The 124,136-nt window shown below is 40.5% G+C and overlaps 3 protein-coding genes across 10 annotated transcripts in view; 2 read left to right on the top strand and 1 right to left on the bottom strand.

Moving 5' to 3' along the window:
- Positions 1-14,124: 14,124 nt before the first annotated feature.
- On the top strand, positions 14,125-64,096 carry TMEM184B (transmembrane protein 184B). Of its 4 annotated transcripts, XM_042468330.1 has the most exons (12): positions 14,125-14,331; positions 23,515-23,561; positions 32,968-33,066; positions 34,616-34,859; positions 39,289-39,454; positions 46,255-46,345; positions 47,362-47,437; positions 53,788-53,879; positions 55,100-55,269; positions 59,328-59,522; positions 60,339-60,362; positions 61,326-64,096. In XM_042468330.1, exons 4-12 carry the CDS (start codon positions 34,656-34,658, stop codon positions 61,565-61,567), a joined length of 1,260 nt encoding a protein of 419 aa, XP_042324264.1. In that variant the 5' UTR covers positions 14,125-14,331; positions 23,515-23,561; positions 32,968-33,066; positions 34,616-34,655; the 3' UTR covers positions 61,568-64,096. The 4 variants fall into 4 exon arrangements, with proteins under 4 accessions (XP_042324264.1, XP_042324263.1, XP_042324265.1 ...); XM_042468329.1 differs by lacking the exon at positions 23,515-23,561; XM_042468331.1 differs by lacking the exons at positions 23,515-23,561; positions 32,968-33,066.
- Positions 64,097-75,503: 11,407 nt separating this feature from the next.
- On the bottom strand, positions 75,504-107,308 carry MAFF (MAF bZIP transcription factor F). 5 transcript variants are annotated; one of them, XM_042468813.1, is made up of 3 exons: positions 106,985-107,304; positions 82,745-82,828; positions 75,504-78,159 (listed from the first exon to the last, which is right to left on the bottom strand). In XM_042468813.1, exons 2-3 carry the CDS (start codon positions 82,778-82,780, stop codon positions 77,746-77,748), a joined length of 450 nt encoding a protein of 149 aa, XP_042324747.1. In that variant the 5' UTR covers positions 82,781-82,828; positions 106,985-107,304; the 3' UTR covers positions 75,504-77,745. The 5 variants fall into 5 exon arrangements, with proteins under 5 accessions (XP_042324747.1, XP_042324749.1, XP_042324746.1 ...); XM_042468815.1 differs by lacking the exon at positions 106,985-107,304 and adding an exon at positions 106,878-106,896; XM_042468812.1 differs by lacking the exon at positions 106,985-107,304 and adding an exon at positions 106,463-106,481.
- A 16,391-nt stretch (positions 107,309-123,699) lies between these two features.
- PLA2G6 (phospholipase A2 group VI) overlaps positions 123,700-124,136 on the top strand; it is a 29,510-nt gene continuing 29,073 nt past the window's right edge. Inside the window, 1 exon segment of the mRNA XM_042467927.1 lies at positions 123,700-123,724. Coding sequence (XP_042323861.1) covers positions 123,700-123,724 — 25 coding nt within the window.

Below are 124,136 nucleotides of genomic sequence, written 5' to 3'. Positions count from 1 at the left end.
ATCTGTACATCTGAAGGTAAGATGCTTACCTTGCTGATAAGAGGGGTGTTATCAACTTTTCCAAAGAGTATTACCAAAAAGGTGCTGAGGCTTTTCTCTTGTTGGCTTATAATTGCTTATGTTAATCAGCTTTGTAATACATGCTAATAAGGCTGGTGTAATATGGGAGAAGCTCTTTAACAATTGAGCAGCCTCAGAGCTTGGAAATTTAGGGGAATTTCTAAGAGTTGTCCCCCAAAAAGGAACTTTTCTGGGCTACTTGTTGCAAAGGTTGAGTTCCACCACCAGTGTCAAAGATTCAACTGTCAGTTAAGTCAGCTTCTGTATACAAAATGAGAGGTGCAACCATTTCCCCCCCACCAAAAAAAAAAAATCGGGCAATGAAGTGTCTTTGGAGGGTCCTGTCAAAAGATGAGAAAGTTTGCATGCCCCAAGACAGTAAAAACCTTGATTGTAGTATCTTTGTAAACCACCTTTTAGTGTGGTGGTGGTGGTGGTTGTTTTGTGCCTTCATTTTCAAGTTGTTTACAATTTATGGTGACCCTAATGAATGTCAATGGTTGAATATGACATGACACTGTGTATTCTTACTCCTTGTGTGATGCTCTGACCCAGAAGCAGAACTTTTTCAGCTCTTTTGGGCTACAGCTCCCATAATCCTCTGGCCATATTGGTTAGGGCTGACCGGAATCATAGCCGACTCCTCTGCAAATCACTATCTGCCTTGTCTTGTTAGAAATTGCTTTTGTGCTTCTTAATTACTGGAAAGACCACCTAGAAGTCAAGTGTTCTGGATTTTAGCTGAAGATTATTGCAAGGAACCAGCAGCTTTGCAGACCTACATCTGTTTGATTATCAAGCTACAATGCAATATGGAAGACTACTTGTACAAAATGGCAAAGGTGGCATGGGGAGGATCCATCTCTGCTTAGCAGTATTGTTTTTCTTTTCAAGTTTGGCTCATATTGATGAATGTCATCTGTGACAGAACCTAAAGTAGATTTTTGCTTACTGATTATATAGATATCAGAAAATCCCACAGCTGCCTCCCTTCTTTCCACAACTCTCAGTAAAATGCCTCCAATAGAATACACATGGAGAACTTGCTTAAAATGTGGTAAAAGCATTAAGGAGATTCATATACGTGGCATATTTTTTAACTGCAGTTTAAGGCTGTCACAGTAAAATGTATTAATAGACATTTTGGACAATGAGATAATCAGTATAATTAATAATCACATTTCAATTGAATTTTAACTTCTGCAAAGCTGCTAAAACCTCAAATATGGTTATCATATAGTAAAATCCTAGAGAAAAGATTTGGCCGGGGCAAGGAGAGAATCAATCCAGGTTATGTTTTCAATTTTCAAGTAATTTAAAAACTACACTCTTCACACTGTCCATTATAGAGAAGATGGAACAACAGGTTCAAATAATACTTCATCCAAGGTTCATCATCCAAATACAGTTGGTCCTTCTTATCCATGGTTTTTACACCCATGGATTCAACAATTCACAGCTGGGGTGGGGAGGGGGTTAATCCAAAAAGCAAACTTTGATTTTGCCATTTTATATAAGTGACCCCATTTTACTATGCCATTGTATACAATAGGACTTCAGCATCCACAGATTTTAGTATCCATGGGGGATCCTGGAACCAAACCCCAGCAAATACCAAGGGCCCACTAATTCCATAATGTAAATTTCCAATTATAATCTTTTTTTATTTTGTTGCAAAGGACAAAGAAATAGGTTTATAATTATTAAACTATTAAGCAATGCTTTCTGGAACATATAAATCCAGCTAAAGGATATTGGACTAGGACTTTGAGAGATTAGGGTTCAAATCCCCGCTCAGTCATGGAAACCCACTGGGTGAACCTGGTCAAGTAACACTCTCTCAGCCTCAGAGGAAGGCAATGACAAACCTCCTCTGAACAAACCATGTGAAGAAAACTTTGTGATAGGTTCATCTTAGAGCCACTACAAAGTAGAAACAACTTGAAGACACACAACAACAAAAATAATGAATTAAACTGTTTTTATGGGTGCCATAAGAATGCTCAACTGGACAGTCTATAAAGATCTTTTAGAAAAAAACCCTGTCTGGGAGACACGAGTTAAGTTATGTTTTAAGCTGAATGCTTTCCACTTTTAATCATCTTGAAACTGATTTGACAATATGCACACACCCTCATGCTCACCTGATCATTACACAAATCATCTCTGCTTCCTATTAAACCTGTAGTGTAGTGATCACTATGCAAGATGATACTGGAACAGCTGACTCTCAGCTAGGCTTCACATTCCAGCAAGCATTAGCTGGCTGTGTGACTCAGTATGGCATCAGTTGTGAGAACTGCCAAGACAGCAATTATAAAGGCCACTGATTAACCTGCGTTGGTGATGGCAGTCTTGGTAAAGCAGTCTCCAGAAGTCCTCCTCTGCATCTTCCTTCCTTCACCAGTATGGTATTGCTGTAACACACGGTCAGGAAACATGTCACCTTCCTGGTGTTGCTTGGCTCTAACTCTCACCAGTTCCAGATATCTTGGCCAGAACCATGTCACCACCTCTGCTCTTACTAAGGTTGGCATTTTGATGGGTTTCCTCCAAAATTACATTCCCATTAATTGTATACAAATATTGTTCATTATACCATTTTTTAAATTTGTTCTAGCAAGGGTGAAAATCAAGCCCTCCAGATCTTTCTGGACCGCAACTCCTAGTATTTTTTCACCATTGACTATGCTTGCTACGAATGCTGGGACTTGCAGTCCAACAACATTGGAACAGCCAAATGATCCCTCCCCCTATTTGAGAGAGAATGTAATGTACTAAGCACTAGTACAAATTAGTTACTAAAGCCATAGATTATATTTATAATGTCCAAAGTCCAGTCTTTATGGGAAACATTATCCTACTTCATACATCAATTTCTGCTCTAAGAGTACTTGCTGAAGGAAAATATTTTGTTTTAAAAAGCACCTTGACTCCATTACAGCAAAAGAGAGTGGTTTTTATTCTGCCTCTTCATAATAATTTGGGAAGGGATAACAGTAGTTTTAAGGTGTACATGTTTAACTGCAATATAAGATTACCCAGTTTCTTTTAAAGAAGAGAGCCTTCCAAATCTTTATGAGAAGTTAGCCTGCTTAACAATTTGGCTATTAAATATATTATATGTTATATTATATATTAAACCATACCTAAAATTAAAAAAAAAGCCGGTAGTACCTCCAACAGTATTCAACTATTATCTGGCAAACACGTCAGACAGTGCACATCTTTTGGATAGAATTGTCACCATGTACAGAGAACAGACTATCTACACAACTTTATAGTTGACTATTAAGACAATTAAATAGTTAAAGATTTCCCATACCTCGGCTCAGTCGTTAATCAAAATGGACACTGAAGTCAGGAAAACAGAAGAAGATGAGGATTTTATTTCCCATTTCTTTTTATGGTTGTGAAAGCTATAGCGAAGAAAGCTGATAGGAAGAAAAACAACACATTTTAAATATGGTGTTGGAGAAGAGTTCTACAGATACCGTGGGCCTCTAAAAAGACAAATAAATGGGTCCTCGAGCAAATCTAGCCTGAACTTTCCTGAGAAGTCAAGATGACTAAACTGAGACTGTGTCATATTTTGGTCATATCATGAGAACACACGACTCACTAGAAAATACAGTAATGCTTGATAAGTTAGAGGGCAATAGGAAAAGAGGAGGATCTCATTCCAGATGGACAGACTCGATGCCACAGCCCTGAGTCTGAGCAGAACTGGTGATTATAGGATGACTTTGGAGACTTGGAGGTCTCTCATTCATGGGGTCGTCATAAGTCAAAGTTGACTTGATGGCAGTTAACAACAATGGGGGGGGGGGGGAGAAACAGTTCTGTGGCAAACTGGTTCCCACCATGTTTGATTCATTTTGTTTCATCCTCCCAGTCTCATGGCAGGTGCTCATATTTCTGTGCAGTTGCCACAATTCTGCTTAAATAACACAGTTGAAAGTTAAACTACACTTTCTCTCATGTATTTCTGTTCTTGTACCCATTCTGGAGCCATTAATGTGTAAGGTGCTGTGCTATACAGCTGTGTCCCATGAGATAAAATAGTAGCACCGTAAGGATGGTCTAAACTAATAGGCCTCTTGCTAGGATGATGAATAACAACCACATAAGAAAGACAGATACATGGCTTCCTATATGTGCATGTTGTTATGGTATCACATCAGCATGAGAAAGCAACGTGGGACTTTGGCACAGTTATATGTGTACGGCAATTCAAGTTTCCTAAGGCTTCAGCCTTTGTTAAAGAAACAAAGAAAATAAAAATATTAAAAATATCAAAACCAAGCCTGTTACAGTCTAGTTTCAAATCAGCAGAGCAGCAGAAACATATCCTTGTCTAACTCCATGCTAGTTTTGTGAGACATTTAACCTTCTCTATCAGAGCTCTGGTGCCACAATAAACTACAATTCCCAGGATTCCCTAGCACTGAGCCAGGGCAATTAATGCAGCCCAGAACTGGATTATTTCTGCAGTGTGTTTTGGATCATGGTCAACATGAACAAACCCAGCTCTCCCTTTGTGGATCTGGTGATAGACTGAAGATGTGGAATATATTAGAAGTGCTGATAATTCTTACATAAATCATAATGTGTAGAATAGCCTTTTCCCACCTGAGACACTCCAGATGTACTGGGCACCCATGATCCCCAGCCATAACGACCATTATTCAAGGATTTTGATATACCATCCCAATTCAGCTACATTTTCTGCTGTTGTGGACATTCAAGCAGCATATGGCTAAAAACGTTAAACCAAAAGCTAATGATTTTAAAAATGCATCAGAAGACGGTAACCAGCTGGAGAAGCTGTTGGAAACTTACAGAACTGTGAAAGAAAGATTGAAGGAGGAAAGAGATGTTACTGAGAAGTTACAGCTGCTGTCTTAAGTATATACATACGGACTTGCTGTTAACTGCTGTGCCAAGTAAATGAGTCAAAAGCATTATTGAAGCCAGAATTGTTCAACTTATGGAACAGGGATGGGAAATCCTATGCGTTGGTTGTGGTATTTTGAAGGGGCTCCAAGCCTCTGCTCTTCACATTCATGCGAGTGGGAGCCAATGCTGAGTATATATGCATTAACTCAGTAAACTATGGCCTCTAAGACTACTGAATACTGTAAACTGGAGGGAAGAACATCAACAATTTAAAATATGCACCATTCAATTATTTATTTTTTAATGGAAAGCATTCAAAAGGTGCCATAAAATAAATCCTGTTTGATTCTAGAGAGAGAACCTTCTATTGAAGTTAAATGAGCCTTTGAAAGCCAGCAGGAGGTAACATTTGGGAGAAGACAATCAGGCAGAAGAATGGATGCCGCTTTCCTTTCAAGTGACTCGTTTGGTAACCTGAGCCCATAAGGCTTTGTGAATAGACAACAGCTCCATCAAAAGAGAGAGCCAACTAATTTTAAAATGCATGAAAATAGAATGGATGGAACAGATTTATTATTAATAAATCTACTAATGTTTACTCAGATGTAAATCTCATTGCGGTCTCAATGAGCAGAGAATAAATTCCCCTTTTGAGAAGTATCTCCCCAAAATCTCCCAACTTGAGGGACTATGGCAGTTATAATTTTCAAGTACCATTACAGACATTTATAATGGTCTGTAGTTTGAGTTTTGGATTTCAGATCTGGGAAGCCAAGATCCCTGCTCAGCCATGGAAACCCACTGGGTGACCTTGAGCAAGTCTACTCTTAGTTTTAGATGAACCCTCCTCTAAATAAATCTTGCCAAGAAAACCATAGGAAAGTGTCACCATAAGTCACCTTACCACCACCACCACCACCAAGTTTAAAAGTCATTTTATCCATGTTCTGCTCATTAATTAGTGCAATACTTTGACGGTATTAAGTCAACTGAAAGAGCACAGAAATGTGTGCAAGCTTCAATGTTTTCCAGATCTCTTTATCAGGCAAAAGGTTACAAAAATAATGGGAGTAAATTTTTTAAAAGGTGAATTGACTCATATTGACTAGATCATGTTATGACATGGACTAAAAAAGACTGTTGTCATTCAAATTGTGTTTTAGCATATGATATGATGATTGTAGGTTTCACCTAGGGTAAAGCCCAGAATGGTGTAGTGGTTTGAATGTTGGATTATGACTCTGGAGAATAGAACTCAAATCCTTGTTCAGACACAGAAACATACTGGGCGACCTTGGCTAAGTCTCATTCTCTCAGCCTCAGAGGAAGGATAAGGCAAATGCCTGCTGAAAAATCTTGCCAAGAAAACCTTGTGATAAGTTCGCCTTAGGGTTGCCATAAGTCAGAAACAACTTGAAAACACGCAGCAGCAGCAGCAGCAGCAACACCCCAATATTGCTGGGAGAAAGGCCCAGAAATGGTTTTTAATTTTTAATCATATAAAACAAGCCGCAAAGGCAGAACTGTTGTCTGTCTTTCTGCCTCCTAGCATTACTGGAGGTTACTTCATGTGAAACCTAAACCCAGTGGCCAGGCTGGCTGAGGGATTTTAGAAGCTGTAGTTCTTTAAAAAAGAACCTAACTTTTCCTAGTCGTGAAGAGACAATGACTTCAACATCCATCCACTCCTTGATTGTTTTGAACATCTGGCTTGATGAAAGATCTGGAAATCATGAAATACTGCACACACATTTTTAGCTTTTTCCATCAGCCTAATAATTTTAGCATACTAATACAGTACAGATTTTGCTTTTGTTTCCAGATCTGGCTATCTTTGCTTTTTGTTTTCTAAGCACGTATCCCTAAGAGAGCTACTGTGGTGTAATGGTTTGGAGAACAGGGTTAGAATCCCAGCTTGGCCATGTTTAACTCACTGGGCAAACTTGGGCAAGTCACACTCTCTCAGCCTTAAATGGCAAACTTCCTCTGAACAAATCTCTTCAAGAAAACCCCATGAGAGGTTCACCTTAAGGTCACCATAAATTGGAAATGACTTGAAGGCACACAACAAGAACAAGAACAACAAAGCACCTATGCAGAGGATTACACCTTTCTGATCCTATGCATGTTTCCTCAAATGTAAGTCCTAGTCATGACTTCTAGGTCAGTGTGCTCAGCATTGTCGTTTGGAAATGCAAAGTTTGGTCGGTGAGGCCAAAGGATTTTTCTGCCTTGCAGTGCACTGTATCAGAAATGTTTGAGAACAGCAGCTTTTTATAACAAAACGTTCCAGGTGTAATGTAAACGGAAAGCAGAGAATGTCCTCTGTTCCTTCAAAGCGCTTGGAATTCAAACAGTGCATTCCACAGGCATGCCAGCTTGTCTGGGGCAGCCATTTCCACTAAACAAGTGGACCATTTTTTTATAATGTTGTAATTCTCAATGGAACAAACTAGCAAGGAGAAAACATGTTAGGGATTCTCGAGCGCCATCTCTTGGCACCACTCATTGTTTGCATGCATGTGAAATCACATGCATGAAGTAAATAAAATTGGGAGGAAAAAAGGTTAACGAGAAGAGCATGCCGTAAGCATAGCAACAAGGTGTTTAAATATTGTGTGTGTGTGTGTGTGTGTGTGTGTAATGGAGAAATCTCATGAGCCACATCTTCAGCAAATCCTTGCCTGAGACTGACTGTCGGTTGTTGTGTGTGTTTCTCAAGGCAACCAGAGTGTCCCCTGGTGTTTGTGTTGACACAAGGACAACAGGAAATTGCTCCCCTCCCTATTTTTATTATTCTAGCACTGCATTCAGCATTCATATATTATGGCAATTCTAGCACTGCCACAATAGATTCTTATCTCGGTTAAAGGTGTCACATGTAAAACAGAAATCAGAGAAATGTTTCAAGGTTGCCTTCTTGCCAGAGTTTGTGTGTGTGTGTGTGTGTGTGTGTGTGTGTGTGTGTGTGTACAGATATTCTGAAATATAGTTAGAAACCAAGAATTGGGTACTGAGTTTAATGAAGTCAAGAAGGAAGATTTCTTAGCCTTGAGCAGTGACCCACTTAAAAAAATCTTAAAATGAAATGATATACCAACTTTTCTTCGAAGTACATTGCACAACATCCTTCCTGTTATCTGATGTTGTATACATTATACAGTTAGGCTTGCCATAACCCGGTGGGAGGCGTGACTCCTCCGATTTCTAGGGGGCGTTCCCGGTCACGTCACGCCCTTGGGTGGCTGCCCGGCTCCTGGCCCTGCTGCATCCCTATCTTGTGATGGGCTGGAGCTGGCAGGGGAGGGCTCTGCTGCTCTGCCTTGCCCCTATTGGCCAGCCCTCCCAAGGAGCAGGCTTAGTCAGGCAGGGCAACAAGGCGCGAGGAGGAGGAGCAGGGCCAGGCAGTTCACTAATTCAAGCATCCGTGGTTTGAAAATATTCCCCAAAGTATAAATTCCAAAAAGCAAACCTTGATTTTGCCATTTTCTGTAAGGGACACCATCTTACTATGCCCTTGTATGTAATGGGACTTGAGCATCCATGGATTTTGGTATCCATGGGGAGTCCTGGAACCCCAGTGGATACCAAGGGTCCAGTGTATGTGTTTCCACATTGCCTTAAGGGGAGGAAATTCTGAATATGTTCTAGGACAGTGCCTCTCAAGCTAACTTGTGTTGGAGATAGAGATGTGAAGGCCTGCAGAAAAAAATTGGGGGGGGGGGGATCATTTTTGTTCATGTTTTTCCTGGATCATGCTAAAGTAAAATATTCCATAATTGATTTTCTTCCTTTCCCCCCATTTTTCTCTTGTTTTCTGGGGTTTTTTTTTGCGGGGAGGGCTTCACAACTTGGGGACTGGATCCCTCCTCGCAGCGTGCCAGAGACTGCTGCCCATATTAATGACTATCGGCCACAATTTTTTCTTGAAAATTTCTCAGCACCCTGCAGCTAATGACTATCACTGGTCCAGGAACCACCACTTTGAATAATACTCCTCTAGGAAATCATTACAAGTCAACTTTGCCATCCAGTACCAGGCTAATTTAATCAGAAACAATTCCCACTCATTGCAAGGGTCCTTAAATAGAAATGTACCCATTGGAATGGCATGGTATTTGACAGGTGCAGTGTGAACGGGTCCAAGAGACAGAAAGAGCACAGCAGACAGCAAGAACAATTAAATTTAAAACTCCAGTCCATCCTATGTACACCATTTTAGAGGTAACTCCTATAGAAATCAATGTATTGGGGTGAAGGGAGGTGCAATCCTAAATTAAGAAGTATTTTTACTTAATATCATTATTTAATTAGTCATTTATTTAGCAAATCACTAATTAAGTAACTAGTAATTTATCCTCTAAAGGTAGAAAAAAGCAAGACACCTTTGAAACCCTCCCCTGTAAATTCATATCATACCTGGCAAACCTGTACAAAGTACAATTCTTACATTGATTCTAATAAACAGCCACTGCTGGGTAAGAGCTGCTGCCACCAACCATAAAAAACCCTGGCTTCCAATTTCCAGTTGCTCGGGAGGTGACCAGAAGTCCTGACCACAAAGGAGGTCAAGGCACCGTAAAATATAGGACATGCAAGAAACATCTAGAATGTGACCAACTAAAAGCTAAAAAAAGCAACATAAATTCATGCTTCTCCGTCATGCTCAGAATGGAGGACATTTTGGAATTCTTTCTGGACAGAAGATTAGAATAGAGGACATGTCCAGGAAAAGGAGGATTTCTAATCATCCTGCAGTTACCTAATAGCTGCAAGGTGACTCAGAGAGGCACAGTGTAGTTTCTGTCACTAGCTTGGGGATCTGAGAGCAATGAGAAATGCTGCCTTTGACTTCCTAGGGAAAAAAACATCATGGTTAGTGGAATCTGTCCCCAGCTATTGGCTAGAGAAAGAGCTCTTTCACCAGGCCTTGTTTTCCTCTTCCTTCCTTATGCCTTTTCCTTTTGTTTCACATTCATGTATATTATATTGTGAACTTTAGGAACCTGAGGAAGAGCACACTGCAAATGGATTGGATAAACTCAACCAGGGAAGCTACTGCCCTGAGCTTGCAAGATCTTAACAGGGTGTCTTGGAGGTCTCTCTCATCCTTAATGGTTTTATAGTATTTTAACTGTGGGTTTTTGTGTTTTTAATTGTGTTTTGTATTTTAATATGCTGTACTCTGCCTAGATACTTGAGGAGAGGTGGGAAAGAAATAAAACTTGTTATTATCAGGACTGCAGTCAAGAAAAAAGACTAGGAATGGAGAGGGCAGCTATGAAAGAATCAGAAAAGATCCTAAAATGTAAAGATATACAACTGACCATGAAAGTTAGAATTGTTTTCCCTATTACCCTGTATGGTTGTGAGGAAAGTGAGGAAAGTGGAAAGGCAGTGAGGAAAGTGGGAAGGAGGAAAATCAATTCATTTGAGATGTGATGTTGGAGAAGAGTACTGAGGATACCATGGACAGCCAAAAACAAATGGGTCCCAGAACAGATTGGGTCTCGAATGACTCCCTGGAAGACAACAAAGATGATAAAGTTGAGATTGCCATACTTTGGTCATGTCATGGAATGATTCATTACAAAAGACACTATATTATAGTTAAGTCTCCCTTATCCAGAAGTATGGTCTGAAATATTCCAAAATCCAAAATTATCCACATGGGTGGCTGAGATACACCTTTGCTTTCTCATAGTTCAGTATATACAAACTTTGTTTAGTGTACAAAATTATTTTTTAAAAAAATTTGGTTTATAAAATTACCATCAGGCTATGTTTATAAGGTGTATATGAAACATACATGAATTTAATATTTAGACTCGGGTCCCCTCTCCAAGATAAATTCAAATTCAAATTTTATTGCTTTTGAAAGGTCATTGCACAGCACAACAATATAACAATACATATAACAATATAACAATATAACAATACATGTAAATTATATCTAAAATATGAATATCTCGTATCTGGTATAGACTTTCCAAACAAACGAACAACAGTTGTCATTATGGGCTAAAAACTTTGTCAAATATAGTCATCACCTTTACAGTTTATGGCTATCCCTGTTATATACTTGTTCCTGATTTTTTTAGCTGCTAAGGAAAACAAAGCTACTTTCCAGGTTACATATTTATTCAGGTCCAGTAGAAGATGAAAAATCATATCCTGTGGGTTTTGACTGGAACTGGTTTCTATTATAGGTGTAATGAATCTTTCTCTTGGTTCTTGGTAGAGAGGACAAAATAACATGTAATGAACAAGGTCCTCCTCTCCAAGATAGTTTATTATGTATATGGAAATATTTTAACATATGAAAAAATCCAAAATCCAAAACACTTCTGGTCCCATTTCGGACCTAAAAGGATGTATTGTGAAATTTACAATTACAAGTACAATTATATGAATTAAAAAAAAGTTTTTATTAACATTTAGTAGTGAAATAGCAAGACCATTACTTAACAATAACAATAATTGTGAACATACAGAAAAAATGTAAATTATGTGAAGTTTTAAGATTTAATTTTCTGGGTGTTTAGAAATTTATCATAATCTGAGGCCCCCAAAAGTAGTTGAATCGCTTTGTGCATAAATCCAGCACTGATTGAAATCAATGGGGGAGAATGCAGTAAAAAACAAACAAACAGGGGCTGCTGTGGTCTGCTTCCTCCAAATCCCAGCCTGGCTCTGAGGCTTTGACCCTTCGCTGCCTTTTGCTCTGCCAAAATTAGCCTGGACTCTGCTCTTGCATGTGAGCCAGGCTAATCCCGGTTTTCATGCCGAGCTGCCATGATTTGTTTTATTTATAGGCCATCTTGCAGTGCAAGACATCCAGGGCGGCACGTGTGTGTGTGTGTGTGTGTGTGTGTGTGTGTGTGTGTGTGTATATATATATATATACTGGCCACATACACCTGAGGCTTGATTATTATACTCCTTGGGTCTCAGAAACTAGGTTGTGTAATCCATTAAAAGTTATTCTAAAATAAATCAGCTAGTCTAAAAGATGCTTATTCTTTATTTGTTAGTTCTCCATTGTAGCGGGTAAAACAAATGATAGTACAGTAGAGATCTTGTAGCACCAGTGGACATTATCAGACAAGGGAAATTGGAAGTATAATCCAATGGCAATCCGAACGCAATCATGGGGTTTCACGTTATTGCGTGATGGACTACCACACGCAAATTCGGGCAATGGCATGCTATTTTCGGGCAATGGGAAGCCAGTTCAAACGCAATTCTCATTCACGCAAATTCACTGAACTAGTGAATTCATGTAAATGCGTTCTGGCCCCACTTTCTTTTCATTCTAAATGAAGAGAAATTCCTCCTGTGTGATAAAGTCCTTTGAGACTAACTGAAAGAAATGAATTAGCAGCATGAGCGTTTCTAGACTTCACTCTGCTTCCTCAGATGCATTTGGTGGAGGGGAAGCCATTGGTATGTGAGGATGTCATATACCACTAATGCAAATAGCTCTGTATACATTGTATATTACACAACATGAAAGGTATGTTCAGCTCAGGCTCTGACCAGCTCTTTTTGACTGACCAGGGCCCCAATAATTTTGCTGATGAGTAATGCTGCTCCTTATTTACAGGCACATTATAATGCTTGTCAGGAGTAGTTTCCTTCTATGAAACCCATGGGTTACTCACACGATGATGATGACGACTTTGTTACAGGTTGTTATCTGCCTTCAAGTAGAGGCCTCAGTGAAGCCTGTCATCAACAGCCCTGCTCAGGTCTTGCAAACTCAAGTCTGTGACTTATTACCAATCCACCTGGATAGGATCTCCCTGTTGCCTTCCACCTCAGTGAAAATTAATGTCTTTTCCAGTGAGAAATGTTGTCTCGTGATACAGTCCAAAGTCACCATGAGATATATTATCAGTTCACCTGTAATATGGCCTCGGTGAGCATCATCCTCTTTTGCAATGAGTCTTGTGGGCTAATGATATAGTCCAAAGTACTATACAGTTATTTTAAACATTTGGCTTCTGTCAAGAGGTCAGGGTTTTAATAAGCTCTGATTACCCTAAGAGAGAGACAGCATGGTGTAGTGGTTTGAGCGGTAGGCTATGACTCTGGTGATCTGGGTTCGAATCCTTGCAGGGCCATGAAACCCACTGGGGGTGTAGCAGAGTGGGGTCAAAATCATTATTGTTATTGTTATTATGTGAAGTCGAAGGCTTTCACGGCCGGCATCTGTAGCTTTTTCTGTCTATGTGGCCATGTCCTAGAAGAGTTTCTTCCTGACGTATTATTATGTATTACCTTTTGCTCAAATGGGGCCATAAATCCCCATGGCCTCTTACAGAAACAATCAGTTCAAAGCATGAAATCCTTGCCGGAGGCATACAGCCTAAGGATAAAATATAAAGTATAGGATAATTATAAACAAAGCCATGCAAGTGAACTACAGCAACTATAGAAGCGACTGACGCGGAATCAAAATGGAGGCCATGTTGGAATGCCTTCTGGATATAAAGGCTGAAATGGAGGACATGTCCTGGGGATCAAAGGGAGGATGCCTGATCCTCCTTGGCCCTGAGGCTGAGAGAGTGTGACTTATTTAGATTATTTCTGTCCTGCTCTTCTGCCACAAAGACTTACCAATTGTTAATTGGTTCCCTGCCCTGAGGCTTACAATCTAAGAAAAGGCATGACACAAAAGGAGAAGGGAAGGGGTCAAAATACTGCTGTCATCACCCTGAGGCTGAGAGAAAGCGACTTGCCCAAAGACACCCACATTGGGTTTTTATTAGCCCAGAGCGGGCCTCGAACTCTTGGCTCCAGGGTTCGTAGGCCAAATACTCAATCCACTATACTATATAGGAGGAGGAGGAGGCAGCTTTCGCCTGAAACTGTCCCCTAAGAAGTTTATGATTACGTCATCCCGGGTGGCTCTTCCCACTCGTCTGAGTCGGAGGAACGCCGCGGCGGACAGCCCTGCTTAGAGACAACCCCCTCAGAGAAGCCACTGATTGCGTCACCCCTGGTGGCTCCTCCCACTTATCTAAGTAGGAGGGGCGTCGCGAACGGCGCTGGCTGAAACAGTCCCTTCAGAGAGGCCGCTGATTACGTCATCCCGGGTGGCTCCTCCCACCCCTTTAAGTAGGCGGGGCGCCGCGGGCGGCTTAGAACGGAGGATGCCATTCCAGTCCGCGCGTGCGCAGAAGGGTCTGTGGCCCCCTTTGGATGGTGCCTTCTGCGAGGGCCGCGTCGAGGAGCACTTTTCCCTCAGAGTCTGTGAGGAAAGCGGCGGCTTGGCCATGGGAGGAGGGCCGGGGGACCTGGGCTCCTGAGGGCTCCTCGGACGGAGAAGAAAGCGGAGGGAGCATCTCCTGGGTACCGGCGGTGGAGGTGAGGGGAGCAGTGGGAGGAATTGGCTCAAATGTCTCACAAAACTACAGTTCCCAGAATTCCCTAGCACTGAGCCAGGGCAGTTAAAGCGCTCTCGAACTGGATTGTTTCTGCACTTTGGTTTGGACCATTGACGTCCCGCCATTAAAGCAGCATCTGCTTCAGCAGAAATAACGCAGTTTGATGCCACTTTGGCTAACCGCCCTGGCTCCATCCCGTGGAATCCTGGGATTGGTAGTTTTCTTGGCAAGTTTCTTCAGGGGAGGTTTGCCATTGCCTTCCTCTGGGGCTGAGAGAGAGTGACTTGCCCAAGTTCACCTTCTTTGACTTCAGCTCAGTGCTGCAAATTGAGTTCAGATTACAAAGTTGTTGTTGTTGTTGTGTTCCTTCAGGTCATTTCTGACTTATGGCAATTTGTAGTTTCCTGCAGCAGCAGAACTCTCTGACAGAGAAAGCGAAATGTTTCACAAAATTACAGTTCCCAGAATTCAGTAGCCTTGAGCCTTGGTGTCAAACTGGATTATTTCTGCAGTGTGGATGCAGCCTGGTAAGCGGTGTGTGGAAATTTAAATGCCAGCTGCCCCAGACAGATCCAGCCAAATGGGCTGAGGGTCCGTGCCACACTTGGTAGGAATCGCTGTGGATCCTTCATTTCAGAGACATTGCTGTGTTGGAAAATCAGTCTGCCAAACACCTTTGAGATTTACTGAAGGTAAGTCACACACTCTCAGCCTCAGGGGAAGGCAATGGCAAACCTCCTCTGGACCAGCCTTGCCAAGAAAACCCTATTACAGGGTCGCCTTAGGGTCTCCGTAAGTCTGAAACGACTTGAAGGCACACAACAACAAAGAAGCAAAGGAAGGAAGTCGGTAGCATGAGCTTTCGTAGACTTGGGTCTGCTTCCCCAGATGCAGGTGGTTGGCATGGGCTTCTGAAGGAACGATGTGGCTCTGCGGAACATAGATTTTGCGTAATGGATCCACCCGGGTGAATCTAAGTTGGTGGGTAAAAAATGTGGCACTAGGATGTGTTTTATACATACCGTTTATACCTTTGTTAGCTGACTTTTTGTGCTTGGATGTATTTGGTGTAATGGTCAGGCTTGGTGTTGTAGGGGTGCAGAAATGTAGTGGTTTGGGTTCTGGAGTATGACTTGAGACCAGGGTTGGATTCCCTGCCCAACCATGGAAACTCATTGGGTGACCTTGGGCAAGTCACACTCTCTCAGCCTTAGGGGAAGACGGTGGCAAACCCCCTCTGAACAAATCTTGCCAAGAAAACCCCATGATAGTTTCACCTTAGGGTCACCATAAGTTGGACACAACTTGAGGGCACAGAACAGCAACAGAGTGGTGTTGGCTGTGTGTGCTGAGCATTGTGGTGCATGAAGGAGTTGGAGAAATGGATGCAACTGTGGGAGATGTGGCACGTTTGGAACCACATGTCCTAACCCCCTGTTGATGCCAAAACCAGATGCTAGAAGTGGGGACGCTTTCTGTATACTGTGACATTTCTTGTGACGTCTGGTATGGACAGATATTGACAAGCTAGAACATATCTGAGGAGGGCAACCAAAATGGTAAAAGTGTAGAAACCAAACCCTATGAAGGAATCTTTGAGGCAGCTGGGGATGTTTAGACTGGAGACTGAAAAGTGTTAGTGTTTCTTTAAATATCTCAAGAGCTGTCATGTGGAAGATGGAGTGATCTTGTTTTCTGTTGTTTCAGAGGATAGGACCTAAACCAATGGATTAAACAACAGGGGAAAAAACTTTCTGGCTATAAAAGGTAGTCATTATTGGGATAGACTGCTACAGAAAGTGGTGGACGCCCTCTTTTTAGAGCTTTTTAAACAGAGGATGGGTGGACACCTCTCAGGGATGCTTTAGCTGTGGGAGTCCTGCAGGGATTTAGGATCCCTTCCAACTCTCTGATTCTGTGAACGTGGCAAGAACAGTGATGAATGCTGCTATAACGCAAGAGGCATATAGCACAATGTGAAGCTGAAGGCTTTCATGGCTGGCATCCTTAGTTTTTTGTGGGGTTTTAAGGCTATGTGGCCATGTTCTAGAAGAGTTTATTCCTGATGTTTTGCCTGCATCTGTGGCTGGCCTCTTCAGAGAATGAAGAAGCCAGCCACAGATGCAGGCATAACGTCGGCAATAAACTCTTCTAGAACATGGCCACATAGTCCCCCAAAACCACAGAAAACTACATATAGCACAGGTTGTGATTTGTTTCATTATGGTGCATGTTGTCTTGGGTGGCCTGGTGTAGGCCTTACTGTGCTTTGATGCTGAATGTGGTAGTAGTTAGAACAGTGTAACTTGTAAGAAGTGTCGGAAACTTCTTGAAGGCACACAGCAACAACAATGTGATACTGAATCCTACCTGCGGAATAGCATTTCATCTGCAGTGTAACACACAGAATTAGTATGACATTAACCAAAGTACTCTGACTTTTGTTATTGAATTATTTTTTCAAAATGTTGTCTATTGGACACTCCCCACAGAAGAAGATTTGAGGATTAAGGATGATGCTAGCCTATTTGCACAGTATTCTCCCTTCTAATATATGCACATATAAATGATGCCCAAGAAATGATTGGTTTTCTGCATTTGTGCAAAAAACTGCCTGTTTAATGATGTGACATGATATGTATATTTTGCCCAAATTCCAAAAGTAGTATAAACTGGCAATATGCATTTTGTACACTGGTTTAGATTTTTGCAAAACAGAAGTAATTATTTTGAATCGTAGAAAGTGTTAGCGGCTGCATCGTAAGGTAGGTGGGTGCAATGGGATGTTTTGAACTTAAACCTAAAATCATGATATAACTGTTGGGATGAATGTGGAGTTACATAGGGAAGACTGTGATATAACATAGCATGCCAGTAGGCTGAATAAAAGTGGAGTGTGTTCAAGGTAGTATTTGCTTACAGTATATAATGCTTACAAGATTTATTTGATATTTGGCTTGGTTGAGCACCTTTGGTTCTCAGAGTTTCTGTATGAAATAAAATAATGTAAATGCCAACTAAAATAAATAAATAGAAGATTTCCTATCTGTTATTTAGCTAGACATTGCTTGTTACATAACTCTAAGGAACAAACTTTAATCATTGGTCACAGGAATGCCTTAGAATTGCTGCCTACTGAGACACAGACTGAGGATGATAACAAAAAAGCATTGGAGGACTGTTATATAGGACTATTATATAGATCACAAGTTTTAAAGACGGGAGCTTGACTAAATCTCTCTCCCCATCAAAACCCTGCCACTGGTGTCATGTCCATCTGTTTTGTTCTTCTCGTCTTGTCAATATTAAGACTACATCTTCTTTCCCAGCAGTACTTGAGAGCTGTAGCTTGGTGGTGGAAGATCAGATTCCTATCAAGATAATTAATCCTGCTTAAAGCCCCTTGGGTGTCTTTTTAAAAATGGATCTGTAGCCACTCAAAGTAGTAACATGAAATAAACAAAGCTTTTTAGTTAAAATAGCTCTTGAAGGATAAAGAGTCTTGAAAATAATCATTTAGGAAATCATTTGCAGCATGAATAACATATTAGAAGGGAAGAAGGATCCATCTAATAGCCAGCATAATCTATAGCCATTAGGTTGCTTTATTAGGAACGTTGGTTTTAATACGTTACACTATAATGCTAGTACCTGTTGTGTTGTGGCCCAGCTGTGTTGTGGCCCAGTGTTGTCTTTAAGTCCCATTTATTTGGCTTGAGCCTGTGAAGTGTACACTGAGGGCAAGCTTTGTTTTTCAGTGTGAACACTGACAGAGAAGATAGCAGATTAGCTTTTGTCCAGGGAGTAAGTGCGTGAACATTTGAGCATGTTGTGTAGTCTGGTGATCATTTTAATAACCCCGGAGGGATATAATTTACAGGAAGCAAGAGGAGAAGGAAAGAATTAACCAACACAATTCACCTGCTGCACATTATCCTGTTTAGAACTATATAGTATTTGTTGACTGTGATTGTGAATTGCCCCCTTTGCCTCTGCTTTTGCTCTATTGCAAACCCTTTTAAGGAAGCAGTAGTCTTAACAAAAACTACGTACTCTGCATGAGCTGAAGAAATGGATTTGACTGTTGCACTGTTAAGTTGTACATCCAGTAGCACCAGCAACTGTGGCCTGCAGTGGCTCCATGTGTTCTCTCCCTTTCAAAGGAGTTGTTTCCATGGCTCCTCCAGGATTTTGCATCTGTCTCATCTATGGAAGATGCTCATTGGTCCAGACTGGGACTAACAGTATAGTCACCCATCCGCTACAGCCAGAACAAATATGCTTTTAGGAAACAATCTGTTCTAGGCCATTAGCTACTTTTTTTTAGTCAGACTAATACTATTTACTTGCTGTTGTGAACCATTTTATTTTTGTGTTGAAATCAAGATATATATAAACAAGGATTATTCCTCAGACATTGAATGTAAGGATCACAGGCTGAGATCTTGTATATATGAAAAGAAGCTAGCACTGCTGATGGTGTAAACTTTTACTGGCATGTATTAATATGTGTGTTTGTATATAGATGTAGATATGTGTATCTTCCTGAAAACAGCCAGGGGCAACCGTGTTGGCCTTATAGCAAATCCAATAACATCAGATATCTGCCAAACAGTGATTACCTTTATGGGGCCAATCAAAATGCACAATAATAATAATAATAATAATAATAATAAATATTATTTATATTTCCGGTTACAACCCAATAAAAACATACAGATACAATCAATAAAATGCAATACATCCAATACAGTACTTCATAGCAACAATATACATGCTGCAAGCTTTTGAAGCGCCACTGGCTTCTTCATCAGGAAAGGTGTTAAAAACCATACAGGAGGAAAAAAGTGAAGATGTTAGTCATAGGCCTGCATTTTGCTATTTTTGTTCTTAATTCAGATGGTATGGAGGAGTATTTCTTGCAGGCTGGCACCTCCTCCTCCTGACCATGTGGCTGTTGGGAGATTCTCAAAGTCCAGGAAATTTAACATTCATTTGCAACACAAAAACATACTTTCTTTGCATGGAGACATAATGTATGGTTTTTAACATCTTGTCTGATGAAGAAACCAGTGGAGCATCAAAAGTTTGCATCATGTATATTGTGCATTTTGGTTGGCCCAATAAAGGTATCACTGTTTCATGGATTTTTTATGTTATTGGATATAGATACGTATGTTAATGATAATAGTAATCATTCAACATAAAAATAAGAATTCCATCTGTATGCAGTTTTCTTGTATGCAAGGTACTTAAATGGTAATGAGTATCACTTCATTTATTTTAAAATGTGGTAAACAAGCCCTGCTTGTGTGGGCATTCTGCTAATTTTGGTGAATGGTCTCCTGGATTTTTGCTCTACACAGGTTTCCCTTAACAGCACCACTGGTCCTGAATATGTGTGAAAAGGAGCATGAAAGATAGCAGACTTCAATGTAAAGAGGTTACAACGTCTTGTTGCAATTCTCTGTTCATAAGCAGTATACCACAAGGCAGAAGCAAGTCCTTTTTGCTGTCCAGGATTTGCTTGATGTGTTATGGCTCATGGAGTAGGCATTGGAGGAGATAGGTCTTCTGAGTCAGTTTTTAAGGGGTGGAAAGTGTCCTGAGAGCAGGACACAATTAGTGTGTCCCTTCCCTTGAAAACTAGGAAGAAACAGAACTTTCATCTCTGCACTTCAGACATGAGATGAATGCTCATGACTGAACATTTCTTCAAATGGTTGTATCCATCATAACCTAACAAACCAATACCTCTTCCAGTGTTAGGGAGTATGGCACCATCCATATGTATTGGACCATACTCAAATTCTTGACTACTGGCCTCATTTAAATTTATCTTTTTCCTTTGTCTTCCAGCTTTCAAGGAATGCTGTTTTGTAATCGTCTGTGTTCTTCCTTTTTATCTGGTTTTGCTGAGGAACAGCAGTTAGGTCAAGGGTATGGGGCTGGCAGTTTGCATGGACTGAGTGTGATACTGATTTTGTGAAATAGACACACCCTGCAGCAGCAGCAGCAGCAGCAGTGTTTGATCCTGTTTTCAAAGGAAAAGTGGCAAACTGGGACTACCTCCTCCCTTTCCTCTTGTTTCCTGTCTTTCCAAACAAAGATGAGGGGGGGAGGACAGGCTGTGGTATGCTGACCTATTATAATGTGGGTCAGTCCACATGCACACACAAAAAAGATGGAGAAAGAAACGGTGGAAATTAATAGAGCAGAAAAACTCTTGGAGAAAGATAGTGGTTCATGGTAATAGAGTTTCATTGTTGCATATCTGATTTAGGGTGGCAACTAGAAGGGAAGAAGAAAGTGAACTGGTTGTCTGAGTTCTGGAATCAAGGAAGAAGAAAAATAGACTGAAAGAGGAATAATCTGCATAGAAATGGGAGGAAGGTGCTGTCTCTGTGAACTAAAGGTAAACAGATGTGCACCTCCCTGTTTTAAGATAAACTGAGAAATTGAAACTTGGAAAGTAATACCGTTGCATGTCTAAATTGTAGGGATTGTATTGCGGTCTAAGTAAGTCTGTAACACCTAGCTGTTGCGAATTCACCAGACAAAGTTATTGATATTAATTTCTTTCTAGATTTTAGACCACATAAGCTATTGTTTTGCTAAAGCTGGTGCAGCATTGTCTGTCTTTTGTTTCACTGAGAACACTGCCAGCTGTTTGAATAAGAAATGATGAATGGACAGAAATCTCATGAGAATTAGGCTATTCAGTCCTCCTCAGTATAAGAGCTGCATTTGGATGTTAGTTGTGTAGATAGCAGAATTGTAGTACTAATGGACAGACTAGATGGTGTGAATGGGCAAAATTCACATATGCATAATAAAATTCCATCAAGTGGTTTGTGCTGAGATATTAGAAGATATAGGCATAGCGTAAAATGTTATTTTCTAGACTACAGCTCCCAGAATCCCTTAGCCAGCATGGCCATTTCCCAAATTGTCTGGTGAATTCAGAGGTGTAGTCCAAACAAGTAACTTTTCTAGGTTCTGGTTTCGAACAGGTAGAGTGAACCTGTTGACATAAAGGCATATTATACTAAGCATTCTTTTGTTCATTAATCATTAGTCAAGATGAGTACAGCCTTGCCATCTGCTTTATTGTTTAGATTGCTGTTTCATGTGTCATGATGGCACGACATATGACAGAACAGCCTTTGAGTCAGTTAAAGAAAACATATGGCAGTAGATATGTTGAAGTTGGGTAGAGTTTCAACCTTTCTGCGCCACATCCTTGGAAAAACTAAGGGGAGAAGTGTGATGAATTCTTAGGATAGTCTTCAAATGCAGGACCTGCTATTAGCCCTGAGGTGAAACATCTCTCTTTTTTGGCAGTGTGTATATTTACTGTTTTTATCTCCCTTTCTCTTAAATCTCTTTAAAAAGCAGCACAGCTATCTTGGGGGCCCCAATCCACTGCCTCACTAATAGTTTAAATTACATTCTCCCAAGAATACCCTATCCTAGCATTTCCAGAAGTACTTGGGTCAGGGAAACCAACTATCTTGAGTTAGGGAAACCAGCAACTAGTTTGATAGTTCATTATGTAGCTGTACATTTGTTGTTTTCTACCCTTGAGTTAATCTCGACTCATGGAGACCCTGTAGATGAGACATCTCCAAGGTTTCTTGTCTTCATTCCTGCAAATTCATACTCATTACCTTTTTTATAGAGTTCATTGAGTTACTATGTGGCCTTCTTCTTTTTCTGCTTCCCTTCATCTTTCATAGAATCATAGAGTTGGAAGAGACCACTAGGGCCATCCAGTCCAACCCCCTGCCATGCAGGAAATCCAAATCAAAGCATCCCTGACAGATGGCCATCCAGCCTCTGTTTAAAGACCTCCAAGGAAAGAGACTCTATCACCCTCCGAGGGAGTGCATTCCACTGTCAAACAGCCCTAACTGTCAGGAAGTTCCTCCTAATGTTCAGGTGGAATTATTGTTTTCTCCAGTGAATTGTGCCTTCTCATTATGTAGCCGAATACAACAGTATTAGTCTAGTCATCTTGGCTTCCAGAGAGGTTTCTGGTTAAAATGTTCTAGCACTAATTTGTTTGACTTCTTGACTGTCCATGGTATCCTTAGCAGCCTTCTCCAGCACCACATTTCAAATGAATTGAGTTTCTTCCTGTTCACTTTCGTAGCTATCCAGCTCTCGCATTCATACATGGCAACAGGGAATACAGTGGCTTGTACAATTCTAACTTTTGTGCACCTTCATATCTTTCCTAATAATATTTCCCAGCTAACACAAAATGCAGCAGCTAGTTTACTGACAGGAATGCTTATAGAAACCATGTAACAATAGTTCTAAAGAGGTTGTCATAGTTGTCAATACATTTCTGATCTGATTTCAAGATTTACTTGACACTTAAAGCCCTACATAGTTTAGACCCTTGATATTTGAAGGAACATCTCTCTTTATATCTGTGCCTACATAAGAATCGAGATCTGGCAGAGGGGCCCTCCTCTGTTTCCCATCAGTAGGAGCAATATACTGTGTGAGGACATGAGAGAGGGCCTTCTCCACTATGGCACTGCAGTTGTAGACTGCTCTCCCTTGGGAGATCCAACTAGCACTGACATTGGCTTCTCTCCAATAAAATGTGTGCTTTTATAAAAGTCCTTGGGGCTTAGTTATTGCAATCGGGGGTTTGTAAATATGGGTTTATACTGTTTTAACTTTATATTATGCAGTGATTTAGTATGCTTTAAGAGTGCTTAAATTATTTTTATTGTTTTAAAATGTTTGTTCCCTTGCATTAGAAATTGTTCTAAGTGGTTTTATTGTGAGCTATCCAGCGATTTTATGATACGAGGCAGGATAGAAGTAATGTAAATAAATAAAATAGAAACAGGGTGATGAATTTAATTGATATGAACTTAAATGAATAAGATAATTTTTAAAAAATAAATCGGTACTGTTTCCATACATTCTGGAAATAATTACATCTTGAAAATGCAGCATAACTGGAAGTCAGACAAAAGGGCTCCTGATCCAAGGAGTTTCTATATTAAGTGCCATGAGATTTGATGTAGATGGCTGCCGCTGGTATAGGAAATGGAACAGCATAGTTTTGTTTTATTGCTGGATGCTTCATTCTTCATCTTGCAAATATTCCTATTTGATTTTTTCTTCCTGCCTTCCCTAGAGACCTACTTTTGTACAAACAGATGCAAGGAAGAACATGGAAATGATGTAAGGAGTCTGAATTGGGAGAGTCTCTTCATGTTCTGAACTTGTGCCTGGATGCAGTTATGGGCTGGGTGAGGTCTAATAAAATGAAACTATATCCTGATAAGGCACAAACCCTGTGAAAGGATTACCTCCAGATCCAGGAATCAGGTTATTGACTTGTTTTTGATGGGGCTGCATTCTCTTTGAATGAATAGGTATGTAGTTTGGTGGTGCTCTCAGATCCATCTTTTTCACTGGGTATTTAGGAGACTTGGGTGTCTTGGAGTGTGAGTATCCATTACTAATTTTGGTTGGAGTAAAACTTTTGTGTTTTTTCCTGGGTGGGGGAACATAGCTGCTTTGGTCTGTGTGCTAGTACCCTCAGACGTAGATTATTGTAACATGCTGTATGTGAAACACTCTTGTGTCTGTTTACAGGGCACTAATGGATAGACAGCAGGATATTGCACACACCTATACTCTTATTCTGTCTATGTTAAAAGAACTATACTGGCTGCTTATTAACTACTGAGCTATGTTCAAGGTATTCTTGCTGACATAGAAAGCCATAAAGAAGATAAGATGCAAGATAACTGACAGATTGCCTTGCTCTATATACATCCAGCCAACCTCTGAGATCTTTACCTAGTTCATAGTGGCTCTGATTATTTTTTATTATTTATTGTAAATTGGTTGCATTTATTTTGTGCTATATATTTTAATTATTCAGGCATACCTCAGTTAACAAACACAAAGAAGCTCCTTTTTACAAAGTCTTTTAAAGCCTACCCTAACCTCTTTTCTTCCACATTTTCTTTCCAACTGTAAGAATTTTAGCAGCATCAGTATTGGGAGGATGATGAAGGAGGCCTGGAGACACACAGAGTTTTAGTGTTGGGTTTAGTAGCAAGTCTGCAGTTTGGATTTTTGGATCATGGTCTGAGGTTCCATGAGGAGAGACTTCTGGCAAGGGATGGGTTGCATCTCACGCCAGTTGGCAAAAACCAATACATAGGCCTGTTACAGACTGCCAAAATAAAGCTGCTTCGGGTCTCTTTGGAGGTATGCTATTTAAATGATGCATGTGTCCTAAGAGTCCGGAGGTTGCGCCAAAGCCACACTCCATTCCTAAGCACTGGGGTGCAGCTTTGGTGCAGCTTCTGGATTCTTAGGATGCATGCATCATTTAAACAGCATACCTCCAAAGAGACCCGAAGCAGCTTTATTTTGGCAGTCTGTAACAGGCCATAGTCTCAAAAATTTGATCAGGAGGGCTTTAAACTGAGTTATGTGGGTGAGGGAGACAGTATTCTGGAAGGCAAAAGGGATGGAGAAAATAGTCAAACTGTCATAAAGGGAACAAGACAAGCAGGTAAAGGGGATCCATGGTTTAAGATAACTCTACACTAATGCACAGAGCATGGGAAATAAGCAAGATGAACTTCAACTCCTAGCACAACAAAGCAAATACGATATAATAGGCCTCACTGAAACCTGGTGGGATGAGTCTCATGATTGGAATGTAGGAATACAGGGGTATAACCTTTTCAAGAGAAACAGGCCAAACAGGAAAGGAGGAGGAATAGCTTCATATGTCAGGGACATTTACACCAGTGAAGATATCCAGGACATCAATCCTGGAAGCCAGATGGAGAGTATCTGGATAAAAATTAAAGAGGATGTTATTGTGGGAGTCTACTACAGACCCTCAAGTCAGATGGAGGAATTGGATGATGCCTTTCTAGAACAAATGACCACACATTCAGAAAGGAGAGATGTAGTAGTAATGGGTGACTTCAACTACTGTATCCTGATATTTGCTGGAAGTCAAACTCAGCCAGATCCTCAAGGTCTAGCAAATTCCTCACTTGCCTCAGAGACAATTTCATTGTCCAAAAGGTGGAAGAGGCAACAAGGGGATCGGCTATTTTGGATCTGATCCTAACCAACAGGGTTGACATAGTTAATGGAGTGCAAGTGGTGAGATCCTTAGGTGGGAGTGATCATGTTCTCTTGGAGTTTGTTATACAGTGGAAAGGAGAAGCCAGGCATAGTCAGACATGCATTCTAGACTTTAGGAAAGCTGATTTTAGTAAACTTAGAGAAATACTGGGGGTGATCCCATGGTCAAGAATACTAAAAGAGAAGGGGGTTCAAGATGGATGGGAGTTTCTCAAGGGGGAGATACTGAAGGCACAATTTCAAACACTTCCAATGAGGAAGAAAAATGGGAGATGTTTAAAGAAACCAGGATGGATGACTAAGGAACTTTCAACTGAGCTAAGTTTTAAATGGACATGTATAAGAAATGGAAAAAGAGAGAAATCACCAAAAAGGAATTCAAACAAATAGCGAGCACATGTAGGGGTAAAGCCAGAAAAGCTAAAGCACAGAATGAACTCAGGCTTGCTAGAAAGGCTAAGAACAACAAAAAGGGCTTTTTTGGATATGTCCGCAGCAAAAGGAAGAAGAAGGAAACGATAGGGCCACTGCGTGGAGAAGATGGCAAAATGCTAACAGAAGACAGAAAAGGCAGAACTACTCAACACCTTCTTTGCCCCAGTTTTCTCAGAAAAGGCAAAGGGTGCTCAACCTCAGGAAAATGGAGCAGAGGACAGAAATGGGGAATTTCAGTACAGAATAAGTAAAGAGGTAGTAGAGGAAAACCTTGGTAATCTAAATGAATTTAAGCTTCCAGGACCAGATGAACTACATCCAAGGGTTTTAAAAGAACTGGCAAATGTAGTATCGGAGCCAATGGTAACAATCTTTGAGAACTCCTGGAAAACAGGAGAAGTACCAGCAGACTGGAGGAGGGCAAACATTGTCCCCATCTTCAAAAAAGAGGACCCCAACAATTATCGTGCAGTTAGTCTGACATCCATACCAGGAAAGATTCTAGAGCAGATCATTAAACAGAGAGTCTGTGAACATCTAGAAGGCAATGCCATAATCACAAAAAGTCAACATGGGTTTCAGAGAAAGAAGTCATGCCAGCTTTGATAAAATTACCAGCATGGTAGATGAAGGGAATGCTGTAGATATAGTATATCTTGATTTCAGTAAGGCTTTTGACAGGGCTCCCCATGACATTCTTGCAAACAAACTAGTGAAATGTGGGCTAGACAAGGTAACTGTTACATGGATTTGTAACTGATTGACCTGCTGAACCCAAAAGGTGCTCAACAATGGCTCCTTTTCATCCTGGAGAGAAGTGACCAGTGGGGTCTCACAGGTGTCTGTCCTGGGCCCAGTGCTGTTCATCTTTATCAATGACTTGGATGACAGAATTGGGGGTATACTTATCAAATTTGCAGATGACACCAAATTAGAAGGAGCAGCTAATACCCCTGAGGACAGGATCAAACTTCAGAGTGACCTTAATAGATTAGAAAGCTGGGCCAAAGCTAACAAAATGAATTTCAACACGGAGAAATGTAAGGTACTGCACTTAGGGCAGAAAAATGAAATGAACAGATATAGGATGGGGGACGCCTGGCTGAATTAAATTACATGTGAAAGGGATCTGGGAGTCCAAGTAGACCACAAATTGAACATGAGTCAACAGTGTGATGCGGCAGCTAACAAGACCAATGCGATTTTATGCTGCATCAATAACAGTATAGTGTCTAGATCAAGGAAAGGAATAGTACCACTGTATTCTGCTTTGGTCAGGCCCCACCTGGAATACTGTGTCCAGTTCCGGGCCCCACAATTCAAAAAGGACATTGAGAAACAGGAGCATGTCCAAAGGAGGGCTACTAAAATGGTGAAGGGTCTGGAAACCATGTGCTATGAGGAACAACTTAGGGAGCTAGGGATGTTTAGCCTGGAGAAGAGACGGTTAAGAGGTGATATGATAGCCCTGTTTAAATACTTGAAGGGATGTCATATTGAGGAGAGAGCAAGCTTGTTTTCTGCTGCTCCAGAGACTAGGACCCGGAACAATGGATGCAAGCTCCAGGAAAAGAGATTCCACCTCAACATTAGGAGGAACTTCCTGACAGTAAGGGCTGTTCGACAGTGGAACAAACTCCCTCGGAGTGTAGTGAAGTCTCCTTCGTTGGAGGTCTTTAAGCAGAGGCTGGATGGCCATCTGTTGGGGATGCTTTGATGGAGAGTTCCTGCATGGCAGAATGGGGTTGGATTGGATGGCCCTTGCGGTCTCTTCCGATTCTATGATTCTAAACAGCGCAATAAAATTTGGGCTGAGAAAGGATGAGATTCTAGTTGATCTTAATTTAGCTGTGTGTGCCTGCCTACAACAGGAAAGATAAACAGTAACTGTCTTTTACTGAATAAGCATAAACAGCAAAACAGGGAGAAAAAAGAAGAGCAGCTAAGACTGTCTCACCAGCTATCCAGAATATGTTAAAAGTCACACAAACAAAATGGAAATGGTAAAAAAAAAAATGGAGGCAAGTGAAAGAAAAAAATCTGAATGCATTTTGGAAGAAGGCTTCAGGTGGACTCTTGAAAGTTCAAAATGTTTTTATCTCCTTATGCAAAGTTTATTGAGCCTGTGGCTTCATTTCATTTGCTAAAACATGTTGAACTGCTCTTCTTTTTTTATTTTTTGTGATATATGTGCTTTGAGATTTTATTGTATTGAGTTATAAGTATTGTAAAATAAATAAATTAGAGAACCTGTTCAGCTAGGGAGATGAAAGAGCATTTTGGCAAGATAACTGAAATATTGATTTGCTTTGAGAAGCAGACAGTGGACCCTTAGTATCCACTGGGTTTTGGTTCCAGGACCTCCCATGGATACCAAAAGCTGTGGATGGTCAAGTCTCATTAAATACAACTGTATAATAAAATTGTGTCCCTTATATAAAAGGGCAAAATCAAGGTTTGCTTTTTAGAATTTATGTATATTTTTGTGTAATTTCAAGCTGTGGATGGTTGAATCCATGGATAGAGAGTGCTGACAGTACTTTTTGGTTTGTGAATTAAATCCATATATAATGAGAAATAGATTTGTAATTGGTTTTTGCTGTTAAAAGAGCCAACAGCTATTACAGTTGCTTACCAATTACTGGTATACAGTATTTGACCTTTTTAGACAAGGTAATGCAAGTTACTGTGATTCTTTTTGTCCCAAGTTTATAAGAAAGGAACTCAAAAGAATCTCTGTGTAACAGTACTTTCCAGTACTACTGTAAGTGGAACTCAAGTGACTTTGCTCATTTGGCCCTTGTTCTATGATCTGAGCAGCCACTTGGTATATACCAGAGTTGTGTTTTGTAGGCTTAAAAAAATATGGAAGGATTTGGGGTAGAAGCCTAACTCTAGTGTCCCTCCCATCGCTGAATATATGAAGAGCTAATACTTGTTGTAATTAAAGCAGTACTGTATATGTTTTGGTATATGCTTCAGGAATAATGTTCATGTGGGCACATTGTCTTGGCTTGTGTTCGGGAGGAGGCAGCCAAGGTTCAAAGTCACAATAGGACTCTACCACAGCCCTTTATCTCTAACCATTTTAGAAAATTGTGATGGAAGATCTTTGATCTTTGTGGTTAAAGGGTACCATTTGCTGCTGTGCCTTAGGGAAGCTAAATGTTTTAGTCACGGTAGAAATTTGAATGTGCATCCATGCATCCATATTGGGGCATTTGGGAGCAAGATCATGCCTCAGAGTTTGAGATTATTTATCCCTGTTGTGTGCATGGTTTCACTTTGGGAAAGTGTATGAATGTTCTGAAGGACAATTCCACATAATAAATGATAATGTTAGGTTTTTTTACATCTAGAGCCTTTTTGTCTATTTGTATGTGCCTTCAGGTTGCGTGACTCTATTAATCTCATAGTGTTTTCTTAGGCAAGGAATACTCTGAGATGGTTTGCTATTGCCTTCCTCTGAAATACAGCTGAGAGCAGTTGATATTACTTGGCAGTCCCCCATTCAGTTATTAACCAGGCCTTTGTTTCCAAAATAAGATGAGATTTGATGTCTTCACGGTAGGGAGGTGAAAGTGGTTGAAGCCCACCAGTCACAAAATGTTAGTGCAAGAGCAGAACAATTTAAAAATAGTGGCAGGAAGAGGCAGAGTTTGGCATAATTAGTAGCAATTATTGATACGTTTTGCAATCATACTTATCCCAGTCTGGAAACAGCTAGTATTTGCTGCAGTTATTTCCTTCTGTTAGGGATTGCCATACTTGAGCTTCCCCTCAAGTGAATAACAGACATTAGTTCTGGAGGTCTGTCTCATGACTCAGTCTCCTCATTTCAGGCAGAATCTATTGATCTACGCAGAGATAATATTTGCTTTTATGTCTTACTTCCCACTCTTTGTGCCTCTCAAAGTATCCTTCCTAATTTTCTGCCATTTTTTCCCTTTTCTTCTTTCATACTTAACTTGTACCCTGGATACAGCCGCCAATTTATTCCATCCCTTCCTCCTCTTGCTTTTATATTTACTACCTCCTGTAACAGCTTCCCTCTTCTATTCCCTTCCCCTCTATTCCCAGCTTTTCAAATGCTGGCCATGGTGATAATGACAAATATTAATCTTCTAATTTCCTTCACCACCACCACCATCCCGTCCAACTTCTTTCACCTTGATGAGGAAAAGGCTCTCTTCTTTTTACTCCCTGGACTTACATCTTCCAGTCACTTTTGCTCAGTTCCACCTTTGTCCAGGCATATGCATGTCACAAGTTGGCCGGTTTCTGAACCAGGTTATTCTTCTGAGGTGGAGGAGGTAAGTGCCAAGGCCAATCGGTGCTGTTGCAGTCCCACATGCTTCTTCTCTCCCCCTCCCAATCCACACACACACACACACACACACACAAAATGTATGTGTGGAGGGATAGGGATTTGGGTATTTTTAATGTATACCTTTTTAACTGTATTTGTTTTAATGCTGTAATCTGCTTGGATTCCCTGCGATTAAGTGCAATATAATAATAATAATAATAATAATAATAATAATAATAAGCAGTTTGGAGAAAAATCCTCTTTGGGGCAATCTACAAACATAAACATATAAAACAATAAAATATAAAACACATTTTACTTTTCGCTTTCCCTTTTCCCACTCTTTCTCCTTCTTCCCCCACTCTGTCAATCTGTTGTTCATTTCTGTTTCTTTTCCACCAGGTTCAGTGTTGGAGTATGCAGAAACACAGAGTATGAGTCCTGGCTCACGGTTTAACAAATAATGACATAAAATACCCCCCTGCTTCAGATCTCAGGTTTACAAAGTGTATGGTTTGTCCCAAGATTACTGTTTTGTGCGAATGGATGCTAGCAGTATACTGGATATAACAACATCAGATCCATTAAGCTACCCAAGGGTCCCTGTTCTGCCAGTGGGAACGATGACTATTTGAGCACATTTACATATCTAGATACATGGCAGCCTTAAATATGTAATTTCAAGGATATAGTATTTGTGACTTACAGTCACTGCTCTTCTGAGATGCATCTTTGTTGATATAAATGTTGCAGATAGATATGTTTTTAAAAATATTTTAAAGCAGAGGGAAAGCATATTGACCAACAAGTGGATGCTTTATTCCCAATCTGCATGCACTAGGGGGCAATGTGTGTTTCATGTATTGGCTCTTGGCCTTTGATATTTGGATATTTAGATATCTGCCATTTAAAAACATTTTACACTATCTTTCTTGTTTCTTTTAAGGAAACTGTTGTTTTTCCTGGTTTGGGAGAAGTAGCAGAATCTAGCAAAAGTACACCATTGAGTCTTGGTTCAGATAAATGTGTTCTGTGTGGATAATAATAATGCAGTGAAGCACTGGGAGCCTTCCATCTCATTGATCTGTATAGTAATCCTACAAGTGTTATTGTTTCCAGATTATAATGGGAACAAAGATAAAATGGTTGCTTGGCTAAACCTTAGGTCCTAAAGCCACCAAACTTAAGTCTGTGGCAGAAAGAAGAATTAAGTTGAAGATTTCAGTGTTCAGGTTGTGCATATGTACTCAGAAGCCCATTGTATTCAGTTGGATCACTTTCAGGTTATCAGACATAGGATTATATTCTTAGCTGCCATATTTGTGTAAAATCCTCTATTCCCACCCACCACCACTTAGTTGTAGACACTCATATAGCTTTCTTAACAGAAACTAAAGGGACTTTATCTCCTCAGACTCGCAGATTTTTCCTTTTGAAAAATTCAAGCCTGGTTGGCTTGGCGCTCGTCTGTAGTAAATCCTTCCTACATGTGCACTTCATAGGCTTGGCAAATTAACCACTCTTAATTGAGTCATGCGGGATCAAATCTGTAGAATGTTGTCAGAAGGAAACTAGTTTCCTCCAGACCCAGCAAAGGCCTCTCTCCATCCTGTTTGCAGTCTTCCAGTCCTCACTTTTTTCTGCGAAGACTTTCTATTGCTCTCTTGAAATTTCCCTTTCTGACTTTTTCTCCATACATTACAATTTCATTTCCTTCCCCTTCGAGCTCCAGTTTTCATGCTGTCACATTATATCTAGAACATCACTACAATGCCTCATATTCTTCATGCCCTTTGAATCCTTGCTCCAAACTCACTTCTTGTGCAAACCTTCAGATTTGATTTTGAATCTCCATGGTCCTATCTCTTTCTGCTTTATTAATAGTCAACCTCCTGTGCCTTAGTCCCACTATTTCTTTACTAGCCATGTCTTCTTCTTACCCTTTCAAGTACTAGCTTGTCATTTGATGTAACCTATAATTTGATATGTGTCAGGTTGGGGTGGGATCACCTTTCAGTCACTTGCCACCAGCCAACACAGTCAATGCAGAGAAAAATATCCTTCCACCTCTGAGGCCAGTAGTTGGTGTGTGAAAGTAATTGTGTGCAACAAGAGCTAGGTTAGGTCCAACACACTTGCTTTAAAGCTGTTGTGCCAATTAGGTGTGTAGACGTTGCCAATTCATTCCTTGTACACTGTAAGTAGGGATTCTTCCATCTCCATCCTTTATTTTTCTTTCAATTAAAAAATAAATTTGGCCATAAAGCTTTGAAATTAATTCACCATTGGGCAAAGACTTATGAGAAATGTTACTCTAACTGTGCAATTTTTAGTAATGAAAGTGACTTATTTGAAAGAGAGAGAGAGGGAAAAACTGGAATAGGAATCATTATATAATGAGTGCAGTGGCTGCTGGCCCATCTATAAAAACAAAATAGATCTGTTTTGAAAGGAGTCCAGTTACTTCTGTCCATGTGCTTACCTTATTTGCTCTTTTCTTATAAGGCAGAGGAAAGCAAAATACAAGAATTATATGTTCAGTTCTTTTTATAGTTTGCTGGCCTTGTGATGACAGACATGATCACTGAATATAGAAATGCTCCTTTGTTATAAACATTTATGATTTATGCTTAATTGTGCTTTATTGTGTTAAATACACAAAGAAAGATGAATAATGCAGATAAAGTATATTGACATTTCTGTTCATCTCTGATTTTCTAGAGCAAAGTATTTGCATATGATCACATTTCAAGACTATCTGCTCTTCTCACCTGCTGATGTATCTTTTCAATTTTCGTGTGATCCTTACAGTGAACATAGGTAATGATAAAGAAAATCCCAATCATAATTTTGTTTCCTTGCTTTTAAACTAGATGTGTGTACTTAGTTTCTGATTGTATCAGAATACTCAGAGCAGAATTTGAACGTTCAATACTTTTGGAAAATGGGACATGCTGTATCTGTTTTAACATTTGTATTGACTAAACACAAATACAGAGGAAACTAATAATAGAATCATAGAGTTGGAAGAGACCACAAGTATCTTATTGTACAATTGCTGCAGGGTCATCATGCTGAATGGCTTTACTAGGTTTCAGACTTCATAGCACAGCCTTTCAAGTTCTCTAAAACAACGTTTCTCAGTTTTAGGAGAGGGGTGGTGGTTTTTTTTAATGTTCTAGGGTGCCTTGCACTACAACTGTGCCCATAAGGTGGAGTTGTTTTTCCCTGCTGCCGAAACTAGCCATGGACCGGCAGCCAATGGCTCAGAGACCAGTCCAACACTACTTTGAATACCACTGCTATAGAACTCTACATCAGGCTAAAATAAAATAATACTAATACTAATAATAAAAAGAAAATCAAGGGATGGGGCAGATAACAGAAAAGTCCAAAAATTAGGTCAGATGTTGTGATCTTGAAGTCTGCAAATACATTTAGTTCCGAGATGGAGATTGCAGGTCCAGAATAGGCCAAAAATTGTGTCTTTGGGCTGATCTGGGGATATGGCATTCAGATAACGCACGTTTCCAGATTGGGCTGAAGCTGAGCCGTGGCAAACCAAACCCAGGCACAAAAGGGGTGCAAAAAGTGCTCCTTGCTGGCTGCCTTGAGACCATGGCGTCTGGTCACTGCGATCCATATTGTTCAGGATGTGCTTGTGGCTGGACTGGCCAAAGGGTGCTCCATGCTGCCCATCTGCTTGAGGCCCCAGACTGAGTGGATCACTGGCAAATATTCAAGGGGTTTATACCTCACAATGTATACCCGGAGAAAGAACCAATAGCTTGTTTTTATTTCTGAAAATACAAAGGTGGCAGCAGCTCAGAGATGGACTTAGATGTTCTAGTATGAATAGGCCACATTGTTCTAGTAAAAAGCAAGTATAAGCATACCTACATCTCCAATAGAGAGGATTTTTTGCCATAACTAAAGAGAAGAGATTAGTAAATGTAGAAGCACCCAGTTCCTTTCACTGTCTTAAGGAAGCCTCATTTAAATGTTGTGTCTTTTTATCAATCAATCAATCAATCAATCATTTATGTGAATCTTTGTGTAAACACTTCAGAAAGGAATATGATTGAATGCTAAAATAGTGTCATAAATGCAAAACTATTTTTAATCGGTTTCCCAAATTTCCCTGAAATTTCAATTTTGTTTTCTGTGGGTCAGGAACAGCCATGCTATATGTTATATGGACTTCAGTAATTTGCCCTAAATATTTCCTGTGTATTGTTATAATTGGAGACATTTAGGAGTTTTGATAGAAATACTTTATAAAAGTGTAGGATCCATGTGGATGTTTCAATTATGATCAGTTGTTGAATCCTTACTGCTGAATTTCATATTCTTGTTGCTTTCCCCTCAGGTTTGAAGGACCCACAACTACGTGGTGACTACAAGAAGACATGATGATCATAGTGACTGGAGTCATGTCAGCACCTGAGCTGGGCTCCCCAGACAGCACTCCTGTTGCAACACCCAATTTATCCTGGATGCCTGAGGATGGCAGACCCACTGCTGTGGAGCAGCCAGTATTTCTAATGACTACAGCTGCCCAGGCCATCTCAGGTTTCTTTGTGTGGACAGCTTTGCTCATCACCTGCCATCAGGTAAACAAAACAAAACTTTAGATTGTGAATAGCACTTAGAGGTACAGCAACTTCCTTCAGATCCAGCTAGAATGGCAAATGGTGGGGATTATGGTACTTGTGGCTGACAATATATAGAGGTACCACAGTAGATATCTCTGTTAGAAAAGCACTTTCTGTTCTGCTGCTGCTGTAAAAGTTCAGCATCTTCAAGTGTGGTAGAGAGGGCTGCAAGCATTCATGGGATGGTTCCTGCTGGCTTTGCTTTGGTATAGTTTACATTCCTACCTTTAGGGGGAGTCTTTGGATAACCAGTGTAAAACAGTATTAATATGTGAAGCTGCAGAGGTCACTTTGTTATTAGCAAATGTGAAGGTTCTCAAACATGAAATGGGTTCTTCAACTACAGTTAGGTTGTCTGCACCATATCAAGTTTCTGTAGCCTTGCCTGCTATGCATTTTTGCAATCTTATCTATGGATGGAGCTTGTTGCCCATACAGACCTCTGTTAAATCGGTGCATAATGTTATCTACATTTATGCAATAGGTTCTACCCGTTTTATGTGATGTTATGGCATGATACATATATGAATAACTTCCATTTCTATTTCCACATTGCATGCATGTGAAGCCACCCTGTGGAACAAGTCTCCCAGTAACTGCATTGAAAGAGAGTCAGGGGCTTTAAAAAAATTGCAATATGTGTTTATTAGATAGGAAATATGTATAGCAGTTCTTTGCAGTGGTAACATGGATTTTTTCCCATAGAGTATTGAGTATAGAAGTGATGTCATTAAAAAGCATCTAGGTTCTTGAAAAAGCTGAACCTTGGTGTTCTGTCAGTTGTGTGTGAAAAAAACAAACCTCAGAGTTGTGTATACTGTACCAGTGTATACATGAAACTAGAAAATTTTCCATAATTTTTTTTTATTATCTTGCTGTCAAGCTTGTAACACCTATGCTTGGCCTCACAATTAGTCCAGGCAGTTACGTATAGGAAAAAGCAAGGAAATACCAGAGTTGTGGAAGATCAAGCTTCTGTTCTGTCCACCTGCTAAAACTATGAGACAGATTGCCATGACAGGCCCTAGGTGGGTAATCAGTCTTTCACTTCCAGAGGCATGTAAGTAGTGCATCATATTTCCATCATATTAATGTGGCTGGCTTTGGCATGCTGTACATTTAATTAAGGGGAGACAGAGTGAAGGATATGTAGATTATGATGTTGAATGATGCTTCATGGATGTAATAACCCTTTAGCTCTCTCTTCCAGTTTTGTACTTCTGTCCATTTTTAGGTTGTGGACTAAACAGCCACTTACTATTTTAAATTTCTACCTGTGGTTTCTGTTATGTTAATGAACAAAGACTTTAGCAAACATGGTTGAACTGTGATAAGCAGTTCAGTGGAACACACTCCCTCAAAGAGTGGTGGAGTCGCCTTCCTTGGAGGTCTTTAAACAGAGACTGGATGGCCATCTGTCAGGGATGCTTTGACTGAGAGTTCTTGCATGGCAGGGGAGTTGGACTGGATGGCCCTTGTGGTCTCTTCTAACTATGATTCTGTGATTCTAAGCAGTGGAGATCAACCCCTCCCCCCCACCGTCTCCTGCTGCCTCCAGCTTTCCTACTGTAAGGCTCAGCCAATATATTTCATCAGGGTGCTGGGTGCACGTGGATACAAGACAAATTTGGCATTCTCCTGTATTCCTAGGATAATGCTATCTTGATGAGTAATACATAAGAAACCTTACAATTTATCAGCATGTTCAGCACCTCTGTGTTTATGAATGACTTTTGATTAGAGCAGTGATGGTGAACCTTTTAGAGGCCGAGTGCCCAAACTGCAACCCAAAATCCACTTGTTTATTGCAAAGTGCCATGTTCCTCTGGCTTTCTAGTAACAAACTCTGGCAAACTCTGTGCTGGAGTGACAGCACATGTGCCCACAGAGAGGGCTCTGAGTGTCACCTCTGGCATGCGTGCCATAGGTTCACCATCACTGGATTAGAGAGTTAGATTGCATGTTGTGGAAGCAACTAGTTGAATGAGATGTAAAGTTGGATTTGTTGCTTATGAATCAGAATACGTCCTTATCTGGGATTTACTCATAATTCTCACTTGCTATTTGATGTTCTTTTGTTGTCTGTTTTATTCAATCATTTCCTGTATTGCTATGTATTTTATATGTATTATCTTACTAGACAGGCCCCTTCCCCACCACCACTCCCTTCTCCTTCTGTGTTGTGTCTTTTTAGATTGTAAGCCTGAGGGCAGGGAACCGTCCAATTAAAAAGATTGTATGTAGAGTGCTGTGTAAATTTACATCGCTTTATAAATAAAGGTTAATAATAATAATAATAGTGATGAGTTCTCTTGTATCAGAATTAATTGGCCGTCTCCTAGATGTCCATTGAGATGGTCTTACTTGCAGTTGGTGCACAATCAAACTATTGATCTCTTTTGTGCAAGACCAGAGATTTGTATCTGATGATCTCATTATGAAAGTCATTACGAGCAAAATGTAGGCATGAACACTAATTTACCGTGCTATAAAAGGGAGAGAGATTTTTAGAAGATGGATTAATCTATAAGCAGAAAGTATAAACTGGCAACTAAAATGCTCTGTGTTCACAGAAAGTGTGTCTTTTGAACATCATGTGCTGCATATTATAAGATTCATGCCCTTCTTAGAAGCTTCTTGGAGGCCTTTGGGGAAGTGGGAACTAAATAAAATATTGGTTTGATTTCTTCTTTTCTGACAATGTAGCTGTTCCTACACCTTACAGTTATATAGTAACCAGAAATGGCCAGCTCAGAGATGGTACTGTATGCTGGATTAATATAAACCATCGCCACCCTCAAAGTATTTTCCTTCTTTATTTCCTTGTATAAACATTAGAGAGCTTTCTACATTATTAACCCCAGTTATGAGGCCTGGGGGTCAACAGAACTAAGATGCCCATATCTTTGTGAGTATTCTGTGTGACTGACTGAATATATCTGCATGATAAGGCAAGGGGATAAAGGGTACTATGTTAAAGCTAACCAGCCACAGTCCCTCTTATCCTGAAACTACTTTCATTTGAAGTAGATTTTGACTAGAATCCAGCTGGAGCACTATGATAGCCTAAAAATTATTGCACAAATGATTGTGCTTTCTCCGTGGTTGCACAAGCACACATATCCACCTCTCTCACTTTCAACTTGGTGAATAGAAGCTGATCAGCCATTGAGCAACGAATGAGCTCAACACCTTGGCACCTGTTGCACAATCAGTTGCATAATTGTGGAATCCAGTATAACTGTATGTTTCTGCTGTGCTAAATGGGTATAGAATTTTGGTCTTTGTGTTAGCTTCTCTAGCGCTACTACTACTGAAGCACTTTATCAGAATTATTGTACATAGCCAACATTTTGGTGCTTTCTCCTTCTACATTCAGTGAATACATTTTTAAATAAGTAAGCAAGAAAGTTTACTCTGTAAAGTAGAATACCTGTATTTAGAAATGTTAACCAGTTCAGTTACAAAACTTTCAGTGAACATTTTGGCTATGGAAAAGCCAAATCATCATGATGTAGTAATAAGAATTCTTAATTTAGAAAGATTTCCTCATACAGTATATCACTTCAAATTAAAATAGTACTTTAGGCTAATCCTTGCTTTTGCTTTCTGTGGATCTAAAACATTACAAGTGGATGGAATTATGATGTCACATAAAAGGTTTTATTACTATACATTGCTGGGAATTTGCACATCATGCGTAGCTTTGTATGTGGGCATGCATGTACAGGTACATATGCTTTTAAAAAAAGCTTTCTGGTGAAGCTGTGAGACAGGCATACAGTATATAGATTGTCATTCAAAATGGTAGCATACAATAGCTTTATGGGCATACTGTAGTCCTTTAGTTAATAGGAATGTGTCTAGTTCTAGATTTCCATAATAAGGTGGATATGACAGCATACTTTAATGCTGAATAAATGGCAACCAAAAAGAATCTCTTTCAGGTACTCTATTCTGGTTTTGTAGCATTAAAAATGTAAACTTTTTAACTTTTGAAATACCATTCATACCAAAGATGTATTTTTTTACATCAAACTCTTAACTGTGCTTTATGCATGACAGAATGTGATATGGAATATTCAGTTGATTATATGTTAGGACAATTTATATATGTATAAGCATTTTACTCCTTGCCAATTATTCCTGTAAGATGATAAAGAGTAGCTGTAGTGAGAAGTAGAATGCAGACCTCAAATCAATTTACTATATTAGGTTATAACTCCAGAACACATGGCGAGAATTGCAATGCACCAAAGTAAATAAAAATGCTTGCATGTAGTTTAACTTTGCATCCCCAAATTTCCAGGTATCTCTCTTTTTCCTTTCTGGCTTGTTCTTTGTTGTAGTTTGAGTTTCATCCCATTCTCAATTTTCTCTCATCCAGATCTACATGCACCTGCGCTGCTACAGTTGTCCAAATGAACAGCGCTATATTGTTCGGATTCTTTTCATTGTGCCCATTTATGCTGTTGACTCATGGCTCAGCCTCCTTTTCTTCACCAATGACCAGTACTATGTGTACTTTGGCACAGTGAGGGATTGCTATGAAGGTAAGTTGTTGGAGGGCATGGAAAAGGGAAGGAGGAGGAAGTAATTTTAATTAGCCTGGAATTGTGGGAAAGAAATAGCTTTACACAGTTGTTCTAGAGATCATAACTTTGAAGTTTGTACCCTTGGAGAAGTCAAGGATACACTAGAAAAACTCTACAGGAATAGTGAGTTGTGGAGAGGATTGTTAGGTTTCCATCAGTATGGCAGAAAAGGAGTCTACAACTGAATTGGTTGGTACTACTCCCCTGGTGCACCACTCCCCTGGTAAGTAGTGATTAGTTATTGGTGAGTTATCCAAAGCTAATTACCTAGAAAGTAGTCCTTAGCTTTTTTATTCTATTTATTTTTTATTCTTTTAGTTAATTACAAGCAACATCTGAATGTTACAAGATGTAGTACAGAATACACTTTCCTCCCATCAATCTGGTTTTTACTTGCAACATCTACAACTGAACACGGTGTAACAACATGCATCAGCACTTGGACTATGAGATATTTGTCCTACTCCATTTAGTAGAGCCAAAACTCTATAACTATAAAAATAAGTAATGATGTAACAGCTATACTGCAAAATGAGCAAAATTATCCTTTATTTAGTTACAGTTGTAATGTAATGCAGCATACCTTAATTATTGGGGGAAAGAATTAATTCACTAGTTCTTTGTAATTTGTTACTTATAACTTCTGGGTGAGGCTTGATCAAAGGTAATACAGTCCGCCCTTGCCTTACGCGAGGGATCCGTTCTGGACCCCACCGCATAAGGTGAATTCTGCCTATGCTCAAGCCCCATTGGAAACAATGAGGCTCGTGTGCAGCGGTGCCACGGGCGCGCATGCCCATTCATTTGAATGGGATGCTGTGCCCTGCAGCTTAAGCGCGTACGCTCAAGACCTCATAAAGCGCACCCTTGTATAACGCGGGCGCACTGTATTTTGTTAGAATTTGTGGGTATTTTCCTTTATGGTATAAGAAAGTGTTTTTCATCTGAAGTAAACAACATTGGCACATAATTAAGAAATGGAGAGACAAGAATAAATGTGCATAGAGAGGAAAGACTCCTTTGGCTATGGTGACTCATAAAATGATGCCAATATTTTTTTATCAGATAACAATTTATGACTGAATTTTTCTCAACAGACTATTACCAAGTCATTATGGACAGTTCTTCTAGGAACTTGGTAGGTCAAGCCAGATACTGGAGGAATAAGATTGAGGAGTAAGGGGACCCTGCAGCTGGCCAGCTGCTAATCCCAGATCTCTGAGATGTGCCTTCAAGGAAGTTTTTTTTAAATTGTGTATTCATCTAGAATGTAGAAAGTTATTCCAGAAAATCAACTAATTGGATTATTCATTTCTGAGAGTGAGATTCATACTGTTACCATTACCAACATTGGTAACTCATTCTATTGCATGTCAACATTAATGTTTTCCACTTTCCTTTGAGATTAGAATTGCCTCAGAAAGATTCCCCCGGTGCATAATGGTGGTGATTTTTAGCTCATTTCTCACAAACCGATTTCTTCTGTTGTAATGTAAACTACAACAACATACCAGCTGTTTGGGCCACATGCAGCTCCTCTAAAAGCCAAATACTGCTCTAGGAAGCTTCCTAGAAACACTAATGTAATTTCAGGAGTCACATGCATTCTATAAAGCTATAGCCTGAGCACTCTGGTGCTGGACCTCTTGGGAGCTCTAGAGCCATAGCTCTATAGAGCATTTACCTACTAGGAAGTTACATGACTAACTCTTTACAGAGTATTATTAGGCTTCTGGAGGAGCTGTCCTGTGCCTCCTAGTTTATTATTATAGAATTCCTTTACCTTGAAAGCAAACCTGAAGCAAAAAATTTCATCAACATCATGGTATTAAATGTTCTTTTGATTTTTTTAGAACAGAAAGCCTCATTCTACACCAAATTATGTTTTTTAAAGCAGGGCATCTCTTCTCCCATCCAAGCTGTCTCTGAGCATTAGTTTTCTGCTGTTAATTGCTACATTCTGTATAAGACTTCTTTCATGGAAATAGTGCAATAATTGCTACTTATAAAGGCCTTGGGTGCATGAACAACGTAAATCTATTGGAGAGATCCATGGGGCTGTTCATGCCTGTGACAATGCACTGGGACAGTATAACAGATGGCAAATGCATGCAGGCACAGTCCAGAGGCCATCTTTGTTTGGTCTGGTTTTCCCATTCCTCTGTCCTCAGTTTGTGTATGTGTGTGTATACAAAGGCATAGCAGGAAGCAGGCTGCTCCGTGAAACTCATCTCCTAGCAACAGCTATTATCCCCTTTGCCTTGCCTAGGGAGTTTGCAAACATCATAACATCTGCTTGGAGTGTCAGACTACTTTCTAAAGTTTGCCAGCTTGGTCAGCTTGATGGCCTTTATGCTGATGAGTATTGTTTTCCTCCCCCACCCTCATGTGCTGTCAATGTTCAAAACAGTTTCAAAACTGTAGGAAAAGGGGGGGGGGGGAAGGAGATGGTGAGAATCTGACTTCATTTCAAGGGAGATTTGTCCTTTGGGGAAGACTGCCCTTGAAAAACATTTAATTAAAATATCCAGTGTTTAACTTTAAATTGATTTTTGTACCAGCCAGTGCTTCAGAAAGTATATGCATAGTAAATATGTATGTGGTTTCCTATTTTCAGTTGGATCTTTTGACAACCTGATGCTGAAAGAAGAACTGATGATGTTCTGCCGTTTCCATGTTTGCAAATTACACAGATAAGTTCTGTTAATTCAAGGAGGAGAATGCTCTTTCTGTAGACAAGGCTTGGAACTGTGCATGCATTTGAGAGGTCCCAAGTGTACTTCATAGGCAGAAAGAACTGACAAAAGAGTGGATCCCTTCTTGAACTAATGGAACATCTTTCTAATCTGCAAGCATCAAAAGAGCAAGTTGTCAGAAAGTGTCTCTCTGGAAAGGTGGGGGAAGCATGTAATTCTACAAATTGACATGTGTTCTAGAAGATAAAATTCAATCTGAATTGTGAACAGACATTTACCATATATGTGAAAACTCACTACTGTTTATGCATTTGTTAAATCTCCAGTGTTAGATGATATTTTTTCCATCAAAATCATATAAAAGTCTAGCTTTTAAAGCTTGTGCTCTATGAAAATGATAGTACAGTCTTTCCTCCATATCAATGATTTTTTTATCCATGGAGTCAAGCATCCACTACCTGAAAATATTTTTTAAATGTATACATTCCAAAAAGCAAACTTTGATTTCGCCATTTTGTATAAGGGACACCATTTTACAATTCTATTGTATTTAATGGGACTTTAGCATCCATGGATTTTGTTATTCATGGTGGGGGGGGGGCGGTCTTGAAAGCAAACCAATGGATACCAAGGGATCACTGTACTATTTGAAGATAATAACCATTTTAATCTATTCCAGCCTAAAAATATACAATGAAATATTGTAGCACATTTGAGACTAAGGACCAAAACACACAGCAGAAATAAACTAGTTTGAGACTGCTTTAACTGCCTTGTCTCAGTGCTAGTGAATTCTGGGATCTGGAGTTTTGTAAAACATTTAGCCTTCTCTGACAGTGAACCCTGGTGCCACAACAAACTACAATTCCCAGGATTCCCTAGCACTGAGCCAGGGCAGTTAAAGCAGTCTCAAACTGGATTGTTTCTGCAGTGTGTTTTGGACCTAATTGAGAAAAAGTCATTTCTAGCATATGCTTTCATGGATTCCAGTCCACTTCATCTGTTTCTGATGAATGGATTGGAATCCATGTAAGCTTATGGTAGATTTTTCCCCCTGTTAGTCACAAAGGTGGTACAGGATTTCCTTGTGTCTTTCTATTAAAAACAAGTTCATCTCAAATATCTGAATAGCCACATTAGTCTTATTTTGTCATGATTATTAAAGGTCCTTGGTTCTTATTTTATGGGATAAACTTTCACTAAATACAGTAACTTTAATTTCAGGGTAATGCTGACAATGTTAGTCTTGACATTAACATATCACTCTTCAAGTGTTGAAATGGCTTGCAGATAACTATCTCAGTAATCTTGAAAATGGATCAGACAGTCTTATGGTTGCACATGGAAGGGGATACCTATTCAGTTCCCAACAGAAATGGAATCTGAAGCAAAAACTTCCCCACTCACAATTATCCCAGTATACTGATAAGACAGAGCTGAGAAAAGTTATGTTTTTGCACTACAGCTTCCAGAATTTCCCAGCCAGAATTCAGGAATTATAGACTAGAAAGTAACTTTTCCAAGCTCTGGTTGTTGGTGAGGCTCTGACAACTTAATGATGTTCTAGTATGCAGAAGCCTATGATGATCTCCATGTGAACAGAGCTTCATGTGCCTATTATTGCTCCATTTTATTTTGTTTTATTTTGTCAAAGGGTTGAGGCAGAACCTAATAGGCTTATTCTACAGAATGTGTGTTTGATGTTTCCCTGGTCAAGCTTAGGATGGTAGTAGCTGGTCAGTTTTTTAGGTAAAAGACCCTTAAGGTTGACAGTGCTCAAGGAAGTTGTATGACACTTTCTCATCAACTATATCATCAATATCTCAAAATGACACTAGGGAGCACTGTGACTCTATCATTGGTATATAAAGTGGACCCTTTTTATCTTTGGGGGTTTGGTTCAGTAGCCACCTGCAGATGGCAAAAAACACAGATGTTCACACCTTTTTAGTCATATTATTCTGTGGCAGCAACATGTGTACAGACGTGTCAGTATGTCTGTGTGCACGTGCCGCCATTGATTAATATGACTTGTGGTGATCCATGGGCAGTCAGATCCATGGAACGCCAGCCCACTGCTATAAAGGGTTCACTGTAAAATATAATGAAAAATGAGCAAGCCTTATATTTCTTGTTATCTCAGAGTGCTTTGAATAATTCCATCAATTAGTTTGATATAAGGATTCTGAGACACACTTCAAATGTGACATGTAGATCTTGGGTTTTATCTTGCTAATCTTTTGTTTGGCTATAGTCAGATGTCCATTTAGTCTGAAATTGCAAACTATTCTCCCCTTATAGAAAGATATAACTTTAATACACAGACAGTGGTCATAGTCTGCAGAACTTGGCTTGTACTGTATATGGAAAATGAGCAAGTTAAAATAGTTGTGGATTATATTTATGGCTAGTGGAAACATTGATCTGCTGACTTGTTCTGTTCTGTAAGATCACTGGGAAGATGGGAAAGGTAGTTTCCCCAAATAACAAAAGGTTGTTTCCCCTGCTTCTTCCTCCACCTCACTTTGCTCCTCTTGTCTTCTAACTGGCTCATTCCAACAGGGGAACTATTTTACTATGAGTCACCTGTAACCATGCTAGGGAGCCTGTGGCCCTTTTGCTGTTGTTGAAGTTAAATTCCTCTCATGCCTCACTGGCTACAGCTGATGGGAATTGTCATCCAACAACATCTGAAAGCCCAATGTTCCTCAACCCTATTATAAATCATTTTAAAATATGAATGAATTTAGAGGGCATCCCTAATTCATCATAAAACAGATTGTTACAAAATAAAATGCATGCTCTTACAAAAATTATGGCTGCCAGGCACCATTTTAGAAATGGCCACACTGTCACACTGGACAGGGGTGGTGAAGCACTCACACATAATCTAAAAAGAGTTCATTTAATTGTCAAACTGTTATTTTATTCATACACAGATTTTAATCAATTAAAAACTCATTAATGGAGGTTTCTTTAATTTGGTGATAACCCTAGTATATCCATTATGAGATACTTTTAGAATTGGATAAGAAATAGATATTTGGGGGAGAGAGCCAGTGCTTTCAGTATTGGATTATGAATCTGGAGGCAAGGGTTCAAATACTAACTCAAACATAGAAACCCACTGGGTGACCTTGGGGAATTCACATTCTCTCAGCCTCAGAGGAAGGAAAACGAAAATCATGTTTGAACAAAGCTTGCCAAGAAACCTGATGATATGTTCACCTTAGGGCCGTGATGGTGAACCTATGGCACACGTACTATGGGTGGCACACAACGCCATTTCACCGGGCACGGGGTGAGGGAGAAGTCAGAAGAGGTATGCACGTGCCTGTTTTGTTCAGGCGGAGGAAAGGCTCAGGGAGGAGAGGGCGAGCGGACGCCTTGACACCTTCTCCTCCTCTCCGCGGTGCTTTGCCAGACCTGAGGTGTCCTTTGAAAGACACCTCAGGACTAGCAAAGCCCCGAGGAGAGGGGCAGGGACCGTGGGCCTCTTCCTCCCCGTGGGGCTTTGCCAGACCTGAGGTGTCCTTTGAAGGACACCTCAGGACTAGCAAAGCCCTGAGGAGAGGAACAGGGCCCACGGGCTCATTGCTCCTCCCCCTCACGGGCCTTAGTGGTCCACATCTATCTCTGAGAGACAGCTAGAGGTCAAGGGAAGGGCAGGAGGAGAAGGCGTGTGCCTGTCACCCCCTCCCCTAATTTACCCCATCTTCTAGCTGTCTCTCAGAGACAGCTGGAGGCCGGGAAACAGCACAGGGGAAAGCCCTGCTCCAGAAGCCCCGCCTCCAGAGGGTGGAAGCCCCGGCACACGGCCCCGCCCCTGGAGGGCAGAAGCTCTGCCCCCAGCACGCCGAACCAAAAAAGGTTCGCCATCACTGCCTTAGGGTCACCATAAGTTGGAAACTACTTGAAGTCACACAACAAGAAGATGGTGGGGGATATTACCCTTTTTTGTGGTTTCCCCTGTTTTTTGTCAAGACAGCTTCTTTTGAAGTATGGTACTTTGAATATGCTTAGTGATCATATGCTGATTTGTTTTCTTTTGTATTTTGGCAGCTTTTGTAATCTACAATTTTCTTAGCTTGTGCTATGAATACCTTGGTGGGGAAAGTTCAATCATGTCTGAGATCAGAGGGAAGCCTATTGAGTAAGTATTTCCTATCTCTCTTATTCTTTCATATGTATAATTGTACTCCTTGGTGAGGTGGTTTAGTATGAATCATTCTCTTTGGAGGCAACAAGGTACAGCCATCTGTCATAGCACTTATTTTACCTCTGCCACTGAAATTTGTCTTGTGTGACAGATGTCCTAATGTTGAATGATACTCCTTCATATGAGTTACCAGTATCTGAACCAAGGTGACTGGGACCATTTGTTTACATATGAATTTGGACTTGCAGCTTTCATGCCTTTATTTTGTCCAAAGTCCTCATTTTGGGCACACAGTGGCTACTATAATGTTGTCTAGCCCAAGGGCCTAAGGCATTTTTGTCCTCATTTCAAATTAATCACAGTTGTTCTTCACACATGAAGGGCTTGTGATATTGGTGGTATTCAGAAGCAGAACCACTTCGGTCAGCATTGGTGTCTGATAAAAAACGTCACTGCAATCTAGCTCTACTAAAATTAGTGAGAGTTCTGCAATTAACCTCACTGAGTTGAACATTGCCGCTGTACTTTAGCATGCTGAAATGAAGTGGGAGGGAGACCCATGAGTCCAGACTATTTGTCTGTTTTTATTTGTTTGTTTGTTAAATGGGTTTCCTTTAAAAACTAAAAAGGGGTTCATTGTTCTGCTTCTTTATTTTTGATCATTCTTTTCTATTTACATTCCTCCCTCCATTCTCATGATCTTCGGACTCGTGTCCAACGGAAGGGGAAATAATGAGGCACACACCTCTATGTGCCTGTGCCTATATTCAAGCCAATGGGGTTTGAATATAAGCAAAACTGTTTTCGCGAGTGGGTTTGGAACGGATCTCCGTGAAAAAGGAGTGGTGACTGTATTTTATAGATTAATTATACCTGTTATAGCTGTCAGAGCACAGAAAAAATAAATAAAAGCACTCAGAAATTATAAACATTTGAATTGCTTATTTAAAACATTAATATTACATCAAACTTAATTATTATTTTTATCAGATATCTTGTATTGTTTTTAGGTCCAGCTGTATGTATGGGACTTGTTGCTTGTGGGGAAAGACATACTCCATTGGATTTCTGAGATTTTGCAAACAGGTATAGTTTGACAGAAACTAATAGGAGCTTGGGACCCTGGTTTTATTGAGTCTCTTTGAGACTAAGTTTTAGATCACCTTTGGAAATGTGAATGTGGGTGCTCGTTAATGTAATGCAGAAAATCCTTTCCTTGTCCGTTATAACATTTTATCTAGAAATTGTAGACTTCACATTAAGCATAAATTAGTCCCATGTCTGCCACCCTTCTATGAATGAGAAGGTAGGATCCAGTTGTACCTAACCATGTAGCCTTGGGGAAATGATACATGGAGCAGCAAAATTTTGGATCAAAATCTCACTTGCCCTCCTTATGTAACTTGCCATTTCACTTTTCATCCAAGTCTTCCAAATACAGGAAACATCTACCGATTATCTATCTCTACATATTATCTCTCCATCTAAATATTAGTTTCCTTTTAACTATTATACATAGAGAGATTTAAAGCAAAACCAGAAAAGTAGAACCCAGACTTCCCACCTGATAACTGCAAAATAAAACTTCAGTTCTTAGGTGTGTTACTGATTGTGCCATAGTATCATTTCTACTGGGACTGTAGAAAGGATTTATGGTTTGTTCACATGCAGTAACATTTTGAATGATATACTGCTTCTAATACTGTACTATGATTACCTTGAGCTACATTATTCACCTTGCATATTATGCCTTGTTGGTCTTTGCATTTCTGGATTTTTGTCATCTATAGTCTATATCTAACAATAGTAACAACTGTGTTACTGCAAGTCAAATAAAATGAAGCAGAGAGGAATTGAGCACAAGGTGTAGTGAAAATGTAGGGATCATCTTAATTTCTGTTGTGCTCTTTCCCCAAAATTGGAACTCAAACCCTCTTATAATTTAAAACAAGTACATTATAGCTAAAACATTCAAAATACTCTTCAGTTCTATCCTACTCAGTTCAGGTTGAATGCAGAGAAAAGAGTCCATGTGGCCAAGGTGTCAAGTGACTTAGGGATGAGGGAATGTGGAGTGACCTGTTCGTTTGGAAGTGAAGTTCTGACAAAACTGGGTTACTTTTGATGTGTGTGTGATGTTAAGCAATTCGTTTTTAAAATATATATATATATATATTGTCATAAAGACGTGTAGATTTCTGACTCACTTGTCTAGATTGTTTGTTTCATACCTCATGATGGGCATTACTTAGTTGTAGCTTGTTCTGTGTGATTAAATATCATGTGCTCATCATACGGGATTCTGTGCACAAGATCTGCAGAGGAAGCAGTCAGGTATGAGCCACAAAACTACATCAAGAGAACCTCTCCCATTTTAATTGTAATGAATAAAATTACACTAAATTTTTCAGCCATAAACTGCTTAAGAGGATGACAAAAAATTATTCTTGGTAAAGTGTCAACAGAACTGAGTAGTCAATACAGTCCATCCTCGCCTTACGCGGGGGATCCGTTCCGGATCCCGCACGTAAGGCGAATTCCGCCTATGGGGCTCGTGCACGGTGGCAGGGCGGCGCGGGAGCGGCGGGGTGCAACGGGCGCACGCGCCCATTCAATTGAATGGGACGCGCTGCCCCTTCTGCCCCGCGTGCGCCCCGCGGCTTGAGAGCGTATGCTCAAGGCTGCGTATGGCGCGCCCACGTATGGCGCGGGCACACTGTATTTTCTTCTCATTCTCCATCCTTCTCAAATAGTTGGTCCTGTAGGAAGCACAAGTCTTCTTTACAGAAACTTAGTATCCTGTCTGTTATGTATTTCCTCCCTTCCTAATTCTTTCCACATGAATATTGGCCAGCTGAATAAAGGGAAGACACATATAAACAGTGAGTTCCCACAAGGATATTTCAGCCATCCTTTTTGATTTTTCAAATAAATGAAATTTCCCCTTTTACTGTAGTGAAACATGATGGGTAAATATACAGTCAGAGTATCCTCCCTTCATCAATAAGAAGTAAAGCTAATCTCAGCTTCCCCTGTTCTGACCACTCAAATCTACTCAAATCCTAGACATTTGTGTGAGGCAGGCATACCTCAGTTAGCAAAGCCTCTGGCAAAGAAGCTCCTTTTTACAGAAATCTTTTTCTTTTTTCTTTGACTAGCTGGAATTTTTTATCAGTATCGGCATTGGAAAGATGATGAATAAAGGCTGGAGAAACAGACTTTTGATGTTGATTTGTAGCAGTGTGTCTGCTGCAAAAAATGCAATAAAGCTTGAGCTAGAAGATAATGTACTTCTAATTTAGCAATTCTACTGTAAACATAACTGCTTGCCTATCACAGGCAAGATAAATAGCAGCTGCCCCAAGAATCCCTTACTTGAGCATGCATGAACAGCAAAACAGAGAAAAGGGGGAAAGCAGATAAGCCTGCCTTAACAGCACCCCCTAGCTTTTTAAAAAAATATATAGATATATATGTTTGAACACCAAAAAAGGTGGAGGCTGGTGAAAGAAAAAAACCTCATTCTGAGGTGCATTTTGGAAGAAACTTTCAAGTGGTCTCCATAAGGTTTGTAGTGTTTTTGTTGAGTTATTCAAGGCTTATCAGACCTGATTGTGTTATTTCACATGCCCATATTGTTAGTTTTGGATAACATGTTTGCTGAAACTCATTGAGTTCTTTTTTTATAATATAAGAACCTTTCCCTATTCTTCCCATGTCATTTCTGCCACTGATACCAAATTTTCTGTTAAAGAAGTAATGCCTACACATCTGCTTCATTAACTGCGATATACCTGTAATATGTTAAATTTTTGTGTTTATTAAGATTGTATATAGTTGATCAAAGAACATTGTAACAGATAGATAGACAAATAATCAAAACTAAATATCGTTTAGAATGCCCGTATCCATGTTTTGTCAATTTTCATGGATTTACAACGGTGTCTTGATTTATCTGTAGCAGGGTTTTTCAACTAAGGGTTCTTTGAGAGATTGTGATTTTTTAAAAAATTAATATGTTTTGCCCATATTGCCTATAATTTTTATGTCAGGGTGCCCTGAGAGTTATAAAGGGTTCCTCCAGGATAAAAAGTTTGAGAAAATCTGATCTGTAGTAACCAATTTTCTGGCTGCATATACGGGCCTTGACACTTCATCTTGCAGGAGCGATTTCACTGCTCTGGTTAATGCAATAGTATTTATGTATGCAGAGTGATAGTGTGCTTGAGAAGTTCAGGAGCAACATTTTTGCAGTCCTTTACCATAGTTACACCCCATAAAACCATCTCTTCAGCCTGCCGTGGAAATAGTTTGTTCCTTTCATTCCAGTTTGTCTGGAGCAAATAGGATGATATGCACCATGGGAGAGAAACTTGAATGGTGTGAAATGGGAGTCTGGACAGGGCCAGCTCCACATTAGATTCTGATTTGCTTGTTCTTTCCTAGACTTCTGCCTGATGACAGAATACACGTTTAGGTCACCTGGATAAATGCTCACTAGCTGTTCCCATATGTCTTAACAGTTTCTTAACCAGGAAGTGTCCAAAAATAAATGCTTGTGAGTTTGAGCTGCAGGAAGATGAATAAACAATCCCTGTAACAGAGAAAAGGAAGTTCAGAAACACAGTTTAACAATTAGCTTGACCTTTTCCAGTTCACAACTTGGTGATGACTCACCAGCTGGCTTGAGCTGGGATTCTTAAGCTCCTTGGTTTTATGATTACCACCCAAGAGCATCTTATCAGAAGCAATCTTTTTCCTTCTTCCAGCTTTGTCTTTCATATGCCAGCAGGGCCAGCTTCTACAGTGTCTGTATAATGCCACAAAGGACGAGATTGTTGCTGGCACCTAGAGTCTCTTATAGGTTCACCCCATTGTTTCTTATCAGAATATGATTACTTGTTCTTAAACTGTCTAGGAAAACGAAGGGGTATAACTGATGCTCCCTCTGCAAAGAGAGAACTTAAATCTGAAAGCAATTTAGTATGTAATCTAGTCAAGTTCCTTGGAAAAATATAGTCAGTTGCACATCTGAAACGTTTCTACAGTATTCCATTCCCAAATCACCATTTGCAGTGGAATAACTAAGGTTGCCGTCACCGAGTGGAATAGTTCATGATGTCAACCCCTATTAACCTGCTCCTATTCCACACTGTACAGAATCCTTAGTAATGTTTTTTGTGCTAATGTTATACATCGTAATTCCCGTATATCACTGAATGTAATGGCAATAGTTGTGACATAAACAACCAGGAAAATTAAAACTATACCTTTAAATTACAATATCATGTGCAGTGCCTAAATGTGTGTGATGTTTTCTAAGAAAATTGAATAAAAATCTCTCTCACTCACTCACACACACACTCACACACACACACACACACACTTTTTTTTAAAAAAAAAAATCTAGGCCCTCCCTTTTCTCTTCCCATTGAGCCTCACCCCACTCACAACATCTCTTCTCCTTAACTCCAGCATTTTAAAGGGATGGAGGTGAACACTACAGCCTATTTCTGCCAAAAGGCAAATGTTTGGGAAGCAGTGGTGTCACCCCCACTATTGGGTGTCACCTGGTGTGGTCCATACTCTTTGAACCCCCAACTGTTGTTTCATGAAGCCTGTCCTGCAAAAATGATCAAAACAGCTGTTCTTATTTTTATCTATAACATTGCTTTAATAATGCTTTGTATGAGCTTACCGTAGATAACTGCTTGCCCACAATGTCAGCAGAATACTAGAGCAGATGGGCCTTTGGTTTGAGGCTGCAGAGCTACTGTTCTTAGGTACTAACTACAGTCATCCGTCCATATCCATGGATTCTACATCCATGGATTCCACCATCCATGGCTTGAAAATATCCCCCAAATCCCCCTCCCACCAAAAAAAACCACTTGATTTTGCCATTTTATATAAGGGACACCATTTTACTATGCCATTGCATTTAATAGTACTTGAGCATCCATGAATTTTGGGATCCACAGTGTGTCCTGGAACAAAACCCCAGCAGAAACCAAGAGCCTACTGTACATTGCTTTTTGGGTCCCCAGTATAGCTCTCATTAAAACAAGAGGATCCCCACAGTAGCTCACTTTAAAACAAAAACCAAAATTTAAAAACCAAAAAAACAAAACAAAAACCAAACACAAAATAAAACATAACATGAAATCCTTTCACTGAGAGATTGAAGAAGCAAGTGTCTACTAGTGGGTTTAAATGGGTTCTGTGTTGGTAAGAATACACCTGGTTCAGTTAGTCGAGAACAAAGGTGGCATCTTCTTTGCAACAGAGTATTATGTATGCTATCTAATCTTCAAGAGCAAACTTGGTTTAAAACATGGGGCCATACTTATGATGTTGGCTTCTTCCCTCTCAGCAAATATTTCAACACCTACACTTCTGTCTGGAATTTCCCTTTCTATTATGCAATATTAGAAGGAAGGAATATCCTTGCCAAAAATACACACTCAAATAACAAAAAATATCATCAATCTATTGCTAGTCCCAACTGAAGTAGACCCATTGAATCTATTGCAGAATGTTGAATTAGTACTTATGTAAATCTCATTAATTCAGTGGATTTACTCTAGTTGATCACACCAATAGAATTCAGGCCAAGAAGGGAAGTAAAAAAGAAACCTCTGCAATGACAGAGGCCAATGAAGAGCTATTATAAGAAAAGTAGCTAATAAAAACTATACATGGTCCTGCCCATCATTAAACCAAACCATTTAACAATGACTAGATCAGGCATGTCAAGTTATGTAAGAATGTGGCATCCTTTCTCTTGTGATGAATCAATCACTAATACTATTAGGCATTATGATAGTCTGTGTAGCCTGTGATGATTAATGAGTTGTGTACAAAACAGCCAATGTTACTCTGATTAGATCACTGTGTCCATGAAGGATGGGGGAAAAAACTTTTTCCATCTATTTTAAAAACCATTGATGGTCTTTATTTCAATTTCTAGATTGTTGAGAGCTGGTCACGTTTCTGTTCTGTCAATAGTTGTCTAAATGTAAAAATTGCATGGTCCGTCAACAAGATTTGGCCTTTAAAACAATCTTGTTACTTTTAAAAATCTCTTGAAAGTTTCCTGATTACAATACTCTGGTCATGGAATCCTAAGGCTAAGAGCTCGTTCTTAGCCTATTTTCTCAGTAAAACCACAGGGCTACTTGTGAGTGGCCTCCTGCAGTATCAAGTCTTCAGCAGAGATGAAGCCATGTTTAAACATACCTTCATCCTTAGTGTAATAAATTTAAGAATACATTGATGGTCTATGGGAACAGAAATGATGGTCACAATTCCACGTTAAACATGCTCCAGTTATTGTTTGGGGTAGATGATTGGGACTGGTTAGAGACTAAAGCCTGGATACATTTGCTAATTTCATCTTTCCCATATTTGTTTTGCTTGCCTTTCTACTCCTTCAGGCCACCTTGCAGTTCTGTGTCGTGAAGCCCCTCATGGCAATTATTACAGTTGTCCTTCAGGCATTTGGCAAGTACCAGGATGGGGACTTTGAGTAAGTAGTTTAGTTACAAAGAGATTTCTTTGTCAAATAACACTAGCCTAGCAACCTTGTGAAGAAATTTTAAAGTTTATTTAAGATGAATGGCTTGCCTATCCTTAGATCTGAGAGAATGAAATAACATTTTGATTGAATGAAAGGGCATTATACTGGATTTTCCCATCTTCCTCTGAGAAATAAGAGACAAATAAGCTCTGCTGGAGCCCGAATGGAACCCATTGTGTGACTTTGGACAAATCACACTCTATCCACCTTAGAGGAAGACAATGACAAACCTCTGAAGAAATCACAACAAGAAAACCCCATGATAGGGTCACTCCATAAGTTGGAAACGACCTGAAGGCACAATACAACAGCAGTCTCTGCTGAGTTAGAAGATCTATGTAATTGTTGTCAGGATGAATTCAAAATTATATAGTAAGATGTCTCAATCCTCTGAGAGCTCAAGTGAGGAAAAACAGAAATAAATCCCTATTGACATAACCACTACCAAGACAAGTGTAGTCATAGGAAAATCTGCGACAAAGTGTGTACAAATTGATTCAAATAGATTTGATGTTAACATATACAGTTGGCCCTCCACATTTGCAGCTTTGGCTTTTTGCAGATTTGATTATTGTGGTTTGGATTAATATGTTCTTTCTAGGAATCTCTAGGTCCTCCAGCGTAGCTCTACAAGAAGCTGACCATAGCGTTGTGCTGGAACCTAGAAGTTCCTAGAGAACATACTTCTCTAGGCATTTGTAGATCCTCCAGCATGATTCTATGATCAACATCTGGTGGATGTTGACCATAGAGTTGTAGTGGTGGACCTGAAGATTCCTAGAGAGGTATTCTCTTAGGTAAAGAGAATAGTGTTTTTTTTAATTTGCGGTTTTTCCACATTCATGGGGGTCTTTCACCCCTAACCCCAGTGAATGTGGAGGGATCACTACACATTTTCTCTAGTGCTGTCATGTTTGAAATTCTGATGGAATCTGAATGTGTCATGAATGAGGATTACAGTACTTTTAATAGTTGTAACAAAGTTGACCCTCCTATTAGATGGAGTTACCACCTTAGATCACAGAACATAAGGGTCTTGACATATGGGCATTGTTTACTGATGGAACTGGGAAAACGTATTTGCATTGAGAGAAGTCTTAATCCTGCCAGAAAAAGAAGGTATTTGCGATGTCTGAAAAACTGAGTATTCATGTTGTCTTTTATTACAGTGTCACAAATGGATATCTCTATGTGACAATCATTTACAATATATCTGTGAGCTTGGCCCTCTATGCCCTGTTCCTTTTCTACTTTGCCACACGTGAACTGCTCAGTCCTTACAGCCCTGTCTTGAAATTCTTCATGGTCAAGTCTGTCATTTTCCTGTCCTTCTGGCAAGGTGAGATATCTACATATGTATCTGCAAATATAACTGGGAAATTTGGTAGATAGTTAAAATCCTAGCAGGCACACATCTTTATTTCTGGTTTTTAGTTGGCTATCCTAGGACAAACACCATTCTTGTGCTGTTTCTATGAATCATCATCTTCACTATTTACATTTATAATATTTGTCTCTTCTTGTTGCCCTGCTATCAGTTCCACTGTGCTCTAATAATATAATTCATTGAATAAAGCAATAGATTTCAGAAACAATTTGTTTTCAGTTGTTTTTCTTGATCAAGGTGACAAATATAAAATTCTGTCATATTTTTTTAGAACTACAAACCACATTTTTTCATGGTTTGTGCTTTTTCTGTTAACAGCACACATGTCAGTGGGTGTGGAGTATGTTTCTGTTGTTTGGAAAAGTGTTCCATGTCATTGCAACATTTTTGTTGGATCACTATCAGTGGAATCGACAAGTGGTTGTTTAGTTCCAAGATCATGAAAATATGACTAGTGAGTCATATATAGCCACTGAGGCTACTTTTTCAGGCCTCAAAGCCCCTGCAGAGATCTCTCTGAATACTCACAGTATTTTTTAAAAATCCCAATTTCTATTTAACATATGATTTTTTATTCGCACATGGCCCCAGACCACCCAGAATTGCTACATTTTCCATCATCCCCCAAGGTTCCCAGCAGCCCCAAAGTGAGAAAAAAAAAAAAAAGCAAAAGCCACAGCTGTGGAAAATGACTACCAGAAGTGTCATTGCATCAGTTCATGACCTACATGACCTATGGGGGGAATTTGCCCCTACCACACATGCAATTGCTAACCCAACTGGACAGGGTAGAGTGTGCCCCTTTGGGTTCGGCTGGATCTCTCAGTGGCATGTGAAAAACCATCAGTCGTAGTATCCTTCTGGGTTGACTCTCTGGGATGCAACTTGGGTGCTGTTATTCAGTGGTTCCACTCTTTCTTGGAGGAGCAAACTCAGAAGGTGATGCTGTTCAACAGCCTGGACTGTGGGGTTGCTCAGGATTCTGGTTTGTCCCTATGATGTTTAACATTACATGAAACCGCTGAGAGAGGTCATCTGGGCTTTTGGGGTGCTGTGTCACCAACTGATGACAACTCAACCTCTCCTTTTTACTGGTTCCTAGGAAACTGTCCTAGAAAACTGACAATATATTTTGTCAGTAATGGACTAAATGAGAGCAAACAAAGTGAAACTTAAGACAAAACAGAGGTGTTTCTGGTCAATCATAAACCCGATCAGGGAATAGGGACACTGCTTGTGCTAAATGGGATCCCTTGAAATCTCAGATGTGCAGCTTTTGTGTGCTCCTGCACTCAACTCTAATCCTGAATTCCCAGATTTCAGCAATGGCCAAGAGTACATTTGCACAACTAAAACTAGAGTGCCCACTAGCTATACCTTGAGAGTGCCTTGAGACACCAGATTTGGCTATGATGACACATGCCTTGATTACATCCCATTTGGTCTACTGAAATGCACTCTATGTGGGGCTGTCTTTGGAAAATGTTTGGAAATTTCGGCGGGTCCAAAATGCTGTAGCCATGCTGTTGACAGGGGCCAGTTATAGGGAGCATATAACTCTCTTGTTAAAACAACTTCACTGGCTACTGGTTCATTTCTGGGAACAATTCAAAGTGCTGGTCATAACCTATAAAGCCCTGTATGGCTTAGATCCATTCTGTATGAAAGATTGTATCTCCCCATATGATCCTGCCAGAATTTTAAGATCTATTGAAGAAGGCTTTATTTCAGTTCCACCACTATCACAAGCTCACTTGGTGAGGACACGAGAGAGAGCCTTTTCAGTAGCTACTCCCACCCTCTGGAACTCACTTCCACGGGAGGCTAGGCTGGCCCCCTCCCTGCTTTCCTTTCACCAGAAGGCAAAGACCTTTTTGCTTCAGCAGGTTTTTAATATATTAGCACAGAAGCTTTTTTATTGGGTATTTTATCTTTATTTTTAAACTTTGTATGTCTTTTAAATAATTTTATATTGTTTTATGTGATTTTAATAGTGTTTTTAAATTGTATTGTTATGATTTTTAGTGAGGCCCTATGCAGACAGACCATTAAGGCTGACCTGGGGGTGGATTTGGGATGTCGCGTCCACATGACACACACCCTGACTCTGCCCCAGGGTGTCATGATGCCGCGTACCGCTCCACATGGCATGTTGTCATCATGGCACTCCTCTGGTGCTGCATCCACATGGCGCAGCGCCAAAGGAGCGCCTTTAAGCTGTGGCTATCGCACCGTTTTTTGTGGCTCCTTTTTGTGTCCTGAAAAGGCTGGATCAGGGCCACAGCGTGCGGTTACCATGGCCCCAATCTGGCACACATGAGGGCAGCTGCAGGCCGCCCCTTGGAGTGGTCTCCACAATCTCTGAGTCTTTGTGGGAGCTACCTTGGGTCCCACTTTGGGAGAAAGGTGGCATATAAATGAACAAAATAAATATATATTTTTAAAAAACTGGTCTGCTTAGTGTTCATATGCCATATTGATCAGATTGCCATATAGGTTGTAGGGAAAATTAGCTTTGTTGGTGTAAAGCATGCTTTTTCTATTTGATATTGTTATTAGCTGTCTTCAAGTCGACTTCAGTTTATGGCAACTCTATAAATTAGAGACTTCCATCCTGTCCTCAACAGCACTGCTCAGGTCTTGTAGACACAGGGCAGTGGCTTCTTTGACTGAGTCTATCCTTTTGGAATGTGATCTTCCTCTTTTCCTACTGCCTCCACCTTACCAAGCATTATTGTATTTTCTAGTGAGTCATGTCTTCTTATGATATAGCCAAAATATGACAGCTTCGGTTTAGTCATCTTGGCTTCTACAGAGAGTTCAGGCTTGATTTGTTCCAGGACCCATTTATCTGTCTTTTTAGCAGACCACGGTATCTTCAGACCTCTGCTTTAATACCACACCTCAAATTAGTTGATTTTCTTCCTACCAACTTTCTTTACCATCCAGTTTTCACAGCCATACCTTGAAATGGGAAATACATTGGCATGGCATGCCCAGTAGGAATAATGGGTTTTCAAGATCCATTTGGCAATGCTGTTGTACCTTAGTTGGACCACCAAATTGATAAGACTTTTCTGAACTTGTTCAGTGTCTATCTATACTAAGTTTTTGTCTTGGATATTAACTAAGAAATGTACTGATATTTTTGGTACTTTAATTTTTGTTGCACTCTATCTACCATTCTTCTGTCAGGGCTTGACCCTAGTGATTACTTTTTTCTGTAGGTGAATTGCAGATTCTGCCTTTTATGAGACAATGCACATTATTTATACTTCATTTTTGATAGGCTCATCTTAGTTGTTTTCTTTTTGATTCAGGTTTTGCTCTATTACAGCCTTCTCAAATCTGTTGCTCTTCACTAGTCAGCATGGTGAGGGCAGTTGCCCAAAACATTTGGGGGCTCACGAGGTTGAAGAAGATTGTTCTGTTAGCAGGGCAAGGGTCCTACACATAGATATGATGAATGTCATGTGGATGCAGGGAATGGTTGGTATTGGATCACTACTAACTAAGGATGAAGAATCCTTGGAGTAGGTTATGTGTAGTAGTTTGGTGTTGGAAAGCAGCAAGTGTGGTAAGGGGTAGGGAGGGTTGGACATGTAGGACAGAAAGGTATAGGGAGTAAAAAGGGATGCTGGGAATGTCTGGAAAAACAGTTAATTTTTAGGTACAGTTTGTTACAATTTGTGAGGCAGTAATTTAGAATAAATGTGTTATAAATACCTCTCCTTTTGTACCACCAATATTATAGTTTATTACATATTTATTATTGTTGTTTTATCATGGAGGCAGTGTACAACCTACGGTACTTTTTGTCAAATGATCTGAAAGCAAGTTATTTAAATAGCAATGAAAATCTGGGAATAATAGTAAAACATTGCAACAGCAAATAGATTAAAACAAGGAAGTGGCAACAAAGTCAGTATCAGCAATGGACTCTGGGCTGTTAGCTCTGCTATAGAATGCTTTGAGATTGCCCTCAGTGTTTACAATACATTTCTTTTCAGGGATGCTTCTGGCCATTCTGGAGAAGTGTGGTGCCATCCCTAAGATCGACTCAGCCAGTGTATCTGTGGGTGAAGGAACCGTGGCAGCAGGCTACCAGGATTTCATTATCTGTGTGGAAATGTTCTTTGCAGCAATTGCTCTGCGCCATGCGTTCACTTACAAGGTCTATGCAGACAAGCGTCTTGATGCACAAGGTATGAGGGAAGCACAATTCTGAGTCTTAAATGAGAAAGGGGAGATTATTCCAGCTGAGGTTATTCACCTCTAAACTATCCACATGGGCATTTTTTAAAAAAATCTTTCTTTCTTTCTTTCTTTCAATGTGATTTTCATTTCCCATAGACACAGTTGTGTACGTTATGAGATTGAAAATCAATGTTCTATTGGATTATGGAGTATACTCTTATGAGTCTCACCAGAGCTGCTTTCTATGCTTATGCAAGCATTTCTTTCTATAGATGATGAAGCTGACAATAAGGAAATAGACATAATTTTCTTTTTGACTATAAGCCCCAGAAAAATTAGAGCAGAAGCATTGATATGGTGAGGGTGCTCACATGGAGATTTTGAGGTAATAGAAAGCCCACAAGAATTTATCTTCAGAGTGATGTATTTGACAGGAAAGGGAAGAAAAGAGAGCCCATTTCTGCTTTTCATTTTTTTAAATTCTAAATGCTGGAATCAGAGCCAAGCTCTTGAATATGATGATCAAAATCTATTATATAGATTCTGTTTGTCTTGTTGCGTAGAGAATGCAGAGTTGAGATGTGAAAGTTTACTAAGGAATCCCTCTTTTAATATATTTGTGGGAGTGGGGAGGAGCTAAGTAGCAGGATTTTTCAGTCTTCTCTAAAATCTTGTATTTAATAGCCTATGCTAGAGAATATTGTGATATCTTGGTGGAGACTCTAACTTGCCTTTTCAGACTGTTGTTTCCTATATCTTCCTCTCTTGTTTTTGTTTCCTTCTCTCCTTTTTTCACTTGCTTTGGGCTCTGGTGTCTGGCGCAGCTGTTCCATCCTATGGGCCATATGGTAGGTGTCATGCTCTCTCTGCATTTGTTTCTTTTCTTATTATCAAGAACCCCATTCACTGTACAGAAAAGTCCAGGGTGTATGGTATAGTATAGTATATGGTATACTTGTGCCTATCCTATTTTTAAAAATACTTCATAAAATAATAAAATAAAGTAATAATTTTTTTTAGTCTTTATAGTGCCACAGTATTCGGGGAGGAATTTTTAAAAATAGGATAGGCACAACTATGCCAAAGATATAATCTACAGATTGAAGGCAAGTGCATACTCAACAAGAAAAACAACCCTCTCCCCCAAATACTATGGCACTATAGAGATTAGCAACTTTATTACTGGAGGCAATAAGTGAAAGAAGCCAAACATAAATATCAAGTAAATGTAGAGTAAGAAGATAGTCAGTTTTGGCTGGACTTCATGCTATAAACACAATTGTAAAAAACTGGAAGCAGTCATTTGTACTCTTCACCAGTACATGGTATACACTGTAAAAAATTTCAATAGTTCTGCTTACCCTTCACTTGCCTGGAGTTCCACCCTCATGCTCTTTTGTTAGCATGCACTGAAAGCCCACTTGAACATTTGTCCTTCTATTGTTTTCAATCTCTGTCTTTCCCTTACCCCCTACCTTGGACTCAGAACAGTTGTTGCCAAATATCTTTTCTGAGTGCATTTCTTATCACCTTTTATAACCTTTCTTAATTGTTGGAAACTAAATTATGATCTTATGCTTCTACTGCTTCATAATGGTTATATGCATTTTGTGACACCCATTTTGCATTTGCATTCTAGTCTAGGATTACCAACTCTTTTTAAATTGCCAACAGTCAGGCCCAGCTAATCATCGCACCTGCCAACAGGTGCTACTGGAGGCGGGTTTTTGCTTAAAGCTGAGAGCTCTCTGGGTTGGGTGAAAGTAGGTTATTTCTCTTAGTAATTCCTAGTGTGCTTTCTTTTCCCCTAGGTCGCTGTGCCCCCATGAAGAGCATTTCTAGCAGCCTTAAAGAGACCATGAATCCCCATGACATTGTGCAAGATGCGATTCACAACTTCTCCCCCGCCTACCAGCAATACACTCAGCAGTCAACGCTAGAACATGGGCCAGCTTGGCGTAATGGTGGTCATATCATCTCACGCTCCCATAGTAGCTCTGGCACCCGTGACAATGAGAAGACCCTGCTCCTTAGCTCAGACGATGAGTTCTAATGTGATGGAGTGTGCCACAGTCTGGAAATTTCCTTTTATTTATTGAATGAGAAATGCAGGTCATATTCCCTCCCCCCCCCCCTTTTTTTTTTTTTTTTTTTTTGGTGGAAAAAATGGTGCTCAAGTCAGGAATGGGTACTTCCTGTTGCCAGTGTTGAGCAGGGAATATTGTGGCTCATGCGGGTGGTTTGGAGTTTTTCTAGAGTATTCTGTAAAGGCTTCACATTAATAAGGAAAAGTTAAAGAAACACTAACCTGGCATTACAATAGATCTGAGGTCCAGAATGTGTGGAACATACTTTCTTGATCTCCCCCCCCCCCAATGATGTTTAAGGGGGAAAGACTGGTAGTAGAAGGGTCAGGCAAACAAACCCTAAGAAATGTGACATTTGCAAGGCTGTCTAGAATGTGACTGGCTGATAACATCAGCAGTGGAACTCACTTTCCCCCACTACTCTACAAAAATGCATTTCCATGTTATTTTGGATATAGATTGAACCCTATCCCTAACTGCTGTCTCTGTATTAATTTTGATCAGCTCTGGATTATGACTATAATCCCCTTTGCTGTATCCCATGGTGCTGTAGTCACATGTGTGAATTGTTTCCATTAGCGATTAGGGTTCAGTGCTTCAGAGTGGAGCAGTATTCTGTTTTAGAATAAGAGAAGTAGATTACAGGGGGAAAGACAAAGGGCAGCTTCTGGACTGAAACAAGAAGCAAATTTGAAACATTTCTTTTTTGAGGTGAAGAGTGGTTTTTATGGTGAGTTTTTTACTCAACATTTTAAAAGAATACTGGTCACCTCATAAAGAATAGGATTTGCTCCATCTATAGAGGAAGAGGATAGCAATGGCAAGCCCCCTCTGAAGAAACTTGCCAAGAAACCCCCATGATAGGGTCACCATAAGTTGGAAATGACTTGAAGGCACTCAACAACAACAAATAGAGGAAAACATGTTGAATAATGAGTGGAATTCAGAGATGGGTTTGCACATAGCAAACTGTTCAAAATACCAGGGAGGAGTCTTACTCTAGTCAAGTTGGTGGGTGGGTGAAAATGCACATCATTGTGCAAATTCACCTCATTGTGGATAAAGGTCACACTGGATAATTCTCCTTTAGATGTGCATCTTATCTGCATGTTCTTTCTATCTTGGCTTGTGTTCAACATCAACTGAAACTAAGATGTCTTTATAAAGTATGTTCTTCTTGTACATTATTGTGTTGAAATTCAAGAGCATCCATTGGAAGTTACCAGTTCTCCTTGCTGGTGTCAATGTTTTACTTTTCCTGCTAATTAATTTTAAGTTCTAGTGGAATAAAGTTTGCCGGGGATATTCCCTCTTCTATTCCTCTCACTTTTGTATTAGGTCTGTCACAATTTGACCAAGAACTGTCAACATATCTAAGTGATGTGCAGCTAGTATCTTGCAGTTGCATTCTCTACAGCCCAAAAGATTGAGAAACGTGTTCATTTTTTTTACCTCCTAGTCCTGTCCTGATCTTTTGTAGAAGGTTGTCTTTACAAGTGGAAAATCCTGCCAGTCACTGGCTTTACCAGCCATTTTGGCATGTTGGTAATTTAAAGTTGGAAAGGGCAATAGAATTAATTGAAGTGTATTACACTTCTCTGCTGCTGTTGTGGTTAATTGTGCCTGTATTAACACTGCCCTCAAAAAAGGGGAATAGCATTAGACTTCTTCCTTTCTTTACACCTCTGTCAATTCCCCTTCCTCATCTACTACCAGTAATGCTTGTACTTTTCTAAGCTGATAGGTGTTTCCCACACCTATTTATGGTTATTGGGCATCTGCTCACTTGCCGGGTTTTTAACTCCTAATTGTGGAGAGTTTAAAAGTGAGAATCTCTGGGGTTTGACTTTTATGTGGATCCCTTTTCTCTGTGCCTTAATATTTTCACTTACACTCCTCCCACCTCCACATCATGGCCAAATGCAGATCTCAGGGGCTAAAGCAGCACTCTTTGTCCAAGCTGTGCTTCATTGGGCAAGAGCATGCTTGGTTAGGGCTAGGCAAGGTTGCTGAGACATGTAGCTATTCTTCCTGGAGTTTTCCTTGTGCTGCTGCCACTGTGGTTAGCACCTTGTTCATTCCAGAAGAAATTGGGTGGGAGGTGGGATGGTGGAACACAACAGTTCCATTCATATTGCCTGCTCAAAATAGCCAGAGGGGTTGACAGCTCAGGAGATGAAGGAAGTCGAAGAGAGATTTAATAGCAACATGTTGCTGTGTGTGTGTGTGTGTGTGTGTATATACACATCCCTCTCTTTACAGTTTGGCTCATGAATATTGAGTTGGCTTCAAAAGTCTTGATGCTGCTTTAAAGCAGCAACCCCCCCCCCATGTATTGCTAATTTATAACTGGCACCCTAATTATTAAATTGTAGCAAACCAAGCAGTAATGTGTGCCACTGCTGCTGAAGCATGCATGACGCTGAGCTCTGCCAGGAAATCCCCACCTTTTCTGCTAGCACTAGCTATAGCTGCATTAAGCTGCTATGAACTTTTTTTTAAAAAAAACGCAGTGCTTGCTAAATGTTTGCAACTGTACAGTTTTGATTTAGGAGTGAGAATCATGTAGTCATTCCGAATGTTGTTGAAGTGCAATTCCTAACAGCCCTAGCCAACATAACCATTGATGAGGGATGCTAGTAGTTACAGTCCAATAACATCTTCACGGCTGCAAGATTCCCACTTTTAGATGAAAGGCTCTTGTCCTTGTGAAGGCACTAAGGCCAGGTCCCTACACTTTTGAGAGACGATAGCTTTTCAGTTATGCCAGAGACAGAACCTTTTAGTGGAATTATACAACACACACTCATGAAGCAGGCATAGATTTCAAAAAAAAAACCTTTAAAATAATGTTTATTTTTATTCCTTTTCTGGTTTTGGAAGTAGGATAAGGAGACATTGCTCAGTTTACTCAAATCTATTTTTATGGGGCTGCTTTTCCCCCCTTTACTTCCTTATGCTTCCCAACTGTGCACTTGCTCCCAACATGCACTGTTATGTTTTATTTTGGATGTGTGTTCAGTGTGAACCCCGTTTTTGTTTGGGATGGGTGAAGGATGTGGTTGGCATCTCTGCTGCTGACTTGGCAGGCATTTCATTGTTGCAAGAAGTTCTGTATTTTTAATTACTTTTTATGTATATCATCTATATGTGTGTGTGTGCATGCGCATGTGCGCGTGCATCAGGAGCTGTTTTTCCTTGAAGTTCCCTATAAGAAGTGGATTCAAGTCAGTATAATCTCATCAAATCAAGTACAAAGACCAATTATAGCAAAAGAACTCAAGTTATAAAAAAATTAAAAAAAAAAAAAAGCAGGACCACATGAAAGCCCCAGACCAAAGTGGTTTTGGTGTGGTGGGGGAATGTTTTGATGTCCCTGAAGACAGGAAAGGGATAGATCCAAAGAGCTTGACCCTGAGTGTAGCAATGGCCATGCATTCCAATTAGAGCTTCTCAGAGGCTGATAATTAAATATACATGCATATGCACTAATCCCATTAGAATTTTCTTGGCATTATTCTCTTCCTCACCTACTCTTTCCTCCCCCTTTTATATTCCCTCCCCACTGTGTAACATACCCCCTAGAATTTTGTTTTTACCCCCCCCCCCCCATGTAGTTTAGATATTTGTATATAAATGACTGGAAAAATAAATATCCTGTATGATAAGACAGAGTTACCTAGTTTTGTACCTATCATGTAATAACAGATGTAAGCTCAGAGACAAGGTGTTGTTTCTGTTTTGGTCTCCATGATGTTATACTGCTCTGCAGAAACAAAAGAATATGGCAAATAAAATATAGAGATAAAATAGATTTACTTAATATGTCTGTGTCTGCTGATTTCTCTTTCCCTCCCCAGTTATTTCATATATCCTCTGAATGTCCAGAATTCTATAATTTAATTTAAAAGAAATCAGTTATTGTATATAAATTATTCTGTATCTGGCAAATGCTGTAATTACATATTTTGAGAGGTTCAAAGAAATACCCATGTTAATCTGCATCACTATACAAAGGGATCTTTATAGCACCTTTGAGACTAAGAGCTTTACCACACGAGGTTCTTCTGCTAAAATATCATTGTATTCAAATACACTATGCAACCATTATGCTCTCTTTCCTATCTTTAGCAAACCTTTCTGGGATTGTAGTCTTTGTGCTGAAAGCCTATCACACACAACATTTGAGATTTCCCACCTAGTACCTCCTTCAGGACATTTTGCCACTATTTTTCCTGGTTTGGCACATATGCATGCATGCACACACAGAGATGCCCCCATGAAATATAAATGACCACAAACTTACATTTAAAAGGGCCTCCCCCCCCATCCCTTGTTTGGGGCAGGCTTCCTGATCAGGATAGATCAGACATCTAGCTTCAGACTTTATGAATTACTGACAGATGAAACCCAGCAGCTAGTCTTAGCTATCCTGATGCTGGTTTACATCTGTCATTGATTAATTAAATCTAAAGTTAAAAGAAAACAAGAATGAGGCCAATTGATATTTTTTCTTAGCAAAAAGTTTAAGTTTCTGTGTTACCCTATTATATTATTATTATATTTTTCTCCCGCTTTTCTCCCAAGATTGGGGCCCAAAGCAGCTTTATCAAAGGAAAGGAAATTGAAATTCCTACCCCTTCTCCCCCCCCCCCCCCCGATCACTAGTAAGCAAAAGGCACCTAAGCCACATCCAAAGCACGTCCACTGACCCACCTCTGGCCTCCTGAAATTGGCATAAAGTGGAATTTAACTATTGCACTGGAAATGGTAGCAGAACAGTAGCAGGATAGGAGGCCATTAATGAGTTTGTGCATTAATGAAAAGAAACATTTTCCAAACGGTCTCCCACCAGGGGAAAAAACTGGGAGAGAGAGAATTTCATGGGTTCTCTATTCTTAACTCACTGACCATTTGACATTTCATGTTTCTGTATACATATGCCTGTGGTCTTTCTCTTGCACATATATGCCTCACAGAACAGATATTCCACTGTACTGTTCCCATGTATTACAAGGAAGTATGAAAATGTCCAGCTCATCTAAAGTACTCAACAATGATGGTAGCAGGACACAGCTTCTCAGTCTAGTCTCAGTTGCTGCCATTTTCCTGATGTAACACTGCCCACTCTTTGTTCTTTTGCAAGTGTTGTCTTCCAGAACTTCAGTAGTCAGCATTGGCAACATCTTTTTATCTCATCTCTAGAAATGGATCAGGACAACTTGACCTAGAGACCAGCAGGTGATACTAATTGTCCCGTCCACCATTCATGTCCCCGTGCCTGGTCTAGAAGAACTGCATTATGTCGTTCAGTGCACTCTCCATAAACCCTCCTATCCTCTCAAGCATGAGGCAAAGGCCGATTCTGTTGTGTCTATCATCTTCTAGAGTGGCAATGTGAGCTTAGGAAGTTGCTATGAATAAATAAGTAGTGAGCCAAATGAGAAACTGTGGGCTGAGAGAGACTGATTTTCACAATGTCCTGCAGAACAGAATTGTACACTCTAGTCTCTTTCATGCCTCTTGTGAAACTAAGCTGCTTTCCTATGTACTTGAGACATTGGCACTTGCCTTTTCTCATGGAAATATTTAATAGCCTTTAAAAACACCACAAGGAAGTTGTAGAATCTTAAATGTGTGTCAACCATACACATCTGGCAAACATGACAAGAGTGGGTAACTGTTGCAGATGCAGGTTAATTAACCGGATGGAAAACGTAGGCTCGCCTTCCTGATTGCTGCAACCAATGAGCAAAGACCACAGAAGGATGGGACGGAGCTATGGCCCATGTGCTTTTTCCTCTGGCTCTGAGAACAGGAAAGCCATCTGCAACTTCTACCACTTTCTGTTTCTTGCAGGCGGTCATAATCCATACAGCATCCATTTTCTTTTCCAGATCTCCCTTCATATTCTCAAGGGGGGTTTTACTAATCAGGAAGCTATGAGTCTACCAAGATATAATCTCTTTTTCTGCTTTGGGGAACTTCAGGATGCAGTTGACCTTTTGTTTCCCTCCTCCATTTGGCTGCCTGGAAGACAGGCCCACCGCCTGCCTCTGTGGCTCACCCCTTAACTTGGGCCCCTATCTCCATCTCATGACCTCAGTGTGATATGGTTAACCCTCCCTTCCCACACAATAACATTGTTAATGCAATTCCTTTTTATACACTTCCCTGTGTCCCTAGAAGGATGATGACTATTTCTGGAGACTGCCAGCTAATAGTGAGACTACACTTTCACTTCCGTAAGAGCCTGATGTCACTGGCTGACTTGTCCTCTACTGATAGATGCTGGAGGAAGATAAAAATTTAAACTTTGTGTTTAAAAGTGCTTTCTGGATTTTCCAAACGTTGGTGGCAAACAGTATGAAAAGGAGATTCAACAATATTCAGACAGAGGTATTGCAATATAGATAAACACCCCTCTGCAGAAACCGCATACTACACTTTGTAGAACCTGCTCTGAAATGCTTCTTAATTTAAAGGAAGTGCTATAGAGATTGCTGAGTAGGTGGCACGTTACCCCTGGAAAGATTTAGGTAAAACAAGAGTGGTGAATAGTAACCTCTAGGTCCAAATCCAGCCCTCCTGCTGCCCCAGTCTGACCCTCTGGAGTCCCTCAGATAGCTACATTCCCATCAACACTTCACCTTTGGTGGACTATCAACTTCTGTACAGGGGTTTTCCACTCTAAAAGACTGACATGTCTCTCCTAAGGGTTACAGGCAGTAAGAGCTGTAAACTAATATATGCTGGTATTTTTGTTCCCCTCCCTGCTTTAGCCTTGTTTGCTACTGGAATGTGGCCCCCAGAATTTATATGAAATTGAATTCAGTCCTCTGGTTTCTGAGTTCACATGTTGTTGGCAGGGCTATTGCCAAATTGTTTCTTACTGCCATCCTTGGTGAGAATATTCAGCAGCACAGATCTGGGACAAAGTTGCTGACTCCTGTCTGGAATTTGTCCAAATTAAACTAATGGTAATTTTTACTGCTCTATGGCTTCATCATTTTTTAATCTAATTGCCCTGGATTTCTGTAGGAGGGCTGTAAGAAAATGTATACAGATTCAAATATATAAGGGTAATCTCCAAAACAGACAGCAATGGATTTATAACATTTGAGAGTCCATGACCAAATGCTGCTATGAATTGGTCAAGATTATCTCCAGGTCCCATTCCAACTCTGTATATTCTTTCTTCCAAGTTTCAGCATCTTAGAGTTATCTGTGTTGATGCTCAAATGCAACCTTCTCAACAATGTGACAATAGACAGTGGATTCCCAGTTAGCTGATGCATTTTAAAGGGAGTTGGGATGAACCAAGAAGTCACATGTGATGGATGGAGATGACCCACCTTTCTCTTCCTGCTCCTTATGGAATGTGCTAATTGACTTGGGTGGAGACAATAGATGCAAACTAGTCTCATCTGTCACATAATCTGTGCTGGGACTAAATTTTAAAAGGAGACAGAGAGCTAACTGCACTTTCTGTGGCAAATCTTGATTTTATGGGTTGCCTTGCACATCTAATGATGATCAAGAACTTGTGGGAATATTAAAGCTGCTTTCCAAACTTTGGTCCTCTAGATAGTTTGGATTTCAGCTCCCAGAATTGCTGTTTGTTGACCAAGCTGGCTGGGCCTTTTGGGAGTTGAAGTCCAAAATATCTGTAGGACCAAGTTTTGGAGTCACCTGCAGTAGAGTTTCATGTCATGCTGAGCCTATACACATGTGCAAGTATAGTTGAGAAATACCCTACATTTGCAGTTAAACTCCATCCAAGAAAATTGAATCCTGAGTAAATGCTGAGCCTCTGAAACTTCTCTCTGCATCTATGTGCACACACCCTGCACTGGGGAAAAAGTGCTGATCCTCTACATACTGCCATCTCTGTTTCTGTATAATTTACAAAAGAGCCAGGCAGAATTCAGACTGTATTCAACTAGTGAGCCATTGACCATTTCCTGGTGACCCAACTCAGAGCCACCTTCTCAGATTCTGGCAAAAGAATGCTGGATATAGCTGACTTTGATTTGATCCAGAAACTAAAGTTATCATTGTAAACAAGAATCACAAAATTATAGTATGACAGAATCATAGAACTGGAAGAGACCACAAGGGCCATCCACTTCAATCCCCTTTCGTGCAGGTACACACAATCAAAGCACTAGCAACAGATGGCCAGCACTGCTGACAGAGTCAAAGATAAACCAAATTTAGACCTGATATTCACCCTAAAAGCACTTGTCTCCATTTAAAAAAAAAAAGTATACAGAACCTACAGGAAGAGGTGTCATCCAGATTGGGATTATAGTGCTTTAATCCTTTGCTCCTGCCATGGTCCTAAACCAAATCCCTCATCTTGCAATGGTGGCTGGCATTTCTAGTTGGGGGAAAAAGTTGGTGCCATGGAAGCTTTTCTCCTGATACCAATATTCATGGAGGAGAGGACTGGAACCATGAGAGGGGCAAAGAGTTGAAAGCCTCTCTCTAGTTGTAGTTCTGATCTGGATTTTACCCACCCATCCAGTGTCTGCTATTCACTCTAACCGTAACACAGTATCTATTTCCCCACTGTTGTCTAAATAACATCACATCTTTGTTTAAATAATATACTTCTATTTGTATCTTCAAGTGTTTTTTGTTTTTATTAGATTTATATCTCACCTTTTTTCCATGATGGAAATCATGGCAACATACATAGAATTTCTAGGTAGTTTCCACATCTGTAGTGCTGGACTTAGGGATTCTATTTACAGACAGAGGCACATGGATACTATGAGTTTACAACAGGGTGGTCAAAATGTCAATATACAGCTGTTACTGTACTCCAACTCACACCATTCCTCACCTTTGACTATGTGGGCCCGGGCTGATGGGAGTTACAGTACTTGGTGAGTTGCACAGTTCCCAACCCTGGTTTATAACAAGGATAGGAACATAGACATGGAGTCTTGCAGATGAGCTATGTACGCAAAGGTTGGTGGGTGCTGCAGTTCCAACATTTGGAGAGAAACATATTGCTCAGTGCAGTACTAAGGCCTGGGTTTCACCCTATTTTATTTTATTGTCAGCAAATAGACACAAACTCTGTTGCAACCACATAAGCAGAGAATACAGTCAGCCCTCCACATTTGTGGGTTTGACTTTTACGGATTATTTGCTGCCGACTCCATTACTGCCCTGTGCCATTGTAATAATGACTGCAGTCCTTGTGAGACACTAAGAGGCAGCAAATGTGAGGGAACGCTTCTATGTCCCTATTAAAAATGACATCGGGCAGCAGCAGAGGTGGCAGCAAGCCCTGCCAGCTGTCCACTTTTGCCTTGTGAAGAAACTCTGCTTCCTCAAAGACATCCATCTTGGATTGACTCTGCAGATTGTACTTTTTTCTGTGTTAATGATGGTTAGAGGGGCTAGAGTTATTCATGGTTTTTCCACTTTTTGGGTGGGGGGGGTCCACACAAAAGATGTGGAGGGCTGTATACATTAGAAAATACAGTCAGCCCTCCTTATCTGTGGATTCATTATTCAACCATCCACAGCTTGAAAATATTTTTAAAAATAAATAAGTTCCAAAAAGCAGATCTTGATTTTGCCTTTTTATATAAAGGACACCATTTTGCTATTCCTTTGTATTTATTGGACTTGAGCATCCATAGATTTTGTTATCCACAGGTGGTCCTGGAACCAAACCCCAGCAGATATCATGGGACCACTATACATGTTTGGTGGAGGTGGTAAACACACTTGTCAAGGCTATATATTTGCCAGGCCTAGTATTCCTTTGAGAAATAAATAATAGCAGATCTACCTGGACTCTCCAAGTTCAAATGGGACGTCGTTGTAATCCTACTGCAACCAAGAAGCTCCTGAATGGGCCAAGTACAGTTCACTTGGCAACCTTGTCCTGTTGATTGCTACCTAATTTCCCCTGGGGATAGTCTCCTAGTAACTTGGGTATTTGCTTGTTTTCTCATGTATGTGAAAAGGATTCTTGTTTTACAGTGATGGCAACATTGTGGAATGTGGAATGGGTGAGGCCACTTGCCAAACTTTCTGACCTCCAGGTAACATTCCTGGGATTTTTTTCACATGCTTGTTTCAGATGACCTGCTCAGTGTTCCTTTCGTTTTTAGCATAGGTTTTCTCTGGCGCATGTTACATATTTGTACCACTTTATACGCAAGAGTGTCAATTTAAAGTGCATTCTATAATCCAAATAGAAAACACTTCTACTTGTGGAAATGGTGTTGTTGTTTGTATTTTGCTAGTATGTGGTGGTCAGATGTGGTGAGAGGCTGCTATTGTGGTTTTGTCCAAAGTCAAACAAAATAATACTGTAATCTGTAAATGATTTACTCTCCAGTAAAGCAATTCTCTTCTTCCATGTTACTGACATTGTGTTCAGTCTGTGAAGCTATATTTATAGGCCTAGAAACAATTCTAAAATCCATAGTTTTCTGTAGGTTTTGGGGGCTATGTGGCCATGTTCTGAAAGGGTTTATTCCTGACGTTTCACCAGCATCTGTGACTGCCATCTTCAAAAAATTTCTTCACATAATTTTTCTGAAGATACCAGCCACAGATGCTGGTGAAACATCAGGAATAAACTCTTCCCGAACATGGCCATATAACCTGAAAAACCCACAAAAAAACTATGGATGCCTGCCGTGAAAGTCTTCGACTTTACAATCCCAAAATCATTACATTCAGCCACTACCCTTTGGGAAAAGATCCTCAAAGGCCTACAAACAAACACACAATTAAAATTGTAATGTGCTAAAAGCAGAGAAGATTCAACCAGCATAAATAAAGGCTTTTAGACTTGTGGACCTCCAGATTATATTGAACTCTAATTCCCATCTGTCTTAACCAAACTGGCCAATTGTGAAGAATGATGGGAATGGTTTACTAATATTTGGAGGAGGAACGGTTGATCCTTTTACTTCTAAGGCTTTACTTGAAGTAATTTGTGTGGGTTTTGTGCTAGTGTGGTCTAGTCCATATTCATATTAACTCCTGGGTATCAGTATGGCCTAATTTAGCTTAGACTACTGTCATTTTTTCAGTATGCTGAAATGTCATGTCAGTAGCAGAAATCAGAAATATTACCTTTTAGGAACCCAGTTCCCAAAATCCACCAGCCATCATAGCTTCTGGCTATTCAGAGTGGGGTTGTCGTTACCCCAAAAGTTATATTTCCAAGCTTTGCTAATTGCCCTCCTTTGTTGCCTAACAGGCACTTACTCAAGTTACAAGCAACTACAAATTTGCCCTACACTGTCTTGGTGTACCATCTGTTGGCACAGTCATAAAATTGCTTCTAGGTGGTAATCTCTCATATATTATTAGGTCAGATCTCTGGTTCATCTATCTGTTTTTATCTGCATTGACGTCTACAGTATTTCAGATTAGGATGTTTCCCAGTTCTACCTGGAGATGCCAAGAATTCAAAATGCAAAGCATGTGCCCTAACGCTGAACTATGCAACCTCCAATAGTTTGCAATGTAGTCAGTAGAGAGGCAATAAGATGTATGCACTGATAAAATGCACAAACAGAAACCAGAGTCAAACAACCGTGTATCAAGCCTAAATTAATTTTTCCCATGCTACCACACATCAAACATCTTATAGGAGTCTTTTAACCACAGTTCTGAGTTTTAGTCACTGAACTAAATGTTAACTTTGATGGAAGAGCTAATTTAAACTCAACTATAGTGGCTGATGTTTTCCGCTTCTAGTTTCTAAAAAAACCTTTAAAAGTAAACAGTGACTTCAGCATTCTTGAAATCGAGACTTCATTTCAATAGAAGAGATAAGCATGGGCTTATGTTGTTCCTATTTCAACCAAAACAACTTATATTTATTATCCAGTATTTATTAAAGTTAACTTTGTCTTATATTTCCATCTCCACATTTTGTACAGAGCTGCTCAGCCAACAGTTTTGGATGGACTAAATTGTTTATGTGTCCTAAGCATACTTTTTGCCCGGTGTCTTCACTTCAGGAGGTAAACCTGCTGTGGAACTCTTTTATTATCTGATGAGGAGCTGTTCTATATCATGCATATGCAAAAATGCTATTTTTCCTGTAGGTTGTGCATCTATTACTGTTACCATTGCCATGAAGACATGGCCACGTGGGTCTTTGGCACCAATTGGCTACCTGAACTTGTCTGTGTGGCATGATTAGTGGCATACACAGACACAAGTCCACCTTATACATGTCATATTCTTCTTTAACCTTATGGCAGATAGTATTCCCTTCTACACAATGCAATGACCAAAGCCCCTTTACAAGACTTACCATTTAGCCACAACTATTCCATGACTGGTGCAGATGTGGGGTAGGGGGGGAAGGAAAAATCAGAAAAGTGTCTTATGACCCTGTAGCCAGATGCAGAATGATTACATGACCCACTCAGAGCTCCGGAGAACCCTGGCAGACTTCAGTGGATGATGGAATAATGTCATGTCTGCTTAGGGCAATATCATAGAATCATAGAGTTGGAAGAGACCACAAGGGCCATCCAGTCCAACCCCCTGCAATGCAGGAACACAGAATCAAAGCACCCTGACAGAGGGCCATCCAACCTCCATTTAAAAACCTCCAAAGAAGGAGACTCAGCCACTCTTTGAGGGAAAGTGTGCCACTGTCAAAACAGCTCTTACCTTCAGGAAGTTTTTCCTAATGTTGAGGTGGAATCTCTTTTCCTGTAGCTTGCATCCATTGCTCTGAGTCTTGTTCTCTGGAGCAGCAGAAAACAAGCTTGCTCCCTCCTCAATATGACACCCCTTCAAATATTTAAACAGGGCTATCATGTCACCTCTTAACCTTCTCTTCTCCAGGCTGAACATACCCAGCTCCCTAAGTCTTTCATAACCAGATGTTTCTTCAATTTCCACCCAGCACTCCATCAGCTGCATAATGGCCATTGAGGAGCCACAGCAGCTCAACAGTAACTTTGGAATTGTTGAATAGCCAGATGTAGCTTTGTTCTGCATATGGAACTATCATGTTATGCTGGGCTCTACAGGATCTTGATCAATAACTGGCACCGGCCATACCTTCCATCTTCTTCATTGTATGTTTTCCCTCCCCACCCACACCCATAGCCCATGTAGATTCAGTTCTATAATTCTGTGAGAGCTGTTGGGCAGTGGAATGCAAGGAGATTTTGGAAGATCGTGGACTCTCCTTCACTAGAGATTTTAAAAAAGAAAATAAGCCAGTAGATTCCTGAACTAACAGAGGGTTAGATTAGATGACATTGTGGGGAGGAGCCCTTCCAAGTTTATGGTCTTCCACAATACACTTGGTGTGTTGTGAAACACATCTGCCTGCTGTACCCTCTAACACTTCTCACTTTTAAAAAGCTTACTTTAAAAATTCAGAACACCAGCTGCTGCTTACCACATTCTCTCTTGCAGCAATCATTCTTTGAAAGCCAGTGTGGTGTAGTTGTTTGTGTCAGATAGGGATTTGGGAGATGAAAAGTAAGCTTTTCATCCACACTGTTGTGATACTCGCATTCACTAGGTGACCTTGGGTCAGTCACACTCTCTCAGCCAGACCTATGTCACAGCAAAAGGGAGACTGGTGTACCCCCACAGTGAGTTAACTGGAGGAAATGTGGGCAAACACAAGATAACTAATAAATATTGTTGATACTCATTCTGCTTTGCTGTATGTATGCAGTTAAGTTCATCTCTTCAGTACTGAAATATACACATACCTTAGAAACTAGTGTGAAACTATTTGATCACAGGATAAAATTAATTAATTTGAAATGAAGCATGTTAACCCGTTTTCTGGATAATCCTTAAAGGCAGCTTATAGACCTTCAGCCTTGCACCTCTCACTGGCCAGAAGAGTAAAAGAAAAGGACAAACCACATGTTTTCAGCTTTTCCATTTTGGAAAAAAAATCTGGCTTTATTTGTAAAGTCTACAAAATACAGAGGAGTCTTGCAGGACACTTACTGTAAGTCAGAAAATAAATAAGTACTTTTTTTCTTGCTCTATAGAAGATAAAATGTGATTTGCATATATAAAATATAAAGTACGGCTCTGTACCAACATCCTGGCCGTGCCACAAGGCGGAATGGCATAAAGGACGTGAAAATAACTTATATTCGTGCAATAAATAAGTCACAGGGTAAGAACAAGGAAAAACAAGGATGCGGGAGGAAATGTGAAAGAGTGGAACGCCTCCCCCATAAGAATCATCAAAGGGTGGGGGAGGGAGGACGGACGGACAACACTGGTTTAAAAGCTGATTCCATCACAGGGGTGGTTGTCATGGTAAGCTGCAGGATGGGTGAACCCAACCATATGTCTAAAAAAATTAGAAGGTTAATTGTTTGTCACTTAAATAAGTCACTGTGGCACATGCCTGGAAGTGACTGCCCACAAATACTCACTGGTTCCTATGTTAGCATAAGAATGAAAGGGTGGAAGGTATCTTCAAGACCCATCTAATCTATCCTCCCTCATTCTGCACCCAAGCCATCCCTGACCCAGTCACTCGCCAACCTCTTAATACTATCCAAGAGGTATGTGTGCTAGTCTCCCATGGCATAGATGCCCTATTTATTTTTTCTTATAATCTCTGCTTGGACCAAGATTCTAGGCACATTTTCACACTTGATGACAGATGGAGCATAATTTGAAACATCAGAAACAATTCATCTTCATATTGGCTGATCTGAACAAATTAAGAGACACTTTCCCACTGGACTGATTGTTTTTCTGATTAGATGAATTCTGCTTTCTGTTTTTTCCTTAGTTCCAACATTCATCACCATTACCCAGCATGAACATCCCAAAAACTGCATAAAAGACTACCACAGCTACTGCCCATCCCAGAAATTAATTCATATTAAAACTGAAAAGGCTTCCATAATATTTTAGTTACAATCTTGTTGCCTATTCCCTCTCCACCAGTATCACTTGCTTTATCCATCATCACCCTGCCTCATCTCTCCTCTTTACTTTCTCCACCTTCTTCTCCCTCTTTAGAAAGCTGCTTCCATTCCATTCCAAAGAACTTATAACCTCGGTTTAAGAACACTGTTAACAATAAAAGTGTACACAAATGAATATTATGTACACACACTGCTGCAGGCAGCAGTTGTCTCTTCTAATTACTGTGTTGTGCTATATTATATCATCATCAGATAGGATGAAAGCAACAGATTCTGTCTTCTTGTTTTGGCACGCACCTCAATGACCCTTTCCTCTTACCACTCTTATGACCACACAGCAATAATTCCCTTTATTGCCTCTTGTTACAACTAATTTCCCCTTTATTTTGTTGTTGTTAAGCATGCCACTCATCAACAGCTTAGTATGGCTGGGGTTTGCTCTTGTTACAGCCAGTCTGTATGAATGTAAGAGATAAACTGGATCAATCTGAAGGTCAATCTTGTCCAGCATCCACAGGAAGCCTAACAGCAGAGCATGAGTGTCACAGAGTTCAAACACCTCCAGTTCCAGATTGTGGAAATCAAACATTTCTGAGCTAAGAAGTGTACAGTTAATGGGAAAGCATAGAGAAGGCAGAGCTGCATCATGGATGCACACAAGGCTGTGGCACAGCAGGGCCACCAAGTAAACTGAGCTAGCTTTTGCTGACCTCCTGCTTGGTTACTGTATCCCCAGCTCCTATTGATAAGAAGCTGGCTTCAGTCTAGCATCCCTTTTTGCTTCAACATAGAGAAGTTATGTCCCTTTCATTACCCTTGCAATCAAGGGTCCTCTCCAAGTACATCCCACTACATTAACTTAATTTAAGGTGTGCAGAAGGAGTAGAGAAGAAACCCTGACAAACATAAAATGGAAGAGGGAAAGGGGTTGGGGAGGGGAAAGGCAAAGGGGTAACTGGCCACTGCATTCCAATCAACAGATAACATTAACAGCTAAAATGACACAACTCAGACAACACCTTCCCACCCTCTTCCAGTGAAGATGAAGGATGGAGGAGGAAGTTAAATATTCGGGAATTTTGTCTTCAAGCCCATTCTGTTTCCTTCCAATGGCAGAAGAAAGGGGGAAGAACCAGTGCAGCTACAGCCATTCTAGGTGAGAGCTGGGCAGAGGCATGGCAACAGGACTCAGTTCGCGACTTGGCTTGTAGACACTAGGAGTATGTGGCCTGGTTGGAGCCAGATTTGACAATAGTAATGACGCTGGCAGTAGCCACCTTAGCGGTAGTGCTGTGAGCAGTGACGGTGCGGGCAAAGCCCTGCAGTGCCTCATACTTGCCACGCAGGGCGTCAAGCTCAAGACGCATGGCGGCGTTCTCACGTGCTAGCTTATCGACTTCTCTTTCCAACTCCGTCTTCTGCTTTTGCAGCTCTTCCTTTTGACACACCCGCTTGACCCGGCAGCTGGCTGCGTAGCCACGGTTCTTCAATGTGCGCCGACGTTGCTTCAACCGCGCCACCTCCTCCTTGGACAGCCCTCGCAGATGGTGGTTAAGCTCCCGCACTGACAACCCCATGAGCTCTTCATCGGAGAGGTGCGGCGTGTTCTCACCCATCTCCCGTTTGATCTAGATCAGAAAAGAAACAGACAGTGAGTATCAAGTGAAGAAAGAGCTTGAAGAGAATGCAGGAAAAACAACCTCTGGAAAGCCACTCAGAAAAGATAAGAGAAAAACAGAACAAAGCTGGTGATATTTTGCAGCATGAAAATCCACATTCCACAACAAACATTATGCTGTTTATAAAATGCATATATTGTGCTAGGTGTTCATTATTTCTTACAAATTTCTTATATATTTAACAGCGGTCAAAGACTGAATAACTTAAGCTTTCAAAAACTGTTAACTAAAGGGCTAGATCCAGGCTAAAACTGACATTCTATATCAACATGTTTAGGGGTAAAACAAAATGCACTTAATGGGATTTCCTTATGAGTTGACATGTATAGGATTGTACTATATGTTAATCATACTTCAGCAGAGCTTGGAAAGGTTACTTTTTAAGGGCTAAGTCCATTTGTTAGTCCCAAGTAAAACAGACCTATGGATCAATGGGAATGTGATATGTCAGTATCTATGTAAATTCCATTCATTCAATGGTTCTGCTCTAGTGAGGACTAATTGGATTTAGGCTATAGATTTCAACTCCCAGAATCTCCCAGCCAATATGCTGACTAATTTTTAAGGAACTGTAGTCAAAAAGGAACTTTTCCAAGCTCATAAAATGGAAGAGAAGCAAGCCCAATAGTACTTGCACCTCATATCAGACCAGACTTTGGCACTTCAGACCCTGGTCCTTTCAAACTAACACTACTGATTAATATAGTGATATCCTGCCTTTTAAATTAACTCATTAACAGCTGTCTTACAAGTACTTTAAAAATGCATATAAAATAGAAAAAAATAAAAACAAAAATATGTTAAAAATAAAAACAAAGCAAAAGCATAACAGGAATACAGTGGTCCCTTCCCATTTAGGGGTGAAGGACTCCTGTAAACTGCAAATAATAATAAAAAAATATATTCTTTTTACCTGAGAGAATGTGTCTCTAGGAGTCTGCAGGACCTCCAGTGCAGCAATATGGTCAACATTTGCCGGAAACTCATCATAGAATCATGCTGGAGGATCTACAAATGCTTAGAGAAGTATTTTCTCAAGGAACCCCTAGGTTCTTCAGCACAACTCTATGGTCAACTTCTGGCAGAGTTGCACTGAAGGACCTAGAGATTCCTAGAGAGAACATAATAATCAAATCCGCAAAAGTCAAAGCCGCAAATGTGGAGGGCCAACTGTAATACAGAAGCATAGCTTAAAGCTATCTTAAAATCTTACTAAGACTGACTGAAAGCTAACAAAGAAGGCCCTTCTCAATAATAATTATTTTCAAAGAGCATTCAGTACAAAAAGAGCAAGCTTCCCAGATTTCTCCAGAGAAGAGTGGACCATAACCTGGCAGTGACTTCAGAAAAGTCCCTGTTCCAGGTATTTATCAAACAAGTTTGTTTAGAGGGACACCACATTAAAGGACTTAAAAAACCCAGTAAGCTCATATGGGCTGGGGTTATCACTCTTAGGTCATTCCATCTCATATGTAATGTGGAAGACAAACATTTTTCCGCACTGTGCCAGGCACAGAGTTGGAAGAGACCTCAAGGGCCATCCAGTCCAATCCCCTGCCATGCATGAACTCACAATCAAGGCAACCCCAACAGATGGCCATCCAGCCTCTGTTTAAAAACCTCCAAAGAAGGAGACTCCATCACACTCCGAGGTACCATATTTGTTACCATACATATTTTCATTTTTACGTAATTTCCAGAAAAAGTGCTGTGGACTGGCATCCAATGGCTCACAAATGCTCACAGAGCCACCACTGAGTAGCACTGCTTCAGATAGCTGGGTGTCCAAGACTATTTACAGTGTAATCTTTGGCATATTTACTCACAAGTAAGGGACACTGTATTCAGTTTAGTTTATTCTCAGGTAGGGGTGTATACTTGTGACTTCAAAGATCAAAATAAACATCTTAAAACTGAACCAGGAAGCAAATCTGTAACCCCTGTAACTATGTGGGATAGGTGTTACATGATCTTGTTCCTGCTGACATTGTGGTTCCTGCATTTTGACCAAAAGTTTCCACACTTTCTTTTAGAGCACAGTCACACAGAGTCTATACTTGCCCTCTCTGACCCCAGCTATTTCAGAATAAAAACTACTATAGCTTCTCTCTGCTTTTAACTAGCAAAGCTACAAGGGAGACAAAATGATAGCATTGCCCCCTCAATAAGAAATCTCCCCCTGCAATTGTCCCCAAATTTATAGCATTGCAGTAACTATGCATTTAGAAATAGAGTTTAAGCAAAGCAACAGGGCAGGCAAAGTTATCAAGGGAATGTGAACCCAGCAAATAGTAGTTTTACCTGTGAACAACTGTCACTGTTTCATTCTCTGCACTGCTGAGGACTGAAGAAAAAATAAACTGTGGGGGCAAATTTCTTATTGGGGCAATTCCAATAAGGTTAGCTACACCTCTGCTATGTATGCATGTATGTTGTGTGCCTTCAAATAATTTCCGACTTATGGCGACCTGAAGGCGAGCCTATCATGGGATTTTCTTGGCAAGATTTGTTCAGAGGAGGTTTGTCATTGCCTTCCCCTGAGGCTGAGAGCATGTGACTTGCCCAAGGTCACCCTGTGGGTTTCATGACCAAGCTGGAATTGAACCCTGGTCTCCAGATGCTGGCTCTGTAACCCTCCTAATATTTATTACGTAAGGAACCACAGCAATGCTTTACATATGGGAGTGAGGCCCTTACCTGTTAATCTTTCTCAAGAATATGATACAAGGCAAGAGACTTTTGACCAAAGCTGTAAAGTTACTTATAAGAAGTAGCCCATTCCTATTATTCACTGTAATAAAAAAAATTGTTGCTAGTACTTGCTGAATGTTTAAAGAAGTAATTTGTTGGCTGAGATTCTGGATGGGAAGATGAAGTTCCACTTGCGCAGGACCATACCCATCTCACTTTTGCCCTCCTGCATGACCCCCTTTGCTCTTGCAGCTCTGTCTGTGGCTAGTTAGTGGCCAGTGGAAAATAGGGGGCACAGGAGAAGCTTCCAGACATGTACCTATAGACAAATACATGATGATGATGCTATTCTCTGGGACCTTCAGGAGGTCCTCAAGGATGCTGTGCCATTGTGCATCTAACTATAAGAATACAAATTAATGCTTCTCCACTGCCCGCTACCCTCCACTAGCCACTAAATGACTAAATGGATGGGGGGGGCATGCAGGAGCAAAGAGAGTTTTGAGGGAGTTGGTGGTCATTGCACAAGGGAGATAGTGAACGAACTCCTCTCTCTGTGAGGACCAAAACAAGGCATATACCATCACCACCTTGGCATATGAAGCTAACTGGATCCCAGCCTTTGTGTTGCTCTTTGTTTTTTTATTACTGGAGAATCTTAGAAAAAGAAAATCCTCCAATTTTAAAAAAAATATCCACTCAAAACGTCTCTAAAAATGCAAGTCAAGAATAATTTTTAAAAAGTAATGAGAAGACATTACTCATTACACCAACAGAGTGGCTTTCCTCCCTACTCATTACGCTACTTTTGAAGTATGACTTGGTCATACCCCTTGTTAGCAAGAAAATTAACTCTCCTCCAGTCAAAGGGTGAAATCAGACTACAGTATTTGCATCAGTTCAAAGTTGGATTAAAGAAAAAAAATGAAAGGATGGAGGGAGAGAATCTGATACAACAAGAGTGGGAATCATGCTGCCCTCCAGATGTCATTAGATTGCAAATTCCAGCATCCATCACCTTTGGCTATACTATGTAGGAGCTACTGGGAATTGCAGTCCTGCAACATTTGGAGGGCTGCACAATTCCCACCTTATGACAACACAAGCAAAACAGTGTGAATTGCATAAACTGATTGCCATAGTAAACAAAAAAAAGCAAACTTACTCTTAGAGGAAAAATAGTGAAAGAAGGCACAACATCCTTCCCCTTTTGGCTCCACCCTGGCTGGAGACTTTTGCAGACAATGTCTCACTATTTTCAAACAATGTCTTTTTTTTTTGGGGGGGGGGGTTCCTCTCAAAAACATATTTCCAAGTAATTCCAAATTTTCATGGCCTCCCAAATGGGGAAGTCATTGAAAAGAATCTAACTCATACAAACATATGCTTGTGTATTTAACAACTATGAAAATAGGGGAGTGGCAAAAGAAAAGGTGAACAATAATACACGAAGGAAGAACAGTTGTGAAATAAGTAATGGAGAAAATTGAGACTGAGGTAATGGCACAGAGCAGGGTGAAAGTGAAAGGCAATGAGAGAAGTACAAGAAGTTAAGAGGAGAATACACAAAAGATGAGGAAGAAACACTATGTACATTTAATGGGACACTTTCTTCATTTGTCTCATGTATTCTAAATGGGGTTTCTAGGGCTGCCAGAAACATGAGCCTGTCTGAATCTTTACCAACTTCTCACACCGGTGTATGACACTAGCCCATGTTTTATGGCAGAGATGAAAAGCTCTCCTGGAAGAACTTTAATCTTGGTCCAATTCTGTTTTCATTGAAAGAGCCACGAAACAATCATTGGGAAAAGCTGGTTCTTTAGTGTTAACTAGCTCTTACCTTTAGGGCTTTGCTTGACAAACTGTCAGCTGACATATTTGCCTCGTGCTTTTGCTGGTGTCCAGGAAAGAGCCTGTAACTGGGCTGGGCAAAACAAAAAACAAAGACCAGTGATCAGTATTGACCCTTTCACATATTTGTATTCCCTGGGGAAAGGTGAAATTTTTCCACACTAGATGCATCCCCTCCTATTGCCTTGTGCCTCTTTCAGTCCCATTCTCCATTAGCCATCACACCAAAAAGAAAGGCACAGGACAGTCACTAAGAAAACTCATCCTTATGTAGGAGGAGGTATTTTTTCATGTTCCACAACCACTTGATCCAGCTGAGCAAGCGAGAGATAACCAGATGACTGACCCAACATTGGAATGAATCGTGCTTGTTGGTTTGTTTTGCTTTTAGCAAATGTTTTTAAAAACACACTTTTAAAAATTTTCCAACATGGGTTTCAGCCAGAGCTTGTGCTCTCATGCAAGTTCATCCACCTACCCACCCAAACAAAGGTTAGAAACAGACACCATTCATCTTCCCCACTCCCCACTACTCTTGCTACACTGGACATGCCCTACAGCTACCGGAAACTGCACAAGGGCAAACATTTCCTGAGAGCGAGGAAACAGAGCAGTGGGGAGCCAGCTAGTGGGTGTATCTCTGAAATGCCACTGCCTGGAAAAAAAAGAAAAGAGAGACAAAAAGCAGTATTTTGTAAGCTCAACAGAGAAACAGAATGTGCATCCAGACTGATTTCAAAGTCCCAGATCTTGTTCCTGTTCTTTCTGATTTTATACCAGTTTAAAATAAACCAACCTCACGAACTGGTGTAAAAAGTCTTCGATTGTTCCAGGAGCTGACAGAAACTATTCTGCGATAAACAAAGCATGTATGGTTCTCCAAAATAAAACCAGAAAGAACAGGAACAACATCTGGGACTTTCTGGTCTTTTAAATCAGTCTGGATGTGCCCTCAGTCTACAGGGGGAAATTTGGTGTATAATAAGGCAGAACCCGCTCACTTCCCCACTCTGCACCAGGCGACTGCAGAGCTTGGAAGTGTTATTGCAAAAGATGACACATAAGTAATTTGTTGCTCACAAATCAGAAGTAACACATAAAGTTCCTGGATAGTACAGTTTCACTGATGCATTACCTTTCAGGTTTTTTTAAATCCCTTTCAAATGCACACAATGAGAAAATAATCCCCCCACATTATTCTCCCATAACTTTTCTCAAATCACAAATACACAGTACTTGTCCCACAAAAACTTCCCAAAGGGATGTTAGTACAGTTTTCACCAAGTTATTTCTCAAAGTAACATTATTATACCTCTTGTTAGCTCAAAAAGTAATGGATTACAATCACCATCATTACTTGTAATGCATTACTTCTGAACTCTAGGCAGATTTACAGAAATGCACAATCACTAGAGAGATGCCTTCTCTGTTAGGCATTTGACTTAGCTCTGTCCTCAGTTTGGTATCTATGGAATTTGGGAATCAGCTGATTTGCTGAGGGCCAAGATTTTCGCATTTAGTTCCATTGCTGGAAGCCCTTATGGACCTCTCTAACACCCAAGTGTACTAATATAGCATGTTATGTAGTCATAGGATTTTGAGCAATTACCTTATTCCAACAGGACCAGCATCACCACCTGACAGGCCCTGGCATCAGCCACTGCTTATATCTACTGTATAGATGTGCCTTCAAGTCTCCTGTCAACTTATGGTGACCTTATGATTTTCCTAGGGTTTTCTTAGGCAAGGAATCTGCAGAGGTGGTTTTGACAGTTCCTTCTTCTGAAATATAGCATACCGCACCAGGTATTTGTTTGCAGTCTGACACTCAAGAACTAACCAGGGCTGAGATCAGACTTAAACCCTCTTATTTCTCCCCTCAGCACTCTGAGGTGGGCCAAGGGCCTGGATGTTGACATTCTTTTAATTACCCACAATATTCGTTACTTAGAATCACTGTGGGACACTATGAGAAATTAAAAAGGGCAGGTGGACCTAGACACCTAGTATTGTTCTGAGTACTACCATTACTCCCAGGTAAACCTGCTAAAACCTAGTGATACAGGATGATGCTCATCAGAGGACACTGGCCAAGACCTTTTCAAATCTGGAATTGGCTCTGAGTCCATGCCATTGAACAGAACACAAAACTAAGTTTGCACTGGGAGGTTGGATCTGTACAACAGCATCCTAGAGTGACCTAGACAGTGGCTCCCAAACTTTGGTACTCAAGATGTCTGTCCCCAAAATTCTTGACTGTTGGCCAAGCTGGCTAGGGCTTCTGGGAGCTGAAGTCCAAAACACCCGGAAGACCAAAGTTTGGGAACCAACCCCACACTGGCTTTCTGCAGGAAGTCTATCTGCTGTTATTTGTACCCCAATACAAGGTATCATGCTACTAATAAATGTCCATAATCTGTAAGCATTCTTTAAAATCAAGGGCTCCCAAGGCATTTCACAGGAAAAAACAGTAACATATCCAAAACAATTTAACATGAACAAACATGAAGAAATGTAGAAATGGATCTAATATCCAGCTTGCCAAAATACATTTTCATTTTCAAATGTTGCACTTTGGCTGGAGATAAGAATTCAAATCCTTCCTAGCTCTGGGTACAGCTGATCTACTTACTATTTCAGCCAAACCTACTACACAGGACCATTGTTAAGGCAAATTGGCAAATTCTTTGGAAAATAACGAACTGTAATGTAATAAAATAGCCTAAATTCAATTTCTAGTTCCAACCAAAGTAGTTCCACTGACTCAGTTGCTGAGTAATAAGTTAACACTTATGTAAATCCTATTAGTTGAACTGGTTGTGAGTCCAGGGACTCACAATTTGATTTAGGACAATATAATATAACAGAGGCTGGAGATGAGCAGAGCTTTTTTCCAAGTCAGAACCAGAAAAAGGGTCACCTTTTCAATGACTTGCTCTTAAAATTATTGTTATGCATTTTGTGTCTTTGGGGATATAGTGCATTAGATTCAGATAATTAAACGTTCTCATTTATCCTAGTGCTCCAGAAGCCTAGCTCTTGTAGATACAAAAAGACATGGAAACTTAATTATCACAAGAATGTTTATCACATGGATGTGTGAACCCCCGTTTCTTTTCTATCCAAAATGGGATCTGGGTTCAAGTTTAGTTATTGTTCAAGTTTACATTCTGATACGCTCTGTGACTAGTTTCAGCTATTTTATTGTTTTTCTGAATTGCACTACTCTTCTGCCTATTAAGGGTTATGAAACTGTAATGTGACTTAAATGGGTGGCATTTTATTGTAGTATGCCTGTGGTAACTACTGTGGTTTCTAAACTACTCTGAGAGAACGTTTTAGCTTTGAAATGCAGCATAGAAATCCTTTAAATAACTAACTAGTTTATTCTAGTGTTGAATGGTGAAGACTGGAAACAGAAAAGCATAGAATATATAAGAATAAGTTTGGTGATAGTAATGTAGCCGTTAATGGGAGATTCTCCTCCCATGCACTTACCAGAGAATTGCAAGCAAACTACTTCTGCACTCTGAACTCAGTTTGCAGCAATGGAAGAAAGCTGAGAACAAAGGGGGAAGTGCTGGGACATTTTAAAAGCCTTTGAAATATTGGGATGGCAGAGGATTAATAAAGACTGTTGCTGCTAAATCAGGGCACTTGGAGGATATGTGAACAAAACTGGAAGCTGAAGATTATATGTGGAATTCTCTAACATCTGGGGGTTGGGGAGAGAAACAGAGGAGAATTAAAGATAGGCAAAGAAAGACAGGCCTGTATGTGGAAAGGCCCTGTCCTTAGGATCAGAGAGATGTATGATGTAGGACAGGGGGAAAGTTAGCAAAGTCAGTTTGTTACACTTGCACTGAGACATACCCAGACTGGAAACTGGGGACAAATGCAGCTTAGGTGGGCACAAGCCCAGGAGTTAGAACAAAAACAGACTGTTGCATCTTAAAGAACAAACACAGCAGTTTATATGAAAAATGCAGAATCACAAAGGCCGCCTTAGAAAGGCCGCCACTATCTTGGCTCTCACACTTACTCAAAATCCATGTAGTAGCAGATGTGAGATTCTTCCAGGAATGAATGCTAATTAAAAGTCTAAGACAATGCAACAAATGCAACACAACCATTTCTGCACAGCAAGTAGCAACAACACTTTTTGTTGTTTGTTCCATTTGCCACAGCTGAGTCAGTCACCAATTTCAACCCAGAGGGCAGGTGAGTTTCAGTGGGAGGACAAACAGTACCTGTCTGCATAGTCAAATGACATTTAAGATGCAAGGCATATGGGAACTATGAACTAATAATCTTCCTGCCTGTATGCTCAGCACATAGCAGACACAATTATATCCACGTATAACTGAACAGGCCTGATGATGTTCTTGGCAAGTCAGTCAGCTGGCCAGTAACCAGGTAGGACAATGATTCCATAAACATCTTCACAAGCAATTGTTTGTAATCACAATAAAGGCACATTGCTTGTTCGATTTCCATTCATCTTTCCTCTTCTGTTTATTCAGTGGGAGGGATTAAAATTTTTCCAGTGTTTAATCTGAAATATTGCTACCTAGAATACGCTTTGTCACGCACCCAAAGGCATCCTTTCCAATTGTTTAATGTCATTTGGAATTCACCTTCTGATCTACACACCATAAATTATGTACATTTCTCCTACCAATAATATATTTCACACTTAATTTAAGCTTCTACTTTTTTTTAAAGGTATGTATTCTTCAGGGGCTAACATTCACTTCACAGTTCATTCAACAGCAGAAACAGCCATGAACGCTTTTCCTCCTGATTCCCTACCATTTTGAGAACCTTCTGCTTGTTTTTTGTTTTGTTTATTACTTGAAGACATCCAGTTTCTCCAGTATTGAAGTATACACCACCTACCAACAATAAAATCAAAACAGAAATATGACTTCCCTCCCTTTACAACTTGTAGAAAGACCTGTTGTTGTTATCTGCCTTCAAGTCAACTCCAACTTACAGCAATTACCTATCATAAGGTTTTCTCGCCAAGATTTAATCAAAGCAAGTTTGCCATAGCCTTCTTCTGAGGCTAAGAATATGGACTTTCTCAAGGTCACCCAATGGGTCTCCATGGCTCAGTGGGGATTCAAACCGTCCCTCCCTGTCCCACCATCAACCCACTACTCCAGTGGTTCTCAAACTTTGTTACTCAGATGTTTTACACTTCAGTCCCAGAATTCTTGACTGTTGGACAAGTTGGCTGGGGCTTCTGGGCGCTTAAGTCCAAAACATTTGGAGGCCCAAAGTTTGGGAACCAATGCATTACTCCATACTGGCTTTCTGCAGGAAGACTATCTGCTGTTATTTGTACCTCAATACAAAGTATCACACTACTAATAAATGTCCTTAGTGGGTAAGCAGTCTTTAAGATCAAGGGCTCCCAAGGCGTTTCACAGGAAAAACTAGTAACACATCCAAAACAATTTAACATGAACAAACAGATGAAGAGATGTAGAAATGGATCTAATATCCAGCTTGCCAAAATAAATTAGCTTTTTGCCACTTGACAGAAAACAAGCAGGCTTCTCCTGGGAAGATAAATTATAGTTTAACTGTTGTGGGACCAAAAAATTGATTTTTCTTTAATCCTCTGGAAAGGATTAGGAGATTGTGTAACATTAGCTGTGAAGCAGGTTATACAAATAGTTGCTAAGTCACCCTTGAGTTTCTCCCTGCTTCTCCTATTATAAATCTTGACAGAACCTGGAATCAAACATTACATTGATCGCTAGAGGCAGGGATCAACACTGCTACCATCCAGTTTTTGCAAAGCCTTCCCCTTTGCCATTGCAATGTGAGTTGTGTGTCCCCTCAAGACTAGCCTGCTGCTGTGCTAAAAAAGCAGAGGCAATACTGACTGCTCCGTGTTCTGCTTGTCTCCTTTTGAGCAGTTCCTTTGTTTTCTTTAAAGTGTAACGTTAAAAGCAAAACACAAGAGCACCATGGCACCTTAAAGATTAACAATTTATTTTGCCATAAACTTTTGCAGGATGTCTACAAAATCCTCTGCCATAATAAAACTGGTCTTCTTTCAGGTGCCATAGAATGTTTTTATTTCTGCCACAATAGACTATTCCTCTGCAAAACCACATGGATCAAGTGATCTGATGCCCCTTCCAATGTTTTTGACTGCATTTTCCATAATCTCTGGCTAACGTGTCACACTGGCTGAAATTATTGATACTGGAACATAAAACCTTTGGAAGGCACTAGGCTGTTTATCCATGCATTAAACAAAGTTTAATAATGCCCATTTATTAATAATATAATCACACAAAGTTTTACTCTAAGCATACAGATTCCACTCATTTTGGAAGAAAACAGGAACAAGGCTTAAATCCACTGGGTGACCTTGGGCAAGTCATATACTCTCAGCCTTAGGGGAGACCTTGTCAAACCACCTATGAACAAATCATGCCAAGAAAACCCCATGGTAGGTTCACCATAAATCGGAAACAACATGAAGGCACACAACACCATCAACAAGTGTAGACTCACTAAAGCAATGAAACCCGCATTAATGTTGTCATATCAAATATCCATTGATTCAAGGGCCTATTCTCATGGAGACAAGTGGATTTAGGCCCAACTGTTAATGCTCAAAAGAAAATGCCTCCTTCCAACAAATGGTTAAGGATGTGTTACATCTGTGGGGAATTTAACTACAAATTAGCTCTGTGGCAGCTATTTTGACATTGGTATAAATATGTTGCTTTTTTGTGCCATCAAGTCAACTTTGACATATGGCGATCCTCCAGGGTGACCAGATGTCCTAACTACAGAAAGGACAAGGCACCGCAAACTGTAGGACAACCAAGAAAAATGTAGGACATGGCTCCCAAAAGCTAAAAACACTCATAGAAATGTAAATTTATGGTTTTTAATCATGTTCAAAATGAAGGACATTTTGGAATTCTCCTGGACAGGAGGTTGAAATGTAGGACATGTCCTGGGAAAGGAGGATGTCTGGTCACCTGCAATCCTCTCATAGGGTTTCCATGGCAAGAAATATACAGAGGAGGTTTGCCATTGCTTTCATCTGAGGCTGAGAGTGTGTGACTTGCCCAAGGCCACCTAATGGATTACTATGACTAAATGGGAATTTGAAACCTGCTTTCCTAGAGTCCCGGTACAATAGTCAAACAAACTGGTACACCATGCTTGTATAAACATGGCAGAAGTAAATAAACAACTCAGTTTAAAAAAAAAGACTATAAAGCTCCTAGCCTAGCAAATATTAGGTGTCTCAGATCTACGTAAACTGAAAACAAACAGCCTATGCCAAACAAAAGCATGTAAGCAGTCTCTTCTCTATGCCATTGCTTTCTCTGAAACTGACTGAGAGGGTATTCTTTATTAACAATTATCATTTTTGTAGAAAGAGGGGATTTTGCATGGTCATCTATTCTACAGGGCTTCCTCACCTTTGAAAACTCAAGCATCCTCCCGAAATATTTTTAGGCCTGCTTTCATGGTTGGTTACAGTACAGCAGACGGGTGAGTGCAATGTTCATTTTTTTTCTCTTGGGATGATTTAATCCTATTATGCTGTTTGTTCACTGTTTTGTTTTAATCATTATCTGCTCCAAGCCTCCAGGATAGGATGGGCTATCCATCTAAATAAATAAGCTTTCCGATTATGAGAAAGTCCCTTGAGAAAGAGGAATGATAGGTCAGAGACAACAGGCTTGTGGGAGGGAGAGGAGCCATCTCACTGTGAATCAGCAGAAACCAAAAACTGTTGCCAAGGTCCAACAAGCTGCTCTCTTCACGGTGCCTCCATCAATACTAGAGACTGCTGTGAAGCAGCCAAGAGGTGAATCAACACACACACACACCTCCATCCCGTTCCAGGTTGCATGGTTGACTGACAAACTACAGGATAAAAGAATACAGGTAAAGAATGACATGAGAGCTGATGAGAGGTGAACCAGAAGACGTGGACGGCAAGCCGACTGCTTGAGATTTGTTCAGAGGAGAAACCAAGGCCAATTACAGCCAAAAAGCCACACGTTCTGGAACAGCAAGTAGCACAAACACAGGACTGCAACACGTAAAAAGAATGTTTCAGAAAGCGACTAGCTTTTTATCTTTCAGATGTTTCAAGGGTTGGGGAAATTATCCTTTCAGACAAGATGTCCCAGAATCTGAAACCTGTCATTGGGGAAAAAAAGTAATTTTTCCAGGCTCTGAAAAGGATGTGAGAATCACACATGCCAGAGTAAATAGTGTGATGAAAGAGAGGCCAGCTAATCTGGTTGAAGTCTGACCACACCAAGTCCAGCACAAGTTTACTACACAATCCAGGAGAAAATGAAAGAGGCAAAATTCAAGGATAAGATAATGGATCCCTCTAAAAGGAGAAGGCAGAGAGAGAAACTGGAAATGGTTGCTGAGCAATACAAGCTTTTATGGATACCAGATCTGTGAACTGGGAAGATTCTTGTTCAAAGGAGTGCTGTCTCCAGCGACCCTTTTACTTGACAATTATAGAGCTATGATTCCATTTTAACTGCCACAGTTACACAAGACTGGGATTTGCAGTTTGTTGAGATACCAGAGCTCTCTGGTTGAGACTTCTCAAGACTTCTCCCTAAATTGCATACCCCAGGACTATAAGTTTGAACCATGACAGTTAACGTGGAATTACAGAGCTATAATTACGTAACATGAAAGGGATTCAGGTTATGGATGGGTCTTGGACTACAGCAGAGTTTGTAGAATTTGGAGTAGGCTACCATTGTCAGAATGATCACTAGCCATGCAAACTGGGGGGTTATGGGACCCTGAAGATGTGGCTGAACTGCAACTCCCATCAGCTTTAACAGTATAGCCAGTGATGAGGAATGTTAAGAGTTATAGTCCAACAACATCTGAATAGCTGCAATTCGTCTATCATACTGTAGATGAGAATCTTTGCTGTATGTTGAATAGCCTCTTCATAGCTGTCTCCTGCTATTGTTAAATGTAAATAAATTTGTGTTCCAGTGCCGAAAGTAAAGATGAGAAAATGTTACTTCTGTTTTTGTTGCTTTTGGGCCTCGACAGACGGGCAGCTAAATGCCATTTCTTTTAACCCCGGATCATTGCTGCGACAACCACACACTGCAGCAATGATCCGTTCCCTCTCAAGAGCAAAAAGAAGCTGTGTCATTGGCACACTCGCACACCATGATGGCACCCCTTCTGGCCAGAGCCATTTGGGCGATGCGCACCATGGACGCCATCATGGTGCACCCCATGTGGACGGGTGTGCACCATGATGGCAGCCGAGCGGTGGAACTAGGGCTGGGAACGTGTACACCCTCAGCCCTAGTATGCAGTCAGGCCAGCACAAAGTGCCCACCTGTACTGCCCCTTTGTTAACTGTTATTTAAAGTTCCGTGAATAAGACAGAATGGTAGAACAGAAGTTTAATTTCTTGTTTTATTTAATAACAATACTGTATCTGTAAAAACGATGTAGAAAAATAAAACAATTTCCAAAAGTCCATATACACTGTCTTGCCCCTCTGTGAACCTTTTGAGCGTCAACATTAAAAGGAAGTTCACAGAGTGCTGCAGGCTGGGTTGTGGTGTTTCAGTTTTGTGTCAGACATCACTAATTGACTGCATCACAGGGAATGTCCAACATATCTCCATGACCCTTGTGTAACTGCATTCCATGAAGTAAGCAGAACAGCAATGCTACCAGAGGGAAGTACTACATCCTTTCCCTGGCAGGTATTTAATACTATGCTCAGAAAATAAGATTTGTCTGACAAGAGTTAGTCTTGAGAAAAGTCACATGCAATGGATCAGTAACATGGGTAATCTTATTAATTATTTTTATTAATCAGAAAACTCATAGAAGTTACACTTTCACATTCTAAACCTTCCATACTAAGCTGAGTGGACCTTCAAGAAACTGAGAACAACAAATTTGAAAAGAAGACAGTGCCTATGAGAATGTTTAAATATGACCCTGTTAATAGACTCAACCAAGGAAGCTACAGCCCTGAGTTTGCAAGACCTGAGCTGTTAACAACAGTATGACTTGGAGGTCACTTATGTGTGTGTGTATATATGCCTTCAAGCTGCCTTTGACTTATGACAACCCCATGAATTTCACAGGGAATTTAAAGGCAAGGGATACTTAGAGATGGGTTTGCCAGTTCTTTCCTCTGAAATACCTGTATAACCTACAGCATCTGGTATTTATTGCTGGCCTTTCATCCCAGGGCTGACTCAGCTCAGCTTCCAAGTTCAGGGATCTGGTACCTTTAGGGTACTTAGGCATTTGCTCCTAGTTGTTTGGTTGGTTTTTATTGAATGGCATTAAGAGCCAGTTTCAGTAATGCTATGGGGCCTACAACTTGCCAGGTCACCTATCCACACTTAATTTGGCAAGATACCAGTAAGAAAGGTGAAGAGGAACCTGGTACCTTTAGGATATTTACTCATAGAGTTGCCATAAGTCAAAGTTGATGACAATTAACAACATCTGCTGTTACTAACATGTGGTCCTTCCTTTGTCATCCTATTGTATATTCCCTGTACAGCTCCTTCTTGTTCTCTTTTCTGTTTGAGGTGGTAGGCTTATGAGAAGTAGAAAAAGGTAAGAAGAAGGCAAGGTTTTTGAACAGGTAGGCAAGACTTCCACTTGCTAATTCTGTACACATGTCACCACACTCAACCGCAAACTTGCTAGGCTAAATGTACTTCACGTGAGACCCATTTTATTCAAAGTTCAATTCAAACTCCATTGAAGTTGGAACTTGAATTGGCCACAAATCCTAAAACTTCTGAAACAGGCTGTGCATTGTGCCACGTGTGGAAGTTGTTTGGATGTTTCTATATAACTTTCTTTTTAAACAGAATGTTAATTGGACAAAAAAAGGTGAAGATCCTCAAAATACAATACACAGTTCTCCTTTCAGGCTATAATCTTATGCACACTTACTGGGGGGGGGTCCTTTCAACAGAACAAGGATGGGAATCATGAGGCCCTTCAGATGTTGCTGGGTTGCAACACCTATCATTCTACACTGGAGATGCTTGCTAATGCTGCTAAGACTTGCAGTCCAACATTTGGAAGGCTGCATGATTCCCATTCCTTGGATTAAAGTGTGACTAAGTAATTGTGCATGCAATTGCTGTTTATAATGCCTGTGTATGGCACTTAGGCTGACAGGGTGTGTTCAGAAATCACAGTAAGGCAGAATTCCTGAGAATTCAGGCATATCATGAGTGTGGCCGCATGCACAAACATGACTGCTTCTACTACAAGGGCCAAGTGGAAAGAGGTAAACAAACCATTTGCCTCTAGTTTGTTACCATGACATCTGAAACTAGCCCTCTGCCATGTCTCTCCAATAAACCTCAGAAATAACCCATGTTATGGGGTTTGTTGTTGGTTTACTTGTTCGGGTGAAACATGTGCCAGGAAGCTGGGTACACACATCACAATAAGCACACCATGTGGGGAAGGTCCATAGTTTGTTTAGCTGCTCCTGCTTCTAATAATAAGCTTAGTTTCCCTGGTTCACCGCACAAATGACATAATCAGTAGGTGACTAGGAGACAGTGGAAGAGATGTGTTTATAAAAGAATGAAAAGAAGGAGCTTATCCCATGGGCAAATAAGCCAGCTTACCTTTTCTGACTTCAATTCTGGATCTGGGATGCTCCTGGACGTTATCATAACTAAATCGCCACTGATCCCCGATGCAATGCCGCCCCCCGGATGTATCCCGGGTCAAAGCCTTGCTCAGCCCGCACTTTTTCGAAATTGGGGAGTGTCTGACTTCAAAAAAATGGCTGACTGAGTGAGGCTTCAACCTGGGATGCATCTGGGCAGCAGCATCACAGCTAGATAAGTCGCGATTTAGTTATGATAACATCTGGAGGCATCCCAGATCCAGAATTGAAGCCAGAAGAGGTAAGCTGGCTTATTTGCCCATGGGATCAGCTCCAAAGTCTTGTGTCTAAGATTCAATAGGTACCCAGGTTAGAAATTAAGATGGTCAAAGAGAAGTATTTGTCTAGTACAATATCAAATACACGTGTTTGGTAGAATATATAATACTGCTCAGCACACCATTCTGACCACAGCACCAGAACATCCTTTGCCTTTTGGATTCTTATAGTCCCTGTCTCAGCAGCAGACAAATATCAGAAGGTCTCTAGACCACCCTTTTTCATCCTTTTGACTCTGGAGGAATCTTTAAATAATGTCCAGGTCTTAGAGAACCCTTCCCAAAAAAATCATTATATAGTTAGCCATCCATATCCACGGATTTTTTTATCCGCATATTCAAGCATCCACAGTTTGAAAATATTTTTAAAATGTATAAATGCCAAAACACAAATTTCCATCTTGCCATTTTATATAAGGGACACTATTTTACAATGCTATTGTATTTAATGAGATTTGAACATCCACATATTTTGTTATCTGTGTGTGTGTGTGTGTGTGTATGTGTGTGTGTGTGTCCTGGAACCAAACCCCAGTGGATACCAAAAGTCCACTGTATCTACAGCTCATTTTTAAAAATCATAATCTTTTGCAGAACCCTTGATGACTTCTCTCATGGAATCCAAAAGTTCCAGTAAACCCTGGTTCAGAAATCCTGCTCTAGATACTGTTGGGCTGCCGTTCTCAGTTGTTGTTGTGTGCCTCCAAATCATTTTTGACTTATGGCAACCATAAGGTGAACCTATCATAGGGTTTTGTTGGAAAGTTTCTTCAAAGGAGGTTTGTCATTGCCATCTTCTGAAGCTGAGAAGCTGTGACTTGCCCAATGGCTTTTATGCTTGAGAGGGGAACTGAACCCTGTTCTCGAGTCGTAGTCCAGTACTCAAAGCACCACATCATTTCAGGTCTCATTAGCCCTATCCAAAAAGTCAATGGTGGGGGGCTATTTGAGTTGAAATCCAACAACATGTAAAAGATCACAATGACCCATCCCTACCCTATTTGAATTTTCTAGTTCTAAGCTTTAAAAGCAGCGTCTTATCAGGCTGCTGCCATGTTGCTTCTCCCAGAATTTTCTAACAAGATCTTCAAACCTTTGCCTTGAAAATAAATTAGTTTAGTTCACAGAAGCACAAGGTAGATTATAATCCGCATACTCAACAACTGTTAATATGACAGATCTTTGAGACAGTGTACATGCTGTTGTACACTAGCATAATGATGATGATGATGATGATGATGATGATGATAATAATAATAATAATAATAATAATATAATTTATATGGAATAATTTAAAAAGTATACTAATTGTGCTGATATGCCATTTAATATCTAATGCAGTATAATCACCTCACTGATGAACTGCAACTGTGAGATCAGAAGTTGCTTATCTACGCTGTGTGTGCTTTTGTGAAAATGAAGGAGGTGCATGTTTGCATATGTATACAATTCTGTGTACACAGATGAACTTTTGCGCATGATATCAAATGTTCAAAATATTTCCTCATGGGAATAGCAAGTTGTGTTTTCTAAGCAGAGAAAAAACAGAGGGTGGGTTTACAAGACTACTTTCCCCACCAAGTGGTGACTTGTTTGAAGTCTTTTTATAACAGAAGGCCATGTGAAATGCATTTGCCTGCCTCCAGATTAAAATCCAGCAAGGCTTAAATGCTGTATATGTCAAGGAACTGATGGAGAAGGCAGGATAGAACATGCTGAATTCATTCCTAAACTTAGGCCTGTTACAGACTGCCAAAATAAAGCTGCTTCGGGTCTCTTTGGAGGTATGCTATTTAAATGATGCATGGGTCCTAAGAGTCCGGAGGTCGCGCCAAAGCCACGCTCCATTCCTAAGAACTGGAGCGCAGCTTTGGTGCAGCTTCCGGATTCTTAGGATGCACGCATCATTTAAATAGCATACCTCCAAAGAGACCCGAAGCAGCTTTATTTTGGCAGTCTGTAACAGGCCTTAGATTTCATATGGATCCACTGCAAGAAATCACCATGAGACAGATATGACATTTGTGTGTATTATGTATATAGGACATTAATTAATTAAAATCTAACATTTCAACAGAGGTGGAAACAGAGGTAGGGGAGATGAGTAGCAACTATTTTTTTTTTGATCCAGAACAGACTGGAAACAAAAAGGTTAGAAAGAATGAACAGAAGCAACATTATTTGTGCCACTTGTGGAAGTGTGTTTAATATCACCCTGCTATTTCCCAATATAAAAATGAACTGTTGCCAGCCAGACTTCAATTCAACATAACCTATAACTGACTTAAGGTCAGTGAAAACTAGGCACCTGATAAGAATCTTGAAATCCTAAATTTAAAAGCAGAAAGTCACTTGGTTTCTGCAGGATTGCCCCAGGTAAATTGGTGCTGTTATGTAATTTATGACTATGAATCAAAATGTTCTTACACAGTTTATGATCTGTGAAGTAAGTCTGTGTGGAATTCAAAAATTCACCCTGTATGATTTGGGGCTGTCTGGTTTGTGTATGTTGTACTTATAGCTAATGGAGGTGTCATACTTTCCCTTTTTTGCATTGCCACCCCAATCATCGGCTCCATCATTTTTAAATGTGTACCTGCATCAGTGGATTTATATGCCACTTTAGGGTTAGGGTTAGGATGGAGGGCTCTTTGAGACCAGTCTTGCATTGGACCATTTATATACAGGGTCAAAGGTGCACACTTTCTCAGCTAGAGTGGTTCATTTCTGCTTCTTTTCAGTCCAGCTTTTCCTGCCTTGGAGAAGTCATGGTGCAATTTCCGGCTGCGTTGGGGGTGTGTGTCATCTAAATGCCATGCCCTCAAAGCGGCCTGAAACTGCTTTTTTTGGCCCATCCGAGGCCTGTGTGCTTCAGAAATCTTTCACCACTGGTCTTGCAACAACTGGCTTCCAGTTTGCCTCCAAGCTCAATTCAAAACCTTTGGTTTGATCTATAAAAACCAAAATGGCTTAGGACCAAGATATCTGAACAACCACCTCCTATCCTATGAACCTGCCCAAAATTTTACAGGGCTTTTTTTTATGGCACACCTGTTGTGGATCAACCAAGACTGTATTATTTCATATGGCCTTTGAGATTTAGAACCAGGGGTAGGTGTTCTGACTCTTTAAAACTATTTTTAAAGACATTGTTTCAGTTTTGTTTTTAAGTAACATCTCTTTTTAATCTATTAAACATTGCTTCAAAGGCTTTGGTGGACTAAGAGGTGATACATAACTGCTTTAAATAAAAATAAACAAAACTTTAATAATGTGCAAACATGCAAGTTCTCCAGTTGATCCACAATCAATCCAACACTAAGTTTAAAAAAACAACAACACAATTTTTATATCACAATTGCCCTTATAATCAAAGCTCCGGTTTATTAGCAAAAGTCCCATGGTAATTTACAAAACCAAACGTGTAATCAATTCCTTTTGTCTTTTTAATACAACTTCTTGTATATTGTGTATTTTTAGTTCTACCATAAATTGTATTGCTCTGCTGTATTTATCCTTTTAATATCTTATTTTATTTTTGTGAGAAACAATGCTGAAATAAATAAAACACATGCTTGTAAACTGGAAACAACTTTAAAGGCAAGCATCTGCACTACGAATGGTGTTTTCTCTCTGTCTCTTTCCTTCCTTTTTCACCTTATTGTTAAGAAAAGAACATACCATCTTTGGAAAAACAGATGTGATGTCAGAGCAGTGTGCTGAAATATGTCTATAGTTATATGCTCTTGTAACCCTAAGGGTCTGTAGTCATACAAATAACTACCTTAACAAGCCTACACACTCCAAGATACCACACCACACAATAGTTCCCTCAGTGCAGTGAACAAAGGAACTATAGCTCAGAGGAAAAAGCCCATGTTTCATATTCCAAAAGTTTCGTTCTTAAAATCTCCACTTAAAAAACAGACCTTCCAGATGCTCTTGAACTGCAACTCCCATTTGCTATGCTGGTTACAGCTGCTGGGAGTTGAAGTTCAAGTACATCTGGCAAGCCCCATAACATCTGGAGACAGGGCCACATATTTCCTACAACTGATTTAAAAAGACCTTATGGAACAAAATCTTTTGCGCAAGAGCTGATGCTAGTCAGTATGGAAGCAATACAGGCTGGGTATTCCTTATACAAAATACCAAAATTTGAAATATTCCAAAATTGTCCACATGGGTGGCTAAGATAGTGACACTTTTGCTTTCTGGTGGTTCAGAGTACACAGGTTTTTGTTTCATGCATAAAATTATTTAAAATATTGTATATAAAAATACCCTCAAGCTATGGACATAGGATGTATACAAAACATAAATGAATTTCATGTTTAGACTTGGGTCCCATCTCTAAGATCTCATTATGCACCTGAAAATATTCCAAAATCTGAAAAATTCCAAAACATTTCTGGTTCCAAGTATTTTGGATAAGGGAGACTCAATCTGGTATTGGACTAGATGAGCAAATAGTCTTGATTCAGTGTTTTGAAGTTCTGTATGCTCATTTAGGCCTAAATCCATTGCGAATCTCAACTCAAATAGACTCACTAAACATTAAATCAATATCTGTTTTGTTATTTGGGTCTATTCTAGCTGGATTTGGGTTTAGATTTAAGGCAATTGACACGGATTCTGGGAAACCAGGGTTCAAATTCCCACTTGGCCATGGAAAGCCATTGGGGGACCTTGGACCTTGGGCAAATAATTATCAGCCTTAGCAGAAGGCAATAGCAAACCTCTTTTGAATTAATTTTACCAACCCCCCCCCCCCCAAAACTGGATAGGGTCACCGTGAGCCAACTGCAAGACACATAAAAACAACAACATATTTTTACATTTCTCAAAATTTGCTGCCACAACAGTTTACAGTAAAATTCCACACAAATATAAGGTATACTTGGTCCAAAACACAATAACTGCTGAAATAATGCAATCTGAGATTGTTTTACCTGCCCTGGCCAGGTGCTTGGGAAATCCTGGGAATTGTAGTTTATTGTGACACCAGAGCTCTCTGACAGAGAAGGCTCAATATCTCACAAAGCTACAGTTCCCAGAATTCCCTAGCATTGAGACAGGGCAGTTAAAGTGGTCTCAAAGGCCTGTTACAGACAGGCCAAAATAAAGCTGCTTCGAGTCACTTTGGAGGTATGGTATTTCAATGATGCATGAGTCCTAAGAGTCCAAAAGCCACACCAAAGCTGCACTTCAGTCCTTAGGACCGGAGCGTGGCTTTGGTGCAGCTTAGGATGCATGCATCATTGAAATACCATACCTCCAAAGTGACTCGAAGCAGCTTTATTTTGGCCTGTCTGTAACAGGCCAAACTGAATTATTTCTGCAGTGTGTTTTGGATCCTTAAGCATTTGTTGAAAGGGGACAAACTCATTCCCAACCAAACACAGTCCCATGCCTTCCAGCACCACCATATCAAAGGTTTCTTTACATTTTCCCCTTCTCTCACCTTAGCCTGTTCACCTCCATTGCCAAAATTTAAATTGTAAGCTTCTCTGGGAAGTGGGTAAAGTGTCACTCTTCAAGCTTGCAGGAGCTACTTTAATTTCTTTTACAAGAATGCCAATCAGAATCTGGTCCAAAAGCAAACATTTGAAATTTAAGTATCGTAGAGTTGGAAGGGACCCCAAGGGCCATCCAATCTAACCCCACTTGCCATGCAGGAATACACAATCAAAACATCCCCGACAGATGGCCATCCAGACTCTGTTCAAAGACCTCCAAAGGAGGAGACTCCACCACTTTCCGAGGAAGGAGTGTGTTCCACTGTTGAACAACTCTTACCACCAGAGAGTTCTTCCCAATGTTTTGGTGAGATCTCCTTTCTTGTTGTTTGCATCCATTGCTCTTGGTCCTAGTCTCTGCAGTAGCAGAAAACAAGCTTGCTCTATCCTCAACATAACATCAAATATTTCATCCTTTCCAGGCTAAAGAATTCTGAACCGAAGTACTTCTTCTAGAATTCGCACAGTATTTCCACATAAAAACCCACCCCTGGTTGTGCCAAAACTTTTTGTCATTTCAGTATTACATCTTAGGATAATAACGCAGGATCCCTTTATTGCTACTACTGCTAAATAAACTGGGAGTGGGAAATCTTTGCTCTTCTGCAGCAAATCTTCCCACTCCTGTTTAAAGTGCCATGTAAAAAGATGGTGTCCTATAGCCCCATTGTAAATAAACCCATAAAATAATTAGCCTGTTTTTTGAAAAAACACAGCTAAAAAACAGTAGACAATATTTTGCATGCAGACTAAAAGAGCCAGTATGGTGTCATGCAGTGCTACACAAGGTGGTGGTCCTGGACTGTTGCTGGTTCATAAGCCATTGGCTGCCAGTCCCTGACATATTTCCAGGAAAGAAAGAAACAATTGTAGTCAATGGGGAGAAATATAGTGACAGTCCCTGGCCCACTGGAAAAAATATAAGTTCAGGTCTCCCACACCAGATAAGCACTGGTATTGTGGCTTGAGTGTTGGACTAGGACTCTGGGAGACCAGGATTTGAATTCCCACTAAGCCATGGAAACCCACCTGTTGATTTTGGGCAAGTCACACTCTCTAAGCCTCAGAGGAAGGCAAACCTCTTCTGAAGAAATCATGCCAAAAGAACCCTATGATATTGTCAACATCATTTGGAGTTGACTTAGGGGGGCAACAAGATAGCAAAATGTGAGTCCCCCAACTTTGATGCCTTGTGTTTATTTTATATGTAACTAATTACGTAGTAACTTATAATTACACAATAAAATAATTGTCCTATTTTTCCATTAGAAGAATAACAGTTACTCCATCTGAGGTTGGACAGACCAAGGCCTCATCTGCGCGGCAGAAATAATGCTGTTTGACACCGCTTTAACTGCCAGGGCTCAATGTTCTGGAATTCTGGGATTTCTAGTTTGTTATAGCATCAGAGCTCTCAGACAGAGATGGCTAAATATCTTACAAAACTATAAATCTCAGATGATTTATAGATGAGGCCTGAGAAGGAAAGAGAGTGGGTGGCCTCAGGTCACTCAGTGAGTTTCATGGCTCAGTGAGGACCAGAACCTGGATTTCCCAAGTCCCAGTCCAACACTCTACCTACTTCAGGACTGGCTTGGCTGGTTAATTATAGAATGTTTAAAGTCTTCAACCACGGAAGTGACTTTCTTTCCACTGCAGCAAATATGGAAACAAGGGGGCTGATGATAAAGGTACAGTCTGTCCTTTCTCCACCAACACACTCATGTTTGCATAGAGTTCTTCATTGCATATGGTGACCAGGGAAACTGTTCAATACAATGCTGATACACACACACACACACACACACACACACACATATATATATTCAAACAGGCATCTTTGATCACTGGCTTTGATTACAAGACTACAGACTGTCTAGTCTGCCTGTATTTCTTTTATTTTTTCCAGAAACAATATTTATACTTCTGTCCTACATGAGAGAGCCAGTGTTGTGTAGTAGTGGCCTCAGCATTGGACTACAACTTGAGACCAGGGTTCAAATTCTGGCTTGGCCATGTAAATCCACTGGGTGACTTTGGGCAAGTCACAATTTCTCAGCTTCAGATGATGGCAACTTGCCAACTTGAAGAAACTTGCCAAGAAACCCTCATGGTAGGTTCAGTTTAAGGTCACCATAAGTTGGAAATGACTTGGAGGCACATAACAACAACAACTACAACCTACATGTAATCACTCAGAAATAAGTCCCACTCAATTGGGTTGGGATTTATTTCTCCTAAGTAAGTATATATAGGTTTGTAGCTTTAGAAACTCACTATATATTTTTATTTATTTCTTACATTTATGTATATATATGTGTGTGTGTGTATATATATATGTGTGTGTGTGTGTGTGTATATATATATATATGATGGCTGCAGTGTATGTGTGTGTGTGTGTGTGTGTATGTATGTATGTATATATATATATATATATATATATATATATATATATATATATATATAACACCAGTTCTTCTGTGTATGCTATCACTAAATTTAAAAGAAAACATTTTGTCATCAGTGAAATAAATAGATGATGGCACAAAATGCTAGTTTTAGAATTACATTCCTTGCAAGCCATAAACATGTGTCAGGTACTTTATAACAGCCTAGGAGCTGAATCAAAATAAAATATCGCTGAGTGGCAAAAGTGCCTCTGAAAACTAAAAAACTAAATTGCAATCTCAAAATATATATCCTCACATATATTTATTTTGATAAATTACTATGTAGTCATCTACAGGCAAACATTAGACACTCCTTCTTAAAAAGATTAAAACATGCCAGTCAATATTTCACCATTTTGTTTATAGCAGACAACATTCAAAAAATTTCCAGAGGAAGGGAGTACCCGCACACAATTAGCTGGACTGTCCATAAATGCAAATGTCACAATAAAATTGTTGAATTTTTCAGGTGTCACAAAGCCCTTTGTAATTTTCAAAAAAGACTCTTACAGCACAAGGAATGTTTTGGACTTGTGAAACTGGAAAAGGCCAAACAAGTATAAAAATGCATGGCCAAAATCCAGCTGCTTTATCCCAAGCAAAGTGAACCCACTACTTGTGCTGTTTTATACCTGAGTTGATTTACCATTCAGCAACTGATTAAATGGTTTTGCTGTAGATGAGACTAGATGCCGGATGTAACCCTATGTTTCTAAACATTTCCTTGAAAGGTGTTGGCTTTCTGTTTTTAGCAAAGTGAATCAAAGTGAGTCAAAAATGAGGGTCGTCAAATTCTGCTAGTAATTACAGCATTTTTTGTTGTTTGTGTGGGAAGGAGGAAATTGTCAGTACTGTTTGATGAGTTTCTTTGAACAAAAACTCAAGGCACAATGTTATAGAAATCATATGTCTTTATCTTATGCCTACACATAGCTATATATCTTCTGAGATCCTCCCCTGTTTTCCTTCCCCTTGGATTAAGTAATTTTCCTAATTATGTTATACATTGGGTAACATTTGCCTTTTACCTACAATTTCTCTCCATCTCTTACTCTCTCATGAGTCATCAGCCAGGTTACTTATACAGAAACCTGGCTCAGGTGATATATAGCCATTTCAGGTAGATTGGCACAGCAAGCTTTTTTTTTTTTTTTTTTTGCAGTGCTTAGCAAAGGATCACTGCATAATGTAGTGGTTTGAGTGTTGCACTATGACTCTGGAGACCAGGGTTCGATTCCCAGTTTGGCCATGAAACTCACTGGTTGACTTTGGGCAAGTCACATACTCTCAGCCTCTGGAGAAGGCAATGGCAAACCTCCTCTGAACAAATCATGCCAAGACAACCCCATGATAGGCTGTCACCATAAGTTGGAAATTACTTGAAAGAAAACAATAACAACAACAAGGTTTTTTAAAATAAATAAATAAATAAATAAAATAATTAACAGAATGCCTGACAAAAATTAAAGAGGTTAATAGAGACAGAGTGGTCAGGATTTATCAATAGTACTAAATAATACAGAATTGATTCCCATCAGCTTGTCACAAATGCAAGTGCCAAACTACAACATCTAGGTTTGAGAGATACTGTACTGTTGGTTTTAAGAGAAAGTTCCATTTTCCTAGTGGCATTAAAATTCCTTGGAGAAAAATGGATCTGCCTGTTGCTGAAGTGGGAAGTTGTTTTTAATTACACCAGTCTGATCCCTAGTCCCAAAGTCAGGACATTTCACAAGCTAGTGACTTCAAATCAAAGGGCCCATAACATAGTCCTCACCTGGCAGAGGACCATAAACAAGGTGCTTCATATAGGTATCAAAGAGTGGACCTAGTCACACTACCCAGTTATAGTCTTATGATTCCACTTTAATGGCCATGGCTGCATCTGACTGAATTCTGGGATTTGCAATTTACAGAGGGACCTTTAGAGATGCCACACAAAAAGGTCAGGATTCTATAGAATGTAGCCATGACAGTTAAAGTGTATAGTGTAAATGACCCCTGCTATTGCCACTTTTTCGGTGGCACCCTGTATAGATGGAAGGTCCTCTCCAGACGTATCCATCAGCTACCTATTCTCATATCTTTAGGCACCACATTTCTCTTGCATCTTTGGATTTTAAAATATTCTTTTCAAAATTATTATTTTAGTTCTGCTTTATGCCTTTCCTCTTTATTTAAGTTTCGTAATGGATATTTATGCTGCTGGTTAAGCAACTGCCACTATTTTATATGGTTTTTCAAATTATTTGTTTATCATAAATTGTTCTGAATAACACATGGCTTATCTCTGCATCCTGCCCTCCAGAGGTTCCTGCATCACATCTCCCATCGTTCCCAGACAACAGAGTCCGCACTAAGCTTTGTAGATTTTGCTAAGGTCCAAAACATCCTGACAAGATGAAGTCAGAGAAGACTTCCCTTTCAATGAATAAACAAATAACACACTAAATAGCAGGTGCATTGCAGAGGGAACACCTTGAGGTGAGTTGGAGTCGGACAGGAGAAACACATACTACACACTATATAGGGGAAAACAACCCAATGCCTCTGGCTCTCTAGCACCTTTGGGCCTGGGGAGAATTCCTTCCAGGGCCCAAATACGACAGTGAGTCCAAAGCAAAAGAACCGCTCACCTATCCAGATTTCTTCCAGAGGAAAAATTTCAGACCCCCGGGGCTTCAGATCTCAACTTTTGTTTTCTTGTTAACTAACTGACCTAGAAACTCTCCTAGGAAAGGTTTCCAAAATACCCCCATTCTGCTTTTCAGGACCCACTTAGTGTCTTTCCCTACTGATTTCCTCCTTTCCCAGAGATCCTGTGTGTGTGTGGGGTCCATCCTGATGAAATGCACCAGTCAAAAGACCACTTCAAATGGGCAAAGGACCGGTTTATCAATGCATGACAGGGAAATAAATGATCACAAGTCGGATCTGTACAATTTTGCATTATTCCCCCTGCCGCCCCCAGTCCACCCTCGATCAAATCCCAGCGTGCTACTGGAACCAGGCAGAGGAAAATCCTTACATGTGACACAGGCCTCACTCAGCATGTGCCTGCACATGGTTAACAGGAGCCATGAGTAACTCCTATGTTATTATGTGATTTCCTGCTACCTTTTTTTTTAGATGCAGCTGTCTGGGCATACAAGTGTGGATAGCCGTGAAGGAAGAAGGCAGGAAACCATTTCATTTTTAAAGGCATCGCCACTGGATTTTTTAAAAAGACGACTGGGTTAGTCTGGAAAACCTGTCTGCCAAGGGATTTGGGGGCCCCTTGGAGACTTGCTGAAAGAAAGAAGCTGGGAGCAGGAGCTTTTGTAGACTTGAGCTTCGCATGTATCTGAGGAAATAGGCTCAAGTTTACGAAAGCTCCTGCTCCCAGCTTCTTTCCTTGCATTGGATTTGTACAGGCCAATAACACAACAACAAACAACAACCCTGTGAAACCCAGATCCTTTCTGAACATCCCTTCCCCACAATGTAACCACACTCTGCCCAACAGAAACACTCCCAGCTTCTTTGAGTCTCCAAAGGTGCTCCAAGATCCCTTAGATTTTTAGAGAAACCACACAACAACAACAACAACAACAAACAACCACCCTTTGGAAGCCAGATCCCCACAACCTAACCTGCACTCAGTGTCACAGAAATGCTGCCAGCTTCTTTCTTTCAGTGGGCCTCCAAAGGTGCTCCAAGATCCCTTTGCACTGGATTTTTAGAGGGCAACACACAACCACTAACCAGATCCTTTCCGAACCAGATCCTTTTGGAGGTCTTTCTGGACATCCTTCCCCACAACCAAACCTACACTCTCTGTGTCACAGAAATGCTCCCAGCCTCTTTCTTGTAGTGAATCTCCCAAGATCCCTTTGCGTTAGATTTTTTTGGAGAGCAACCACACAACCACAAAACAACCACCTTTTGGAATCCAGATCCTTTCTGAACCTCCCTTCCCCACCATTAAACTTACACTCTTGTGTAACTGAGATCAGGGTTGAAAACATCTGATCTGGGCAATGGGGGGTGGCTGAAGGAAATCAACACAACACACACAGAGACACACAACCTCAGCCATAAATGCTCTTTTTCTAGAGGGTGGCTAGGCTCTCCCTGCCACCCACAGTTTGGGCAGGAGGCATTTCAAAGGAAGACTTACACTGAGAGAGGAAAATAAAGCAAAAGCAAAGCCATCCCTGCTTCTCTGACATCAGGAACTTTCCTCGCTACAGAGTTACAAGCCAAAAACCTTTCTACTGTACTTACTTTGCTCAATATATATCTATATATCTATATCTTCCGGATGAATTTTCAGTGGCTTCTCTCTTCCTTTCCACCTTCTTCTTTTTCCTCCCTTTCTTCGGTTCTCTTTTTGGAACCCTCTTGTTTGTTGCTGTAAAAATAATAATGATGATGATGATGATGATGATAGTAATAAAAATGATAATAATAAATAAAGGGAGATGCAGTGGGGTTGTTTTCCAGGCAGGAGGGCTGAGCTGGCCTGCGCGATCTGCTGAGTTGTAATCTGAGTTTCCTGGAATTACTCACTCACAGGATTCTTTTCATTCATAAAAACAGAGTCATGCGATGACATCATTCTTTCCCCTCCCTCCCCATTTTAGGGAAGGGCAGAAGGGAGGGGAGAAGCAAGCTGCCATCTTGGTGATGGGCATTGAGCTTTTAAAGGGACCTTGTCCCTTAAGTAAAACCCCAACTAATGACACCTTTATGGGGACAACCACAATGCACCCTGTGCATGCTGCAGGCTTTGGCAGCTCCACTGGCTTCTTCATCAGGCAAAGTGTTCAAAACCAAACAGGAGAGGGGAAAAGAAAAATGGAAGATGTTATTCCTAGCCTTGCATGTTGCATTTCTCTTCTTAGTTAAGATGGTACGAAGAGGCAAATCTTGCAGGCTGGAACCTCCTCCTTCTGGCCCTCTGGCAACTGGGAGGTTCCCAAAGTTCAGGAAATTTAATATCTATTTGCAACCCCAAAAAGGGACACAAATGCATCTGAAGTCTATGAAACACATGCTGCCAAGTTTCTTTCTTTCAGTTAGTCTCAGGTGATGTTTTTAAAAAATCCCCCCCAAATATTTTTATTGTTAAAATTGAAAAAAAAATAGACAATACAACAACAAAACAATAACAACATTAAATCAACATACATACAAACATTACTTCTTTCTGTGTTGTAGTTCCCTTGCTTTTTGCCTCACAATTGAGATTGCGCTTTCTTAACGTAACTATTCAGTTAAACTTTTGTATGTCTTGTATGGCTTCATGTTTTTTCTTCTATGGCTTTAGATGGTTTTGTTTTTTACTCCTTTTATTTCTTTCTTCACATGTGTGTTTCTTTTCTTCCATTTATTTCCATTCACAGCCAATGTTGCCAGTTTCCAAGGAATTGCACAGAATCCGGGGAATTTAATTAATTTCTTTCTGAGGATTATGACTGAATAAGAGTAATAAATATTGGGGGTTTCCAGGCATTTTGGACTTTGGTAAAATATTCTGGGGAATATCTTCAAAGCTTGTTGGCAACACTGTTCACAGCTCCAAAGCCTTCCTTTTTGGACTACAACTCCCATTGTGCCTCAACTGTAATGGCAAAGGGCACACTGGTTGGGGGACTATGGGAAGTGCAGTCCCAAAAGTAATTTTCCCAAGCTCTCAAAGAAATAGCAGTGTTAAAGGAGGAAGAAAAGTAGAGAGGGGGGGAAAGAAAAGAAAGAAATGTGGCAGCACCTTTAAGACTAACTGGTTTTTATTTTTGCATGAGTATTTGTGAATATAAACCCACAGCTTTGGATGCAGTATGCAGTCTCTGTTTTAAAGTCAGGATGGAGGTGTGGATTAAGTAATTTGCCCAGATTTGCTACTTCCATCTCAGATCCTTATATACATCATTGTGGCCCCAAACCCACACAGGCATATTGGTAACATATGTGGGCCTTTGTTTGTAGGACTGAGTGACAGCTCCCAAAACTGCACCTGCCTCAGACCCCATAAACTGTCTTCAAAACAGCCCCTTCTTTCTGAATGCAGGATTTTCCACTTGAAGCCATTCACAACTGTGTAAAAGCCAGTAAATTAAGAGTCAAAATCTATCCTCTTATGTTTGGAGCAGTTCAATTGTTGAATTAATCGATCTTTTGAATTGTTCAATTGATGAAGCTACAGGGCTACTGCATCTCTATGAGAGCCAGCATGGCATAGTAGTTTGAGAGTTAGGAGTTTATCACACAGGAGGAACTTCTCTTAATTTCAAATGAAAAGAAAGTGGGGCCAGAACGCATTCATGTGAATTTGCTAATTCAGCGAATTTACGTGAATTCGAATTGCGTTCGAACTGACTTCCCATTGCCCAAAAATAGCATGCCATTGCCCAAAATTGTGTGTGGTAGTCTATCATGCAATAACGTGAAACCCCACAATTGCATTCGGATTGTCATTGGATTATATTTCCAATTTCCCTTGTCTGATAACGTCCTTAGACTAGTACTCTGACTGGAGACCAAAGTTAAATTCCCAGCTTGGCAATAAAAACCACTGGACGACCTTGGGCAAGTGACATGCTCTCAGCCTCAGAGGCAAAGGCAAACCTCCTCTGAACAAATCTTTCCAAGAAAATGCCATGAAAGGGTTGGCATATGTCGGAAACAACTTGAAGGCAGACAACCAATTGCAGCTCTAGATCCAGCCCAATAAATACTTCTGATTATAGCCCTTCTCCCTTTTTATTCATCTTATTTTCTTCATCTTTATTAATCTTTTTTTTTTGTTTTTTATTTATATACCACTATTCCAAAGATCATAGCAGTGAACAGCAAGTAAGCTAATTAGCAAGTAAGCTAATTTGCCCCCAACAGTCTGGGTACTCATTTTAGCTCCCTCCTCGGAAGGATGCAAGCTTGAGTCGAGCTTGGGCCCTTTTGCTGGTCTTGAACTTGCAACCTTGTGGTCTTGAGTGAATGGCTGCAGTACAGGCATTTAACCGCTACGCCACCAGGGCTCCTGGTCTTATCTACCAATACATACAAGGAGAAAAATAATAATAATTGTATTATCATATCCTCTAACATTTCCCAGGTCAAAACCAGGACATGTGTGGCCAAGCAAAATCAGATTGTGGTCAAGATGGCAAAAGTTATTAATGATTAAAAACACAAAGTTTAGGAGAGGCTGCAGCAGTTTGCTTTGGCTTGAGACTATTGGGAAGGGCAGGATTCAGTCCGTTCCTCTCCGCTCCCGCTCCCATTGAATTAGCTGAATGCAAACTACTTTGGCACTTTGAATTTAGTTTGCAGTAGTTGAAGTAAGATGGCGACAAATAGGGAAAGTGGAAGGAAGAGAGAAAAGCCAGGACATTTTAAAAGCAGCTGAAGATGTGGGGTGCCTGATCATTAATCATGACTATCCCTGCACAATTGAAACACTTGGAAGGATTAATACTTAGTTGCCCATGAGTTTCAGGGCACTGCCAAAGTTTCTTCACACAAGTAAACACTGGAGATTTAGGCGGCATCCACACTGTAGAAATAATCCAAATTGACACCAGTTTAACTGCCATGGCCCAGTGCTATTGGATTTGGGGAACTGTAGTTTGTGGTGGCACCATAGCTCTCTGACAGAGAAGGCTAAATGTCTCACAAAATACAGTTCCCAGAATTCCATAGCATTGGACCATGGCAATTAAAATGATGTCACCCTGGATTATTTCTGCAGTGCTGATGCAGTCCTGTTTTGTCTTTTGGGTATTTGTTTTGCTTACAAATGTATATATAGGTAACAACTTGCTGGAAATAATACTTCTGTCCTGCAGCATTCACTGGGTTTTGTTTTGTTTTTTCATCGGATTCTTAGACAACAGTTTTGTTTGAAGCTCACTACACACTACACTTGATCTTAGCTAAAAGGCTGAGAAGCTCAAGGGAAACTACAGCTCATCTAAACTCTCCACAGGAAGGAGGAAGATTAAATTGAACTAGCCAAACTACCTGTTATTCTCTGTCAGCACACAAATTGCTGACTGAATGCTGCTGATTCCAGGACACACCACCCTTAAGGTGATTTGCCCATTTTTCTGTGCCTGCCTGCTCTACCAGAGCGATCAAGCTAGCCAAAGGCACAACCGTATTTTAATGAATGAAACTGTATGCAAATATACTAATTTCCTATATGAAATTGGCAATGTCAGCTGTGGCTGCATCCAGACTGGAGAAATAACCTGGTTTGGCACCATTTTAACTGCCCTGGCTCAAGGCTATGGAATTCTGGGAGTTGGAGTTTGTTGTGGGCCCAATACAATGGATAGTAAGATGGCGTCTCTTCTATAAAACAGAAAAATGAAGGTTTCTTTATAATTTAAAAAAAGTATTTTCAAGCTATGGATGCTTGAATCCATGGATAAAGAATCTGTGGATATAGAGGGCCCACTGTATAACATACGATCCTCAACTATATCTTGTTTTAATGTTGTGACCTGCCTTGAGCCCTGCACCAAGAGAAAAGTAGATATAAAATAAACAAATAAATAAACAAATAAACAAGATCTTAATAGTTACATCATAAATGTGAGGTTATAATCAGGGAAGCATGTAGAATGAAGTTGTTAAAGGTTATGTTATAGGACAAAAACAGTACTGTATACCGAATTGAGCCCAGAGCACACTAGGGAGCTGTCCAGTTCTGGAGCACTGGTGTAATGCACTTTACGCTAACACTTTCTGCTGAAATAGTGTCAAGAGCAGCACAACATGTTACACTAGTCTAGCCTTGAGGCCACTAAAATCTGAATGGATGTGCTTTCCAAAGGGAGCAGCTGAGATGGAGAGTGGAAAATGGAAGGACAATTAGGCCTGATCCTTACAATCTTTGTAACAACAAAAATAATTCTGTTTATTTCCTTTTTACTTTTATATTTATGCCTCAGACTATACTAGACATTAACAGTGTTCCCATCTTACAAGACATCTTGCTAAACTAGTTCAGTATTGCCAGTATCTGCAGACTGGACATCCTTGCAAAGCACTATCATTTATTTTAGTACCCTTTACATTTATCTGATATTTCCTCTGAAAGTATCTGCACAGCTCAAGGCCTGGCATTTCCCCCCCATCCCTTTCATGATTTTATTTCTTTTTAAAAAGAGGAATATATATGTCAGACAACAACAACAACAAATATATGGGCTAGCATGGCATAGTGGTGTGAGTGTTGGAATAGGACCCTGGGAGACCAGGTTTCGAATCCCATCTTGGCCATATAAACCCACTGGGTGCCCTTGGGAAAGTCACACTCTCTCCGCCTCAGAGGATGTCAATGGGAAACAATGAATAAATATTGCCAAAAAAACCAAAGATAGATAGATGATAGATATGATGGCAAATCATTCTTTTTCAACCTCCAGATTTCCTGTTATCTTTAAAAATGTGTTTTTGGGGGCGGTCAAGAGCTGAAGCAAGTCCAAGTGACTGTCTCAGGAACTCATCAAATGACAGCCCAGTATTTAGATGCAGGAATGGGAACAGTAGCTATCTCAGTAGACATCTAGTCTCTTGCATCTGCACCCAGGCCTGTCTCACTGCTGGACAGGACTAGAAAATGCCTGGTTTGAAACTGGCCCAGCTGGTTATGTTGACTGATACCAAGCAGGCCAGGTATTATTATTTTTTTCTCCCAAAGCTCAGCTTCACTCTTACACAACAAGAACATGCATTCTCAAATATGATTGCGTGGAAATGAGCAGTGGCTTAATTGGCAGCTACAAAAGAGGGATCAATTCAACTTAGTTGCAACCCTGCAGAACTTTTAGCTGCACCCTGAGGCATGTGTATTAAAAACAGAAGCTATAATCTGAATACTGATGATTACGGATGCAGCTACACTGTAAAAATAATGTAGTTTGACACCACTTTAAATATCCTCTGCAATCCTGGGGGTAGTAGTTTTTCAAGGTCTTTCAACATCTCTGCTAAAGCTTTCTGGTAACTTACAAAACTACAAAGACCAGGATTTGATAAAATGGAGACGTGTCAGTTTAGCGTTCAAAACACATTGCAGAAATAATCCAGTTTGGGATCGCTTTAACTGCCCTGGCTCAATGCTAGAGAATTCTGGGAACTGTAGTTTTGTGAAACATTTAGCCTTCTCTGTCAGAGAGCTCTGGGGCCACAATAAACTATAATTCCCAGGGTTCCCTGGCACTGAGCCAGGGCAGTTAAAGTGGTTTCAAACTGGATTATTTCTGCAGTGTGTTTTCGACCAAAGTGGAGTCAAATTGCACTATTTCTACAATGTAGATGCACCCTATGATTATTAGAATTGGAATTGTCATGCCATTTGTAAACATATGTTTAAAAAAAGAAGCCTGATATGGGAATAAACAGATGTAAAGGCTATGCAGTCAGTGCTCAGTTAGACTGCATCTGCACTGCAGAAATAATACAGTTTGACCCTGCTTTAACTGCTATTGCTCCATGTAATGCAATGGAATCCTGGGATTTGTAGTTTTGTGCAATATTTAGCCTTCTGTGTCAGAGAGATCTGGTGTCCCCAACAAACTACAAATCCCAAGATTCCAAAGGGTGAAGCCAGGGCAGTTAAAGTGGTGTCAAACTGCATTATTTTTGCAGTGCAGCTGCAGCTTTAATGGCAAGGATATCAATGGCCCAAAACACACTGCAGAAATAATCTGGTTTGAGACTGCTTACTTCAGGAATAAACTCTTCCAGAACACGGCTTCATAGTCTGAAAAACCCACAAAAAATTATGGTGTCAATCTGCATTATTTCTACAGTGTGAACGCACTCTTTTAGTGGAAGAAACAGTCCATAGTAGTGCTTCGTAATTTTTGTGCAGGTCACCAAATGCAAAAGGTTCATATGCAGGGTCCATCTTAACAATGTAGAAACAATGTACTTTTTTGACACCACTTTTGAGTGCTGTGGCACCGTCCTACGGAATCCTGGGATTTGTAGTCTCACAAGACTTTCACCCAAGAGCACAGTTGTTGTTGTCCAAGTCATTTTTGACATATGGTGACCCTAAGGCAATGGCTCTCAACCTGTGGGTTGCGACCCCCCTCTCATAGGGGTCGCCTAAGACCATTGGAAAACACATATTTCCAATGGTTTTAGGAACCAAGATGAAAACAATGTTATGGTTGGGGGGGGTCACCACAGCATTGGGAACTTTACTAAAGGGTTGCGGGATTAGGAAGGTTGAGAACCATTGCCCTAAGGGGAACCCACTATGGGGTTTTCTTGGATATCACTTTAGTAGTTGACAGGGATTCATAGTGCTACAATTGGGTAGAATGGAAACTGGCTGGTGGTTGGGTTGCCATTGCCATCATCTGAGGCTGAGAGAGTGTGACTTTTGCAAGGTAGGCTTTTATGGCTGAGTAGGGAATCGAACCCTGATCTCCAGGGTCAACCCCCCACATTGGGGCCTCACAAAACTATAAATCCCAAATGCATCTGAGGAAGTAGGCTTTAGTTTAGGAAAGCTCATGCTGTCAAATTTCTTTCCTTCAGTGAGACTCAAAGGGGCTACAAGAATCTCTCTGTACTGATCCTACAGACTAACACGGCTATAGCTTTGAATTCTGTATTTTAACTTATAACTGTTTTGACTCTTAAAATTGTTTGTTTTCAACATTTTATATTCCTGTATTTCAAAATCAGTGTCAACATTTTAGGGGCACTGTCTCTTTAAGAGAGGGCGGGGCGGGAGGTCCGTGTGAGCCTTCTCTAAGATGGCGGCTACGCCCCAATGACGTCGCCATCCGCCCGGCACCAAAATGGCGGCCGCGGCTTCACTGGGACGTCAGAGCGGAAGTACGCCAGCTCTGTTGTCCAGCGATGAGCAATGAGGTAACGGACTAAGCGGCGGGAAGGGGAGGAGTCTCCTAGGCGGCCTTTGATAGGCGGAGAGGCCATCACGTGATGGTGTTGGCGGAAGTAGCTCTCGGGTAAGTGGTCCCCCATGGAAGTATAGTATTGAGAGGGGAAGCCAGGGTTGGGGTGAGGGTCTCCCGCCTCCAGGTAGGCTTGGTCTACATCCACACTGGAGAAATAACCCGGTTTGGCACCGCTTTAAGTGCATTGGCTCAAGGCTATGGAATTCTGGGAGTTGGCGTTGCCCCCCAGAATCGCCTGTGTTTGTTGGGTCCATCCGGATGAAATGCACAGCCATCATAGACCAGATTCAAATGGGCAAAGGAACGTTTATATCAATTCATGACAGGAAAGAAATGATCACAAGTCGGATCCGTACAATTTTGTCATTATTCCCTCCCCCTGCCGCCCGCCAGTTCCAACCTCGATCAATCACAGCTGGCAACTGGAACCAGGCAGAGGAAAATCATACATGTGACACAGGCCTCTCTCAGCATGTGCCTGCACATGTTAACAGGAGCCATGAGTACTCTATGTTTATGTGATTTCCTGCTTACCTTTTTTTTTTAGATGCAGCTGTCTGGGCTAACAGTGTGGATAGCCGTGAAGGCAGAAGGCAGGAACCATTTATTTTTAATGGCATCGCCACTGGATTTTTTAACCAAGACGACTGGGTTAGTCTGGAAAACCTGTCTGCCAAGGGATTTGGGGGCCCTTGGAGACTTGCTTTTGAACGAAAGAATGGGCGCAGAGCTTTTGTTAGACTGATCTTCGCCTTGTATCTGCGGAAATAGGCTCAAGTTTTAGAAGCTCCTCTCCCAGTTTTTCCTTGCATTGGATTTGTACAGGCCAATTACACAACAACCAAACACCACCTTGCTGAAACCCAGCTCCTTTCTGAACATTCCTTCCCACAATGTACCACACTCTGCCCAACAGAAACACTCCCAGCTTCTTTTGAGTCTTCCAACGGTGCTTCCAAGATCCCTTAGTTTTTTATGAGAACCACACACAACAACAACAACAACAACACACCCTTTGGAACCAGATCCCCAACCTAACCTGCACTCAGTTTCTACCAGAATGCTGCCAGCTTCTTTCTTTCAGTGGCTCCCAAAGGTGCTCCAAGATCCCTTTGACTGGATTTTTAAGGCACACACCACCCCACTCCAGATCCTTTCCGCACCCATCCTTTTGGGGTTTCTTTCTGGACTCTTCCCCACAACCAAACCTCTACTCTCTGTGTCATAGAATGCTCCCAGCCTCTTTCTTGTAGTGATCTCCCACCAAGATCCCTTTCGTTAGATTTTTTTTTGGCGAGCAACCACACAACCACAAACAACCACCTTTTGGAATCGATCCTTTCTGACCTCCCTTCCCACCATTACTTACACTCTTGTGTAACTGAGATCAGGGTTGACCACATCTGACTCCTGGGCAATGGGGTGGCTGTAAGGAAATCAAACACAACACACACTAGATCACACAACCTCAGCCATAATGCTCTTTTTTAGAGGGGTGGCTAGGCTCTCCTCCCTAACCCACAGTTTTGGGCAGGAGGCATTTTTTCCATGGACGACTTTCCACTGAGAGAGGAAAATAAGCAAAAGCAAGCCATCCCTGCCTTCTTGACATCTGGAACTTTCCTCGTACAGAGTTACAAGCCAAAAACTTTCTATCTTTACTTTGCTCCCATATCTATCTATATATCTATATCTTCCGGATGAATTTTCAGTGGCTTCTTTCTTTCTTTCCACCTTCTTCTTTTTTTTCCTCCCTTTCTTTTTTTCGTTTCTTTTTGGAACCCTCTTGTTTGTTGCTGTTACAATACTATGATGATGTATGATATTAAAAAATGATAATAATAAATAAGGGAGATGCAGTGTGGTTGTTTTCCCAGGCAGGGGCCTGAGCTGGCCTGCGCGATCTGCCTGATTGTTAATCTTGAGTTTTCCTGGAATTCTTCACTCACAGGATTCTTTTCATTCATAAAAACAGCGTCATGCGATGCCATCATTCTTTCCCCTCCCTCCCCTTTTCGGGACGGCAGAAGGGATGGTAGACGCAGCTGTCCCTCTTGGTGATGGCATTGAGCTTTTAAAGGACCCTTGTCCTTCCTTAGTAACCCCAACTAATGACACTTTATGGGGACCCCCACAATGCACCCTGTGCATGCTGCAGCTTTTGGCAGTCCATGGCTCTTTCATCCGGCAAGGTGTTCAAAACCAAACAGGATGAGGGGGAAGACAAATGTAAGATGTTATTTTCCTAGCCTTGCATGTTGCATTCTCTTCTTCGTTAACGATGGTACGAAGAGGCAATCTTGCAGTGCTGGCACCTCCTCCTTCTGCCCTCTGGCACTGGGAGTTTCCCAAAGTTCAGGAAACTTTTAATATCTTTTGCCCAACCCAAAAAAGGAACCAAATGCATCTGAAGTCTATAAACATGCTGCCAGTTTCTTTCTTTCAGTTAGTCTCATGGTGATTGTTTTTTAAAAAATCCCCCCAATATTTTTATTGTTTAAAATTGAAAAAAATGACAATACAACACACAATAACAGCATTAATTCAACATACATTACAAACATTACTTCTTTTTCTGTGTTGTAGTTCCCTTTGCTTTTTGCCTCAATTGAATTTGCGCTTTTTCTTAAGTAACTATTCAGTTAAACTTTTGTATGTCTTTTATGCTTCATTTTTTTCTTCTATGGCTTTAGATTGTTTTGTTTTTTTTATCCTTTATTTTTCTTTTCTTCACATGTGTGTTTTTCTTTCTTCCTTTATTTCCATTCACAGCCAATGTTGCCGTTTTCCATGAATTGCCCAGATCCGGGGATTTATTAATTTATTTTCTTTCTCAGGATTCTGACTCTGAATGGAGTAATAAATACTTGGGGGTTTCCAGGCATTTTTACTTTGGTTAAACATTTCCTGGGGAATATCTTCAAAGCTTGTGTTGCAACCCTGTTCACAGCTCCAAGCCTTCCTTTTTGGACTACAACTCCCATTGTGCCTCAACTGTAATGGCAAAGGGCACACTGGTTGGGGGACTTGGGACGTGCCATCCCAAAAGTAATTTTCCCAAGCCTCTCAAGAAAATAGCCTGTTAACGGAGGAAGAAAAGTGAGAGCAGGGGGAAAGAAAAGAAGAAATGTGGCAGCACCTGTTAAAGACTAACTGGTTTTGTAGTTTGCATGAGTATTTGTGAAAAACCCACACAGCTTTGGATGCAGTAGGCATCTCTGTTTTAAAGTCATGAGGGAGTGTGGATTTAAGTAATTTGCCCGATGTGCTACTTCCATCTCAGATCCTTATATACTCATTGTGGCCCCAAACCCCCACAGGCATATTGGTCACATATATGGGCCTTTGTTTGTAGGGCTGAGTGACAGCTTCCCAAACTACTGCAACCTGCCTCAGGCCCCATAACTGTCTTCAAAACAGCCCCTTCTTTCTGATGCAGGATTTTCACTTGAAGCCATTCCAAACGGCGTAACGGCCAGTAATTAAGAGTCAAATCCATCCTCTTATGTTTGGAGCATTCAATTGTTGAATTAATTGATCTTTTGAATTGTTCATTGATGAACTACGGGCTACTGCATCTATATGAGACGCCAGCCATGGCATGTAGTTTGTGAGAGTTAGAGTTTACACACAGGAGAATTTTCTCTTAATTTCGAAATGAAAAGAAAGTGGGGCCAGAACGCATTCATGTGAATTTGCTAATTCACGAATTTTATGTGATTCGATTGTGTTTCGAACTGACTCCCATCCCAAAAATAGCATGCCAATTGCCCAATTGTTGTGTGGTAGTCTATCCGCATTAACTTGAAACCCACAATTGCATTCGGTTTCATTGTTATGATATTTCCATTTCCCTTGTCCTGATAACGTCTAGACTAGTACTCACGACTGAGACCAAATTAAATTCCCAGCTTGGCAATAAAACACTGGACGACTTGGGCAAGTGCCTGCTCTCAGCCTCAGGCAAAGGCAAACCTCCTCTGAACAAATCTTTCCAAAAATGCCATGAATGGTTGGCATATGTCGGAAAACTTGAAGGCAGACAACCAATTGCAACTCTAGATCCAGCCCATAAATACTATACTTCGGATTATAGCCCGTTCTCCCTTTTTAGTTCATCTTATTTCTGTCATCTTTTATTAATCTATCTACCAATACATACAAGGAGAAAATAATATACATTGATTATCATATCTCTAACATGTCCCAGGTTCAAACCAGGACATGTGTGGCCAAGCAAATCAGATTGTGGTCAAGATGGCAAAGTTTTAATGATTAAAAACACAAAGTTTAGGCGAGTCTGCAGCAGTTTGTTGGCTTGAGACTATTGGGACAGGCAGGATTCAGTCCATTCCTCTCCGCTCCTCCCGCTCCCATTGAATTAGCTGAATGCAACTACTTTTGGCACTTTGAATTTAGTTTGCAGTAGTTTGAAGTAAATGGCCGACAACATAGGGAAAGTGGAGGAAGAGAAAAGCCCAGGACATTTTAAAAGCAGCACTGAAGATGTGGGGTGCCTGATCATTAATCATGATCTATCCCTGCACAATTGAAACACTTGGGAAGGATAATACTCTGTTTGCCCATGAGTTTCAGGCACTGCCAAGTTTTTCTTCACACAAGTAACACTGGAGATTTATGGCGGCACCACACTGTATAAATAATCCAAATTGACACCAGTTTAACTGCCTGGCCCAGTGCTATTGGATTTGGGGAACTGTAGTTTGTGGTGGCACCATAGCTCTCTGACAGAGAAGGCCTAAATGTCTCACAAAATACAGTTCCCAGAATTCCATAGCATTGGACCGTGCAATAAAATGATGTCCCCTGGATTATTTCTGCAGTGCTGAATGCAGTCCTGTTTTTGTCTTTGGGTATTTGTTTTGCTTACAATGTATATATAGGTAACACACGTCTCTGGAAATAACTTCGTGTCCTACAGCATCACGGGTTTGTGTTTGTTTTTCACGGTGCTAGACAACAGTTTTGTTTGAAGCTCACTACACACTACACTTGATCTTAGCTAAAAAGGCTGAGAAGCTCGAGGGAACTACAGCTCATCTAAACTTTAACTCTCCACAGGAAGGAGGAAGATTAATTGAACTAGAAACCAAACTACCTTTATTCTCTGTCAGCACACAATTGCTGACTGAATGCTGCTGATTCCAGGACACACACCACCCTTAAGGTGATTTGCCCTTTCGAAAAACATCATTAACATTTTTCTGTGCCTGCCTGCCTCTGCCAAGCGATCAAGCTAGCCAAGGCACAACCGTATTTTATGAATGAAACTGTATGCAAATATAACTATTTCCTATATGAAATTGGCAATGTCACTGTGCTGCATCCAGACTGGAAAATAACCTGGTTTGGCACCATTTTAACTGCCCTGGGCTCAAGGTATGGATTCTGGGAGTTGGAGTTTGTTGTGGGCCCAATACATGGATAGTAGGATGGTGCTCTCTATATAAACAGAAAAATGAAGGTTTCTTATAATTTAAAAAAAGTATTTTCAGCTATGGATGCTGAATCTATGGATAAAGATCTGTGGATATAGGGGCCCACTGTATACATACGACCCTCAACTATATCTTTTTTTAATGTTGTGACCTGCCTTGAGCCCTGCACCAAGAGAAAAGTAGTATATAAAATAAACAATAAATAACAAATAAACAGATCTTAATAGTTACAACTCAGATGTGAGGTTATAATCAGGAAGCATGTAGAATGAAGTTGTTAAAGGTTTGTTATAGGACAAAACAAGACTGGTATACCGAATTGAGCCCATGCACACTAGGGAGCTGTCCAGTTCTGGAGCACTGGTGTAATGCACTTTACGCTACACCTTTCTGCTGATAGTGTCAAGAGCAGCACAACATGTTTACAACTAGTCTAAGCCTTGAGCCAACTAAAATCTGAATGGATGTGCTTTCCAGGAAGCAGCTGAGATGGAGAGTGGAAAAGGAATGACGATTAGCCTGATCCTTACAATCTTTATACAACAAAAATAATTCTGTTTACTTGTATTCCTTTTTACTTTTATATTTATGCTTCAGACATACTTAGACATTAACGTGTTCCCATCTTACAAGACATCTTGCTAAAACTAGTTCAGTATTGCCAGTTCGCATACTGGACATCCTTGCAAAGCACTATCATTTATTTTAGTACCCTTTAATTTATCTGATATTTTCCTCTTGAAAATATCTGCACAGCTCAAGGCCGACATTTCCCCCCCATCCTTTCATGATTTTATTTCTTTTAAAAAGAGGAACTGTATATATTCAGACACACAACACAACAACAACAACAAATATAGGGGTACATGCAAGTGGTGTGAGTGTTTGGAATAGGACCCTGGGAGACCAGTTTCGAATCCCATCTTGGCCATATAAACCCACTGGGTGCCCTTGGGAAGTCACACTCTCTCCGCCCTCAAGATGTCATGGGAAACAATGAATAATTATTTGTCCAAAACCCAAAGATAGATAGATGATGATATGATGGCAATAGCTTCTTTTTCATCAACCGCCAATTTCCTGTTATCTTTAAAATGTGTTTTTGGGGGCGTCAAGAGCTGAACAAGTCCAAGTGACTGTCCAGGAACTCATCAAATGACAGCCCAGTATTTTAGATTCAGGAATGGAACAGTAGCTATCTCAGCAGACATCTGTCTCTGGCATCTGCACCCAGCCTGTCCTCACTGCTGGACAGACTAGAAATGCCTGTTTAACTGGCCCAGCTGGTTATGTTGACTGATACCAAGCAGGCCAGGTATTATTATTTTTTTCCTCCCAAAGCTCAGCTTCACTCTTACACAACAAGACATGCATTCTCAAATATGATTGCATGGAAATGAGCAGTGGCTTAATTGGCAGCTACAAAAGAGGGATGCAACACAACTTAGTTGCAACCCGGCACTTTTAACTGCACCCTGAGGCATGTGTATTAAAAACACGAATCTTGATCTGATACTGAATGATTACGGATGCAGCTACACTGTAAAAATATGTATTTTGACACCACTTTAAATATCCTCGTGCAATTCCTGGGGGTATATTTTTCAATCTTTCAACACTCTCTGCTAAAGCTTTCTGTAACTTTACAAACTACAAAACCAGATTTATAAAATGGAACGTGACAGTTTAGCGTTCAAAACACATTGCAGAAATAATCCAGTTTGGGATCGCTTTAAACTGCCTGGCTCAATGCTAGAGAATTCTGGAACTGTAGTTTTGTGAAACATTAGCCTTCTCTGTCAGAGAGCTCTGGGGGCCACAATAAACTATAATTCCCAGGGTTCCCCTGGCACGAGCCGGGTAGTTAAAGTTGGTTTCAAACTGGATTATGTTCTGCAGTGTGTGTTTTCGACCAAAGTGGAGTCAAATCTGCACTATTTCTACAATGTAGATGCACCTTATGATTATAGAATTGGAATTGTCAGGTCCATTTGTAAACATATGTTTTAAAAAAGAAGAAGCCTGATATGGGAATAAAACGAATTAAAAGCTAATGCAGTCAGTGCTCAGTTATACACTGCATCTGCACTGCAAAAATAATACAGTTTGACCCTGCTTTAACTGCTATTGGCTCCATGTAATGCAATGGCCTATCCTGGATTTTGTAGTGTTTGTGCAATATTTAGCCTTCTGTGTCAGAGATCTGGTGTCCCCAACAAACTAACAAATCCCAAGATTCAAAGGGGAAGCCAGGGCAGTTAAAGTGTGTCAAACTGCATTATTTTTGCAGTGCAGATGCAGCTTTAATGGCAAGGATAATCAATGGCTCAAAACACACTGCAGAAATATCTGGTTTGAGACTGCTTACTCTTCAGGAATAAACTCTTCCAGAACACGGCTTCATAGCCTGAAAAACCCACAAAAAACTATGGTGTCAATCTGCATTATTTCTACAGTGTGAACGCCACTCTTTTAGTGGAGAAACAGTCCATAGTAGTGCTTTGTAATTTTTTTGTGCAGGTCACCAAATGCAAAGTTCATATCAGGTCCATCTTAACAATGTAGAAACAATGTACTTTTTTTGACACCACTTTTGAGTGCTGTGGCACCGTCCTATGGAATCCTGGGATTTGTAGTCTCACAAACTTTCATCCCAAGAGCACAGTTGTTTGTCCAAGTCATTTTTGACATATGGTGACCCTAAGGCAATGCTCTCAACCTGTGGGTTGCGACCCCTCTCATAGGGTCGCCTAAGACCATTGGAAAACACATATTTTCCATGGTTTTAGGAACCAAGATGAAAACAATGTTATGGTTGGGGGGTCACCACAGCATTGGGAACTTTACTAAAGGGTTGCGGCATTAGCAAGTTGAGAACCATTGCCCTAAGGGGAACCCACTATGGGTTTTCTTGGATATCACTTTGGTAGTTGACAGGATTCATAGTGCTACAATTGGGTAGAATGGAAACTGGATGGTGGTTGGGTTGCCATTGCCATCATCTGAGGCTGAGAAGTGTGACTTTCGCAGGTGGGCTTTTATGGCTGAGTGGGAATCGAACTCTGATCTCCAGGTCAAACCCCCACATTGGGGCCTCACAAAACTATAAATCCCAATGCATCTGAGGAAGTAGGCTTTAGTTTAGGAAGCTCATGCTGGCCAAATTTCTTTCCTTCAGGTGAGCTCAAGGGGCTACAAGAAATCTCTCTGTACGGATCCTACAGACTAACAACGGCTATAGCTTTGAATTCTGTATTTTTAACTTAATAACTGTTTGACTCTTAAAATTGTTTGTTTTCAACGTTTTATATTCCTGTAAACAGTATTTAATATTAGTGTCAACATTTGAGGGACACTGTCTCTTTAAAAGAGGGCGGGGCGGGAGTCCGTGTGAGCCTTCTCTAAGATGGCGGCTACGCCCCAATGACGTCGCCATCCACCCGCACCAAAATGGCGGCCGCGGCTTCACTGGGACGTCAGAGCGGAAGTACGCCAGCTCTGTTGTCCCGATGAGCAATGAGGTAACGGACTAAGCGGCGGAAGGGAGGAGTCTCCCTCGGCGGCCTTTGATAGCGGAGAGGCCATCAACGTGATGGTGTTGGCGGAAGTAGCTCTCGGTAAGTGTTCCCCATGGAAGTAATGTATTGAAGGGGAAGCCAGGGTTGGGGTGAGGGTCTCCCCCTCCAGAATAGGCTTGGGCTTGCATCCCACACTGGAAAATAACCCGGTTTGGCACCGATTTCTGACTCAAGGCTATGGAATTCTGGAGTTGGAGTTTGTTGTGGGCCCAGAGCGAGCATAGCTCCGCTCTGGGCCCCACAACAAACTCCAACTCCCAGAATTCCATAGCCTTGAGCCAATGCACTTAAAGCGGTGCCAAACGCGTTATTTCTCCAGTGTGGATGTAGCCAAACTGGACTGTTTTCTGCGGTGTTGTTTTGGACCCAACCCACAGTGTTAAAAACAGTTACAATACTGTCATTCCTCAGCTTTTTTCACAACCTATATAGAAACTGGAAATATGATGAC

Source organism: Sceloporus undulatus, chromosome 5 (assembly GCF_019175285.1).
Source record: "Sceloporus undulatus isolate JIND9_A2432 ecotype Alabama chromosome 5, SceUnd_v1.1, whole genome shotgun sequence".
In the NCBI taxonomy this organism is placed as follows: domain Eukaryota; kingdom Metazoa; phylum Chordata; class Lepidosauria; order Squamata; family Phrynosomatidae; genus Sceloporus; species Sceloporus undulatus.
This window is presented reverse-complemented; position numbering and strand designations above follow the sequence as displayed.

Bases quoted from the DNA above. Each gene is read 5' to 3' on its own strand.
- TMEM184B (XM_042468331.1), top strand. From the start codon at position 34,656: ATGATGATCATAGTGACTGGAGTCATGTCAGCACCTGAGCTGGGCTCC. The intron at 34,860-39,288 runs GTAAACAAAACA...TCTCTCATCCAG, and splicing joins TGCTCATCACCTGCCATCAG to ATCTACATGCACCTGCGCTG. The intron at 60,363-61,325 runs GTAGGTGTCATG...CTTTTCCCCTAG, and splicing joins TCCATCCTATGGGCCATATG to GTCGCTGTGCCCCCATGAAG.
- MAFF (XM_042468813.1), bottom strand. From the start codon at position 82,780: ATGTCAGCTGACAGTTTGTCAAGCAAAGCCCTAAAG. The intron at 78,160-82,744 runs GTAAGAGCTAGT...TTTCTGATCTAG, and splicing joins TGTCAAGCAAAGCCCTAAAG to ATCAAACGGGAGATGGGTGA.